We start from the raw sequence: 144,179 nt of genomic DNA on the forward strand, positions 1-144,179 counted from the left end.
GTGCATGCACACACGCCTCTGCAGCATGCTGGTTTCAGGAAGAGCCTTTGGTGGCAGAACAGAGGTACCCAGTGCTTTCGGAGACTGTGTCAGTCACTTCTAGTCATCAGTCTTATCCTTCATAAAGAAACAGGGAAAAACACCCCAGGACAAGCAGAACACAGCCAAGGGGATCTGGGCAGCCCCCCACGGGCTGTCTGTGCTGGACGCGGGAATGACCCCAGTCTCTCGCATCTTGTAGAGAGGACTGCTCGATCTGGGGAGCAGCTGAACACATGGTGGGGCATCCCAGCACAGACAGCCTGACTCCTTTTTCTCATCCTTTGTATAAACTGAGCATGACAATGGTCTTGAATGTGAAGAAAAAAAAAGATTGGCCTGGAGTACTGAGAAGTCTGAACTTAGAAGCTGGTTATTTAGGAGCCTTCTGAGCAATGCTAGCTATCCACATCTGGAGAATTTTAGGGCCTGCTAAGTGGGAAGTTGGCCCTCCCAGGTGGTGCTGGTGATAAAGCATCTCCCTGCAAATGAAGGAGATGCTGGTTTGATCTCTGGGTCAGGAGAATCCCCCAGAGTAGGAAATGGCAACCCACTCCAATATTCTTGCCTGGAAAATCCCATGGATAGAGGGTCCTGGCAGGCTACAGTCCATGGTGGTGCAAAGAGTTGGACATGACTGACCGACTGAGCACGCACTCACAAGTGAGAAGTTGAGTTTGGGCACCAGTCCCCCACCCCAGTGGAGGCAAGCAGACCACTTGACTACAGAGGAAATTTCAGGCTCTGCCCCTAAGAAGAGTGAAGCATCAGGCTTAGCTAGCTTGTTGCCAGGTAACCAAGAACAGCTTCCCAAAATTAGTTATCAGGGGAGAAGGACCAAGAAAAATAAACAGAATGACTAATTCTAGAGAAATTGAAGTTTGCCCAGGGAACCAAAAGGAATTGGAAAAAAAAAAAAAGGCTTTATTGTGCCCACCCTCCCAGAGTACCATTACCCACCTGCTTGCCTTCAGAGCAGAAGAGTTGAATTGTCAAAGCCGACACGCTTGAATCACAGATCTCATCTAGCACCAACCTTCACTAATAACTCACAGATTACTGGCAAGAAGCAGGGACAGATGTGGCACTTCTTTCAGGAGGAGCCCCCATCTGTCAGACACAGTCTTTTAAAATGTCTCTTTCTCCCTCCATAGAATGCATTTTTTTCAGATTTCTAAACAAGGTACGTGGCATAGTTGTGTTCCATTCCCCAACCAGTCATGCTGCATACCTCCATAAATCTCATGCTTTTTTACAATCTTTCCTTGATACTTTTCCTCCCTGGGATTGATTTTAAGTTTTACTGAGATAAATCATCAATACTTTCTTCAAAGGGTAAATGGTAGAACATTGTCTGAAAGTGCCTTTATTTTGCCTTCATGTTGGAGTAATGACATAGATCATTATACAGCTCTAGGTTGTCTTCCCCTTTATGGATCACAGCCTTGGCATGGAGAAGGGGCTTGTGTAATTCAGTGAAGCTGTGAACCATGCTATTCAGGGCCACACAAGATGGACAGGTCACAGTGAAGAGTTCTAACAAAACATGTCCACTGGAGGAGGGAATGGCAAATCACTCCAGTATTCTTGCTTCGAGAACCCCATGAACAACATGAAAAGGCAAGAAACATGACACCAGAAGATGAGTACCACCCCCGTCCCCAGGTCGGAAGGTGTCCAGTATGCTATTGGGGAAGAGCAGAGGGCAATTACTAATAGCTCCAGAAAGAATGAAGCAGCTGTGCTGATGTGGAAATGATGCTCAGCTGTGTATGTGTCTGGTGGTGAAAGTAAGTACTTTGGCCACTCATGCAAAGAGCCGACTCACTGGAAAAGACTCTGAGGCTGAAGTATCAAAGGCAAAAGGAAAAGGGGGCAGCAGAAGATGAGATGGTTAGAGAGCATCACTGACTCAATGGACATGAATCTGAGAAAGCTCTGGGAGATAGAGGAGGGCAGGGGAGACTAGCGTGCTGCAGTTCACGGGGCCACAAAGAGTTGGACACAGTTTAATCAATGAACAACAATAAGTTTGTCTTCACTGACCACCTTAATTGGCTCCCTCTCTCTCTCTCTGTCTGACAGTAGATCTCATTAATATGCTTACAGGAAGGTCCGGTCAAGGTCAGTGTGCATGTAGGACAAGACACGATTCTGACACTGACATACCTATGTCACGGCTCCTCCATCACAAGTCTCTTATTTTCAGGAAGAACAGACAAAGAAGAGGAAATCTTCCAGAGTATAGATTACAGGGAAAAAACATTTAAAAATAAAAATTGTGTGTGATGGCTTCAGGGGGTTTGACTGAGATATTTGGGATTCAGCAGACAGACTCTAGGGCGGCTTCCTTCATCACCCCCACTACCGAGTGTTCACACTCTGGTATAATCCGCTCCCATTGAGTGTGGGCTGGACTTTTTACTTTCTCCTAGTGAACTGACTACAATAAACGTGATGACATGTCACATGTAATAAGGACCTACATTACCTTATTCAAGACCTTTTCTTGCTGGAAGACTGGTGCTCAGGGTTCTCTCTCCCCAGCTGGCTTTATTGGGAGGTCCATGTGGCAAGCATCTGAGAGGGGCTTCCGGGATTTAAACTCCCCCAAAACTGAGAGGCTCTCAGACTAACAGCTGAAGGGAAATGAATTGTGCCAAACTTGGAAGCAGATCCTTCCCCAGGCAAGCTTCCAGATGAGACTGTAAACCAGTTGACATCACCACAGCCTTTTGAGATCTTGAGCAGAGAACACAGATAAGCTGTGCTAGACAATGGGATAGTACATGTTTTAAGCTGCTGTTTAAGCTGTGATACTTTGTCATGCAGCAATAGCTAGCTAATACATGATAGATCAAACCAAAATCTGGTCAATAAGAGTTCCAGAAATAGAAATATTGGCTTGGCCCCAAAGTTCATTTGGGTTTTTCCATTATATCTTATGAAAAACCCAAATGAACTTTTTGGTCAACCCAATATAAAGAAAAAATTCTGAAATATAAAGAAAAATCTAACTACTTAGATTGAAAACTGTTGTGTGGATTAATGTGTGTGGACGCTGTCACTCGTCGTGTCCGACTCTGCGACCCTATGAACTGTAGCCTGTCATGCTCCTCTGTCCGTGGTGTCCTCCAGGCAAGAATCCTGGAATGGATTGCCATGCCCTCCTCCAGGCGAACTTCCCAACCCAGGGATCGAACCCAGGTCTCCCACATTGCAGTCACATTCTTTACTGTCTGAGCCACCAGAAACTCATGTGGAATAATAGGTGGGGAGAGAAAAGATTCACCAGTTCAATTCAGTTCAGTCACTCGGTCGTGTCCGACTCTTTGGGACCCCATGGACTGCAGCACCCCAGGCCTCCCTGTCCATCAACAACTCCCAAAGTTTACTCAAACTCACTTCTATTGAGCTGGTGATGCCATCCAGTCATCTCATCCTCTGTCATCCCCTTCTCCTCCCACCTTCAATCTTTCCCAGCATCAGGGTTTTTTCAAATGAGTCAGTTCTTTGCATCAGGTGGCCAAAGTATTGGAGTTTCAGCTTCAGCATCAGTCGTTCCAATGAATATTCAAGACTAATTTCCTTTAGGATGGACTGGTTGGATCTCCTTGCAGTCCAAGGGACTCTCAAGAGTCTTCTCCAACACCAAAGTTCAAAAGCATCAGTTCTTCAGCGTTCAGCTTTCTTTATAGTCCTACTCTCACATCCATACATGACTGCTGGAAAAAATTCATACCAAAATGTGAAAATTCAGGATTCCAAGGATAAGTAAAACAGCTTAAAAGATTTTAAGAAGGGAGAAGAAAAATGCAAGTTTCTCTAAAAAAAAAAAAAAAAGAAAATTGGGTAGACATCCTCTTGCTGGATGCCTTTAAAGTTCTTATTTTAACCTAGTTATATATTTACCCACACCACTAATTCAACATGCAAACAAAGGTATTCTCAGACTGCAGAGTTCAAATAGTTTTCTACTATTTACCTTTTTGAAAAAAATACTGTGACTATACTTCAGGAAAACTTAAAATGAATCCAATGAAGAAGGTATGAGGTCAAGAAAGAAGAAAGTAAACTATGATGAAGAATATGCAGTGGATCTGGAAAACAACCTGTTCAAATTAAAACAAGTCAAAGAAGGTGAGTGGATTCACCTTGACAAATATTATTAAGAAGCTAGATGACTTTAGTGAGAAGGTAAAGGTATGTGCTTCTTTTAGTGAGACTACAAAGTAGGCAAAATTACAAACTAAAAAAAAAACTATAAGAAATTACAGGTTCAAATAAAAAGCAATTTAAAACATGGTATGATTTTGAGCACTTGATAAAGAATAAGACAATAAATTATTTGATTTTAACATTTGGATGTGTTCTTTTCTCCTCGTGTCACAGCTTTTAGTGACATATGAAAACATTTCTTTATGTATCCTGTCTTATTACTTCACTTAGTTCTTTAATGAATAGTGTATTCATAGTCATCATCTTATAACTTCTGTATGGTGAATACCAGTTTTAAAAGTCACCCTGTATATTACCAAGGCTGTTGCCCCAGAATCACACCCCTCACTCTCCCCTAAATAGAAAAAAATTACTCTTACTGAAGTTACAGGAGAACAAGAAGTGGTTAGTACCAGCTAGGCCCACGATGGTGGAATATTTGACTTCCGGTAGACGTTGAACCTCATTATACCCTCACTATAATAGATCGGCATGCTAAATAACACACCGACCAGCTCCATGAAAACTGCCCTGACAACGGGAGGAGCCCACAGGAGGGATGAGACGGAGGGTTGCATCAGGTCTGGACCCAGACCACACTTCTGCTCTTGGATATGCCATGAATATCCCTCCCACTCTGGCCAGCTCACTCCTTTATTACTTCAGTCATCCTGTACATTTGATGTCTCCACCCGATTGGGTTGAGAAGCTGATTTGTGAACTAGGTTCTTGCCTCTCCATTCTTTGGCCATTGAATAAAGCTTGTGCTATTCCAGTCTCAGCACTGGTTTCACTATTGCCTGCACAAATCCACTTAAGAGAAACAGCCTTCCTGGCCAAGACAAAGGGTCTCAGCAGGGGTTCGGACCCCAGCATGGGTCCAGTCGACCAATCTGGTAACACACAGACAAATTATGAATACATTAATTAGAGCTGAAGACACTGAAAACATAAACCCTATAAATACTGAGAATGTAAAAATTCATTTGGTCCTAACAGTTCAGAGGTGCTCTAGTGAGAATTGGAGGCCTGAGGAAAAAAATCCAATAGGAGAATTAAAAATAACTCTAATGAACTGGGTGGTAAGAGCAGGCCTGAGGAGCTTTGTGCATGTCAAAGAGCCAGTGGGGGTTGAAATGAATGCCTTCTGTTCTCTACTCTCTTTGAGCAAGCTTAGGGAGTTGGTGATGGACTGGGAAGCCTGGCGTGCGGCAGTCCATGCGGTCGCCAAGAGTCGGACACGACTGAGCGACTGACTGACTCTGCTCACCAACCCCCAGCGTGAGAGGGACAGCTTGGGGCAGCTCTCATCTCCAGGAAGAACCAGGTGAGGAGGGAAGGACCGGCCCCTCTGGGTGAACCTAGGATCAGTCCCTCTCGGATTCTGCCCCTAAATGCTCAAGACTGAATCCGTTAGGGTGAGGAGTGCTGCTTCTCTGGGTGTGGAATTACAAACGCCCCCTCCACTCCCCAGGTCTGGGGGGGAGCGCGTCCCTTCAGTCACTTACGTCTTTCCCACCCCGAGCGTTCGCTCCATTGGCTCTCGGCTCAGGCAGCACAATTCCCCGGGATCAGCCCAGGCCCAGGCAACACAAAAGCCAGGAGGAGGGGTGTCTTCTGGGTGCCTGGCAACCGCTCCTTCCAGCCTCACACAAAGCGGCTGCCGCGAACACTGGGGCCTGGCTGTCTTCTGGAATGGGGAAGGTAAACACAGGAGCCGCAAGACGCGAACGGCTGTTTTCACACCGTCTTATCATTCTCCTCTCTCTCCTACCTTCCTGCACAATCTGGGGGTCTCTGAAAAGAAAACAGTATTCCCGGCTTTGCCATGCCTCCCAGGGGCCCAGGCCCTAGCTTCCCAGCATGTCAGCTTCTCCGGTGAGGGCTCGGGACTCCTCGACTGGGAGCCTGGGTCTGCAGCCGGTGGGCGGGGAGGCAGCTTCCCAGCTCATCATGAATCTCAGATTTAGAATTTTCTGTGCCCGGCGAAGCCCCAACAAACCTGAAGTTCAAGGGAGCGATGTTTGGCTTAAAGGCAGCCAGAGGGGAAGAGTCCATGTTGACAAACCCAGATCGTGTCCCCTAACTGGGGACTGGGCCCTCTTCTTCCTCACTGTTCTTCCCTTAATTCTGAGGGGTCCCTGTAGTGTGGAGTAAAAGAGAACACAGAAAAAGCTGGCTGAGCCTCATTTCTTGGTGTGTGGAGCTCCTCAGTCCTTCCTTTTCTCCCTAATTTGCTGAGATCACTGCAAATGCACCCGAGTTGCCTCTGTCAAGCTGCGAAGTCATTCTTGTGCACCGTCTACCACAAGAGAAGGAAACACGAGGCCGTTGGGCTTCCCTAATCCCTCAGTGGCTTTCTCTCTATCTCCCCACACTGGGCTAAGCGGGGCCCTTGGTCTCCACTGGGGCCACTAGGGGCTTCCTCCCTGCTGTGGTCGCTTCACTTCGGTTCCAGGCCACTCCTCCAAGGACCAGGTTCTTAGACGGGGAGGGATGGACCAGGCCAGAGGGTGCGCTCTGTGTCTCGGCACCACCCCATCCCAGGGGACCCAGGCGAAGGATGTCCACAATAAGATCCCCAAAGCCTGCACAAGAGCAGTCAGGGCTTTTTATTGCTTTGCTCAATTCCCATCTGCCACAGCAGGAAAGATATGGGCTGCTGAAGTCAACTCATCCGTGTCTCACTCCAGTTTGCATGGAAATGAGCAATTGGCCCCTCATCTCTCTTCTCCCCCTTTCCTTCGCCTGGTTCAGTGGATAGGAGAGCATCTGGGGAGGGGGGATCACAGGGTCAGCGAGGGTGGACGGGCAGAGCGTGAGGCGCTCAGCTGTCCGTGTGCGTGCCCAGTTTAAACGAGCAAGTTCTGAGCCACAGGTGTCTATCTCCCAGACCAGACGCTCCTGGACCAAAACTCTAACTCCAGTTTAAATACAGATCCCAACCTTCCCAACAGCTCTCAGGAGTGGGCTTAGGGAACGGACCTGCCCCAGCCTCCAGTTTTCAGTCAACTATAAACCCTTTTCTGAAGTTCTCAGACGTTCAGGCACAATGTCTGAAGAAAGGTTTCTCCAAGTGGGATCCCAATTGTACCCCACTCCCCTAAGTCATATATTGGAAGCCTAACCCCCGGGACCTCAGCATGTGACCTTATTGGAAATAGAGACTTTACAGATGCAGTTAGTTAAGGTCACACGGGAGTAAGATGGTGTCCTTATAAAGAGACTTGTGTCATTATTAATCCAATATGGTTGGTGTCCTTATAAAAAGAGAACATATAGGCACATGCACATATAGGGAGAATGCCATCTGAAGACTGAGGTTATGCATGGCTCTGCTAACACCTTGATCTCAGACTTCTAGCCTCCAGAGATATGAGACAATTAAGTTTGTGTCTAAGCCACCCAGTCTGTGGTACTTTGTTACAGTAGCTTTGTTAGTTTGCTAACTAATACACCTGGGATATCTCATCAGTTGACATCACTTCTGGCCTTGGAAATCTGTCAATGTGGCACCATCTACTTAAGCCTCCCACTTTTCTCAGCCTGGGACCTATAGTCACTTATTCCCTAATTAATTTCCATCATGGACTCCTCTCACCCCCAAATGATTCCCGAAAGCTTAGCCTGTAACTCAGGCTCTCTGGTCAGGCTGAAACACACAGGGGTTGCTCTTGTACTCCTAGAAAAGATTACTTTTAAAAAGAAATTCAGGGCTCCTTTATATCTTTTCATGATTTGAGAGTTCCAGTTGCTTTTTTGCAGCTTTTTCAATATGAGATGGGTGTTGGGCCTGCCTGCTCCTCATGCCAACTTCAGGACTCAAGTTCTAGCCTATGCAAACCTCCCTTCTTCTCTCCATCTCTTATCAATCTATTTTAGAACAAGAATTCAAAAAGGAGATAAGTGCCATAAAAGATACACATTAATGTGGTTATTTGAACTTAAAAATGAGTTTAAATATTTCATGGTGAAAAAATAAGTTGTTATTCAACCAACTGAAGCTCCAATACTTTGGCCACCTGATACGAAGAACTGACTCATTGAAAAAGACCCTGATGCTGAGAAAGACTGAGGGCAGGAGAAGAAGGGGACAACAGAGGATGAGATGGTTGGATGACATCACCGACTCGATGGACCTAAGTTTGAGCAAGCTCTTGGAATTGCTGCTGGACAGGGAGGCTTGGTGTGCTGCAGTCCATGGGGTCGCAAAGAGTCAGACACCACTGAACGATTGAAGTGAACTGAACTGATTCAACCATTTAATTTAACACTAATGCCTATCATGATAGGAAGTCTCGATCAAAGGTCGCCGTCTCAGAGAACTATGTCTAGAGAGGAAGAGTATTAGAGTCAAAATGAAGGTCAGGGCACAGGTACAAAGAATGCAGTCAGATCAACTGGAAAGGTCTTGGGTTCTTCCAGTTGCATTCACTGTCCCACCTCATCACCATGCATTGGCCTGGGTGCGTAGTACATGACATTTGTGAGAACGGGTGAATGAGTGTTTGAAAGAACACATACGTTCCCTTTACTCCAGGCAGGCAGGCAGGCAGCAGGAGCAATCAGCTACCAGACCCACAAAACTGCACACAGCAGACAGAGGCAACTCCCCCATCAATGTGGTGCTCTCTTTTTTCCCAGCAGACACTGGCAGCTACTGTTGCAGTCTCCAGGGTCCTTTAGCCCCTTGTAGCTAAAAACCTGCTTTTCCCTCTGTCTATCAAAAGGGGGCGGCAGAGAAGAGCAAATTCAGGGACCAGGTGGTTGTGAGCAAAACCACCCCAGTTCCACCAGCATCTGAATACAGATTGCCCAAATTGTGTCCTCCTAAAAATTAATGTTCTTTTTTTCAATTTATTTACTTTTTGTGGAGAAAAGAAGGATTACAATGAAAGAAGTTAGGGGAAATCTACCTTAAAATTAGATGTCTCCTAACACAACTCTCGGAGACTGAGAATCTACCTTTAAATTATTTTGTGTCTATACTGAAAATTTTCTTAAATATAAAATATTTCTTGGTGTCCTAAGTACAGTATGGGCTTCCCTGAGTGACCTTCACTTTCTAAGTACAGTATATCATATAGGGAATTTCTCAAACGTTTTGGACAGTAAAAGAGCCCCTTCATTTTTCAGTTCCTCAGAATGTCTGTTAATATCTCAAACCTCTCTAGAAGAGGAAATAAGAAGCACCACCCTAGCCAAGAGAGTTTCCCAGGTGGCTAGGAGAGGAAAAGAATCTGCCAGCAATGCAGGAGCCGTAGGAGACGCGGGTTCAATCCTAGCCAATCCATTCTTATCTTAACACCAAAGTTGATTCTCTCCACTATAAGGGATTGGCTCTCTTTACCAACAGGGAAAGAAGGACTGGGCCGTTGATCCCTGCCCTTTCATAGAGTAAGCTCTCTAAAAATGGGGCTTGAAAGATGGGGCCTGATCCTTTCTTGGCACTGTCTCTTCTCCCCTTCTTTTCCTGGTGTTAAGCATTCATGTGTGCTCATTCACTAAGTTTTGTCCAACTCTTTTCAACCCCACAGACTGTAGCCCACTAGGCTCCCCCCAGCTCAGTTCAGTTTAGTCACTCAGTCATGTCTGACTCTTTGCGACCCCATGGACTGCAGCATGCCAGGCCTCCCTGTCCATCACCAACTCCCAGAGTTTACTCAAACTCACTTCCATTGAGCTGGTGATGCCATCCAACCATCTCATCCTCTGTCATCCCCTTCTCCTCCCACCTTCAATCTTTCCCAGCATCAGGGTTTTTTCAAATGAGTCATTTCTTTGCATCAGGTGGCCACGGTATTGGCGTTTCAGCTTCAGCATCAGTCCTTCCCATGAATATTCAGGACTGATTTCCTTTAGGATGGATTGTTGGATCTCCTTGCAGCCCAAGGGACTCTCAAGAGTCTTTTCCAACACCACAGTTCAAAAGCATCAATTTTTCGGCACTCAGCTGAAGCTCCCCTGTCTGTGGGATTATTTGGCAGGAATACTAGAGTGGGATGCCTCCTCCAGGGAATCAGTCTTCCCAACCAAGGGGTCAAAGGTGCATCTTCTGCAGCACTCACATTGGGAGGCAGGTTCTTTACCACCCAGCCACCTAGGAAATCCTCTGGTAGTGAGACCAGGCCCCAGATTGGTCTGAGAGTTAAAGATCTCACTGGGGCCTCCAGTTGGATGTGTGGCTCTGTGAAATGTTGAGACAGGTCATGTTATTGTAGAGGCTGGAGATGCGTGGACTTTTCTAGTTTATCACCACTGTATCAGTTGCCAGTCTACTGTCATATGCTGTGTCTGCCCTTATTTAGAAAGAACGCCTGATGTTGTATGGATAAACAAATAAACTGAGCATTAACTTGATTCTCTTCTATGGTTACTACTGCTATTGAATTAGCGGATAAATTATATTTATATAGCACCTGAACAATTTTCAAAGTGCTTTCAAATACTTTATCTGATTTTATCTTAACCACAATCCTTTGAGATAATTTTTGCTAAGGAATCATTGGACTCTGCTCAACAGTAGCCAAAAACAAAAATGTTGCTGGGCTTTGACTGGCTTATAGGACTGCAGGAAAAAACAGGAAGAACAAAGTCTTGGGAGAAACCAGGAAAGTTCTGGAGAAATAGGTAATAGTGGGTGGTGTTTTCTGTTCTGTTATCAGGAATGAGTGACTATTCCACTCAGGTACTGACTTTGTGTCACCTCTCAAGACTCACATTCCAGGGATAGAACATCCACTTGTTATGGCAGGCATTTACAAGCCTACCCCTTGGCTAAGGGATGGTGCACATTAGTTGGCAGGTCAAAATGGCATATCATTTCCCAGCAGAAAATTACAAGGTTTTGCCAAAAGACAGGAGCTTAGCTGCATGGCAAAAAAATTTATTAGCTTTAGGCAAAGCAAGCGAATGTTTTCCTATCTTAGAGATAAGGAAATAGCTTAGAAGAATCATTTGAATGGCTTAAAGTCAAGTGGATAATAAACGAAAAATACAATAGCATTTATATGATCTTACTCTTGAATCAATTTTTTTTTCTAGAATTACCTATACTTCCATGGAGCCTCTTGGATTCAACAGCTATTATTTACTGAGGGTCACTATGGTTGGATTGGAAGGACTGATGCTGAAGCATTGAAAGGACTGATATTGAAGCTGAAGCTCCAATACTTTGGCCACCTGATATGAAGAGCTGACTCACTAGAAAAGACTCTGATGCTGCGAAAGGTAGAAGGCAGGAGGAGAAGGGGACGACAGAGGACGAGATGGTTGGATGGCACCACAGACTCAATGGACATGAGTTTGAGGAAGCTTTGGGTGATGGTGAAGGACGGGGAAGCCTGGAAGAAATGGACATGACTGAGCAACAGAACAACAATGGTAGGATACTGTTCTAAATACTTTCTTTATATTAATACATTTAATCTGCATAAGAACTCTAAGAGATGGGTGCTATTATTATCCCATTTTAGAGATGAGGAAACAGACATAAAGAGGTTCCCGAGTTAGTAAATGATGCAGCCAGAATTAAAACCGAAGCTAGTCCTAGAACCTACTTTCAAAGTGATTTTATAATGAAGCAATACAAAATCAATTTGAAGTTTTATTGTTCATCTTTTTTTATTGTTCACCTCTATCTTTTTCTCCTGTGTTTCTTTCTGCAAATACTTAGTGAGTGACTCAAGTCAGCACGCTGGACTCTGGAGGCGTGGCAGTGAACACGTGATCACAACTTGCCAGGCAGTCACAGTGGTTACAGTCTAGTAGGGAGAAGAGTTTAGGAAATCATCACCTTATGTCAGCACTGCCCTCTGTGCCATGGAAGCAGAGAGTGGGGTCCTTGGCCCAACTGGGGGAAAGGGAGGACAGAGAATACTGAGGCTTCTGGTGAAGGGGGCTGTGGAGGAAGTGGGAAAGGAGATCATACCGCCCAATTCCTCAAATACTGAAGGGCAAGTATAGAGCCCAGCCAGACCGCATAGAAAGTCAAAAGCCAAGACCATTCTCCTGGGGCCTGACCTGAGAATTCCACCTCTCTGTTTCACTTTATGATTTTTCATTCTCTTGCTCCCTCTCCACCCAGCTTTCTCTTATTTTGCACATCTCTGCTGCCTCTACCATAACTCTGGCTTGCACAGATTTTGACCTGACATGGCTCTGACCCCAGGCTTCACTTCATATTAATCCAAACATTCACCCACCATTGGTGGATACAGTAGAGTGGCCCTTTCAACTTCCATTCCATCCTCCTTCTTCTTGAATAGATTAGAAAACTACATTTCCCAGAGTTCTTTGCAATCAGGCTCTAGACATCAGTTGGAAGCAACTGCAAAATGGTAGACATTAAAAAAAAAAGGAAGAAGAAGGTAGATATGATGGGAGGCTATTTTCTTTCCCTCCTTGGGAGTTTCCACTGGCCTATGAGATTAAGCAGATGTGAGATTTTCCTGAGGAGGTATTTGACATCTATAACTTCCTGGAGAATGCAGATGTGGGATGCATGCGTGCATGCTCAGTTGTGTCCAACTCTTTGTGACCTCATACACCGTGGTCTGCCAGATTTCTCTGTCCAGGGGATTTCACAGTCAGGAATGCTGGAGTGGATTGCTATTTCCTCCTCCAGGGAATCTTCCTGACCCAGGGATCGAAACTTCATCTCCTATATCTCCTTCATTGGCTGGTGGATTCTTTACTACTGTACCACTTGCGAAGCCCACAGTTGTGGGGTAGTTGTGTTTAAAACTGATGCCTAGATTTAAACAATGCATCTTGAACTCATTGCTCCATTAGGCAGCCTTAGATGTAGAGCTCAGCTGATGAGTCTGCCCTGTATTAATCTGGGAGTCATTTCTCAATGATTGGAATAGAATCTTTCAGGCCTTCCAATGATTTTTTAAGCCCCCAGTTCCCTGTGTTAAATTCCTTCCTGTTTACAGTTTCAAGAGGAATCTGACTGATACATAACCAATCTCTAATTTAATTTAGAGAGAGAAGACCCCCAAAGAGAGGCTCCTGGCTCATCCCTTTGGCTCCCTGAACATGGGAACTCTATTCCTAGTTTGGTCAGTTGTGCTGGGGGAGAGACTGAGGAGTGAGAGTGAGGAGTGAGAATGTCTAAAAGTATACGAGGTCAAGGAGGCACTGGCCCATCATAAAGTCCAAGATGGGACTAGATCTCAGAGTTTTCAGTGAGGAAGCAGCAGGAGATGCATCCGGAGAAATCCGCTGAAGCCAGATCATGTTGGGCCTTTTAGGACTCATTAAGAAATGTAGACCAGTCCCAAGAACAGTTGGCAGCTGGTCAAAGGTTTAAAACAACTGGAACCATTTAAGGGTCTAGACTTTAGGCAGAAGTCTTGGCTGTAGCATGGAAAATGGGCTTTGGGGGTAAAAAAAAAATGCAGCCAGGTAGACCAGTTGGAGGTCACTACCATTGTCCACACGGGAGGTGGAGAGTGCTCTGGATTTAGACAGTGACGGTAGGAATAGGGGTCGGGTCCCCTGGTGGCTCAGATGGTAAAGAATCTGCCTGTGATGCAGGAGACCCAGGTTCAATCCTTGGGTTGGAAAGATCTGCTGGAGGAGGAAATGGCAACCCACCCCACTATTCTCACCTGGAGAATTCCATGGACAGAGGAGCCTGGTGGGTTAGAGTCTGTAGGATTGCAAAGAGTTGGACAAGACTGAAGTTACTTAGCACACACACACAAGACACTCAAACCAAATACTTTTCAAGTATGGGGAATAAAGAGTAACTTTTTTTCCCCTGCCATTATAGCATAAAAAGAAAGATAACCTAAAGGAAAGCCTTGGTGATTGAATAACTCTTTTTGGGTGCCTCCATCCAAAGAGCATGGTAATAGTACTGAGGAAAATTTAAAAATTGGGAATAATTTAATTGGAAAAATAGGTAATAGAATGGAGAAGGTACTCATAGAGCTAAGCAATACAAAAGCAGATATAGGTTGAACTAATAGATAAGACGTTGCAAAGCAGAGGAAGATCATAATTTGAACAGCCCCATTAATTGCTCAAATGGATCTCTGTGCAAATTACATTTTAACTTCAATTTTCTGGAAAATTTGTTTTACAAATAACAAATTTCTGTCTAAGAGAATGGGAATGGCCCACCTATAACTGTGTGATGTATGTCTTGCACAACGGTTTATGGCAATCCTAATTTGAAGTACTTTTCTTCAGATTTATACTTATTAGATAGACAGTATTATAACAACATTAAGAAAACATTTTTTCAGAAAATACTTTTTACACATGATTTACCCATGGTTAGGACTAGTCTAAATTCCTTCTGTGACCTAAGATTACTCTCTCAGTGTATTTGTTATTTTCGATTTTTCCAAATTCCCTTCTTGTCTCTGCCAATAAGCATACTTTAAAAAAACATTGTTATGGTGGTAATCAGCATGCAGTTTTCTACTCTGATTTTTTTCATTTCAAATAATAGAAATAACATTTTATTATATTCCTGTATTATCCTTCTTTTAACAATTTATTTTATAATTTTATATCAACTGGACATAGAATGAATTTAATCAGACTTCTTTTGTAATCTGAGGAAATTTAATCAATATCTTGTAACTATTACTATTCTACTCATTAAAAATATTGAATACCCTTAGAAAAACTTATTTGGATAGTATGAACATGTAAAGTAATAAATATTCTTCCAAAAAACTCCTACCAAATGAACGTTTTATTGGAGTATGGCTAAAAAGACCTGCATTGGTATCTGGATAGCTTTTGTCCAGAGATCACATTTGCCGTTTGTGTTTACATTGTAATGAACTATTTTAGGATAAAAACTCAGGAGGTACATTTTACAAAAACATAGGGCAATGGGAGGCACCACAGAGAAGCAACAGGGTGTGGTGGAAAGCATGTGAGTTTTGGAATCAAATGGATTTGGACTGCTGTGCTTTGAAATGCTATGTTCTACAAAAAGACTTGTGCAAGAATGCTCATAACAACTTTATTTATAATAGCCCAAACAAAACAAGCCAGGTTCCCATCAGTAGGAAAATGGATAAATAAACTGTGATATATTTACCCATGGAATACTAGTCAGCAATAAGCAGAATAATCTACTAATACATACAAACATATGGATGAATGTCAAAATTATGGTCAGTGAAAGAAGCCTTACGCAGGAGTATGTACTCTTTGATTCCATTCTATGAGGAGCTAGACCAGGGAGGGTTAACCCATGTGGATAAAATCAGAACATTGGTTGCTTCTAGGGGTTTTGATGGGAAGTTACTCAGAAAAGACATAAAGGGACTTATTGGATGATAGTCATGTTCTGTAACTTAGTAGAGGTTTGGAGTGGACATACGTATGTGCGTCTCTGAATTTATATAATGTTACACATGGGATTTGTGCATATTGTTGTATGTAAAATGTCTCAAAGAAAAAGAAAGAACCTAAACAATTATTGGACTCTAGTTAATGACACATACCAAAGTATTTAAACCTACTTTAAAATGTATAAAATCTAAAAGTGAATCCATGGATGGATAGAGGGATTAAAATCAAGGCACACAGGAGAAAGACCAAGTATAGTAAAATGATTATAGAATCTAGGTTTTCCTAGATTGAAAATTTTCAGGATGAAATATTGGAACGTGGTTTTGTGTGTTTGTTTGTTTTGATCTGTGACATGTTTCATAAACCTCTCAGTTTCAATTTCTGCCAAATGAAGGCAGTAGTCTTTACTTCACAAAGTTGTTGCAAGGTTTAAGAAAAATCATCATAAAAATAGACCTGGAGGATACCCAGCAGAGGTCCACAGCCTTGTGATGCTGCTTACCTTCTTCTTCATCTCTTCTTATTTGCCTTGTCAGTTTATAAGCCGTAATGTATAGTTTGGGATTTGGTAGCATTACCTATGAGCAGGTGGTCTGAAATGCTGGTTGCTGTTGTTTTATCGCTAAGTCATGTCTGACTCTTTTGCAACCCCATGGACTATAGCCTTCCAGATTCCTTTGTCCATGGGTTTTCCTAACAAGAATATTGGAGTAGGGTGCCATTTCCTTCTCCAGGGCATCTTCCCCACCCAGGGACAAAACCCCCATCTCCTGCATTGACAGGTGAATTCTTTACCACTGAGTCATCAAGGAAGCCCAGTCTGAAATGGTATGTAGCAAAATTATTGGAATTATGGGAGATGAACAGTCCCTCTGTTGATTATATCTTCCTTAAGTGGAGGAACAGTTTTTAATGATAGTAGTGGCTCAAATTCCATTAAAGAGGGACAGCCTGTGGCGATATTTGCTTTAAAGAGAGCCCCCATAAAGAAAAAAAGGACAAAGTGTTACAGAAAGTAGTCAAAGAGGTTTTTAAAAACTACATAGTTAATCAGGTCACTAACAGCCCATATGTGAGCAGTCGCTTATTTAACATGTATTTATTGAGAGTTTGCTGCATGTCTGGCACTATGCTTAGAACTAGGGACACAGAGATGAACGAATGCTCAGGATAGACATAGGGGCTTGCCCTCATGGAGCTTACATTCTAGTCATGCTAAAGTTAGTTGGATTTACAGGAATCAGTCTGTCATCCAGCAAATATTTACTGTGTATTCACTCTGTGCCAGGAACTTGGAATGTCCATAGTGAACCAAACAGACACAGTCTGCTGTCACAGAACCTGTGATCTAGCAGAAAAAAAGGAAGGCTGAATCAAACTGCTGTATGTAACTATAATGAAACTGTCACACGGTAAGTGTGCAAAATACTATGAAGGAGAAGTACAGTGTTCTTCAGGAAATTTTGTCAGAAGAATATTTCCCATTAGTCTGGGAGAAAAGACTTTTTCTCCTAAGACTTTGCTCTGTTTAAAAGAGAGAAGTGAGCAGAGAACAGAGCTGGGGAGAACTAGTGGCCCCCGCTGGGTCAACAACGAAATAAAGAACAGGGTCAGAGGCGCCAGCAGCAATGTGGCAGTCACGTTGTCTGCTACTCCTTTGCACGTCTCCTTGGTTTCTGCCCTAGGAGGTCCCATGTGGTTCAGCTACAGAAAGCAAACTGAGAATTGCTGAATTGCTCTTCACCATAGTAAAGGATTCCAGAATTAGGTTTATCTTCTACTTGGTCAAAGACTACAGAAAACACCCCCAACACACCCATGGTGCCAGGAAGCTGCTGGAGACACGGGGCCTGAGATCATTAAACAAAAGCAATTATACAGCTGATCCATCACAAGAACATGTCCCCAGCCGAGGTCATCAATTCCCAGCAGAGAGAAGATAGAAGCCAAGAAACTACCAAGAGCTGATTAGAATATGTGTGTCTTGAAGATAAAAAAAAAAAAAACAAAATAAAAACCTGTTGCTCCTACAATGATAACACATCCTGGGAACAGACACAAGCCACAGCATCACCGCACCACACATTCTCTAGTGGGGACAGGCTGATTTGTTGGAGTCTGAACCACTCACCTCTGAATCGGAAGGGGGCTGGGCTACACTCGAATAACTGTCATTTTCCAGCACTAGCAGCTGACATATAACAAGTGCATAATAAACACTAGCTGGATCCACACAGGTTTGTTTCCATTTGCTGCCTGATTCTCTGAAGAAAAAGAAATACATGGAAACATCTAACGATGAGCAAAGGAAATGTATAAATCATAAGCTAATTTAGAGGTGTGTTAGGATCCAGCCAAAATGATGAAAGTGATGGCACAGTTCAGCTTCTGCCTCTGCAAGCACAGACTTGTTTCTCTGTCCACAGAAATGACAAGGACCAAAAGCTGTAGTTCATCTTCTTCAGGTCAAGAAGTGCTGAAAGTGACAGAAACCAAGAAAATCAGAGAAGCACAAGGCTTGAAAGTTAGCATATAAGCGTTATGGCATTAGATCACCTGGCTTCCTGGTCTCAGCTATACCACAGGCTAGCTGCTATTTTTGAGGTGAGCCACTTTGCCTCCATTTTCTGCTCTGTACTATGGGTACCTGCCCTGCAGTTTCTCCCCTCCCCCAAAAGAACCATTTGAGTTAATGCCCTCAGCATAATTTCAGGCACATCAGTGCTCCACAAGTTTTAGTTTTCACTCTTAATGATTTTCAAAAGTGATCCCAATTTCTTCTCTAAGCTTTTTCAAGAAATATGATTCGCTAAGTATATAACTGAAAGTAAAATGTCATAACTCTATAAGGCCTTTTATAGAAATATAGTCACAAATTGGGGGAGGGGGGGAGTCCTTTTTCTCAGGCCCTGATTTTGCTCCAGATTGGATGATACCACAGCCACACCATGGACCATAAAGTCTAGCCTTTCAGAATTGGAAATGCCCCTCCTTCTGCCATCAGGCTATCTGGCAACCCAGTAAGAAATTTAGGGTCAGTTCCTCCCTTAAACAACTATGCATAAATAAACTGGATTATTTTGCTGTAACCCCGGGGTGCAAAAAGTCCAAAGAATCTGTGCATTCTGACTTTGCCTATGCTTGGTCTCAGGTCTCCATTTGGCTGACAAGCCTTGGAGGGAGCGAGTATGTATGGTGCTTACCTAGTGTAGCATCAGGTTGAAACAATGGCTATGCTTCAGGCTTTGTTGACTTCCCTAAGTGTCATGACTCTTGGAATAACAGTCTTGCAGAAAAATTGACACATTTTCCTTTCTGGTGTGTCTCTGCATAAATTGTTCCTCCCTCTGCAAGATTAACTAATACCATCTGTGAGTATTCCAGGCCCTCCCTCAGCTTGCGCTTGGATCTGCCTGCTTCTTTTCTCTGCCTCTTTTCAAAGGTGCAGACAGAGGAGAGCTCCCCACTACCGAAGGGCCAAACACTGTCAGAGCTCAGGTTCCCAAGCCTTGCAATCCTTTGCTTCCAACTCTGCATCTGCAGGCAAAAACAATCCTCGGGAGATTCGGCCCTCCCACCGCCTGTGATAGGCTGCTTGGAATAGCAACGGCGTGTGTCACCGAAAAGGGCAAAGCTTTCGGAAATAGAAACAAAGTTGGTCACAAATCACATTGGCTTTGCTCGAAGTTTTTTTTTTCTTTCTTCCCCACCTTTCTTTAGCATGCAACCATGGGGAAAGTGACCGCTCGTGTCAGCCGGGGAAGTCGGGGCGGTTTGGTGCCCGGGGAACGGCTGTAACTTCTACGTGACCATGGTACCTGTTGAAAACGCAGAGGGCCCCAGTCTGCTGAAACCGAAGGGGCGCGCGGCGGAGGCTGATGGCAGCGACAGAGCCAGCGGCGGCCCGCATCCTCCCTGGGCGCGAGGTAAAGCGAGGCAGCCTGGCCGGGGGACCGCGAGAGGAGCGCGCTGGACGCGTGCCTCACTCGTGTGCGTGCGTGTGCGTGTGCGTGTCCACATGAGCGTGCAAGGTGCCTGGAGACAAGGGGGCAGGATCTGGTGGGAGAAGCGGCAAGGAGCTCTAATGTGAAGGCTGAAGTCTCACTCCTCCTAAGCCGGGTCCCCTCCTCTGTGTGGGCTGTATCAGGGATAAATCTCCTTCCTTTGGAGAAATTGACTGGCAAGATAATCGCGCCGATGAAGACTCCCCCACACACCCCCACATACACACACTTTTTTTTTTTTCATTTCTTGTCACACATGAATAATCTGTAACAATTGGACATTCTAACCACCATTTTAAAAACTAGCATTTTAAGGAGGCTTCCTAAAATTATTAGTTACATAATCAATAAATTCAACTTTCCTTTTAAGTGCCCAGTGTCTTTTTGTAATGAATTTGAGCCTTATTTGCAGCCTAAAACGTCTGCTTACTTGCTCCTGCTTTCTTTAAAACTGGCATGTTAGACTGAGGTTTGTTTAATACTTTTCCTTCTGGAGATGAAATTTGGAAAAGTTTTCATTCATTTCAGTTAACTTTGCTAAACCATATTCACTTCCATATTAACAATTTTCACAAACACACTGCCCACATTTAGTTGCCTCTCCTGATCAGTTAGTCTTCAAAGGAATAGCAACTCATTGTAATGTGAAATGAAATCAAACACAAATAATGCGCCTTCCCCTGCTTCTCTCAGCTCTGCTCCCTCTAATCTTATAATACATTCCCAGGCCATATATTAGAATTTCATGAATAATCCAAACCACCAAATAAATACAAAAAGCATTTATCTTTCACCTTGGGATGGAGCTGTATACTTTTTTTTTTTAAACAATTGTTATTTTAAAATAATTTTGTTTTAATTTGATTTATTTATTGCATGCAGAGTATTAGTTCCCCAGTTCCCTGGCAAAGTCTTAACCACTGGACCTCCAGGGGAAGTCCCCTGTATGCTTAGGTTTGCCTGGTGGGATTGTCTGATCTTGGAAATCAATCCACATTGGAACTGAAGCACCAAGCGACCCCTCCTCATAAATGGAGAAGCTCTCCTTCTCCCCTGCCCTCCAGCTCAGCCCTCTCTAGCTTCCCTCCTTCTAGTCAAGAATTGGTATCTGGGGTCCCTTACACTACGACCCAGTCCTCTCTCCAGCCGAGCTGCCACTTTCTCTAAGTGTGATCTAAGTCCAAGAACAAACAAAAGAAACTTGTATTGGGGAGTAGAGAAAGAGTGGCGAAGTTCTCTCTGAATTCTTGCAAGACTGAGCTGGAGGGTGAGTTGAGGTGGTAATAGCGACAAAAGCATTAACTATATAGAGTCAGTGATAAATGTTGCAAAGAAGTTGAAAACAAACTTTATGCTGGAGGGGCCTCCATGGTAACAGTCAAAAATGGACTATTTCATTTTAATATGTCTTTGAAAGCATAGTGTCCTTTTAATAGGTCAGATTGTCCAAGTTCACAATGGAAAGTAAGTATGTGTGTTTCTAAAGATTGAACACACACAATTTTCAGTTTAAAGTACAACTTTAAACTGTTGAAAAGAAACACTAAATGAATAAACACCATCAATTGTCTTTTACATTTAACTTTAAATGAATCTTTATCATGTAGAAGAAGAAACTTAAATGCTTTTCTTAACTCCTTGATGAATATAGCTTTGATGGGTGCTATATGCAGCTTGTATTTAGACAAATACAAACCTTATTATTACTTTCATAAATTTTCCTAAATTGTCTTCGACACTCTTGGTACCCAAAGGCAATTATAATGAACACATAGTATGGACTTGTTCAGCTGTTTTGACAAGTTAGTTCACCTCTTCTATTGGGGTTGTATTTTTGTCTGATATACAAAGATGTCAAATGAAATATTTGACAAAAACTTCTTTCAACTTCTTTATATTTTAAACTTCCATAGCTTCATGCAGGAAACTTCAAGTGTTTAAAATATGCTTAATAATTATCCTTCTTTTCCTGCATTTGAAGGTAGCAAGTTGTTCTATATTCCTAGATGAAAAACAATGTGCAAAGAGGAACGAGTTATAAACCCAGGATAAGGTAATTGAAGCATTTGAGATACTGAAAAATGAAACAAGACAAAAACCCAGTGATTGCACCCCTTAATGCTATTGTGCAAAGTGAAAAGTGTTGGCAGGTTCTCCTTGGCCAAACCCTCTAAACTGGAAGGAATGCTTTGTTCCAGTGGCTAGAAGCTAATGACTTTAAATTCATTTTCAAGAAGCTATGGCTTAAATGGGTGCATTTTTAGTAAACATTTCAACTTTCATAGACATGTTATAATTGACCTTGTAGGGCAAGGTTGAGCTCAATTTGAAATCTTGGTACTTAAAGCCAGCAACAGATATAGATGAGGCGAGAAACATGGATGGCTAGAGCGCCTCACATAGGGAGAGCAGAGGTCCAGAAGATGTGTGGCTAGCCCAAGTTCAGGGGGTGGCTGAGCAAAGCGGACCCTGGCAGCCTGGGGCCCAGCGGGGCCTGCTCCTTCCTCTCAGCTGCTGCGTCTTCCAGGCTCCTCTAAGTCATGATTCAACAACTGGCTAGGAAGAGGGTTTCCTTAAGTCCCCCATTACCCCACTCTCTCCGCCTTTCCCTCTCAGATCTGCCCAAAAGGCCAGAAACAGAACAATAGTCGTGTGAGTGCACGTTTTCCACACCGCAGATCCAACTGCCCCATGTACTGGAGCCCAGATCACTGGAGCTAGGCTCATCGAGTTAGCGACCCTGACTGCACTTCATCCCCTCCCAGACCCTTCTCAACCTGAGCTGCCGCAGTCCCGCAGTCTGAGACGTAAGAAATGCATACCTCTGCTACCTGGGTGACTGCGCTGTGGCAGTTGTCGTCAAACATGTTTAAAGCTGTGGACTCGTTTCTGCAAATGGAGTGTGAGGAGGTGGTCAGTGTGTGAGATGGGTAAGTGTGGCACTTCTTTAGAGGAAAGGGGGAAGTGTGGAAAGAAGAACCTGTGGCCTGGCTGCTTCTCTGCTCCCCTCGCATCCCCTGGGGCCCTGAGCTGGCTCCTGGGTCAGGATCACATTAGCAAGCCTCAGGTCCATAGCTGCTCTGGTTATGCAGCTCATGTTTTTGAGGTTGGGGCATATTTACTGTGCTCCGACTGTGAGCCTTGGGCTCTCAGAATTAGCCTAAACTGGTCCCTCTTGAGTTGAGTCGGGCTTGGCCTTCTCAGGCTTCCTCAGACAGCCCAAAGGGAAGTTTACTTATAAGATAGGCTGAGCAGACTTTGGGGAATAGACTTGTTTTCAGGGAAGAGAAGATCAGACTGACCACCTTGACCTGATAACAGAGCTTTGACTGTGAGACCAACGTTGGGAAGTTACTTTGGGAAGACCCAGACATTGACCATTCCCATTTTCCCAGGCTTTCCACATATTAAAAAGTGACATCTGAAGCTAATACAATAGTATAAATCAACTATACCTTTTAAAAAGCAGGGGATTGTTTTTAATAAACCATATACAGTATATATGTATCAAAAGCAAAAGTGACAAAGCCTGAGACAAAGCTCGTGCTTTGAAAAGCATGTGTATCTAACAAATAAATGGCAGTCACAACAGCAGAAAACAAAAAAGTTGTGTATGGCTTGATATTCCCAAGGAAATGGCAGAGTTTATAGACATTTGAATTTATGAGGGACTATAGATGCTTTTTTCTGAAAATAAGACCAAATTTAAAGATAACCGTCTTCTCTTTCTCTTCAGTCAGCTTATCTTTGGGTCTGTACATTTAACCTCACTTGGAAATCATATCAAAAATCTAAATTTGAGGGGCTTTGTGACAGTGAGACCTGGGTAAATGGCTTCTCCGGGACTTGTGGTGGTGGTTTAAGTCGTGTCCGACTCTTTGCGACCCGATGGACTGTATGTAGCTCCTCTGTCTGTAGGATTTCCCAGGTTAGGGAGAAACCTCTAAACAAAGATGGCGGAAGCTGTCCTACTGCCAACTCTGGGTGGGTGGTGTTTGACTCACATAGCAGGGACCTTCTCCCCTTTAATGTCATGTCACCCCGAGCGGTTAGGGAAGATTGCCGCTTGTCACAAACCACCTCTAGGCTGTCACCACAGCAGCAGACATTCATTAATGACAGCCTGTGGTGGCAGGGCTTGGCAGGCCAAGGAGCCTCCAACAGTGCCCCTGACCTGGAGGGCCTGAAATTAGCCTGTGGATACCAGCGTGCCCAAGCAGGTTTAAAGGCAATATATATTTTGACATCAGTACCTTGCACCAGTACCTTGGTGCAATTGTTAGATATTTTCAACATCACCCCAACATCACCTGTCTAGTAAGATTGCTGACAGGACCCGAGTGACTGAGTTTTAGGAACAAGCCTGGTGAATAGCTGGAAGGACCCTACTGGGAGCCCTCAGGTATATTTTTTATGTATTCTCTAGGGTGTACTTTTTAGTGGTCTAGACCCTGTAGTAGCTGAGAAAGACAGAACTCAAAATACAATGAGTCCGCTCTGGAGGCGACTATGGAAAATAATTTACACATATGTATTAAAGGTGAATCAGCCCATCTTAAAATGCAGTTTTTAATTGCTAGAGATGTGTGGGATGATATTTTGTCACTGAAGAATAGTTAGTTCTGTTTTAAAAGTTGATTAATTTTTGGCTGTGCTGGGTCTTCCTCGCTGTGTGCAAGCTTTCTCTAGTTGTGTTAACTCGGGGCTGCTCTGCCAGGCGGTGCCCCAGCTTCTCACTGCGGTGGCTCCTCTTGTTGCGGAGCACAGGCATTTAAATCGAATGGAATTGGGGCTCCCAAATTCAGCTTTTTCTCAGGAACAGCCTTCCCCAGGTGGACGAGTTAGCGAATAAAATAAGGCAATGAACGAAAGTCACCCAGAAGTACGCCAGGTCATGGTGTGAGAAAGGAGAAAAGTTGAAACAGGCTGCTTTCCAAGCAGCTATTTGGCCAAACACCAAATGAGAACAATTCCCTACCCCATCTTCCCTCAGAAAGTACCCAACCTTGGGAAAGTCCAAAGCAGTCCAGTGGTTAGGCCTCTGTGTTTTCACTGCTGAGGGCCTGGGTTCAATCACTGGCCAGGGAAATAGGACCCACAGGTAATATGGCGAAAAAAAAAAGACACAGAACCTGAAATCCCTCCAAGTATTTCCAAGCTGCAACATTGAGCCAAATATACTACCTTTATAGTAAACATAAAGTCATGAGTTTTTTTTTTTCTATTTTATTTTTTCTATCTTGGCTCCTTAGTAAAGCTGTTTTTCCTGTATCACAGCATGCTCATTTATGCACTTGCTAAATGGTTATGCTCCAGTGATATACTAATTTTTCTATACGATTTAGGTGGAAGTGATGAGACTAAAATAATTTATCACATTATTCTTACTTTAGGAACTTTCATTCTTTTTGACTGTGACTCACTTTATGCTGTTGTGCTGAAGTATTGGGGAGAAAAATGCAATCTTTTGACTTTTAGGAATATTTTCTTTCCCCTTAAGAAAATCAAGTATTATTTAAACTGTAGAATTGTGCATCCCTTGGAAGTAATCTCCAACCAGTCCATCCTAAAGGAAATCAGTCCTGAATATTCATTGGAAGGACTGATGCTGAAGCTGAAACTCCAATACTTTGGCCACCTGATGCGAAGAACTGACACATTTGAAAAGACTCGGATGCTGGGAAAGATTGAAGGTGGGAGGAGAAGGGGACGACAGAGCATGAGACAGTTGGATGGCATCACCTGCTCACTGGACATGAGTTTGAGTAAACTCCGGGAGTTGGTGATGACAGGGAGGCCTGGTGTGCTGCAGTCCATGGGGTCACAAAGAGCAGGACGTGGCTGAGCAACTGAACCGAACTGAACAGGAAGTAATTGTTTCTCAAAAACAATCATGACAAAGGTCTGACTGCCATTATTAGGCTCTGTGGCTATTAGCTGCATCCATATTATTTTATTTATATTATTGTTATTTTATAATGTGTTGCCCCTGTATGCACTTGTTTCCACACACTTTGTGCAAGTTATGAGCCATGTGCAATGCTAATTTATATATGGCATCTCAGCCTCAGATGTGCAAGGCTTTTTGAGAATAAGAGAGGGACTTTCCTGGTGGTCCAGTGATTAAGACACTGCCCTTCCACTGCAGGGGCCACAAGTTCAGTCTCTGGTTGGGGAACTAAAGATCTCACATGCCTTGTGGCATGGCCAATGAAATAAAATAGAGATGATAAATAAAGAATGGGGGGAAAGTTGTAATTTTAATCAGTTAGTATTATGAAAGAACATCCCTAGCTAATGAATGTTTCATTTCTATTGGGAAACAAAATTGTATAAAACTCAAGGCAAAATCACAGGAAGAATTTCTCATGATTTAAGTCCCATTGTGTAGGTATTGCCAAAAATAAAGGAATTCAGGAATGTATGAAAAGGCAGAATTGTTATACTGGAAACAAGGTGCCATGTTACTTCCTTCACTATCAGTAAGAGACTGTTTCAAAGTTTTACTTACTTGTTAGGGAGATTTCACCCCATAGATTCATACTAAACAAATCTTTATTGAATGATTATTGTGGGTAATTCAATGAGGTAACATTACCCCTAGTTGGCAGATAAGGAAACTGAAGCTAAGAGATCAAAAGCTAACAGTTACCAAGCACTTACTAGTGTGTACCAGCTACTTTTCTATTTCATTTATTCTCATAACTTTGTGAGGTATGTGCTACTATTATCTTTACTTTAGGATACAGAGGAACAGAAAGATTAAACTAGACATGTCGGAGTCTAGCTGCTAACTAACCAAGTACTCTGATTCCAAACTGTACCTTCAGCGTTAAGCCGAGGTACCTCTGGGAGAAAAGCAAAGTGATTGCTTCATGTAGCATGGATAACAGCCTAGAGATCTAAACCTCAGTGTTATAAATCTCTCGTGGCTCAGTTGGTAAAGAATCAGCCTGCAATGCAGGAGACCTGGGTTTGATCCCTGGGTCAGAAAGATCCTTGGAGAAGGGAATGGCTTCCCACTCCAGGATTCTTGCCTGGAGAATTCCACAGACAGAGGAACCTGGCAGGCTACAGTCCATGGGGTCACATAGAGTCAGACATGGCTGAGCAACTAACACCTTTCACTTTTCACATTCTAAATCCACGCCAGGGTTTTTCACTTGAACAATAATACCATCCAACACTGATGTCTCTACTTTCTGCTCTGTTCCGTGATCTGATCTGTGAATTTGGGTACCCATCACGCTTGTTTCAGAACTTCATTGTGTTTCATTTTAGCTAGTTCCCTAATTTTCCATATGATGTCTTTTTCTATAAGATTATAAATTTCTGGATTAAAATATTTATTCTTGAACCTATTAGATCTCTGAGCTAACTGTTTAGAAAATACCGTATAGCTCCTATGAGATAGGAACTGTGCCTTTTCCTCTGTGTTGCTGTCAGGGATCGTGTGCATATGGCACAAGTACCGCTATCTTGTAGCCTTGGAAATGTGTCAACACGGTGCTCCATACGCCCACCTTGCTGACTGCACTGACCATCCAGATGAACCTGTCTGCCCTCTGTGTCCAAGATGGTACTGCCACGGAGTACATGCTTAATTGTTAAATTAGTCAATGAGTGAAGTGTTTGTTGAGCTAAACTAAAGCCCGTTCTAATTCTGCAATAGTTATTGACTATCTACTCTGTAAGAGGTAAAGTACAAGATACTTCAGTGTAAAAAATAAAAATATCTAAAATATTATCTGGGTCCATAAGTTTTACCAACTCATCAGAGAGATAAGAATCTAAATAATGACAATCATTTAGCAAATATTAAGCATGTCCTAGAATCAGACATGATGCTAGAACCTGGGTCCAATGGTCAACCAGAGACATCTGTGCAATGCAGATGCATATTACCAATGGGTGATGAGAGAGACGAGATCAAGAAACATAGACAGGAGGAGGTGATCAGACACATATGCCTTGGTAGTACACAGGGGATCCTAGAAGACAGTATGGCTAAGCTGAGTCAAGAGAGTATCACTGAGGCCAATAAGTTTACAGAGAACATTCTAAGCAGAGAAAATAGCTTGTATATGAATTTGGAGAAGAAAGAATGGCACATTCAGGGAACTACACATATTTTTGTCTGATGGAAGCATAGAGTTCAAAGAAGGAGAAAGAAGGTTATGAAAGAATCTGAAGATATTAAGTAGGGCCATGTCATGAAACCTTTGTGTGATAAGTAACATGACAGAAAGAATTATTAGGAAAAGATCTTATTGGTTTACAGAAATCAAGAAAAGTTTCTGAAAGTGATGATAGTGGTGACAGAATTAGGGGGTCTTGGAAAACTCTTCCTCTGTGCCTCTAAACCCTTACCATCCTTTTATTTTTAATTTTTTGGTTGCACCGCAGTTTGTGGTGCAACCAGGATTAAACATGGGGCCTTTGGCAGTGAAAAAAAAAATAGTCCTAACGACTAGACCACCAGGAAAGTCCCACTATTCTTTTAACAGTTAAACAAAAATAGCTCCAGCTCCCATAAAGTTAAAGTCACATGCCTCTTTATTCCCCAGCTCTCTGCCCATGCTCAAACACACACAGTATACTGGTGTACGTTAGGAGTCTTAGGATCAGAAAGTGGTTTCTGATCACATTTTACACCAACTTCCTATTTACCCTGGTTTCTTGCCCTTCGCTTCCCACAGCTGGTCTTTTCTCTTATCCCTCTTCTAGTCCATGCGTGGATCACAATCCTTTCCTTCACGTACTCAAATCCTATTCTCTCCAGTTCTTCGTAGATTCTTCCTGACAATTTGAAGAGGGATATAGTGCAATTAAATATTTGGTGGACCCATTCATATAATTCTCCTGTCAAATCCACCTTAGGAACTTTCTTGTCAACCAATTTTTGCTAGAAGCTACAAACCTCTTGTACTATTTTTCTCTTATCTTCATTCCTCATCCTTACCCATCCTCCACAAGTTGACAAAATCTCCTCACTTTTTTTTTTCATCTTTCTTACTTCTGGGTTCTGTTGGCCATTCTTTCTTGAGCTCTCTCTCTGTGTCTCTCTCTCACACACACACAAATTCATGCTTCTTACATTTTCTCCCTTTCTCCCTCTCCCTCCCATGAGTTACCTCTGTTATCAACATGACCCACGGCCTTTTCCCTTAACCCTGAGGTGGCCATCCAGGTATTCATTTTTAGTAAATAAAGTGCTCTTCCTAAGAACTTTACATCCACAAGCTTTACAATATTATTTTCTCCCCATTCATCTCCTTAATTAAAGAATTTTTAAAGCACTGAGGATGACTTTCAACCGTTTTTGAGTCCCTGGAATCCTTTTTAAATAGAAAAACAATTTCAAATTATCACATAATAATTTTAACAGTTTTACGTTTAATGATTAGAAAATATAGAATGGCAGGCAGCTATTCTGCATTCACTCTCACTTTGAATTAAAACCTTTTATTTCATCACATCTATGTATATGTATGGAATCTTGAAGGACAAATGTGTATGTTACTATTTTTCCTAATGTTTAGTGAGCATTGATGGGATGGAGATCCTTTTTGAAGACTTTATCTGTTTTCAGATGTCCTTCACTCACCACAATTCACACAGATTGAGAATCTCCTTTCTGGAGATGTCAGAGGTCTCTGGGTAAATGGCTGCTGGTTTGTTCTCCAGATTCACCCCCTCGTAACTGTATATTGAAAATCCTCTTGAAAAGATGGAAAGAGATGCAAAATTGCAATAACTTTAAAGTCGGATATTCTTATCAGTGGGTTAGAACTTGTGCTGCGCTCAGCGTCTCAATCGTGTCCGACTCTGCCACCCCATGGACTGTAGCCCGCCAGCCTCGTCTGTCCATGGGATTTTCCAGGCAAGGATACTGGAGTGGGTTGCCTAGTCTTCCTCCAGGGGGTCTTCCCCGCCCCAGGATTGAACCCACATCTGCTGTGGCTCCTGCACTGCAGGCAAATTCTTTACTGCTGCACCACTGGAGAAGCCCAATGTATAAAACAGGGAGTAATATTTTAGCTTTCCACAGACTGTCACTGAGCATCCGTACTGAGAGAATTTTCATCGATCAAAGGATGACATCTCCACAGACCTCTTGGAGCTGCTTTTTTGAGAGTTTCAGAAGGTTTTGCTCCATAGTATAATTCTTCCCACCCTATCCTATCACCATCACTTCCCATTCTATAACTCTTAGCGGCTACAATTTCCAAGATTTCAGCAACTCTGGCTAGACCAGTGAAGGACAGTGGTATTATAGAATGTGAAAATCAGTGTTAAGAAGAGACAAAGCTCAGATGAGCCACTGGAGTGGTACATTCTAGAAGCTGTAGTTTTGTATGTGCTGTTTTTGACAAGCAAAAAAAGAAAGTTTGCTTTATACAATGCAGAGATATTATCCCCCATTCACAGTCAGGGGACCAAAATGTGGAAGGAAAAAAAATTCCTCTCTCAGTTCAGTGGGGTCACACAGAAAAATAACTTACAAACATCAGAAATGTGGCTAGCGTCTGTGCACATTAACTGCTCCTTCAGTCCAACTAAGAACGTTTCCAACTGCAACTGGGTGGTTAGAGTAAGGTGTGTCAGACACCGAAAACTTAATTGCTATCCCAACTTCCTTTTTATTTCTTTGTCTTTTCCAACTGGGGAGCTAGAAGATTCAGATACTTATTCTCTCTTGCAGCCAAGTTTGACTATGGAACCCACTGGTTCTGGTCAGTGAGACATGAGGATAAGTCTTTGTGAGGAGGTAAAAAGTTATCTTCAACCTTTTTAGGGCCTATGACTGAGTCCAAAAATTAAGCCAACAAGGACAGATGAACACAAAAGCATCCATATTTAATTAATGTAAGTTTTATGTGACATGGAAACCTTCATAAGGAAATAAAAGCTCAAAGAAATGATGAAGCCTGAGTATTTTTATGCTTGATTTGTCATGAAAATATGACAGGAGTATGAGGTAAGTGTAGTAAACCAGGGGAAACTTAGCAAGTCTCTTCATTCCAATCCTTCTTGGTGCCCCTTCGCTTTGCTTTCTGAGATAAGGATGTTCTTTCCCTCCGGGTATAACAGAAAGTGCCTCTCACATGAAATATTCAACATGCCAAGATGTTGTATTTTGGGTTAGCATGTTGTGAACACCATCACCTTTCAAGGTTCTTCTGGAAAGTTCCCTCCATGATAAAGGGAAAGAGGCACATGGGGATAACCCCTTGCCCTAAGCCTTCTCCATTGTGCATCTCGTTGTGAGAGCATCTCATGCCTGGAGCTGTGACAGCCACCTTGTACATATGGTGACAGACTGGGGACAAAAGCCAGCCCTCTGTGCTGGCAGGAACAGATGGATGGGTAGGGTGTGAATCCTTGGAGACACCAAATTCAACTTGGTCTTCTCACAAACTAAACAATAAATGCCCCTGTTTTTTGGGGTTTTGGTTTCCTACAGTCAAAAATATCATAACTGATTTGGGGGCTGGGTAAAGAGAATGTGGCAAGCCGGTTACTGTCAAGTACAGTTTTAAATACAGAGGCAAAACATGCATTCTGAGATTTCTCTTTACAGGACATACATATATTTTGGACAGTATCTGATTTCTGTTTTCTATAATTTTTTTTTTTTAAATGGACTCTGGGGGGGAAAAAATGAGATGCAGGACAACAGCTGGTGGTAAGAGTAAATTGAGGTGAAGATGGAGCTAGTTGAGATCAGAGATGCAGATAGACCTAATAGGAAAGCTGTAAAGTGTCAGAGTCTAAAACTGCAAAAGCAGAATTATTATCTGAAATCTGTGATGTGAAAGATAAATAAGAGAAGCTATTAGAAATGCACATTCTTAAAAAGGACAAGAAGATAGAGATGAAAGAGAAAAGAATATGAAACAGGAGATAGATCCACTCTACCCCCACCCACGGTAAACAATTCAAGTTGGGTCCTTGTGGACACAAACTCCAAAATATCAATAGGAGGACAACTGAGAGAGGAACTTGGGCCCTGTACAGATAAGAAATAAGAGACCACATATTTCTCTATTTCTAAAATGGAAGAACTGAACCTGTTGGTCCCAGGCCTCCTTGGACTGTTCAATCGCTAAGTCATGTCCAACTCTTTGTGACCCGTGGACTGCAGCACACCAGGCTTCCATGTCCTTCACTATCTCCCAGAATTTGCTCAAACTCATGTCTGTTGAGTCGGTGAGTAATCTAATCATCTCATCCTCTGTCGCCCCCATCCCCTCCTGCTCTCAATCTTTCCAAGCATCAGGGTCTTTTCCAATGAATCAGCTCTTCCCATCAGTGGCCGAAGTCCTTCCTGGACTAAATAAAAAGGTCTTAGTTGCAGAGGCGTGAAAAAGCTAAGGCAATTATTAGCTTCATAGTTGCATGACTTAGTAACTAAACAACAACAAGGTGCACCAGTCAGGATCATAATTAAATCATCCAGCGTGGGCAGAGAAGTTGAATAAATTCCAAGAGTGAAGGTGAGAAAAAAGAAGACAATAATTATCTAAATCTACCAGAGCATCTCTATTAATCTGTAAGTAGATTGGAGTACCAGAAGGCAAAAGGAAGACAGTGGCTACAGGTACTTAGCCAGAGGCTAAGAAGTCTTTTTGTCCCTTCTGAATAAGAGCTTCAAGTCTTGGAGGGGCTCACTCATCCACCTGGAATTTTCAGGAATTTTCACCTAGGTCCCCCTGATCCTGTGGAGATTTGGAGAAAGGGGCGGATTCACAGGGATGGCTGGAATGTGGGTCTTCAGGTTCCTGTAACGTATCAGTGGAGACAGGTTTAATCCTAGACAGATGAACCCGCTGATGACATCCTGGAGTTTAACTGCCATAGAGGTGCTCAGAAAGACTGGTAAGAACCTTCCATTTTGAGAGAAGCTGGTCGCTGGGGACTCATTTCTCGAGGTTTTTCAGGGTTTACAACAGGGGGCCTGGGACTGTCATCTGGAGTGGGCTACACTCTGTTGCTGTGTTCTTGTATTGCCTTCTGGACCTGGCCTAGGTTTATAATGTATTTAAGCTGAGCCTGGGTTTCTGGGTCAGTTAACATGTCCAGAGTAAGGAATGGCCTTCCGAATACCATTTCAAAATGGCTTAACTTGGTGGTTGCTTTAGGAGCTGCCCTGACCCTCAAGAGGGCTATTGGCCGCAGGTGATGCCATGACTCTTGACATTTCCTGGTGGAGTTTGCCCAGGATTTTCTTTAGCCTGTTCCACTTCTCCTGAGGACTGAGGTCTCCAGGATGAATGGAGGTGGTATTTATTTCCTAAAGCCTGTGAAAGCTGTTAAGTGACCTTTGCAGCTGAAGGCCCATTGTCACTCTGGAGGTGATGGGGCAATCCAAATCTAGGAATAATTTCCTCTAGGAGAGCCTTAGCCACTTCAGTTGCTTTCTCTGGTCTAGTGGGGGAAAGCCTCTGTCCATCCAGTAAAAGTATCTATAAAGACTAAGTATTTTAAGTCCTGGAAAGAGGGCATCTGAGTGAAATCTATTAACTTAGCGAGTCCTGTCTCCTGGCTAAGTCCCACCACACTGGACTGGGCTTAAGAGGGGGAGGCTTGAGGTTATCTCCTGGATTATGGGTGGCGCAGAGGGCACAGGCTCAATCACTCTTTTAATCATCTCTGGGAGCCTTTTCCCTGTTAAAAAAAAAAAAAAGTCAGAAGGCAGTCATAGACGTTGCATCTCTCCCCAGATGGAGAGAATCATGTAACGCTTTAATAATGTTTTCATTGGTCAGAGAGACATATGAGCAACTTCTGACCTATATGCCACCAGCATCGGGAATTTGTTGCATTTAGAAGTTTTCTCTCTTTCCAGGTAGCTGCATGGGCATGTAAGACAAGGAAGGCGTTTTTGAATCTGTATATAGATTTACAGTCTTTCCTTCCCCTAGGGTTAAGGCTCAGGTTAGTGCTGTCAGTGTTTTGCTGCTGTGATGTGGGTGCTCACGATGGCATACCCTGCCCTCTTGACTCCATCTTTAATGAAATTGCTGCCATCAGTAAAACCAGTCTTCCTTTTATTCCTACGGCTTCATCTGCTAGGTCAGACCTGCAAGCACAGATTCAGTCAAGGGTTTTGAGACAAGAACGTGTTAGCTCTGGGCTTTCGGCAGGCATTAAGGAGAGAGGTTAAGAGGATGGCAAGTTTTGAAGGTTAGCTCTGGGAAGTCAAAGAGCAAAGCCTGGTACTTAATAAGGCAGCCTTCAGTTAGCCAATGGTGGCCTTTTATCTCTAGGATCCCTTGCACTTGAGGGGTCTGGCCTTCCGTTGCTGTCCAAAGGTAAGCTTTTAACATCTTCCACTAATAAAGCTGTGGCAGCTACTGCCCAGAGGCCCCCAGGCCAGCCTCAACCACAGAGTCTAGTTGTTTAGAAAAGTCTCCTGTAGGCTGAAGAACTTCCCCTAGCTTCTGTATAAGGACCCCCAGAGTAGTTTCCTGCTTTTCAGCCATGTAGAAGATGAATGGCTTCTTCAAATTGGGAAGCCTAAGAGTGGGGCCTCTGGTGAGGCCCTACTTGATATCATTAAAAGTCTTTTCCTGTTCTCTGTTCCAAAGTAACAGATCTGTATCTGGTCCTTAAATGGCTTCATACAGGAGCTTAGCCATAAGCCTGAATCCTAGAATCCAAATTCTACAAAATCCTAACATGCCCCAAAAGACAGAGATTTTCCTTTGCCTTTGAAACACTTAGGCCTAATATAGCTTGTTTTCTATCTGGATGTAACTGTCTACTTCCAGGGTTTATTATATATCCCAGATAGTTAACTTGTTGTTTTGAGATTGATGCCTTTGTCTGAGAGACTCTCTAACTCTGGATCCCAAGGAAATGAAGGACTTCAATGATATTTTGATCTGAGCCTCCATGGAGGGACTACATACTAATAGGTCATCCATGTACTGTAGCAGAGCACCCTTTTTTAGGTGTATTTCCCTTATTTCCTTTCCAAAAGTCTGGGCAAAAAAGTGTTCAGTTCGGTTCAGTTCAGTTGCTCAATTATGTCCAACTCTGTGACTCCATGAACTGCAGCATGCCAGGCCTCCCTGTCCATCACCAACTCCCGGAGTCCACCCAAACTCACGTCCATTGAGTCAATGATGCCATCCAACCATCTCATCCTCTGTCGTCCCCTTCTCCTCCTGCCCTCAATCTTTCCCAGCATCAGGGTCTTTTCCAGTGAGTCAGCTCTTCACATCAGGTGGCCAAAGTATTGGAGTTTCAGCTTCAACATCAGTCCTTCCAGTGAACACCCAGGACTGATCTCCTTTAGGATGGACTGGTTGGGTCTCCTTGCAGCCCAAGGAACTCTCAAGAGTCTTCTCCAACACCACAGTTCAAAAGCATCAATTCTTCAGTGTCAGCTTTCTTTATAGTCCAACTCTCACGTCCATACATGACTACTGGAAAAACCATAGCTTTGACCAGATGGACCTTTGCTGTCCTGAAACTCCTGAGGCAATATTGTCCAGGTGTATTGTTGCTTTTGGCCTGAGTCGAGGTTAGTCCACTCAAAGGCAAACAGATATTGTGATGATGGATGAATTGGGATGCAAAAAAAGACATTCTCGAGATCCAGCACAGTAAACCATTTAGCATCCTCAGGGATCTGGGCTAATATGTTGTAAGGCTGGCCATGAAGGGATGTATGGGGATCATTACACAGTGGTGACGCATTTGCTGCTCTGAGGTCTTGTATCATCATATATTCCCCCATTTGGCTTAACAACTGGCAGAGGAGGAATATTGCGTGGAGACTATAGGGCAGCAAGGTATCTTAAGACTTTATCCGCGAGGGGTTGTAAACCCTCTTCACCTCCAACTTTATGAAGTGTTGTTAGGATAGGCAGCTTCTGGTCCAAGACTAATTCATACAGATGGAGCGTTTATGGAGCTTCCAGGGTTTCCTTTGTCCCATATTGAAGGAGCCACTGCTTGTAGAATATGACTGGGATGGAGACCTTGCTCCTTTGACTGGTCTGTGTCACAGGCAAGATGAGAAGCTGCTCAGGGCCTCCTAACTGGAGTATTGCCTGAGGGAGCTCAGGTCTCTCCCCCGCAGAGGGTGGGACCCTTAGATATAACTAAAAGGACACGTGAAATCAACCGCTGCTCACACTTGCAAGTGAGAGGCCCTGTAAAGGCATGGCCGTGAGGCTTTCTGTCCACCCCAGTCACAGTATGGCTTGTGGAGGAAAGAGGTCCAGTGTGAGTTTATTTATTCACTTAACAGATATTTATTGAAGACTGCTCCTGTGCCAAAGACTAGAGGTGAGAATACAGATGCTAGGGAAAGGAGAGTTCTTGCCTCAGAGTCTTCCTGTGTGAGAGGGGAAGACAAAGAGGTCAATAACTAAGTGACTTACTGATATTCCTTCATATGTCTGGAACCCCATATTCTGTGCACAGTGGGAGCCTAGAAGGGTCGAGGGTGAGGTAGCAGAAGGTGACAGAACAGGCCAGGCACCCTGGGGGTGGTGGCACTTGAAATGACTCTTGAGTGATGGGTTGGGATTACAGGTGTTCGGGAAGGAGGAGCTGGGGATAGGGAGAACGCAGATGCAAGGCCACTTGGGGGCCAGTGCAAGTTTTTCTCAAGCAAAACATGAACTAGGAGGTCTTTTCAATGTGTGAAGCCTTCACAGTTGGTCAAGCTGTATAATGACCTGGCCGCCTGCCAAAAACAGAACCTGTGTGTGCACGCTTTCCAGCCTGTTGTTGAAGTCAGTCTTCCGGCAAGCATCTGTTGTGTGTTCCATTATGTACTTATGATATAATAGGCACATGGGGAAGAAAAGGAGAGAAGAAAATAGGCACAAAGTCAGATATTGTGAAAGATGGAGTGTTGCGGGTGCAAGCCAGTTAAAGTTGTGGTTTCGTCTGAGTCACCGTGAGTGGCAGACAATGCGGCTATTGTTGTGGAAGTGGCTGCAGCCGCCTCGCCTGTGGGAGTTGGCTGTCCTTTGTGCCAGGGATGTGGGTCTCAGTGCTCATTTGCATAAAGCCTCTGGGTTGTGATCACATCTTCAATAGGAACAGTTTTACTTTATTATCTTATTAAGGAATTATCCTTGCTCCAAAGGAACACGACTGGTCTATTGACAAAGCAGCCAGACTCAGAGGGTAGGCATGACCCAGCAGCCTGTGGGTACCAGTTAGAAGTTTCTAAATAATTTCTACTTCTGTGATGTCCATGAAAGGCTGAGACTCCCCTATGGCACCCTTAGGGGGACACAGGGATATAGAGAAGGGCTCTCGTGAAGCAAATCCATGGGCAGAATGGCCAGGAATGCTAAACTTCACCGTGAACTGGAAGTGCGGACTGACTTCAGGGCTGGATGTTTGTTGAAAAGGCTCTAATTATGATTCCTCACCCTCCTCTCTCCTTCAGCGCTGGCTGCTTCTCCTCTGTCCACCCCAGACTCTGTCCTGTCCCAGACTCTGCTATTCATGATTAAGCAGCCATTCTTTCTCTTTCCTCCTGGTCTCTGTCAGATTTTGGGGGAAAGTCATCTCTGCTTTCTGGCATCCATAGGGTAGCATCCTGCTTCTATCACCAGCAACCAAAAGGTAGATACAGAAAAAAACAAAACAAAAACAAAAAACCCACTCTATGTCTTTCTTCATGTTATGTATATGGTAAAGTAGCACCAGGAAAATTTCCCGTGGGGGAAGTCCTAAGGTGTCACAGGGTTGAGATCCTGGAAGACGTGGGGACTAGCCTTCCACCCTAAATTAAAACTCCAAATGTTGAATGGGCAGCTTCAGGACCATAATGGACCTCAGCAGTAATAAGCAGTAGTGAGATGAATGGGGAAACTAGTTCCGGGCGGTAACCCTTAAAGCATATAACAAGGAAGATATACTCTTCAAATAACATTCAGACAATGAAGACCTTACATTAATTCTGTAGCATATAACCTGTGTTGGTATCCCCTCACCCATGTGAGAATAGGGTCATGGAGTGCAAAAAAATTTTTTAATAATTTATTTAATTTATCTATGGCTGTGCTGGGTCTTCATGGCTCAGGGGCTTTTCTCTAGTTGTGGTGAGCAGGGGCTACCTCTCATTGCAGTGCTGAGGCTTCTCATTGCAGCGGCTTCTGGTTGCAGAGCTTGGGCTCCAGGGTGTGCAGGCTTCAACAGTTGCAGCTCCCAGGCTCTAGAACACAGGATCAATAGGTGTAGCGTGCAAGCTTAGTTGCTCCACGGCATGTGGGATCTTCCCAGATCAAGGATTGAACCTGTGTCTCCTTCATGGGCAGGCAGATTCTTTACCATTGAGCCAACAGGGAAGCCTCGGATGCAGCTTTTGAAGGCAAATTGCCAAATAAATAGGTGATTGTTCAGTCACTAAGCTGTCTCCCAACTTTTTTTTGACCCCATGGACTGCGGCATGCCAAGCTTCTCTGTCCATCACCGGCTCCTAGAGCTTGCTCAAACTCATGTCCATAGAGTTGGTGATGCCATCCAACCATCTCATCCTCTATCGTCCCCTTCTCTTCCTGCCCTCAATCTTTCCCAGCATCAGGGTCTTTTCCAATGAGTAAGTTCTTCACTTCAGGTGGCCAGAGTATGGGAGTTTCAGCTTCAGCATCAGTCCTTCCAATGAATATTCAGGATTGATTTCTTTTAGGATTGATTGGTTTGATCTCCTTGCAGTCCATGGGACTCTCAAGTATCTTCTCCAACACCAGAGTTCAAAAAGCATCACTTCTTTGGTGGGACAGCCAGGGCCTGGGGCATGTCATCCAGCCGTGCTGAGTGGTTGAAGGGCATGTCCCTGCCAGCGAGGGCCTGACGAAACGTGGTCCACTGAGACGGAAATGGCAGAGCACCTCAGTATTCTTGCCCCAAGAACCCCATGCACAGTATGAAAAGATAGATCGATGGATAGATAATACTGTGATATATAATTTTTAAAAACTTGCGATTTTGTACAGATAATTTTTTATCAATTCATATGGAGACAATTTTATTATATCTCTGAAGAATCGTACTCAGCACTAGCTGCTGGATATCAAGAGGGCCGTTGAAAAACTGGGATGGTTTCTAGATCCTTTGCACACACCCTGATCTGTCAGTGAATAAAAGAACTAGGCATATGAAGTTATGTCCAGAAAGCTGAAGAAATGGCTATGCCTCTGATCTGTCAGGAGCTTTTCCCCCCAGACCACGAGAAGCTGGGCTTGGGACTTGTACCTTCCTCCAGCCACTTTCCCCCTTTCTCCACCACCCCAACTCTCTCTAAAGTAGAATAGCAGAGCATCAAGGAGTATCTTGATGTATCTCAAAGGGTCTTTCTTTCTATAGGGAAGCACTGTTTCCCATCCAACAAGAGGGAGAAACGAAGGAAGGGGAAGGAGAAGGACCACGTGGCAGAGACATTTTCTGCTGCTCACCCAGCTCTGGCACCTCTTCCCTCAAGTCCTTGATTCAGTACTTTCACGCAGCTCTCTGTCCTTCTAAATCCCCTCCGAGGGGCTTCATGCAACCTGCTCCCCAGGTGCATCACCCTCCAGAATCACTTATTTCTCCAATCTGAATATTGGAGATGAATCGCCAAAGCACACACCCTAATCCACACGTCAGACTTAGATAAAATGAACAATGACAAGAAGAGATACAAAGCAATACAATATTCTTATCCAAATAGGAAAATCTGACCCAAATCTCCTTTTGGTAGAAGAATTTGTAGCTGAGAATTTTAAGATTATGTGGGAAAATAATTTATGTGGAAATTGAGGGCATGAGAGTGCTGTAAAGTGATTTTGCACATGAAAATTAAGAGACATGATAAATAATAGAGATATCACTAGAATGTTAAGTTTCTTTGGGGGGGAAGAACAACATTTGTTTTGTTTCATTGTGTTACATATATAGAGATAACACCTGCTGTGTAGTGATTTTACATATTTGTTTTCTGATTAGCCGGACAAGTTGCTGATGTAGTTTCATTTTAAAGGTTTGTGTTCACAATGCTCATACATCAACTTTATTTTATTGTGGATTATTGCATTTTTATTTGCTCCTCCATCTAAATAATTGGTGCTTTTTACATTTTATTTTTGGAGTCTCTCATTTTCCTTATGCCATCAGGATCCCAGAGATGTGAAATACCTTGGATACTTGTTGGGGGAAGTGGTTTCAGATCACCTTTATTTGACCTGCTCCTTTCACCAAAGCTAAACAGCATTTTTAAACCACAACTCCTACTCCAGAATGCCACAATCTCAGCCCTAGCTCAGCCTGTGATATCTGTGTGTCCAAGCACACGTTTCTAGTCCCATTTCACGCATGTCTCAGTTCTGCTGCTTCTCCATTGCCTTTGCTGTCATCTTCTCTCTGAATGCTGGTGTTCCCTACATCCTTGTCTTTTGTCCTGTCTCTCCTGTTCCTCTGTTCTGTCTCCCTAAGTGATCTCATCCATTCCCATGGCTTTAAATATCACATACACATTGCTGAATCCCCAATACATCTCTCCAGGCTTGACTTGTCTTTTAAGTTCCAAATCTGTATACTCAATCTGCTACCTGATATTTTAATCTGAACATCTTACAGGGAAAACAAACATTTTAGCAAGTCTAACATGGAACTTCTGATTTCCGCTTCTCCTTTCACCCCCACCCACAGCCAGCTTCCCTGGCCTTCTGCCCTAGGTCAGTCTATTGCCTGTATAGTATAATACATAAGTCCGTGTATAGGGCACTATTGTAAAATCACCCAACCGACTGCTCAAACCAGGGAGCCATCTTGGGTTCTGATCCACTTCCTTACCCTCCAACACCAATTCATGAGCAAATGTCATCATTTTTACCTTCAAACTAACTCCTGAATTTGTCTGCTTGTCATCAATTCCATTCCCCACCTCAAATGCAAGCTAGCACTGTTTCCTGTCAATACTAAGGTTACAAACCACCCTCCCCTGCTATAAGCCTTGCCCCTTGAAGAACTAGTCTCCACACAAAAGCAAGAAGCTCAGAATGCCTTCCCTTTTACTGGTCAGTAGGCATGCCCTCTCTGTACTGGGAATACAATACGAATGGTACTGTGGTCTGCCAGGCCCAGCGTGGAGAATACCTGCCCTCTGCACCTGCGCATGTTCACCGACACACATCCCTTCGGCCTCCCTCTCCAAGCCCAGGCTGTGCTCCGCACATCCCGGCATCTGATGGTGCCTAAAACATGACCTAAGCTTCCCTGTGCTCAGACCTTGGAAGCTGCTGCTTCCTCTGCCTGCAGTACTCTTTCCTGGCTTTTTGTCTTTTTTTTGTTTGTTTCCTTACTGTTGTGACAAGTTGTGTTCAGTCACTAAGCCATGTTCAACTCTTTGCAACGCCATGGACTGCAGCACGCCAGGATTCCCTGTCCTCTGCTATATCTCAAAGTTTGCTCAAATTCATGTGCATTGAGTCAATGATGCTATTCTAACTATCTCATCTTCTGCCGCCCCCTTCTCCTTTTGCCTTTAATCGTTCCCAGCATCAGGGTCTTTTCCAATGAATTGGCTCTTTGCATCAGGTGCCCAAAGTAAATTACAGACATGTAACAAACCCCTGTGTACCTGCCGCTGAAAATTAATGACTTAACATTTTGCCTGTTAACATGAATTTGATCAAACTCTGGGAGATAGTGGAGGATAGACAAGCCTGGCGTGCTACAGTCCATGGGGTCACAAAGAGTCAGACATGACTTAGTGACACAACAACATTTTGCCATTTTCCCTCAGTTGTTAACCTCAAAAGAATGGAACAATTTAAAGCCCCTCTTGTTCTTCCTCCCCACCCCTTCTTTCTGACCCAGCCCCGATTTTGTGAAGGCACTCACATCCTGGTCTTTCCCATCACCCTCGGTGTTTCAGCAAAAGCCAGAGGTGGCTGGACTTTGGCCAGGGGACAGGAGGGCAGGTTTTCCTGGATGCTGTGCCTCACTTTTCCCCAGATTCCACACTCGGCAGACTGAGGCCCTTCCAGAGACTGCTTCCCTCAGTATCCTGCCCTCAGGGTTTGCCTTAGACAGCAGGACCTGAAATTTCCAGGCTCTCTGAATTTCCAATCTAACACCAAGGCAGGAACAAAACTGTGTTCTTGCTTGTTCAGTCCCCATCATCTGTCATCTGCTTATCTCACATGTGGGTCTGCTCAAAATGAAAACCAACATCACATCACATCACACACACACACACAAACAAAAACCGTATCAATGTCTCCACGCGCTCCTCCCTGAAAATGAAAGAAAAAAGATTTTTCCTTCTTTATCTAATCATGTTTTGGTTAGTGTATTGTTTGACTATAATTATGTGTGTTTATGGTTCTCCCTAGTTGCCCAACTGGTAAAGAATCAGCCTGCGATGCAGGAGACCTGGGTTTGATCCCTGGGTTGGGAAGATCCCCTGGAGAAGGGAACAGCTACCCACTCCAGTGTTCTGGCCTGGAGAATTCCATGGACTGGATAGTACATGGGGTTACAAAGAGTCAGACACGACTGAGTGACTTTCACATATAGGTGTTTATAATCAGTGCTATGGAAAATGTACTTAGACAAGGTTGAGTCTCCATCAGACGGGATTCAGAGCTGACCTGTTTCTTCTCTCTGCTTGCAGGTTGTGGCATGTATACGCTCCTGTCGTCTGTCACAGCTGCTGTCAGTGGCTTCCTGGTGGGGTATGAACTTGGCATCATCTCTGGGGCTCTTCTGCAAATAAGAACCTTGTTAGCCCTGACCTGCCATGAGCAGGAAATGGTGGTGAGCTCGCTGCTCATCGGGGCCCTCCTGGCCTCTCTAATCGGAGGGGTCCTGATTGACAGGTACGGGAGAAGGGCCGCCATCATTTTGTCCTCCTGCCTTCTCGGACTTGGGAGCCTGGTCTTGATTACCAGTTTATCTTACACCACTCTTATAGGGGGGCGCATTGCTATCGGAGTTTTCATTTCACTCTCCTCCACCGCCACTTGCGTCTACATCGCAGAAATTGCTCCCCAACACAGAAGAGGACTTCTCGTGTCATTGAACGAGCTGATGATTGTCATCGGCATTCTTTTTGCCTACATTTCAAATTATGCATTTGCCAATACTTCCCATGGCTGGAAATACATGTTCGGCCTTGTTATTCCCTTGGGAGTTTTGCAAGCCATTGCAATGTACTTTCTTCCTCCAAGTCCTCGATTTCTGGTGATGAAGGGACATGAGGAAGCTGCTAATAAGGTTCTTGGAAAGCTGAGAGCTATCTCGGATACAACGGATGAACTCACTGTGATAAAGTCTTCCCTGAAAGATGAATATCAGTACAGTTTTTGGGATCTCTTTCGTTCAAAAGACAACATGAGGACCCGAATCATGATAGGCTTAACGCTAGTATTTTTTGTACAGATCACTGGCCAGCCAAACATATTATTCTATGCATCTACTGTTTTGAAGTCTGTTGGCTTCCAAAGCAATGAGGCAGCTAGCCTCGCCTCCACGGGGGTTGGGGTCGTCAAGGTCATCAGCACCATCCCAGCCACCCTTCTCGTAGACCAGGTTGGGAGCAAAACCTTCCTGTGTATCGGTTCCTCTGTGATGGCAGCTTCGTTGGTGACCATGGGCATCGTGAATCTCAACATCCACATGAACTTCACCAGTATCTGCAGAAACCACAGTCCTATCAACCAGTCCTTGGATGAGTCTGTGTTTTATGGACCAGGTAACTTGTCAGCCAGCAATGACACTCTTAGAGAATCCTTTAAAGGGATGACTTTCCACAGCAGAAGCTCACCGAGGCCCAGGAGAAATGACATAGTCGGGAGAGGAGAAACGACCCTGGCATCGTTACCAAATGCTGGACTAAGCCAAACTGAATACCAGATCGTCACAGACTCTGCAGATGTCCCCACTTTTTTGAAATGGCTTTCTTTAGCCAGCTTGCTTGTTTACGTTGCTGCCTTTTCAATTGGTCTAGGACCAAGTAAGTATTTTAGTTTTTATTCCTTCCCTGTCTCACCTTATGAATGTTACCAATTACTTTTGACCAGTCAGAACATCCTACTGCTCTAATACTTCATACATGGAAATACTAGAAGCAAGCCAGGAATAGTATTGGCCACCTCATGTTTCTGGTAATGAGGAAAATACACCTGTCTTATATCTGCTTTGTGAAATGTGCAGGGCTAGTATTCAACCAATGAGGAGCTTCCCATTATCTGTCACATGAAGATGCTTTACTATCAATTAATTGGGAAGGAATCAGACCTCAAAAGATATGTTGCTCAAGAGAATATATTGTTTTATGAAGTCTAAGTTTACTGGGACATTTTCTTCTGTATAATTCTCTAGTTTCTTTGAAGGTGGAAGAAAAAAATTGTGTTTACATTTTTTCAAAGACACAGTAATGGATGCATTCCAGTAATAATGAAGAAGGGTATTAAGGAGGAATTATTTGGGGAAGGATGATATTTGATCACTTGAATAACCTTCCAGGACACTTTACTCTGTTAAATGGGGGAATGGGAGTCCATGTATTCCCATTGAAAACAGTGCAAACAGTCTGCAGGGAGGTAGATACAAAACTGTTTTATTTGATATAGTCGGTCTATTGCAATGACAAAGTTTAACTACTTCTCTTGAGCAAACTTTATCCAGAGTTTGCTAGAACAGGTTGGTTATTGCAGTTCTTTAATCCTTTAGCTTCTCATCCAAACTCTAAACCTCTGTGTAGAGAAGTTGTGAAAACTCTTTTTTTTTTTTTTTGCACCTCACTGGAAAATGATGGGCTTAAAAATCAAGGGCAGTCTTTCACTACCACCCTCAGCTTCCATCTGCATCTCTCTCTCTCCCTTCTCATTCTTCTCCATCCCTCTTTCTTCCTCCTTTCTTTCCTCATGTACAGAGTTGATATTGAAATGTTTATTTATAATGATCAAGGAGCAAATAGATTTGCTCCAAAAAAGGGAAGTGCTAGAAGCTCAGGAATAATAAGAAGATGTAGGCTGTGTTGAAGGAGGAATTTCATGAACATGTGCAGCTGCCAGACACTGGATAGTGTTTCTGGAAAAGGGTTTGACTTTGACCTAGTGATCCACTGTAAGGTCTTCATTGAAATAGTGTAGATTGAGTGACTAATTGTTTTAATAGCCGGGAATTTGCTGAAGCTGAAACTCCGATACTTTGGCCACCTCCTGCAAAGAGTTGACTCATTGGAAAAGACCCTGATGCTGGGAGGGGTTGGGGGCGGGAGGAGAAGGGGACGACAGAGGATGAGATGGCTGGATGGCATCACCGACTTGATGGGCATGAGCCTGAGTAAACTCTGGGAGTTTATGATGGACAGGGAGGCCTGGTGTGCTGCGATTCATGGGGTTGCGAAGAGTTGGACACGACTGAGCGACTGAACTAACTAGCTAACTATGCTCAATGATAGTCATGAGCAAGACAGATATTGTGCTATCTTCAAGGAGGTTTTGGTTGAATGGATTGAGCTATGCTCCCTGTGTCTGCTTCATTCTGTTCAGCAATCGGCAGGTTTGGCCTGCTTAATCTGAGTTCATTAACGACTGGACTTGCACATGGCCAATGTGGCCTTTCCTCCAACTCTCTGCTTCCTCATCTTTTAGCTTCTACTCCTACTTCTTGGTGAGATCAGCCTCTAGATATTGATTCATTCAGATTCCAGAGAAGGAATCTGGTCTACACTGCTCTTTGCTGTGCCGAGTCATAAGTGGTTGTTCTTGTGTAAGCAGCAATGGCTAGATCGGATCGCACGATCTAAAGCATTGATGTCCTGAAGCTGGCCCTTTCTTTTGCAATGTGGGGAGGCAGATTTCCCCATAAAGGACTGTGCTCGGGAAGCTAGGGGAAACACTGCAGTACCATCAGCCCCTGATCTCTCTGGCAGATTCCTGGACCCTGATACTGCTCCTTAAGCCTGAAAATGACGAATGCCATTAACGAACAGTTTCCTGGAAACAAGTTTCTACCATTATTTCAGGATTCAATTACTTGGGTGTGTACCTGTGAGACGCTTGTTTTAATCAGCTTGGGTCGCCATGGCTTAGAGAACAAACATTAATTTCTCACAGTCTGGTGGCTGGGAAGTTCAAGATCAGGAGTTAGGAGATTCAGTTCCTGACGGCTCCCTCTTTCTGTGTTGTAGAGGCAGACTTCTTTCTGTGTTGTAGAGAGACTGAGATAGGAGAAAAGTAGCTATATCTTTTGTGTCTCTTATTATAAGGGTACTAATTCCATCATGGAAACTTCACCCTTATGACCTAATTACTTCCCAAAGGCCCCATTCCAAATATCATCACAATGGGGTTTAGGGTTTCAATATATGAATTTTGGGGAGCCATAAAATGCAGCAATAACAATGCTTACGTATCAACTCTGATATATACAGCTAATGAAATAAATGAGTAAGCACCTTTTAAAAATTATTTTCAGAAACTCTTTAAAGTCTCCTGGAAGAGCAAGATATGAGCGCTAGCTTTTACCAAGGAATGACTTAGCCTTGTCTGTGGACCTTTCTGTATCAATCAGTACAATAATCTTTGCTCACATGATAAACTTGAGGTGGTATTTATTGCTCCATTGATTTGCTTTGCCGACGTCTTTTTTCCCCTCTGTTCGTAGTCTCTCAGTCGCGTCTGACTCTTTACGACCCCACAGACTGTAACCCGCCAGCTTCCTCCGTCCATGGGGATTCTCCAGGCAAGAATACTGGAGTGAGTTGCCATGCCCTCCTCCAGGGGACCTTCCCAACCCAGAGATCTAACTCAGGTCTCCTGCATTGCAGGCAGATTCTTTACTTTCTGAGCCACCGGGAAAGCCCTTTTTCACCTATATATTTATCATAAAACTAAAAATATTTCCTTTTTGCATCAGTTTTCTTGATCCAGTCTTTTGAAATATCACAGGTCAACTAAGAATCTAAGAAAAGAATGCCTTTTTTGTTTGTTTGTTTTCATTCAGAGAACCTCTCACATTGGCAGAGATTAATACATGCTACACTTTACAATATGAGAAACATTGATTTTAAACTTCCAGAGCCAACCTGTTCATGATAAGAATCCTCCTGAGCTCATGCTCCTCTTCTTCTCTTTAGTTTTTGGATAACTTTGTAAAGTGCAGTAATTCTTCAGTTACACATATATCTTTGATACATTACTGTATTAGAGCAAGAGTTCCCCTTTTAGGAAGTTCAGTCTGATTTGGGGGGAAATTATTGGAGGCTGTTTATTATTTACCTTCTAGAATTTCTCAAATATTAGTCTAAACTAATTTTAAATATATATATGTAAAAAATTTTAAATATATATATATGTATAATTTAGACTTTAGAGTCAACTAATATTATGTCAAACACTGCTCTAGGAATTTTTTACATGTTTTGGCAGTTTCACAACAAGCCTGGGAGGAAAAAAATTCATCAGATTTTATAAATGAAGACACTGAATCTCAGAGAAGTTAAGTGACTTGCTCACATGAAAACATGTCTTGTTTATGAAATGGACAAGACAGACAGACAAAACTGTATTGGTCCTGATGGTAACCATTAATTGCTAGTTCAGTCTTCTCCTTAAAGATGTATTAAAAATAGGAATAAGTGAAAATGGTGTATTATTGTCCATTGCATGAAGTCATTAAATGAGCCATTGCATTTTATGCAAGATAGAGGTAGTCTCTTTTTCTGAAGCTCTGCTAGGTAAGTGAGCATGTACATTTTTTATAAGATTGAATTATGGGATAAAAGAGAAGGAAAATAATGATGAAATGCAGAAAGTTTTGACATGCATTTACTTGAATAACTAAACAATTAAGATATGTTTAGCATGTATATTGGTTGAAATTCAAGCTCAGCTCCAACAAACACCAAAATAAAAGTAGCTTAAACAAGATAGATGTTTCTTTCTCTCTCAGTTAACAGCTGGACCTGGGTAGTTATGGGCACTATGGAGGTTTCCAGCTCAGTCACCAGTAGCCAATAGATAGTGTCCCTAAACCTCATGGTAGCCGGAACTTTGATATTGGTTCCCAGTCTATCATGATGCCTATTTAGAAATATTAAGATGCATTTAAAAATTTCATCACCCTTTTCTGATAGCTGATGATCCCTTGAGAATAAGCGAAATGACAAGTACAGTCAATTAAAGGGAGGCTTGCTAGACAAAGGCCTGATGAGAAGACAGTGTGAGAAATTCTGTAAGAAAAGTAGAACCACTGTGAGTGATATGAGATAAGGAATTTTCTGCAGGGATTAGACATCACATAATTGTGGGAGCTGCTGAGAAAGCACAAATCTGGAAGGGACGGTTAGAGGAAAGAGAGAAGGTCACTCGTCAGGGCCTCAGAGGAAAGCTGGTGGAGTCTGGGAAGCCTGTGCCCTCTGTATCTGGATGCAGCCTGACGTTTCTGCAGGTCAGCAGGGCAGGTGAGAGGAAAAGCTGGACTTGGAGCAGGGGCAGCGAAGACCCGGGACCCTGCTAGGAAAAGCAGGAATCCCCAAGGAGAAATGAGAACCCACATCTGTCGCTCACCACGCCAATTCTGATAATGCATGCCACCTGCAGGAAACCGGTGTTCTTTCCCCAGAGCCCTCCCATGTGCTTGGCCTGGTACTTGGAGATGCTGAAGAAGGAGATCTGGGTGTACTGGCTGCTCCTCCATGCCAGCAAGGACAACCAGCACATCACAGCAACTCATACATCCTGCACGGATGTCCAGGGCGCCAACTACCCAAGCACAGGGCTGTGTCACTTTGGCCTTCCAAGTCTCAGGCAAATTTCTCTTTTGGCCAACCCTCACCCGGAACTACATGGGGAGGGGAATTCTGGGAAATGTAGTTCCAGCTTAGCTAAATTGATACAGGACAAAATGGTCAGGTGATAAACTCGACTAAGAGAATAAATAAGAATCTGGAAAGCAATGTTTCAGAGGGTCAAAGGCTCTGTATTCTGTCTTCTGTGTAGACATTTATTTCTTTTAATTAAACATTACTTGTTAAAATATATGACTAGCTTCCGTTCCATCTAGTTCTAAAAAAGAGGTTAGGTTATTTCATTACTGTCTCTTGGCTTTTGTTTCTTTAGCTATAAAACCAAAGACATTCTTTTGCTAATGCATGATAAAAGCTTTCATATTTATTTTCTCAGGAATGTTAATTGTCTCCCTTGAGCTGACGATCGTCACGTATCTCCAGTTCCATCACCTCATGTGACTTCTTGTTCCTTTTTTCCCAGTGAGTGCTAGACTTTTCCATTTTGATGCTTCACTGTCAGCTGAACACAAAGAAGCTGTTGCTGAATTCTTATTCCCCCGATGCCAAGAAGACTTGTCTTTGTTTTCCATGGGGTAGTCACTCTGCCAGTCACTCAGTTCTAATGCTCTGGGACCATTTCCCAATGGAGTCAATGATCACAAGTTCTTGGATTTTCCCTCAAAATGGACTCCTCTGTTCATATTGTCCTTCCCTTTTCTGCCATCCTCACCTATTCCTTATGGTCTCATCCTGAGATTACTGGGAAGCCCTTCGTGTGGTTCTTTCCCCTTCCAGCCTTTTCCACGTACATCCATCCACCATACCAGTATTCCCTAAACAACCATGTTCCTCAGTGTAACCACAGTTCACAAATCTCCCATGACTTCCCACTTTCTTCCATATCAGAAAAGTCAAATCATTTTCAAGATGAAAAGAAGACTACAAATGCTCTACTCTACATTTTCCTTTTATAAAAAAGAAACAAGAAATTCTGAGAGATTGAGATGACGTAGATTTAGGACTAGATCTCTGGGTATCTATCTGAAGCCTAATTCCATTGTCTTTCTACTATGATATCACACATCCTGGAAGGAAAGGAAGTGTGATTTTTAAGGCCCTCCATCATCCACCCAACTCCATCAGGGTGTCTGCATGACTCCAAGGGAACCATTTACATCATAGTCTATAGACTTTTCTTCCAGGGTACCATTCATATAGAAATACATTTAGATACCTGGGGATACAAAGAGTTGTGACATGAGGCAATACTTTGCTCTCTGTGCATTTTTATTTTCCACTGCTGCATACCCAGGTCAGGAGACAGAAAGCACTTGCTGTGACCTCTTTTCCTTCCGTATCTAGTCTACCCAAATCCCTCCTATCTTGAAAGCTCAGTGAAAGTCTTATCTCCTCTATGAATTCACTCCATTTCTTCAAGGTCTTTATTCATATGAACCACCAGTTATTTCTAGTGTAGAGTAGTTCAGTTCTGAGCTACAAAGAGCCTGAGTTTGAAATCAGAAAACTTGAGGTCTAATCTCAGTTCTTCTGCCTACTGGCTATGTAATTTTGAGTCATTTATTTTCTCTGAAGCTGTTTCTAAATCCATGAACTAGGCATAATAATACCTGTCCTACATCACAGAGTATAGGTGGTCACCATGGGAGCCAATGCCTAGGCATGTGTCTTGGATCCTGTAGTGTATGACGTAAATGAAAGTTACCACGTGATAATAGCTTAGTCCTTAATGATACAGTGTATCATTTTGAGTGTTTACTGGTTTATTGACCAGAATGTGGTTACTGGATTGTAAGCTCTTAGAGGGAAGACATGACATCTCATATTTTTTCCTTCTCTCCCTTGAAGTTGTGCTGAGTACTAAGTTGCTCAGTCTTGTCGGACTCTTTGTGTCAAGAGTAGTCCACCAGCCTCCCTGTCCACGGGATTCTTCAGACAGAATACTCAACTGGGTTGCCATGCCCTCCTCGAGGGGATTTTCCCAAGCCAGACTCAAACCTGCCCTCCTCCAGGGGATTTTCCCAAGCTAGACTCAAACCTGAATCTCTTTTTTCTCCTGATTGGCAGGCAGATTCTTTACCATTAGCACCACTTGTTTGAAAATGATGCAGGGGTACATTCATGTTTCTAAGGAGGAGAGCAAAAGAACTTTAAAACAAAGATGAATATACAGGAAAAGTCTTGGACTGTGGTTCTTTATCTGTGTCAAGCTATACCTAGTTGGTAGGCCAAGTACTAACAAAGCTAGGGCTACTAGGTTGCCACAAAAAGCCTGTATGTCCTGAAACCATCAAGTGTTTGCTGAACAATCCATCACTTTGCAATCGCACACCTCAATTTGGGACTCAAACCCACAGTCTTCTAACAGTGCTTTGGGTGGGACTCCAATCCCGCTGCACTTCAGTTGGTACTTGAACCCACAATTTCTGGCTTAAGAGGGGCCTTGAACCCACAGTCTCCCAGCTGAAACCACACACCTGGTCACAGGACTTAATGGACCTCAGGTTATTTATATCTTGCTGCAGAAAAAAATTCAGCAAGAGGCAAAGTGACAGGCAAGAAGTAGGTTTATTAATATAGGACACTTGTGAAGGATACAAGAGGGTGGGCAAGAGGAATCTGCTCTGAAAAGTAAATAGGAAAGCAGGTTTATTTAGGGAGAAACATACTCCACAGACAGAGTTCAGGCCATCTCAGAAGGTGAGAGGCCCCAAAATATGGCGTGGTTAGTTTGTATGAGCTGCATAATTTCATAGGCTAATAAGTGGGAGAATTATTCCAACTATTTTGGAGAAGGGGACTGAGACTTCCAGGAACTGAGCCATTGCCCACTCTGACCTTTTATGGTCAGCCCCAGAACTGTCCTGGTGTCTGTGGATGTGTCATTTTGCACATGCTAATATATTATAACGAGCATTTAATGAGGTGAAGTTTCACTGAAAGTCAATCTTCTGCCATTTCGGGCCCGAACTGTTCTAACCAGCCTTTATCATACCCTCAATGGCCTTGTCATTGTTTTAAAGGTTGTACCCTGCCCCCTTCCCTCCTTTCTCAATTTGGGCATGAGTTCTAAAAATCTTTTTCTGTTATGGCCTCTAAGAAAAGATGCAGGAGAGTTAGCAGTGCTCAGAAACAAGTAGTTGGAAGCACTTAGGGCATTTGTCAAGTCATAAAGAGTTATTTGGGAATTTCAGACACAGTATCTAAAGTAGTACCGGGTTTTTTTTTTTTTTTTTTTTGACACCTCTGCTTTTTGCTTTCACATGGAGAAGAGTCTTTCAGAGCATTTCTTAGAACAAAAGCAAAGCTAATGAGATGAGAATCTCAGGTTTGAAGGAGATTTGCATTTGGGAAAGGGAAATAACCCATCATCTCCCGATTTCTTCCACTTGTAATTGCTGTTTCAAGCACTGATTCAGATATTTACACCTGAAGCTAGAAGGCAAGCAGTAGGTAACAGAATGTGGTGGTGGTTTATTCAGTCTTGTCGAACTCTTGTGACCCCATCGACTGTAGCCCACCAGGCTCCTCTGTCCTTGGGATTCCCCAGGCAAGAATACTGGAGTGGGTTGCCATTTCTTTCTCCAGGGGATCTTCCCAACCCAGGGATCGAACCCATGTCTCCTGAATTGCAAGAGGATACTTTACTGCTGAGCCACTAGAGAAGCTCGAATACATTCCCTTTAAGCAGTTAATTCTCACTGATGGCCTGAGATGATCAATTCGGCTAGAGGTTTTAGAAGAGATCCGAATAATTCTCCTTTTTTTCTTGCTAAGAGTTAGTCATTTATGTCCATGTTCACATCGTAGTTAATTTTTTCTTTTCCAAAGAAACCATGCCATAAGAATTCCAATTCAATAAACAAAATTGTATTCTAGAGTATTGGCACAAATGACTTGGAATTTAAACAATATTTTTATTAAGAGCAAATTTTCGTGTCAGATCATGAATGCATTGTAAAACTTATTAACCTGATGCGATTATTGCTCAGGTATTTCATTTAGAGAGTTTATTACTTGTAATAGAAGCAAATCCTTTGTGTCAACAGGGGCATAAAGGGTAAAGTACTTGTTGTTCCAAAGAAAACGCAAAAGCAAGATTAAATCATCTTTATTAAATCTTTTAAAATATGGGTTGGCTTAGAACAACATTCCTTCATTGTATTAGATCACAACATAGTTTCTCTTGTCAAAAAGTATTTCTATTTTTAGGCTAAAGTGTATGCCCTACATTATTTCACTTTCTGGTCCTCCGTTTGCCTGAGTCTAGAATAATTGGGTTACTCTGGAATCTAGAATTCAGAAGGGGGTTTAAATTTGCCACCAAGTAATCTTACATATTTTATTTTATACGTTTAAAATATTATTCTATGGAGGAATCCAAGCTTTCACGAGCCTGCTGCAGGGGTTCATAGAGGTTAAGAACTTCTGCCCTCCTGTAACTCATACTAAAACTCTTCCATCAAATAAAATCACAATATATACCCCACTGCTTTTATTAGAGATTTTTATGAAACATTCTGTTTTTCACGACTCATCTCTCCCTTTAAAATATGTTCAAAATCTTAACTTGACTCTCCACTCTTTCTGGGGTGATTCTGATGATTTTAGCTCCTTCTAATAATGAACACTTTTCTATTGTAGTTCAAGCTTCAGGGTAGAACCAAAGATCCCTGACTTTGTGAGGATATAGAGCCACACAGAGATTTGTTTTCTTCTTAGGCTTCAAAAGTAAAGCAGAAATGAGTCCAAACCCAAAGCATAAAGTCATTATCTCATGAGTTCATTTGAGGTAATACTTGTGTAGCCGCCCTCCTTAAAATAGCCTCTGTAACTCAGAAAAATGTGTGTGACTGTTCTTTTCAAAACAATTATTAGGGCCTTTTTTTAAAATCCAAAAACTCCTATGTCCATAAATTAATTAATTAACCTCTTCTTCTATGTCATGACTAATATCCTTTCATTAGAGCAGATTGAAGGAATTTGTCCAAGGTCACATATTAGGCTCCATAATGAGATTATGACTGTTATCCTTTAACTGCCTTTGTATTCTCAAGTTCAAGCAGAACTTTACCCTGAAGACTAAATGACAGGTGACCAAATCACCTCCCCCTATCTCTTCTTCCAAATAGGCAGGAGCTCCAGCAAGAAAGCATCTTGGAGTGACCCGGAAGAGAAGAGAGGGGCAGAAGGTGGTGGGGATTCATCTGGTCACTCACTTGTCCAGCACATGTCAATGGCTCAGTCATGACCCACCGGGCATGGGACCCATTGATGGTGACTCAGGGATGGGTGAGCGAAAGCCACACCTCCCCTGCATGGAGCTAGCGGTGGGGACAGGCAATAAGACAGAAAATAAATAGATGTATAATACAACTTTGAGAAGAGAGACATGTCAACATTTAAATGGAAGTAAGAGTGATGGAGAAAAAGAAAGAAGGATCAGGGATAAGATCAAATGGCCTGAAGGAGGACACGCAAGGTTTAGGAGGAGGTTTGGGAGAAGAGTAAGAAAGCCTGAAGAGGTTGTAAACAAAGTTCATGAATTCAGACCAGACTTTGGCATCAGGTTTCCTGACACTGAATTGCAGTTCCTTGAGGTAGGACTCCAGACAAGTCAATCCATCTCCCCAGGCTCCAGCTCCCCGACCCTCCTCACAGGTTAATTGTGGGCTTGAACACAGCTGTTTGCATGTCGGATGCCTCGTGCCTTGCCTTGTGGGTGGCATGGACTCAGTACACTTAGTCATTAGTGCTATTAAACATCTGGGTACAGTCTAGACTTGAGATGGATGGTTCCAGTAATGCCAAGCGCTGACCTCAGCTGGCATTGTGCTTAAGCCATTTCAGGAGGCAAAGCAAATGTTCCATGGCCCCATATTGAATTATGATGCCATCGTCCTCCTCACCTCCCTTCCAAGCATCATTCCAGTTAGGTCAAGACTAAAGAAAATGCATGTATTGCTTGACGTATGATTCAGTTCTGCATTACCTACAGTCAAGGGAGCCTTCTAGTATATCAGACAGATGTTACAGGAAATTCTGAGGCTTTGGCGAAAGGTGTGATTTAGGCTGAGAAATAACCAATTCCCTATTATTCTGGGTTGGCACAACTAATTTAGACTCTGCGTCTTGGGTGTGCACACTCTGTCTTGTTCATTGTTGTTTCCTTGAGCCTAACCTAGTGCCTGGCCCACAGTAAAGGCTCAAATAATATTTGTTAGGTGAGTCCAGAAAAGTTTCTGCAAATCTTTCAGCTTCTGTGATGTAGGGATGCTGTCTCTCTAGTCAGCCATTGACATATCCTGACCTCCTCTAGCATGAATCTGTAGAGGGCATCAGTATAGAGGGCATCAGAAATAAAAGTGGTTTGTGTGGAGCCTCATACACATTTGACCAAAAGTTATGTCTGAGTAAAGCTACTCAGTTGAGGATGTGGAGCCCTCTCTAATTCATTTGGTGACTTAAGAAGTTTCATGTCTTAAATTTACAAAAATTAAGGCCATAAAAATGTATGGTATTAGAAAATATTTATTTCTATTATGTTCTCCAAATATAAGATTCAACCCTTCTCCTGAAGTGGAAAAAAAGACTAAGATTAGCCATATCATGGGATAATAATTCCTACCTTGGTTTAGAAATTGAATGTTTCAAAACTTGACTCTTTCCAAAAAAGTGTTGAGATAATTTCTTCCTGGTTTTCCTAGCAGAAATATACAAAAGTCTAAGTCTGGTATTTTGGGGTTGTTTTTACCTACTTAATTAGTGTTAGAGCTTATAGAAATATTTCAGTGGATTATCTGAGGCTTAAGAATCATGTAAAATTTCTTAGATGTAAGCGGGAAGTCTGAAGTTAATAATGGTAATAAAAGATCTTTGTAAAAAAAATTCATACCATAGCTACAAATAATCAGCTCTCTAGAACTATAAACTGGCTGATATTTGAACCCACTAGCAAGTTTACAAATTAGCCTGTCTTAGTTTCACAGATTTTGGCAAAAGACACGAGACTCTGGTCAGAGACAAAAGACAGTTTATTACTCTTAGCAATAGCAATAGCCAGAGTTAACAGCATTTGCATGGATCCCCAAGCCCTAATGCATCATGAACCAGGCCAGATGACACCTACACATAGAATGGGTTATTTTAGAGGAGAGGAACCCCAACCTTGGGGAACCCAAGTCTTTTATAATAGACAGTAAACCAATCTGATTTTTCCCTTGGAGGGAGACATTAATTTAAGCAATAGTAAGCAAACTTTTGCCCAGAGGAGTCACTCCATCTTCCAAGGCTGCTTGTTATATGAACATCCTTAGAAAGACAGTCTGGAACAAAGTCAATGCCTTTTCTCAGGAAACATACTGAAAAGCAAGACCCATGATAAATTGTTTTTCAACTCAAATATTCTAAAAAGACCACTTTCTGTTTAAAACAAAACACTGAAACTTTTTAAGGCACAAAGATTATAGATCCTAGCTTTGTTTGTTGGTTTGGTTTTATCGCGTTTAAGCAGCCTTTTGGAGGATAGGTATCAGTAGTAAGCAGATGACTCATCTGCCATAACATTTAATCTAAATTTTATAACTAAATAACGAACTCTTCTAAAAGAAATTGTTCATGTGATGTTTGCATAGTTAAAGATGATGACAATTCCAGGGATGTGGAACAGCAGGTTCTAATTTGGAAGTTTACTTAGCTGCTCGACTCCAAGACATACCGGGTTTAGAACAAAGGCTTGCAGACCAGAATTACATTAAATGTTTCCAAAGAGATTTTGATATTCTTCATATTTCCTTCTAGGCTTCAGGCCTCTAATACTCAAAACCATCACAGTCAAAGACTTTTTTAGTGCTCAATGTTTTCTTTTTCCTACCATTCTTATGGAATAATACATACTTTTAGAGAAAAGGCATATTGATTAAATTATTATTCTTTAAACAGAAGAATTTTATTATCAAATGTAGCCATTATACAATCATATTCAGGCAATGGGTTTGTGTCTACCTTTAAGATCTTCCAAATATTTTTTTTCTTTTAAGTTTTATGTTTCAGTTATCACCAAAATTCATACCAATACTGTTCCTCCCCCCCCCCCCCAGTTAATTAAGTTAAGAGATATTTAGCTTGATTAAAGTGGTGATTTATTTGGTCCTCTGGTGTTAGTCATTACAGTAATGCAAAGTAAACCAACAATAGTATCTGAATGGTTTTATACTAAATTTACATCCAAGCAAAAGAGGAAAAACTTAAAGAAAAGAAATATGAGCCCTTTGCTAATTAAATTTCACTTTCCTCTTTGGAGTTAGATGATGCACAGTGGTTCCCAAAAGAACCAAAGAGTCTGAAACTGTATTTTTGTAGCACGAACACAGCTAAACATGGAGAAATGGCACCATTTATGACATTGCCATCAACAACTGTTCACATAATATAATACATTGGTGTTTAACTTTCCTCTCTGACCTGCACTATGATCATTGTCTCATGCCCTTAAAAATTATGAATATCAGTGAAGACATTAAAGAAATAGAGTAAAGGTTTTAACACTATCTTAATAAGCACAGTATTCACTTGTTAGTTTATTGTTCTTCAGAACATGTTAAGCATTTTTCCAAAGAACACTTGTAACATTAAAAACTATAATACTTTTCTCATTGAAATCTGAAGCATCATTCATGAGAAAAGTACAACATAAAATGTTACGTGTGAAGCACACTATTCACATCACACTAAACCAGAGTGGGCTACTTTTTTGTAACTCCTTCCTTTTTTTTTTTCATTTTGAATTCTAGTTCAGTGATCTGCAAATTGAGATAAGCATACTCCTGGGGGCTACTTTCTGGAATCTTCCTTCAATAATACATTAAAGGAAATAAATTTCTTGATTTTTAGGAAAAATCTGTTTCCTAAAATTTCTTCTTCTCTATCTTCCCACTAATAACTATTCTTCCACTTAAAAGAAAGCACATCTATTACCTGCCAGAAATCTTATTATGACAATATGTCCCCAATTATAAAAACCTGAGAAACACTAATCAAAAAGGCAGTTGGAGATATTGGTGTAGGTGTGGTATGGAAAAATGACTCTAATGACTACATAATAATACCTCTTAAGCCTGGATATTTCCAATAATTTGCTTTCAGCAAATATATAGGTTGAGCTAATCAAGTTATCAACTGATACATCATTACAACAAATTTTTTTGTTAACTTAAAGAATGTAGTGACACTGCTATTATAAAAATTTTTCAACTCCCCATCAATTTTTATTATTCTTGAGAACATTTCATCTATTTAAAAATGTAAACTTTATGTTAAATGCCATATTGCTATATTTTTTAATGGATGAAGATGAATATCAAATAGAGATGGTATTTAAATTCCACTGGAACTATTTGAGTGATACAAATATTCTCTATTATAAACATAGAGTTTAAATGCCATCAAAAATAAATAAATAAAATATCACTGAAATTGCATAATTGGCTGTCATTTAAATTTATGGTTAAAAAAAGTGAGATGTGATTTATAAATGAAAGAAAGTACTTAGCTTTTCTAATTATTTTAAAGGCTACACAAGCATGAAAGCTTGGAGACCACTGCCACAGTTCTTATTTCCAATTGGTACCTGCTCACAATAGGGTTCCATTTTTAACTCTGGAATGTTTTAAGGATTTAAAATTTAATCCAATTAATCCATGTAATCCAATTTCTCATAAAATATTTTAGAAAATCATTTCTGATTGATTCTAACTAGAAATCATTAAAATAGAAAGATTGGGGAACATTGAGGCTTTATTTCATTGCTTTTCTTGGTTTGCTAATATTCTTGAATAAAGTATCTTTTATTTTATTTATTTATTTTTTTAAATTGAATAAAGTATCTATTTTAAAAGCAGTGAGGAGTGAGCAAACTTCAGAGAGACTGAGAGAAGGGAGAATAGAAAAAATAAAGTAAAGCTACAATACCACTGCTGATGTTGTGGATGGAGGTTTGCTGTGCTGGGCTTGGTTGCTCAGTCGTGTCCGACCCTTTGCAGCCCTGGGCTCCTCTGTCCATGGGGATTCTCCAGGCAAGAGTACTGGAGTGAGTTGTCATGCCCTTCTCCAGGGGGTCTTCCCAACCCAGGGATCGAACCCAGGTCTGCTGCATTACAAATGGGTTATTTACTATCTAAACCACCAGGGAAGCCCAAGAATACTAGAGTGGGTAGCCTATCCCTTCTCCAGGGGAACTTCCCGACCCAGGAATTGAATCAGGGTCTCCTGCATTGCAGGCGAATTCTTTACCAGCTGAGCTACCTGGGAAGCCCAATGGCAGCTAATGGAGGAGTATATTTTTAAAGGACAAGATTTTCCCACTCAAGGAACTTATAAGATCATAATTTTTTTTAAACATCTAGTTGGAAGGAAATGGCCATACTCCCTTTCAAATTCACATTTTAAGTACCTCTTTGCAGTAAGAGGAGAGCTGGGTCTGCTGCACATTGCCTGCAAAGTCAGTAAAAGCCATAGGATTTGGCTTCACTCCTATAAAGTGTAGGACACTGGCTCCATCAGGTTGTTGGGAACTCGACAGCCTAAGAGTAGAACTTCCTCCAAGTTGCTAGGGGTTCCCTAGGAGTTTCAAGGTAAAGTAAGAGTTTCAAGCCTTCCATGAGTCTTTCAGACCTAAGGCTGCCATGGCATGTGGTTCAGGAAACGCTCAAGCCAAATGGAAATCATGGCTGAAATGCTGCAGGGTTTACATCTGAAAGCGCAGGGAGAGAAGGACAGCCTCAGTGGGGAAAAAAAAACGCCCAGCAGTGGCAGAAATATAGTAGGAGCGGGAGATAAGCGTGGCTGCTGACATGGCGGAGCTCAGCCGTTTCCACTGATCGGCCCTATTTACCCTCTGCTGCAGACAGAGCCACTTCAGTGAGTTTGTCCCTCATGGTCGTTTTATGGCGCTCTGTGCAGCCATAAACACCACAGATTTCATCTGAATCAGGCCTGTTCTGACAGGGAGCCTTGGTGATTGAATACCATGTGAAATAGGAATCTCAGTGTTTGTGGACAATCATCTCCCCGCAAGTCCAAAATTTCTTCAATCCTTGTAACCTGGAGAAGAGTTTAAAGACTCACGCAGACATTTATAGAGGCGCGTATTGCAGAGATGGTCCTGGAAGAGGAGGGTAAAAGGTGAAATAGTAGATGTCAAGGAGAATTGTTGCAGGGCCTGCTCACCTACAGCGAATGACTGCACTCACTGTGGAAGAATTATTATATCTCTGACTATTCCAGAGAGAGCCACCACTTTATTGTGGCATGTGGCAATAACTTGATTTTTGGTAGTGAGAAATTAGGCTCTCTTATTGGGAAAACATTTGAGTTTTAAAAAAAACAAACATCCACCTATTATTAAATATCAATATATTAACTTCCTGTGATAGTTTATACCTCTTTGCTCTTTACTTATGAGAAACAGCTTCCCCATTCCCTCTGCCCTGGGTACTCACAGCCCTTTTCCAGAGAACGTGGAGACATAAAATTCTGGCACCATCTTGCACCTAAGACTTCAATGGAGGGACTCTACCCCTTCAGTAAGTTCTATCTTGCTGCAAATAGCACTTTCAGATTTTATTTCACTCTCTTTGGATCCGAAAACCTGTACTGTTTATGATTCTGAGATGTGTTAAAGCTATTTTAACATTGTTGTTGTTCAGTTGCTAAGTTGTGTCTGAGCCTTTGAGACCCCATGGACTGCAGCACACCAGGCTTCCCTGTCCATCACCAATTCCCAGAGCTTGCTCAAACTTAGGTCCATCAAGTTGGTGATGTCATCCAGCCATCTCATCCTCTGTCATCCCCTTTTCTTCCTGCCTTCAATGTTTCCCAGCATCAGGGTCTTTTCCAATAAGTGGGCTCTTTGCAACAGGTGGCGAAAATTTTAGAGCTTCAGCTTCAGCATCAGTCCTCTCAATGAATATTCAGTATTGATTTCCTTTAGGATTAACTGGTTTGATCTCCTTGCAGTCCAAGGGATTCTCAAGAGTCTTCTCCAACACCACGGTTCGAAAGCAGGACCCCTACCTGCATCAAATACCCATGGCAGGAAGAAGCCCGGGGGACTGGCCTGTGGCATAGATGATTTGTCTTCAACAAAGTGAACTTACCTACTTTTATCTTGTATTTGCTCAAGGAAAGCCTTGTTACAAAGGCTTCACCAGAATCACACACCTCTCATTCTTCTCAGAGCCAGATCCCCAGTCTTGCAATGCTCAGGGCAAAGTTACCTGATCTCCAAGGATATAATCTGCAGAAACCTGGTGAAGGACTTTGGGGCACAGAGTGGAGAGCAGGGCTCTGGAGTGTTATCTTGGAATTCCTTATTAATTAGAACAACAATAATCATCTTCCTTTGCTTGCGATTCTCTTCCATACCCTCAAGGTCACCATACGTAGATTCACTTGGAGCAAATAATCAAGGGGAAAAAAAATATGTGTTTGCAGCCCTCTTCTGTAATTTAAATATTTTTCTTTGAAACAGCAAATTTACTTTGAGCAGATGTTCTCTCTACAGAGCATGATCCTGCCACGAGAGGTAAATCTTCAGTCAGAGACCCAGGTGACAGCTCCATGATTCTGGCACAGGCAGTCCGAGTGGTTGCGGGTCAAGGGGGGCCCTCCTCAGCCTCTTGCTTCTTCCTCCTCTGGGGGCGGATGATGCAGCTGGTCTGCGTGTAAACACTGGGTTTGCAACACAAGGTGATTGAGCCAGCACTGAGCCAGGGCTGGGGCAACTCCTAAGCCCTTCTTTCTTCAGAATCAGAAGTGCTTATACTCCTTATCTACACGTTCATTAACAAATATTTATTGAGCCACTCCCAAAAGAGCACCGAGATGAAAAAGCATGAGATCCAGAGACGGTCTGGGCTCCATGCCACCTCTGCGATCTGTTAGGGTCTAGTCGCTCAATCATGCCCAACTCTTTGTGACCCCGTGGACTGTAGCCCGCCAAGCTCGCTCTGTGCATGCAATTTTCCAGGCAATAACACTGGAGTGGGTTGCATGCCCTCCTCCAGGGGATCTTCCCTATCCAGGGATCGAACCTGCATCTCTTATGTCTCCTGCATTGAATCAGGTGATTTCTTTACCACTAGCGCCACCTGGGAAGCCAGTGTTGGGACTTTGGCAAATTATGAACTCCTTTCTACTTCAGTTTCCTCTTCTTTAAAAGAGGGGAAAAGTAATGTTAGTCTCAATGGGGAGGGATTCAGCGAGGATCCAGTGATACAAGGTTTGTAAAGGGCTGCATCCATTGAAAGAATTTGTAGCTCTTAGGCAAACTGGATTTGATGGGCTGTGAGCAGAAGTCACGTAATCCCATCAGGCAGGTCCTATAGGGGTCTGTGTCACTCTGAGATCACAAAAAGCTCTCGGATCAGTTCTTGTGTCAAGAAGAGTCTCCTTTCAAAAAGTCAAATATTTGATATCAGATCAAATCCTGGAGCTCTGTTTAACTGAGAGCTTCTCTCCACCCAGCTTGCCGCTTGCCCGGGAGCCTGAGGGAGGGAGGGAGTGGAGCCCGTCTCCTCCTGCCCTCTCCTGGCTCTGTCTCCCACCCACGCGGTAGCGGTGATGGTGAACCTCTCCAAGGTTAGGGGCAGAGGAGATTACAGGATGGGAACCAGCGGAGAGTGGGTAGAGCCAGCATCTGGCTGTGTGCTTGGCAGAGGCTCCGAGCTGCCTCCTGTGGTGGGCAGGTGGCCCCAGCCACTGCCCTTCCCGCTTGCAGTTCCCAGGGCAGTGTCACCTGCCCCAGCCCTTTATGTGGCTCCCCTCCTTCCAGGGACCCTCGTCAAGCTCCCTCAGTTTCTCACTTGACTGGAGAGAGAAGAAAGCACATCCCTCCTCCTTCCTCCTGTGGAAGGACACGGCCCTGCAAGCACAAATCTCGCAGAGGTCAGTGGGGCGGAGGTCAGGGAGCTGGCTGTCGCTTCAGTGGATTTTCCTCCAGTTTGCTGTTCCCCATCCACTTTTCCCTTTCTTCCAGTGCCCTGGTTGGTGCTGAGCGAGATTTTTCCTGGTGGAATTCGAGGACGCGCCATGGCTCTGACTTCCAGCATGAACTGGGGCATCAACCTCCTCATCTCTCTGACATTTTTGACGGTGACGGGTAAGAACTTGCTTTTCCCTAAGGCCTTTTATGCTCTCAGGACAGGTGTTAGGGAAGTACATCGCCGGAAAAACACTTTCTTGTCCACATTTTCAAACACTCAAAAGTAAAGAGGATGGCAGTGAACCTGATTTAACAACCACCCAATTTAAACAGTTATGAATCCTTCATTCATTCATGACCCCACTTGTTCTGCCCCCAAATTAGCTTAAGTCATGTTCCAAAAACGTCTCTAAAGTTTCAGCAGGGACCTCTAAAAGATAAGACATTTAAACACTGTGACTACAATAGCATTTTCACCCCTAAAAAAAAATACTAATAATAATCCCTTGGTTTCAAGTATCCAATCTGGGTTCACATCCTTCCTTTATACTTTATTTGAATCAGAGTTCAAATAACTGATTTACAGTTGATTGGTATGTCTCATACTTTACAGATTTCATTTCCATGTTTCCTCCCTCCCCACTCTTTATATTTTTAATAAAGAAGCTGGGTCATTTGTTTCATAGACGTTTTCCCAGGCTGGATTTGCTGATTGTAGTCATATCACATGACCCTCTGTCCTTTGTGTTTTTCCTATAAACTGCTATTTTTCTGTGTGTGCTCACTCAGTCATGTCCGACTCTTCATGACCCCGTGGACTGGAGCCTGCCAGGCACCTCTATTCCTGGGATTTTACAGGCAAGAATACTGGAGTGGGTTGCCATTTCCTCTTCCAGGGGATCTTCCCAACCCAGGAATTGAATCCGAGTCTTTTGCGTCTCCTGCGTTGGCAGGTGGTTCTTTACCCCTAGAGCCACCTGAGAAGCCTGTTTATCTGTAAAGGCTGGAAAAGATTTAAATTTTCTTGTTTATTTGCAAACCCCTTCCCAGGTGGTGGTGTGTGTCCTTCTATTAGAGGCATCTCCTGTCTGTCTGTCTTCCACCTTGTCGTGCCTGCATCCTTTGAGGATCATTGCCCAGATCCATTATCTTCATTCCGTTATCCCTAAAAGACGCCGATGCTGGGAAAGATTGAGGACAGGAGGAGAAAGGGGCGACAGAGGATGAGATCATTGGATAGTATCATCGACTCAATGGATATGAGTTTGAGCACGCTCTGGGAGATGATGAAGGACAGGGAAGCCTGGTGTGCTACTGTCCATGGGGTCGGAAAGAGCCAGGTACAACTGAGGGACTTAACGACAACTGAATTTTTATCAGCAGTATTTCTCTAAGGAGAAAATTCTTCTCACTAGTTATTTGCCTGCCCTGAAGATCATATACTAGATTCATATACTAGCAAGATTAATGTTTGAAACTTCCTCTTTATTTTCTAGTTTTCAAAATAATAAGATGGTTCCCCAGCATCCTCAAAAACTGACTAATGAGTTTCTTTCCTTTATTTTATATGTATATGTATATATATATTGCATAAATATTAAATAGTTCATATATATAATATAGAGATAATATATACATTTTCAGAAGTGGTTCATGCATACTTACTTAGTCTCCCAGTCATGTCTGACTCTTTGCGACCCCATGGACTGTAACCCACCAAGCTGCTTTGTCCATGGGATTTTCTGAGCGAGAATATTGAAATGGGTTGCCATTTCCTTCTCCAGGGGATGTATACTCTAAAAAATATATATCTAGAGGGAAAAACAAGAGTCTCTGAACTCATGTACTTCTGAATCTTGTCGACCACTTTTCTTTCTTTCTTACATCTACTTTTGGAAGTGAACTTTTGGAATTATTCATTAAACCTAGCTTGTGTTTTTAATAAAATTTTTAAATATTTATGTCCCACATTTTTGGAAATAGCCCAAGATGAAAAGAAACAAAGGAACTGGTCATTTGCACCAACCATACGTCTCCTGCTGAGATCACACACATAGATCCATGCCCTTCACCTCTCTCTCTCTCTCTCTCTCACACACACACACCCTTACCTTATGTTTATATAGAGAAAGAGAAATATAAAAGAAAAAATGGAAATGATGGAGGACAAATAAAGATGACACAAATCTCTGAGAAGGATAGCTAATATACAAGATGAGCTGATGAAGACTCAAGTTCTGAGTAGACTTTTAGAACAAATGTTTGGAAAGCATATACATTTATTAAAAAAAAAAATCCTGGTATGATCTCAGACCTGTAGATGACATTTCATTTGACTAAGTCTGAAATCCTATACTTCTTTTCAAAAATCAATTTTCCAAGTAAAAGATACAAGGGTTCTGCTTGACAGCAACCCCTTGGACACTGACTTTTAGTGCAATCTCAGCTGTACCAATAAAAGAAGAATGTTCCGGAGACACAGACATACCCTCCTGCGGTCGTAGTACAGCTGGGTATGGCTTTCAGCTCTGAGTGAAATATTTTTAGAGAGTTCCAGTGTGTCCCCCTAGGAGGGCACCCCGGATGACATGGGCATATGACCTATGGTCTGTGAAGAACAGTTGCGGGAGCTCAGGGTGTTTGACTTGGACCAGAGGCTGCTCAGGAAGGGATGCATTCAAATACTTGAGGCATGTCATGAAGAAGGGATGAGGAAGCCTGATGCAGAGAACAGAACGGAGCCTCTGAACCCAAATTCCCAGAAGGGAGACCCGGCTTTAAAAAAGAGTGAGGAGTATGTTTGAAACAGACAAGGCTGATTCACAATGAAGTCCACATCTTTAGAAGTGGTGAGCTCCCTGCCACCGTAAGTACTCAGACAGAAAAGGGGACAAGTTTGATGAGTTTTTTTTTTCCTCCCCCATCTTCTACTTTTCTGATTTTATGCCCCAGAGAGGGAAGGAGGATCAAATCTTTAAGCTCTTTAGTAGTACTCGCTTGGGGGAAAACATGCCCCAGCAGCAAGCAAGGCAGGAGAGAGCAGACTTTAATTAAAATCGCCAGGACTGCAGTACCGGGCTTTTTTTCCTTCTGAACCCAGCTCAGCACAGCTGGCCTACAAGTGTTTAATATGTGTGGATCCTTCCACTCTGCTCTCACCAAACTGCCTTCTCACAAAGCTGCTCGGTCAGTGTTCCCGACTGACTGGCTGTGATTTGTGGCCACTAGGGCTGTCTGCCCTGGTTCAGCCTGTGGCTGGTCTGAGCCAGGCTCCTCCTCTCTGCTCCTGGTGACACTGGACTTTCTGCCGTGCATAGGACACCACAACGCAAGGGCAGGCTCAAGTGCATCGGAGGCCACCTCTCACTAGCCACCTTGCCTGGACCTCGGTCAGTACTGCAGACGGACAGTACCTCTGGCAAGAAGCTGCCAGAGGAAAAACTCGGTTAGCACATGAGATCCATCAAAACCTGGAGGACCCTGCTTCTTGCTGATGCTTCTTAGCAAGTTAATATCCTTCATTCAAACCATTATCACTTTTTTTCCCCTCTGAATCCAGGAAGCAGCATTGCAAATACAGTGCCAGCTACTAAAATGATGAAATACTGCCAACATGAAGTGATTTATTCAAGTCAGAGTAAAGAAGGGGGAGCTCATTCCAAGACGAGTCTATTTGTATAAATGTCTTTACAAATGTAGACCAAATAGAAACCAAACTGCTACAGCAGTGATTCCCCAGAGAGGAACTGTAGAGGGTTAGGAGAGAGGAGAGAGCTTACTTTCTGCTTTGCGTATTTGTGTGTTGTTTGAGGATAGCTTACTTTCAGCCTTATGTGTTTTTGTGTTATTCGAGATTCTGTTGTTTGTTTGTTTTGCAATGAACATGCCTATTACCATTTTGAAAACAAAAAGTATGTTCACCAAGAAAATGGCATTGGGTTTAAACTGTGATCCTTACAAGACTGTTATTCACTTCACCAGAGAAAGCTGGGGTTGTTTGTGAAAATGAACCTTTCATGCTGGCTATATTTTTAATTTGTGATTGCTATTTCCCTGGCTTTCCTGGCGTGTTTGAAAATACATATGTTTTTATATGTGCTCTAAGAAGCGTCTATCCACAAATGGGATGGAAGCAGCACAAAATGCATCTCTAACCGGTTTCTTTTGTCTCCCCCAGATCTCATTGGCCTGCCGTGGGTGTGCTTTATATATACAATTATGAGTCTAGCATCCCTAGTTTTTGTTATTGTGTTTATACCTGAAACAAAAGGATGCTCTTTGGAACAAATATCAAAGGAGCTGGCAAAAGAGTGAGTATTGTGTGCGTTGCTCTCTGAACAGCACTCTTAGCTCAAAAATTCAGCTTTTATATACAATGAAATGATAATATCTGAAATTATTTTAGGACATATGCTTTGGTGGGGAACCATATCTCAAAAAATAATTCTAGTTTCTCTGCTATATGTTTAATTTGTATTATTCACCTAAGAATTTGGAATAAGCACAATTTTCTAGTCTTCCAAAGCTCTTTTCAGTAATGATTCAAGAACCTCTCCTATTTCTGTGCCTCCCCCTCACAGGAGTGGTTTTTTGTTTGGGGTTTCAGATTGGTCCCAGAATGACATGCTCACCCTGTGCTAAAACAGTGCGCTTCAGCCTTCTGCCTGTATCACACTGGTAGGTCTCTTGAAGCCCTAAACACCCATTAAGGCTACGATTACCAGGAAAACTCTTGGGCTTAAATGTCTAGAGTTATTCCAAATATGGCACAAAGTATGTTATGCAAGATGAAGAGTTTCCTACATGAATAGGCAATTAGAACACTAGTTAAATAAGACTCACATGGAGAGATTGCTTAAACAATTTAACACAGTAGTGGGCTGTAGAAACCCATGTTTTCTTTAGAAGTAGAACTCACAACTCTGAGTGATGGAACTGGCCTGGGGGAGGAGGCGATCAATGTGCAGGGGCCAGGCATGAGAGGGAACTTGCTACTCTTCCTAGCATTTAATCATTCTACTTGAAGTGCAGGAATACGTGTTCTTAGTCTTTAATATAACAGGAGGAAAATACATATTTACAGTTTGATTTTCTTCTAAAAATACTTACAATACACTAGAGAGAAATGTTATGATGGCTAAAGAAATTTGTAAGCACAGTGATTCTTCAGCTTTTGCCTGAAGGAAGAGTAAACTTGATAGGTGAACTGATATATACTGACTGGTATATGTGTACAAGTATATAGACTGAGTATTTAATCCTGGTTTAATAGTATTATATAATAATTATTTATTATTATTATTATTAGGGTATAAAGTGAGTAGGAGCATGGACGATTTTTACTTTGTACGTTATATACTTTAAAATGTTTTACAGGTAATTCTCTGGTCATTCAGTAATTAGGACTCGGTGCTCTCACTGCTAGGGCCCGGGTTCAATCCCTGGTTGGGGAACTAAAATCCCACAAGCTGAGTAGGGGCAGCTAAAAACAAAGAAACAAAAAAAGGCTTACATTTTAAAGACATTTCATTTTAGTAAGCGGAAGAACTTTTCTCTTAATTTAACATAAATATCAACTGTAAGGCTAATTTTTGATGCAGATAAGGCCTTATTTTTTTAAGTATTCAATGAAAATGAAAATTATTCACTTACAAAAAATATAATTGTCATGAAAGCCAGATATCCACTTGGCCTGGTCAGAGCATTGTCTGGCTTCATACAAGTTAAAGTCAAACAACTGGATTTCTTGGTGAGTGCAGAATCTGAACAAGACAATTAATTACACATACATGATTTACATAAGGAATATCTTCAGACCTTAGTAATGCAGTGCATTCATCTGTAGACTGGAAACACGTCTGCCAGATGCAGGCCTTTTCCAGAACTGAGCTGCCAGGACCCTGTTGACATCCACCTCTGTTGGTCACCCTTTACTTCTCATCCTTCCCTAAGAGCTTGTTTCACATCAGTGGTCTGTTTAGATATAAAACCTTCTCACCAGATGTAGTGGCTTGAAATACACTAGTTGCTTTTTCCCATGATTCTTTGGTTTGGCTGGGTGGGGCCCCTGCTCATTTCACCTGGGCTCAGTCATGTGACTCCAGCATCAGCAGGAAGGGCAGTTGGTGGAAGATGCGGACACAGAGGGCGTTTCAGTTCTCTTTGGGTGGCCTCATCCTCCAGGAGGCCACTGTGGCTTCCTCACCTGTCAGACTCTGGGCAGCATTCCCAGGTAGTGGAGGCAGAAGCTGCAAGGTGCCGTGAGGTTTCCATTCTGGAAGTCACGCTACGTCACTTCCATCACTTTCTGTTGTCAGTACAAGTCCTAAGGCCAGCTCAGATTCACATAGAGATTGACTTATGTCTTGATTGAATGACAGGCAAAGGTCTTTTGTTTGTTTGCTTGCCACATTTAACCTATCACATCTATTCTTTCTTTCTTTTTTTTTTTAAGTCATTTATTTATTTGACTGCACCAGGTCTTAATTGCAGCATGTGGGATCTAGTTCCTTGCTGCTGCTAAGTCGTTTCAGTTGTGTCTGACTCTGTGCGACCCCATAGACGGCAGCCCACCAGGCTCCCACGTCCCTGGGATTCTCCAGGCAAGAACACTGGAGTGGGTTGCCATTTCCTTCTCCAATGCATGAAAGTAAAAAGTAAAAGTGAAGTCGCTCAGTCGTGTCCGACTCTGTGCAACCCCATGGACTGCAGCCTACCAGACTCCTCTGTCCATGGGATTTTCCAGGCAAGAGTACTGGAGTGGGTTGCCATTTCCTTCTCCAATAGCTCCCTGAGCAGGAATTGAACCCAGGCCCCCTGCATTGGGAGCGCAGAGTCTTTGCCACTGGACCATGAGGGAAGTCCCACATCTACCGTTTCTTGAAAGTCTTACCTCCTGCATGCATGCTAAGTCACCTCAGTGGTGTCCAACACTTCGCAACACTATGGACTGTAGCCCGCAAGGCTCCTCTGTCCAAGGGATTCTCTAAGCAAGAATACTGGAGTGGGCTGCCTTTTCCTTCTCCAAGGGATCTTCCCAACCCAGAGACTGAACCCGCATCTCTTACTTCTCCTGCATTCCAAGTGGATTCTTTACCACACTAGTGCCACCTGGGAAAACCTTTTACCTCCTAAGATACAATTTTTCCCCCTGGGTCTTCTCCTACCTCATCAACTCTTAATTCCTTCTTTCTCCTTCTACTCCTACATGATAGTTTTCTTTGATATCTTAGCCCTACATCCTTTTGCCCTAAGGCCAAATCTTCATCTTCAAAGCCTTGAGTAACCCTAGTCCTGGATAGTATTCGTTTCTCCTGGATCTTTAAGATTTTCTAGTCCTATTTTCTTTTTATGATGCCCTAGCTAAAATTCTCGTGGCTTCACTTCCTAAAGTAGGTTATAAAATTTTGATTTCCAGGGATGGTCTCGACCCATTATCTTCCTTATGTAACTTCTACAGTGCCTCAATTAAAATTGATTCCTAGTGGATGACTGAAAAATATTCACCATGTAGCCTGTCGATCCAATGCTGACTTCATTGTATGTGGGTATTAAATTGCAGACAGCAGTATAAATCATAACAGGTTTTGATGTGTGGATCATAGGATGAGATTTAATCTATGACCTAACAGTCTGTGCAACGAGAGGAGGAAGAGGTATGTGCTCAGAAAAGGGAGATGAATGGGCTTCACCATACTGCTCCCTTCCCACAACTGCAGAGATTATTCATTCAGCTCTTTGTTGATGATCTACTATGGACTAGACACTGTATTAGGAAAGAACTGAAGATATCCAGAGTCCATAACTTCCTTATTTGAAGAGGCAGACCAGAAAACAGACCACTGCAATACACTGTGTTGCCAAGTGCAAAGGAAGGTCACATGTACTGGGGAAGAGAATTCCTTTAAAGGTAAGGGTTCGTTACAATTCTGGTGAGCAGTACTAATTTAAAAAATTGAAGCAGGGAGAAAGCAGTAATGAATGAACTGAACAAGGCTATGCATCACTCCTTATCGAACTTTTAAAAAAAGTCTTTAAGCAGAATGTTCTCAATGAATTAAAGTGAAGAAACTTTTAGATCTTTCTTTTTCATATGGGACTGTCAGAATGTATCAAGTTTCAAACCAAATGAAAGTCTGAAGACAAAACTTAAGAAAAGCCAGTCTTTCTATCCAGTAGACCTCCACAATAAGGCATTCATAAGAACATAGTGATTTGGGTGGCTAAAATACAACAAACATATGCATTAGAATTCAGGGTAGGGAAGAAATCCATCTAAATTAGCAAAACTCTGCATTATGAGATGTCTTTGAAAGGATCACATTTCTGTTCCTTTTGAGTCACACAATTACTCAATCTTAAATACAGACCCTCTCCAAGAAAGTTTTAAATCGCAAATTAGGAGAGATCCAAAAGCCAAAGGCAGACTCTCCTTGTGCCAGGAGGTTGATGGAGAACAGATATAAATAATGGCACAGGTGTGTATGAAAGATGAGTTGGCAAAACAGTTCTGCATTTTGAATTCATTTCTAGCAGCAGCAAGCAGCAGTATCTACCCAGGTTGCATTCTTGCAGGGAAGCCCAGTACCTGAGGGCAGAAAGGAAACAGTTGCTTTCAGAAATCTTGGTTAACTGATTTCTACAACACCAAAGAGCCTGGGACAAGTCTTAGCTTGAAGCAGCAGATTGGCCAGTGCTTTAAAAATTAAGAAGTAAGCAGCCTGAATGGTGTAAATTGGCCAAAGTTATGTATGAAGTATGTGTGTTAAACAAGGTTCCCTGGAGGGAAATGGTGGAGACAAAAATAGAAATAAAATACATAATTTTATTGAAAATTTATTGAACTAGCTAAGTGAACATGGAGCAGCAGAAAGCCCCAGGGAACTTGAGAGGACGTGAAAGTTGAAGAGAACGTGAAGATGAAGGAAGGTTACAGCTGAGCTAAGAAAGTCTTTCTGAACTTAGGAGTTAGTGAAACAAAGAATCAACTTTTGTCACCAGGGAAACACAGGGTTCAGATGTTATGTCCAATGATTTTCTAAGCAATAATACTACTTATTATATCGAATTAACTTCAAATTTGATACTCCGTTCCACTTAATATTTTCGTTCCTCATATTTAGAGCTGGTTTCTTTTCCTTCTGTTTCTACAAGGCTGAGAAAACACATCTTCTTCCAAAGTTGTTAAATTTTTTGTAAGATAAACAATGACTCAGCGCAGAGGTCAGAAAAGATCTCACTAATAATGTAATTTGAAAGGATTTTATTTTGAACCCGTGCCCTGCCAGCTACAAACACAAAATGGGACATTTGCCATATGTGCTATTTCAGCTGTGACTTTCATTCTTTTCCTCAGTTTAAGTGGAGGCAATTAGAGAAACACAAGTTAATGTTTTGTAAATATTTTAGCTCTGAGGCTTAGATTATTTTTCACTTTTAGCAGCTAATTTTATATGGCCATTCCTTCATTCATTCACACAAATTCATTTATTCGCTGAATATTTACCAAGCATCTGTTTCATGCCACACACTGCTCTAGGTGCTATAATATTAATCAGTGAGCAAAGTGCCCTAAGAATTAAGATAGTAAATGTGTGTATGTGTGTGTTGGGTGGGTACTTTGGATTGGTGATCTGAGAAGGTATCCTGAAAGATAACGTTTCAGATATAAACTGAGTGCTAATAGTCAGTCCTGCAAAGAGAGAGGGAAAGAGAATTCATGCAGAGGGAACAGCTAGGGCAAAGGCTGCAGTAACATACTTGACCTCTTCTAAGAACTGAAGGATTCCCAGGAGGCTGCAATCTTTGAGATTCAGTGAGAAAGTCAGTGGAAGTGGATGTGTAGAGCTTCACAGACTGAGTGTGGATTTCATTCTGAGTGCAATGGGAAGCTACAAAGTACTTTAAGCAAGGAAGTGACACCTGATTTACTTTAAGCTGTGCCACACCAGTGTCTGCAGGCACACAGCCGCACATGGCAGAGAAGCACATGAGCACAGGGCGGGCCCCAGGTTCAATGCCCCCAGTTGCCCACGTCCATGGTCTGTGAACTGCCTCTCCTAGACAACTGTTCAACACCAACTCCTCTCTCTGGGAACTTCCCACCTCCTTGGTGGTGGTGGTTTAGTCCCTAAGTCATGTCCAACCCTTGTGACCCCATGGACTGTAGCCTGCCAGGCTCCTCCATCTATGGGATTCTGGACAAGAATACTGGAGTGGGTTGCCATTTCCTTCTCCAGGGGATCTTCCCGACCCAGGAATTGAACCTAGGTCTCCTGCATTGCAGGAAGATTCTTTACCAACTGGGTTATGAGGGAAGCCCACCTCCTTCCTGCTGACAGCCTTGCTTCTGACTTCATGGACGCATGCATGCCCATTCACTCAGTTGTGTTGGACTCTTTTGTGACCCCATGGGCTGTAGCCCACAAGGCTCCTCTCTCCATGGAATTCTCCAGGCAAGAAAACTGGAGTGGGTTGTCATTTCCTCCTCCAGGGGATCTTCCTGACCCAGGGATTGAACCCAAGTCTCTTGTGTCTCCCGCATTGGCAGGCGGATTCTCTACCACTGAGCCACATGCGAAGCCTCTGCTTCTGACTTCACGGAAGCAGAAGAAATGAACACAATCAGAAAGGAAACTTCCCTAACCTTTCACGTCACCCATATCCCATCGTCTGTATCCAAATATAGTACCATCCCTCCAGGTTCTGAAAAGTGAAAGTGAAGTCGCTCAGTCGTGTCTGACTCTTTGCAACCCCATGGATTGCAGCCTCCCAGGCTCCTCCATCCATGGGATTTTCCAGGCAAGAATACTGGAGTGGGTTGCCATTTCCTTTCCCAGGTTCTACCTTTAACTCATTGCTATATGAAGGTGACCACTTCAAACCCTCTTCCCTTCCTTCCCCTTTCCAGAACATTCCCCAGCAGGACTCTCAGTCCACCCCATCCATATCTTCCCTCTCTCCTGGATCTTTTCTTCTCATCAGCAGAAAAATCTTATGTGATTCCCCCCTGCTCTCCCTTAAAAAAGAAGTCTTTTGGTCCCATTTTCCTCCTTAGGTTTTGCTCTGCTTTCATTTATTTTCATATTTTCTTTGCCATCATTTATAGCAAAGTTCTTCCAGAGTTGTCTCTATTCCCTGTGAGCAATTCCTCTCTTCCTAATTCTCTCATGAACCTGCTCTGGTGAGCAGACTTTTATGGCCACTACTCCACTGACATTGTTCCTTTTAACATCCAGGTTACTCCACATTGCTCAACCCAGTGGTCAGTTCTCAATCAGCATCTTAATGGCTGGCATAATGACCACTGCCAGCATGGACTGGGGTGAGCATGCCCTCCTTGCTTCACTGCCTTCAGGGACCAACCTCCCGGTTGTCTTCTACCACTCGCTTCTTCTCAGCATCCTTTGCTGGATCTGCCTCATGTTTCACTATCTTAAAGTTGGCATGCCCTGGGGCTTCATCCTCTGATCACCTGTCTATCCTTCCCTGGCTCATTGATCTTAAAGCCATGGCCTTTATACTATTCATATGCCACTGATGTCAACACTTATACCTCTAGCTTCAATATCTCTCCTGAATTCAAGTCTTGTCTATTCAACTCTTTGCCCTACACCTTTTTTCAAATGTCTAACAAATCTTTCAAACTGAGCATGATCTAAATTCAACCCTGATGTCCTCCAAACCTACTCCACTCACAGACATCCACCTCACTTGATGTCCACCTTATCCTTCTACTTGCTCTGGCCACAGATCTTTGAGTCTTTCCTCTCCTTCCCTCCACTCCATGTTCGATCTTTCAGAATATAGTGTTGGTTCTTATTTCAAAATACATCTAGAACCTGGCCATCTTCACTGTTCTTTCCCTGATCTGAGTCACCATGCCCTCTCCTGTGTTATTGCAGTAACCACCTGTGCATGCTCATTCACTTCAGTCATGTCCAACTCTCTGAGATGCTACGGGCTATAGCCCACCAGGCTCCTTGTCCATTGGGATTCTACAGGCAAGAATACTGGAATGGATTGCCATGCCCTCCTCCAGGGGATCTTCCCAACTCGGGGATCGAATCCACATCTACCTTCATCTCTTGAATTGCAGGCGGATTCTTTACCCACTGAGCCACCTGAGACCCACCTGACTCGTCCTGTTTTCAGACTCCATCCCCTCCAGTGTTTTCAGCACAGCAACCAGTGACCCCTTTAAATGTGATCAAGCCATTCCTTTGCTCAACTCTTCCAGCAGCTTTGATGGCCCATGTTGTTCAGTTGCTAAGTCACGTCTGACTCTTTGCGACCCCACGGACTGGAGCACACCCAGCCTCCCTGTGCCTTACCATCTCCCGGAGTCTGCTCAAGTTCACGTCCAGTGAATCAGTGATGCCATCCAACCATCTCGTTCTCTGTCATCCCCTTCTCCTCCTCCCTTCAATCTTTCCCAGCATCAGGGTCTTTTCAAATGAGTCAGCTCTTCGCATCAGGTGGCCAAAGTATTGGAGCTTCAGCTTCAACATCAGTCCTTCCAATGTGTATTCAGGCCCATACGGTTCTACATAGCCTACCACTCTTCCCCGCTTTCACTCTCACCAGCTGTAGGTCATTCTGCTGTATCCCAAACACACCAGGAATGCTCAAGACTCAGGGTCTCTGCCCTAGTTTTTGTATACTTAGTTCACTGTAGTTTCCCAGCACCTGGAATAATTTCTTTGCATATAATTGAAGCACATTATTGAAAATGAATGGATGAATGAATGAATTGGATATAGGAGTAAGGTAATGAAGTAGTGGGGCTTCTTCAGTGGCTCAGCGTTAAAAGAATCCACCTGCAATGCAGGAGATGTGGGTTCAATCCCTGGGTTGACCAGATCCCCTGGAGAGGGAAATGGCAACCCACTCCAGTATCCTTACCTGGGAAAACCCATGGACAGAGGACCCTGGCAGCTACAGTCCATGAAGTTGCAAAAGAGTTGGACATGACTGAGCAACTAAACCACAGCAATGAAACAGTCAGGATGATAACTAAATTTTTAGCTTGAGAAGATGCATGGATGGTAAAATGGGGGAGCCTGAAAGAGAACTTGGTTTCAGAGCTGGGAAGATTATAGAGATGTCCATTTGACATCAGATGGATGTGCATTCATCGGCAGCTGGATATGTAAGTATGAGATTCTGGAGACATGCAGAGTCTGGGTCAGATTTGGGAGTAAATGGTATGTAGGTTGTGGAACCAGATGAGGTCATCTAGTCGGAGAGCAGAGAAAAGAGAATGAGGTCCAGGACCAAGCCCTAGTTAATGCCAACATTTAGAGAACGAGCAGAGGAGAGTGAGTGTGGAAAGCGCCGAAAAGGAGCCAACAGGGGGCTGGAGAGGAGCCCGGAAAATATGGAATTACTGAAGCCAGGAGGAGTGCTGTGGGAAGGCGGCAGCAAATGATGCTGAATGCTGCTGAGTGGCCAAGTGCAGGGGGGCTGCTGACTGCGTGTTGTTGGGTACAGTTTCCATGGGGTTGGGAGGACAGAGGTGACTGAGAAGGCTTGAGCGTGGAAGTTTGTGAAGACGTCAGCTACAGTCCAGTTTTGCTGGGAATGGGAACAAACAGGACGATCATGGTCTCGACTGTCTTAACCCATCACTGCTCCTTTCACAAGCCTCCCACTCACCCTTGGACCACTCTGCATTTCAGCTCACTCTCTCAAACACCCACCAGGACTGGGAATCCACTTCATCACCCACTCCTTTCTCATGTTAGATTCCATGCACCAGCCCTCCGTTTACCTTATCCCCTCTCCCTTCATCGTTCAGGCAAATCTCAGCTCTGATTAAGTCTATTCTTAGCCTGTTTTTTTCCTGCATCGGAGGAACTACACATGGCTGGAGAAAATAGCCAACTGTGCTAGGTAAGTTCAGTTTTAAATTGCTGAACGTAAATCTCAAAGAGGTTTTCAGGAATGTCCTACCACAGTTGGTTTTCCTACTGTCCTAGATGGCGACCTCACACTCTGTCACCTGTCAAACCTCCAGCATTCCGTCCCACTTCCTCACCCCCTGCTGATGGTCTTGGCTTTTTAGTTCACACACACACACATACAAAAAAAAAAAAAAGAGAGAGAGAGAAAGAGAAATAAAGAGCCTACCTCATGCTCTATGCCATCTACTAAACTACCTATAGCTGTACCGTTTTCTGCACCTTGGTATAAAAACCAATTCTTTCATTTGTCTTGAGTATGTCATCAATCTCCCCCGTCTATGGGATTATCACTACACACACACACACACACACACACACACACTCACACACACACCCCTACAGTACTTCCCATCCTTAACAAAAGACCTCCCTAGACCTCAAATCCACACACACACACCTACAGTACTTCCCATCCTTAACGAAATACCTCCCTAGACCTCAAATCTCCAATTCCCCTCAAGTACCACCCACTCCTTGCCCCCACTGTTCAGTTACAGGGCATTTTATGTTTGTTGTCTCCACATCCTTCCCTCTCATTCTTTATTGAACTTACTCCGCTCAGGCTTGCTTTCCTGCTTTCTCACTCCCCATGACGTCTGTTACCAAACCCGTTATGTTGCCGTGTTATGTGACTCTAGCAGTATGTGTCCAGTTCTTCACGCTCCCTATCTTTAAATGCTTTTCCTTTTCCTTTTCTTCTAGAATATTGCATTTTCTTGGCTTTCCTCCCTCATCAGTAACTCCTTGGTCTCCTCTGTTTCCCCTTCTGTCCTTCCTTCCTTCCTCCCTCCAAATACCATAATGCCTAGGGCTCAATCCTTGATCTCCTTCTACACTCACTTCTTGGGTGTATTCCCCTGGCTTTATAAGCCATCCATAAATTGATGATTCACAAATGATTTTCTCTGGTCTCTGACCTTTTACCTAATTTTCCATTCCCAAATCTGTCTACTTGACATCTTCGGTTACAATGTCCATAGGCATCTCTAATTTAACACGACCTACACAGAACTCTGGATTCCCAGTACCACTGACCACCCTTCTCATCTTTCCTCCAAAGTCTTTTGCTTGGGGGAACCTCTGAGGCCAAGAGTGCTTCTGAGGCCAGAGGCTTAGGATTCATCCATGCTATTCCTTACACTGTCAGTCAGTCTTGTTAGCTGTGAACATACGAATATACACTTTCTACCAGTACTAGTCTAAATCCAAGCCACCGTCTTTTATCTGGACTGACCTCCAAACCAGTCCTCTTTCATCTTCCACCTTCTGCAGTCCATCCTCCATACAGCAGCTAGATGGATCTTTTTAAAATGTCATTCTTCAGCTCAAAATCCTACTACATTTCAAATGAAATTCATGCTTCTTACCTATGGCTGCTGCCTACCCCTCCAGCCTCACCTCTGTCATTCACGTACCCGCTATATTCTGGCCACACTGGACTTTCCGTAAATGATCCTTAGTTGCAGTCCTTCCCATGGTTTCCTCCTTAACTTCACTGCAGTTTCTGATCAAATGTCACCTCATCTTTGGAGACGCCAGCAGTATGATAAAGTCCTCCACGTCCCCACTACATCATTCTTTTCCACTTTCCTGGTTGACTGTTCTCATTAGCACTCCTACTAGTTGAAGTCACATGCTTATGTGGCTTGTCTCCTTTGTTAAGATGTAAGATCCTTGAAAGCAAGGTCTTTATCTACTCCAACCACACAACACCTGGAATGTTGTAGCCATTCAACAAACTGGATAAACCATAGACAGTATATTTAAGGAGAGAGAAAGGTTCAAAGGTGGTCTTTTTAAAAGTAGACATAAAATACTAGAGCATGTTTCTATGCTGATGGAAATAATCTTGTAGAAATGAATTTGTTAAAGCAGGAGCAAAAGAATAATGCAGAAAGCAGAATGTGTAGACACAAATATAGGCATATTGCTAACCAGTTTGAGAAAAGGGGGAAAAAAAATCAGAGGATCTGGGTTGTAATCTCCACTCATTCTATGTAAGACTACCCTTGGGATCCTTCCTTGCAGACAGGAATGCCATGGTTGTTCTGAGAAGACACCCCACCTTACCCTCTGCATGATTGATCAAAGGTTTGTGGTGCCTAGAATTTCGTGACACATGGAAACTTTGCAATAAACACTGGTCTTTTTTGCACAGCTAAAATATTAAAGCCCCAGGGTGATTTTAAAAAATGATAGCCTGCACATTTTTCCCCCCAAATACTGTAAATTAAGAATGACATTTTCATTAGTACCTCTTTCTCTTTCAGGAACTATGTGAAAAACAACATTTGCTTTATGAGTCATCACCGGGAGGAATTAGTGCCAAAACAGCTTCAAAAAAGCAACCCCCAAGAGCAGTTCTTGGAGTCTAAAAAGCTACGGGGTAAGGGACAGCCAAGGCAGCTTTCTTCAGAGATCTGATGGCCTCAAAACCCTTCAAGGGTTGATACAGAAAGAGAACAGTTAGGGTGTCTTCCTACCAATATGTATTAGCCACTCCCACGTTTTCTGTCCTGTCATGGAACTAGTTTAAAATGGATATCCTGAAATTATACCATCTTCACTCATTACCCCGCCCCCCAAAGGAACCATGAAAGGTGTTTGAGGAACAAGGTCCCAGGTGGTCTCTTTCTTACTCTGAGCAGGATACCAGGATAAAAATAATACCACCAGGTTCAGTATTTTCCACCTTCTTCACAGAGCATCCTTTGAAAGATGATGAACTAGTGATGAGAGCAACTTTTATCTTAAAGTTCGTTATGCACAGAGGCCTGTTATGGCTTTATTATTCAGACACATAAGCTGTCTGAACATAAGCTTATGGTTCTTTGCCTAACACACTCCCCACACTAGGTCTGGTGTAAAAAAGAACCAAGACACAATATGGACAATTGCACACATATTCTAGGTTAGGATAGGGTCCTAACTGGTTAGAACTTCAGTGATCATTTCTAATTATAGTTCAACAAGTATAAAGATTATCCATCTTATTTTATGAATCATGGACTACAATGTAATTCAAAATATTCTTTTATGAATTTGATGTTAGTATTACAAAGTATTAAAAAGAAGCAACTCTGCAATAGTTGAGAAAGATAAGCATTTTTTTATCCATTAAAAAAATATATGAGTAGAAAGGATACTTTCAAAATCGTGGGATCATATTTATTTAGTAGTAGTTGTTAGTAAAACATGAGAAAAGGAGTCAGTCATTAGGTTATTTATCCAAATCTGTTAAGTAGTTAGGTTTTGAGTTACTAAGTTAAGCTTACACATGTCTCTCTTTGTAAGGCTTTCATGATAACTTAGATCCATAGTTTCCTGCAGTTCTTCACATGCCTCAGGAATATCACTACCTCAGGTTACAGCCTATGGGCTATAAGTGATGCTGACTTTCAGATACTTGCAGACATAATAAATGACATCTAGACATGGGGACAATTCCCTCACTATGTTCTTTTCTATATGATGAAACAGAGATCACTGACTGTACCAGAAGCATGGGTTTTCACCCACACAGTAATGGACTGCTCTTTTCTGTACTGCACCAGTTGAATTTGAAGATGTGGGGAGGCATTTTACCAATACATTTTGGTACACTGGTAGAAAATCTACAATAAAAAATCTCAAACCATTTATGCAGTAATCCACTAAATGACTTAAACTATGGGAAACACACAAAATGTATTGAACAACCTAAGTTGAAAAAGAATACAAAAATATGATTACTCTGAAGAAAAGGGAATCCTCAGAGTCAAAAGCCCTTTTCATTTAGCCTGAAATTTTTGTATCGGCCCATAACAAATTGTCCCAGTTTGATATAAGGAAGTAAGATCTACTGCAGTCCTTTATAATGAAGTGCTCAGACTTCCATCTCTGTAAGCAACAGTCAAACTGTATTATCAGAAACTCAGGAGAATGACTAAAAGTCCTGGTGCTGAAAAACACTATCTACATTAAAATTGGCAGGGGAACATATGAAGAAAGATCTGCAATCTCCATTCTGCACAGTACATTTCTCATGCAAGTTAGAGCATGCATTGTTCATTTGTTCTGGAAGAAGGGAAAGTATGTTCTGTAGAGATAACTGATTGAAGAAATTTATTAAGAACCTTCAATGGAATTATATGCTGACATTAAAAAAGGTCAAGACAGGTAATTAATCAGTATGATTTTTTTTTTTCTTTGCCAAGCATCTCAGATTGTAAGATACTAACAAAATTGTTAAACTGTGCAAGTCCAAACACTGTGTATCCTTTAGCAATTTCATGGCTTAGCCATGCATTGTAAATGGGCAGGGAACTGTTTATAAACTTAGTAGGTTTATCATTAAGTGATTTCAACTTCAGTATCTTAAAAATTCCATTTTTCTTTTATTATTCAGAATCTATAATGAAACAATTCTATTTTCAAACTAATTTTTATCCAATACAACCCCAACTATAGCATTTTCACTTTCAAAAATAAAAAGGGGGAATACTTATAATTTTTATGTATATATTTACAGTTTTTATTTATAAAAAAATGTACAGCACTTGTGAAAAGCCAGAAGACATCAGACGCACTCATTTCTTACCAGCTTTAAGTATAGTGGGTCACACCCATGACACTTTGCCAGGCGACACATGAGCAGCAGCCCTGAAACCAGACCCAGTCAGATTGTCCTCCTTCCTCTTTTCTGAGAAAGCATTTTGATGAGCTACTGAGCTACCGAGTTTTCAAGTCACTCCAATACTGAAAAATCATACAACATTTGGATCTGCATCTTGGCTACATCATCATGTTCCCCCTGTCCCTCCCTCTCTATTTCTTTTTCTGTGAACACTGCAGAACAGGAGGTCACTTAATTACTGTTAATTAAGTTTAAGTGAAAACTCAAATTTTTCAAACAGTCTGCCCAGAACCTATAATTTTCATTGAATTTTATTCTGTATATATTTTATGAGGCTACCTACCCCACTGGATCTTAAAACGAAGCAAGTAAACACAAATGTAAAAAGTGAGAAAGAAGTCTGAAAATCACAATTAAGTCTCTCCCAAGAGAGAAAATATAAAAGTTAGCCCTTGCCTCCAACTTAGGAAGAGTGAGAGGAAGGGCAGGGGAAGGTATCAAGAAGACAAAGATAAACATAAAATAATATGCATTGTTCAGTACAGTTTTCAAGATTTTAGAACATGGTAGGGAAAATGTACTAGAATATAGAGGTTAAGGTGTTCCAATTTTTCACAAAGGTTCCAAAACATTTTGGAAAATCAAAGTTTTAGTGGAAGACTGTGTTGTATTATTATCTCTATTAATGTTAATTGAGAAAAGCTAATACAACTCTCCGCTCAGTTTTATTTCTAGGTAAAATCATTGTCAGTTAATACTCAATTGGTCGAGCACCACTGCAGCTTTGATACTGTATTACCATTCCTGGGCTCATGGGTGAGCCAGTCACTGGTTCACAAATGCGTATTTACTGTCAACTTTAAAGGTGCAATCCCATGTACTGAATAGTCACTCTTTAGCTTCATTCAATAAGACACAGAAAGGGGAAAGACTTATCTTGCAAAATGGCTTTCAAGTTCAAGTTGAATGGTAGTATTAATATAGTCACACTGGGGCACTTCTTGTTAAAACAGCACAATGTTTCAACTTCTGACAAGACTCTTAATATACAGCCTTGAGTATCAATCTCAGATTATTCTTTTCCTATAACCAAAGTTGAGTCCAGAATAACAAAGGTACATATGAGGTACAACCCATCACAGCTTTTCTCATATTTATCTTGTAGGTAATAAGAGGTTTCTTTTTTTAAAACTACAACTCTGCAACTTTTAAAAGATGGTTAACATTTTCTATCATGTTAAATTAGCAACATAAAACATTATGCTTAATCTATAAAGTTCTACTCTGCTTCCCTACAATTTATATACATGTTTTCATTTCTAATCTTCAAGAAAAAAAAAAAATTCCTACTTGATATTTGGTAACAGAGCATTAAAAGATACTATTCACATGTGGCATATGTATATTTACAAAATACACTTCAAAACGAAGCTGACACACTTTAGCAAAAGTCTAAGCTTGCATAGATCAAAAAAAAGAATTATGAATACAATTTTTGTTAAAATAGAAAAATGGGGAATAAAAGTTATAGAATGGATATGAAGAGAGATCTTTTCCAAACTTTTATTTGTGCACATTCAATTGAAAAAGATAACTTTTACAGGTTCTTTGGTGCCCATATTCAGCATACAAAAATGTAAAAGACTATTCACAAATAAAACACATTAGCTCAAACTGGAAAAAAAATAATGACAAAAACAAAACAATCTGCGCTAGTGCACACGGAGACAGCTCTGCTCGTGGGGACATGAAAATTACTGCGAAAATAAATAGAAATGTCCTTTTGTAAAAGCAGCAACGTCATGTCTTGTAAACTTCCTTTTTATATTACAGCAAGGTTTGAAATAAAACCCAAAGGGCCTGGAGCTTACACTGTAGCCGTGAAAGAATAAAAGAGTCTATTTCCTCAGTTACTGTTGGTCCGGTTTTCCTTGTGAGTCCAATGTGCAGCAGGTTTTAAAAGGTGCTCAGTTAAGGATTCTAACCAATTAAGTGGTGGATTATAAAATCTCTTTCCTGCTTTCAAACACAAATGGGTAAATCTGTTCCACAGCAGTAGCAACAGCCTTTACATTGGGTCCTGCAACAACACAATGGAGGAAGAGGTGAGGAGAGGCAGAAGAAAATGAGGAAAGCTCATTCCCCAGAATTATAAAGAACTGAGTACTTTACTAGAGTATCAGGTTGTTCTTTTAAAAATCTACACTTATACACACAGTCATAGTAAGAACCAAGAAATACAATTTTTTATGAACAATGAAAGGCAATCAAACACAAAATGATGTTATTCATCTTGGTTTGGGCACCATTGTGAAAAGGAAGTATATTAAAACACACACACACAATCATGAGGAAAATACAAAGTGCTAAAACATGCTCATTAAAGGAAGGACTAACAATCGCAACTAGACAGCTATTAATCTATGATCCTTTTGGTCACTGCAGCCTGGCTTCTGGTTAGCTACGACTGAAGCTCATCACAGGAGTATAGAGGAACCCAGCAGAAGTAAACAAGCCCGCCACCAGAGTTGGGAAACCCGGGGCTGTTATAAACGGCACGGTCCCAACATCCCCACGGATTTACCACTATCTGGGATCCACAGCTTTATTACTCATCTGGTCATTCACCCTTACAGCTTACTTCCCTGGTGGCTCAGTGGAAAAGAATCTGCCTGCCAAAGCAGGAGACGCCAGTTTGATTCCTGAACTGGGAAGATCCCCTGGAGAAGGAAATGGCAACCCACTTCAGTATTCTTGTCTGGGAAATCCCATGGACAGAAGAGCCTGGCAGTTCATGGGGTTGCAAAGAGTCAAACATGACTTAGTGACCGAATAATAACTGCCAATTAAAAACAAAAAAGCACCAGGGGACGAGGTGATGCAATATATTTATTAATCCCATACAATGCTAAGAATAAAATATGTAAGCTTTCATCTAAATAGCTAAAAAATATATAGAAAAGAACAATGAAAAATATTTTCATAAAACCTATTTTGAATAAATACATAAATATGTGTTTTTTTCCCCAACATTTACACTTACTTTTTGAAAGATCCTAAAAACGTACATATGTATCCACTGGGAACCCTTTTCTGACTCACCTCAGTCCCTCCAGAGAATAGAGCTCTGCCCATCGGGACCACTCTGAATGTGTCCACTGAACTAACAGTTCAGAGGGTATTCCAGATGTTAACATATAACGCATACTAGGTAACCAGGTCAATGGTCTTCAGTTTGCCGTTGTGTTAATTTTCTATTAACTTAATGTATGTATTTTACATAAGCATTATTTTATTCCATACTTCTTGTTTAGTCATTAAGTCGTGTCCGACTTTTTTGCAACCCCATGGACTATAGCCCACCAGGCTCTTCAGTCCATGGGATTTCCCAGGTAACAATACTGGAGTGGGTTGCCATGTCCTTCTCCAGGGGATCGTCCCAACCCAGGGATCAAACCGAGTCTCCTGCTTGGCAGGCAGATTCTTTACCACTAAGCCAAATTCCATAATTAGCACGGACTTAATATATTTTAGAGCCTCTGTGAGGTCTGAGCTCCAAAGTGTAGAAACCTAAAGAAGGAAAGAAACAGACTTGCTCCCCAGCACTCCATTTTTTAAGATTCAGGCATGATCCTGGCAAGAGCCTTTAAAAGTCTCCAAGGAAGATGTGAAAACCCATGGATGAATCAAAACTAAAGCTTTTCTATTGAAGGTTTATAGGTGTATTTTCCTTTAAGGATTAATGGAATAATAAGAAAATTCAAAGACCCAAAGAAGTTTTCCTTAATTTTGCCAAAGGTTGAGCCTGACTTCCAAGTAATGTCTATGAACAATTTATAACCACAATACCATTTAAAAAAATCACTCTGAATGCTAAATGCTACCCTTTGACATCTATGCCTAGTCTTCTGAAATCACCTCTTCCAAATAATTAAAAAGACTCAAAAGATGTAACAAAATATACATTACAAATAGATACCAATTATATTTGAATGTTTTGCTCATGTAAAAAACCTCTATGAAGTTCACAAAATAGGCTCCTCTTGAGTATTTTAGGTGCAAGACATCATAAACTTAAAAACAACGAATGAAAACATATACTAGAGTATTCTTAATTCCAAACTGAAAACCCAAATGCTCTTGGGACAATATATTCACACACTGGGTACTAAACAGCAATAAGAACGATTGATGCACAACTATGTGGAATACAGATGAATCTACCACGGTAATGATGAAGATAAAGAAGACAGACACAAAACTGTATACACAGATTTCAAAATAGTATATAAAAGCAGGTTAAACTCATCTACTATGTTTGCCAACAAAAGTCCACAGAGTCAAAGCTATGGTTTTTCCAGTAGTCCTGTACAGATGTGAGAGTTGGATCATATGGAAGGCTGAGTGCTGAAGAACTGATGCTTTTGAACTGTGGGGCTGGAGAAGACTCCTGAGAGTCCCCTGGACAGCAAGGAGATCAAACCAGGCAATCCTAAATGAAATCAATCCTGAATACTAATTGGAAGGACTGACGCTGAAACTGAAGCTCCAATACTTTGGTCATCTGATGTGAAGAACAGGCTCATTGGAAAAGACTCTGATGCTGGGAAAGACTGAAGACAGGAAAAGAAGGGGGCAACAGAGGATGGGATGGTTGGACAGCATCACTGGCTCAATGGACATGAGTTTGAGCAAACTCTGGGAAATAGTGAAGAACAGGGAAGCCTGGTATGCTACAGTCCATGGGGTTGCAAAGAGACGGACATAACTTAGTAGCTGAACAACAACTGTGTTAAAAAATGAGGAGACTGGCTCTCTGAGGAGGGCAGAAGAGAAAAAGCAGACTTTATCTCCATTTTGGTATTAACACCTCCTTATCTCATTCAATTCATAATTGACAAGCTTGGTTTCAATATCATAAAATACCTGTTACTGTGATACTTCCTGTTGAAAAAATCTGTAATGTAGCTCTTAGCGATTTTATCCGATAGCACACAGCAGGATGAAGTTCAGGTTCATAACTATACCAAAAAAGCCACAATTAATATAAATATTATAGACTCACAAGTAATTTCAAATTTGGTAAGTTATGTTGATTCTTCGAAGACCTACCTGGCATGAGGTCTATTGTTCTTTGTGAATTCTGGCAAACGGATTTCAAATGGCATGTTACACACTGCCAAAACGTTAACAACCTTAAAATCTGTGAATATTACCTTTGGGAGAGAAGTGAAACCAATGAATTATTTTGAAACAAACAAAAAAACCTTACTCATCGTGGCAATCTTAATTTTAAATCTTAAATTTTAATCCTTAAAAATAAGAGCAAACAAGATAAACAGAAACATTTAAAGCATGATTTAGTATTTTAAGTTACCAGAGACTCCTTAATGCTGTAATTAAGCGGGAGGGGGGGGAGCCAAAAACTTTATTAAAAAATAAACAAAGCCTGAGATCATTGCATGAATAAAATAGTACATCTGAGTCTTCTGAATTTTAAGATTGTACTTTAAACAGGATATTTAATCTAGCAGTATAAGACGGAGAACAGTGAGGAAACATTAAAGCAGATTCCTCCAAAAAGAGTCAAAATGGAAAAGCTGTTATTTCAAACTCAAAAAGCAGTGGACACTGAGCTCCAAAGGCCAGACTTTTTCTTTCATGCAGTAAGGTAAAATGATGTTTCTGCGAATTCAGTTAGATGTTTGCTCATTTGGGGGGACAGAATGAGGAACAGAGAGACAAAATTGTGTCTTTAACTCACTGGGATTTCTCTCAACATCTCTAATGTAATGCTAAGAAAAGAAGCTCCAAGGCTGAAAATAATGTCCTCTCAAAATTAATAACTTTAGCCACTTCTACCAATATTTTAATGGTTTTACCTTGTTATCTTTTCAACTGTTCTTAGTAAAACCGCGAATCTGGATGAACTAACTCTCCTCCACCTCGGCAGAGGCACGAGGCAGTGAGAGGACGTCAGGAGGCGTGCCCAGCGGCCTGCCATCAGTCACGGCTGTCTACCGCGCGGCTGGCCGGCCCCAGCACCCCACACCCCCGCGCCTCGGTGCCTGCCCAGCACCTTCCAGCTCAGGGGAGACCGCTGTCCTCAGAGAGACTTGGCCCCCATCCTCCCACCCAAATCCCAAACTGCCTAGGCCCATCTCTTCAGGAACAACAGCCCTCCTTTTTCTTTTGTTTACTCATCATTTCTAAGTGAGCCAGAGTCCAGGATACATATTCATTTTATTCAGAGTTAGGCCTCTAGAAACTGTAAGGCTGACCTGCTAGAGACGGTCACCTTACGAGGCTGAGAGCCTGCAACCAGCGTGTGTGTGTCAGCAGGGCCCGACGGCTCTCGCTCATCATCCTCACACGGCATTCCTGCGATGATCAAACACAGATTGTGTGTGTGTGCATGTGTGTGTGAGAGTGTGAGAGAGAGAGAAGTGACAAATGTAAGGAGTTGAAAGTGGTTACTCCATAAGGAAACAAGTCTCCATGGGAAAGAAATCTGTGAAAAAGCCAGGATCCCATAGAAACATCCATGTGGGCAAAGTCTGCCACTACATTTTTGAGCTGAAGGACAGAATTATACAACTTAGAAAAAGGTCAATCATAAGAGGAGTTTGAGGGGACTTCTTCAAACCATTAAAATTTATATATATATATTAAATTTACAGAAATAAATTTTTGGGTATCTGTAGCTTGGATAGCTTTTGAAAACGTTACCTGAAATCCTAGTTTCTGGAGACTACGGGCTAAACGTCTGGCACCAAATTTAGCTTCTTCTTCACTATGGTTTCAAAGAAAGAAAAAGATTATCAGTTACACAGGAAATAAATTTTACTGAGGAACACAACAAACTGTACATGCGATTTTGTTTTCAAGTCCGGAAAAATGTCTTTCCCATGAGGGGAAAATTAAAAATAAAAACCCAAGTAACATTTACCTCGTTGCTCCAGTGCAAATAATTTTTCCTGAGGACCAAATTGTAGCTGTAATCCTAGGCTTTCTAAGCTTCATTAATACTTTCTGCAAAAGAAAAGAAAACCAAAAACCCAACAGCTTGGTTAATTTCCACACATGGTTCTACTCTATGTGGACATTTTATGTTTAAATACTACTTCAAGCTTACCCAAGACTGAAATAACTGTTCTCCAAACCACCCATTCTGAAATGAAGAACAGCACTGAACATAAAGAACTTATTAATTCAAAAGGACATTTAATTAATAAAAAATTCAAGGCCTGTATATATCTCTCACTTTATACTTGAAATAATGTACTACAAGTACACATTCCGACTTCTCCCTCTGCTCACATAACTGGAATTTGCAATATGCATGGATCCTCAAACATGCCAAACCGTGCATGCCTTAGGAACTTGGCATAGCTGTTCCTTTCATCCAGTATTCTCCTCCTTCAGGCCTCTCACCAGATGTCACCTCTACAGAGAGACCTTCCCTGACCATATTCACCAAAACCCCTATCCCTGCACCCCTCTGTGACTTCCAGCCCGGCTCTTCTCTGCTTCATGGTGCTCATTACTTTCTTCTGTGTCTTACAGCTGATATGCCTATTACATACTCATGACTGATGTGCAAATCTTGAACACAGGAGGAAGTTTGGAGCTGGAGATGTAATTTTAGATTCCTTAGAAATGAAGGCACTTAAAGCTATGGATTTGGATTAAATTATCTACAGTGTGAGTGTAAAGAGGTCAAGGACTAAGGTCCAAGATAACATGTGAATTTAAATTTTCATTGCAACTCTTCATTTGTGGCAATATTTAATAAATGGCCATAATATATAAAAGAGCTAAATGTTTTACTGAATATGTAACAGAAAAAGGAACTGGACATTTCTTCTTAAAGCTCTTGTTACATTCTGAGCTCCTCTCTTTCTCTGTCATATGTTGTAATATTAAATTAGAAAGCTAGTAAACCTGGAGAGACCCAAATTATCACAGGCTCAAAATAAAATTTGAGCTAAAATATATTATAAAATTTCTTACCTAAGTGGCTGAGAAACAGAACTTTTTCTTCATTTAGTTGTCTTTCTCTACCAGCTTGTCCATCAACTCAAGATGTTAACCTTCCCAGGAATAATAACTTGTCTGCCATATGGCATGCTCAAGTTTCAATGCAGCATTAAGCCTGCCCCTCTCTTTTTAGCAGATTATTTACTTCTTTTTAAAAGTGAAGATGGCATTACTGATGAACATGAAAATCTTTAATTGTGACTCACTGAAATTTTTAATTGGATTTAATTCATCTGTACTTCATTTCTAGCCTGAAGAACTAATGCAAATTTACCAAGATACACTGGCATCTAATTTTTAGAGCTTCAGCAGAGCCTTCATACCCATTCTCAATTTTTATAGTAAATGTATAAGGTACTGTGCTCATTCTTTACTTAGTATGTCATTCACAGCACTATGAAATTAGGCTATGTAGCACACGTAACAAAAATCAGGTACTTACTCCAACATCACGCTTATAAATTACGTTTGCTCCCTCTAAAGCAATCTTCCTTAAGTTCAAATGGCATCTTGTTCTAAAAACACAGACTACATTTGTAATTAGAATGTCCAATGCAACATCACTGTCTGCATCCATTGGGGTAGTTTAAAAACTTGGCTTCCCACCACGAAGATTACATCCTGAGAAATAAAAACAAATAATTAAATAATTAACCTCAAATGTTCTGTTACTATTTTGGTCACAAGGAATCTTGAAAACTAAAATGCAAGAAGTAGATCTCTATTTTTTATTTTTCAAATGTTATTCAAATCATGTCCTTTCTTTTCTCCATGAAAACCATCACTTTTTAAAACATAATGTGTCATAGAAAGTCTTTGAAAATCTGAATCTAACTTTCACTCCTTAAAACCAATCAGGACCTTTTACATGCCAGCAACTCGCCAGACTTAACTCCTGCAACTCGCCTTTGCAGCCACCACTTCCCAGGGGTGCCATGGCCATGGTGATTCTCCACACACACCATGTTCAAGGGCTGGACTCTCTGTGGTCCCAATGTCCAACCATTAATGGTACTAAAACCCACCTCATACAACGTGAAAGGGCTATGTAAAGAATGACCTGCTTTTTCTCTATTCCGGTAGGGCCACTGACTTTCTTAAGTTTTAAGACACAGCAATATTAATAGTAACATTTATCAACAGACTTTCCTCATTTACTAGTCATTCATTCATTAGTCACTTACTGAAGACCTCTACACACGGAGGAGACTGGAGAAAACAGAAATAAGGCAAGATCTTCTGTCCTGAGGGAACTCACCAGCCTGTGTATGTGCAGGGAAGCTCTAACAAACAGCTGCTTAGCACAATGCCATTTTTACCAAGATCCCAATCTACAGAATGCATATCTTTTCAAAAGAATGACAGAAAATATTTCTAAAATAAACAAAAATGAGCCCTAGTTTTTACCAAGTACACGATCTACGTCCAGCTAAAATATTTTCTTTCTGAGTATTCACATCTTAAAAAATAAGTAATGGTAATTCAGTTGACCTACCCCACGAAGAGAAAAATCAGAAAATGGTAACAATGCTACTATAATTATCTTTATAATTCCTTGAAGCACAATATGAAAAAGAACTAGTATTCTTTATAAGGATTCAAATTATTATAAGACTAAAAAATGAAGCCAAGAGTCCAAAAAAAAACAAAATTCTACCTTGTTTTCCTGCCTGTTAAGTTTCTGGTAGGACACAATGAGAAGTCAGGTGGAGACTTTTAGCACCTCTGTAGGATCATACAGCATTGAACTCTGTGTATCATCTGAACCTCAACTTCATTCTAACTTCATTCTATTTTCTTCCTTATATTTAGTTCAATCTACCTTTTTTTTTTTTTTCCTGTTCTTTGTGCTTGAGCAACCTCAAATGATTCCTGGGTACAAGAAGCGGGGACAGGGGTGACAGTGATGTCTGAGGGATAGATATATAGGTAGACAGATTAATAAACAGAGGACAGAAGCAGTTATCAGCGGTGATCTTTAAGTGCACACTCAACATTCGACTCACCACCGACTATTCTGAGGACTCAGGCCAATTATACAATCTATCTGTCTTGATTTTCTCACCTATGACATGAAATGGACAGTGCCTAACAAATAGTGCCATGGGAATGACATAAAAAGTATGAAAAGTACTTAACACATATACTTGGAAAATAGTAACACAAAAATTAACAGTGATTAGGGGTAAAAGTTTAAGTCCAAGTCCACAGGTAGAGCAGAGATTTCTTAGCATCACTTTCCATGATTATATCATAACCCAGACATTGTTCCACTTGCTACGAGACCTTGGAAATAACTGTGAGGCAGAGGCTCCTGACTGCTCACTCCAACACCCATTCACCCCTCCTTCACAATGAACAGAACCCAGATGTCTAGTTGGATACACTGTGGCAGGAAAAAAAAATCTATACATTTTAGCCTCCCTGGCAACAGACATTCCCCAAGAGGACAGAGGCTCTGTACTGTCACAGAAATGTAAAACAATATGGCTTCATGACTTTTGAGAAGTCTGCTCAGAGGGACCGAATGAGCCAGAAGACTCTTTCGCCTTTCTGCTCTTCATTCTTGCTGGATGGAGTCTAGATATGAGAGCTGGAGCTCAAGAAGCCGTTGAGGATCGTGAGATGGGTGTGGAAGAAGAGTGAGACAGAAGAAGCCTGTGACCCTGATACTGCGAAACTCCTGATCACCCCCATCACCTTCTAATTCTAGACTTTATGAACGTGAGGGAAAAATCAATTTCTATTTTAAGCCCTCCTGTGGACTTTAGCTATATGCAGCCAGATCTAATCCTGACTGATACACATCCCATGATAAGAGGCCACAAAAAGCATGACTGAAAAGAGAAATTACATATGAAGGAACTATGTTGAATTTACTGCCTCACACAGACTTTTTACATCAAACAGGCTAAAACAAATGATTCAGATCTCCTACGCTGAGTATTAACTGCTGAACTGTCTTGAAAGACTACAAGGATAACATACAAGGAAAAAATAAGAAAGAAGGGGGAAAGCAAACTTTGAGAATGCAAAGAAGCCTTGAAATTAATTAAAATTTGATGATTGTTTCCATACATCAGCAACTTAAAATCTAAAAATGAAGTCATGGGCATAGATAAGTTAGGAAGTATTCATATTTCAGATGAGCAACCTAGCAAACAGTCTCAGAAGATATATCATTGATTTAAGAGGTTTTAAATCAAGAGTAAAATATGACAAAGTCATTACTAAGGAAAACAAAGAGGCAGGCATGCTATATGAAAACCCCAGATTTTTAAAGCAGTACTAAAAAAGAGACCCATTTGCAAACAGTTTATCTACCTTGTAAAACAAGAGTAGTACTGAGTATTAAAAAGATTCACTTCTTACAGCTAAGCACTTCATATCACTTAAGTAGGATAATTCAAATGGCAATTCAGTGAAAGAGATGAATCTCAGTTTCTACAGAGTACCTGACAGCCTATCATAGTCCTTGCAATTCTGAGTGAAGCTAAGTCATTTATCAGTGCGTGAAAAATTATGAGTAAACTTAACTCTCAGCATTAAAGAGGAATGAATTGATTACCTCTAAAATTAGTTCAAAAGGCTCACATTATTCCTAAAACATACACATAACTTTTTTTTATTAATTAATATAAATCACTGCAGATGGTGACTGCAGCCATGAAATTAAGATGCTTGCTCCTTGGAAGAAAAGCTATGACCAACCTAGACAGCACAGACATCAACAGCAGAGACATCACTTTGCCTACAAAGATCTATATAGTCAAAGCTATGGTTTTTCCAGTAGTCATGTATGGATGTGAGAGTTGGACTGTAAAGAAAGCTGAGCACTGAAGAATTGATGCTTTTGAACTGTGGTGTTGGAGAAGACTCTTGAGAGTCCCTTGGACTGCAAGGAGATCCAACCAGTCCATCCTAAAAGAAATCAGTCCTGAATGTTCATTGGAAGGACTGATGTTGAAGCTGAAACTCCAATACTTTGGCCACCTGAAGTGAAGAACTGACTCACTGGAAAAGACCCTGATGCTGGGAAAGACTGAAGGCAGGAGGAGAAGGGGATGACAGAAGATGAGATGGTTGGATGGCATCACTGACTCAGACATGAGTGTGAGCAAGCTTGAAGAATTGGTGATGGACAGGGAAGCCTGGTGTGCTGTAGTCCATGGGGTTGCAAAGAGTTGGACATGACTGAGCAACTGAACTGAACTGAATTTACTTTTTAATTGAAGGATAATTGCTTTACAGAATTTTGTTGTTTTCTGTCAAACCTCAGCAGCCATAGACATGCATATGTCCTCTTGCTCTTGAACCTCCCTCCCATTTCTCTCCCCACCCCACCCCTCTAGATATACAGCCCCTGTCTTGAGTTCTGGGAGACATATGGCAAATCCCCATTGGCTATCTACTTTACATATTACAATGTAAGTTTCTATGTTACTCTCCCCATACATCTCACCCTCTCCTCCGCTCTCCCCAGGAACACTGAGGTCACGTGTCTCTCAATTCTGGTTCCCTTAGGTGTGGGATTGCTGGGTCACGCGGTGGCAGGGTGGGGGGCGCTGAGCGCAGCACAGCATGCACTTCTGAAGGAGGGTGGCATCATCTCCACTACCTCCACCATGGTTTGCCCTCGGGCCAAACAACAGGGAGGGAACACTGCCTCCCTCATCAACAGAAAACTGGATTAAAGATTTACTGAGCATGGCCCTGCCCATCAGAACAAGACCCAGTTTCCCCCTGTCAGTCTCCCATCAGGAAGCTTCCATAAGCCTCTTTATCCATCAGAAGGCAGACAGAATGAAAATCACAATCACAGAAAACTAATCAAACTGATCACATGGACCACAGGCTTGTCTAATTCAATGAAACCATGAGCCATGCCACGTAGGGCCACCCAAAATGGATGGGTCACACTGGAGAGTTTTGACAAAATGTGATCCACTGGAGAAGGGAATGACAAACCACTTCAGTATTCTTGCTTTGAGAACCCCATGAACACTATGAAAAGGCAAAAAGACAGGACACTGAGAGATGAACTCCCCAAGGTTGGTAGGTGCCCAGTATGCTACTAGAGAACAGTGGAGAAATAACTGCAGAAAGAATGAAGAGATGGAGCTAAAGCAAAAACACCACCCCGTTGTGGATGTCACTGGTGATGGAAGTAAAGTCCAATGCTGCAAAGACTATTGCATAGGGACCTGGAATGTTAGGTCCGTGAATCAAGACAAATTGGAAGTGGTCAAACAGGAGATGGCAAGAGTGAACATTGACATTTTAGGAATCAGTGAACTAAAATGGACTGGAAAGGGTGAATTTAACTCAGATGCCCATTATATCTACTACTGTGGGCAAGAATCCTTTAGAAAAAATGGAGTAGCCAGCATAGTTAACAAAAAAGAGTCCAAAATGCAGTACTTGGGTGCAATCTCAAAAATGACAGAATGATCTCTGTTCGTTTCCAAGTCAAACCATTCAATATCACAGTAATCCAAGTCTAGGCCCCAACCAGTAAAGCTGAAGCTGAAACTGAATGGTTCTATGAAGACCTACAAGACCTTCTAGAACTAACACCAAGAATGCATGTCCTCTTCATCACAGGGGACTGGAATGCAAAAGTAAGAAGTCAAGAAACACCTGGAGTAACAAGCAAATTTGGCCTTGGAGTACAGAATGAAGCAGGGCAAAGGCTAATAGAGTTTTCCCAAGAGAACCCACTGGTCATAGCAAACACCTGCTTCCAACAACACAAGAAAAGCCTCTACACATGGACATCACCAGATGATCAATACCAAAATCAGACCGACTATATTCTTTGCAGCCAAAGATGGAGAAGCTCTACACAGTTGGCAAAAATAAGACCGAGAGCTGACTCGGGAGTAGCTCAGATCACGAACTCCTTATTGCCAAATTCAGATTTAAATTAAAGAAAGTAGGGAAACCGCTGGACCATTCAGGTATGACTTAAATCCCTTACAATTATACAGTGGAAGTGACAAATAGATTCAAGGGATTAGATCTGCTAGACAGAATGCCTGAAGAACTATGGATGGAGGTCGGTGATACTATTCAGGAGGCAGTGATCAAGACCATCCCCAAGAAAAAGAAATGCAAGAAGGCAAAATGGCTGTCTGAGGAGGCCTTACAAATAGCTGAGAAGTGAAGAGAAGCTACAGGCAAAGGAGAAAATGAAAGATATATCCATTTGAATGCAGAGTTCCAAAGAATAGCAAGGAGAGATAAGAAAGCCTTCCTCAGTGATCAGTGTAAATAAATAGAGGAAAACAAAAGAATGGGAAAGACTAGAGATCTCTTCAAGAAAATTAGAGATACCAAGGGAAGATTTCATGCAAAGATGGGCCCAATAAAGAAAAGAAATGGCATGGACCTAACAGAAGCAGAAGACATTAAGAAGAGGTGACAAGAATACACAGAAGAACTGTACAAAAAAGATTTTCACGACCCAGATAACCATGATGGTGTGACCACTCATCTAGAGCCAGACATCCTGGAATGTGAAGTCAAGTGGGCCTTAGGAAGCATCACTACGAACAAAGCCAGTGGAGGTGATGGAATTCTAGTTGAACTATTTCAAATCCTAAAAGATGATGCTGTGAAAGTGCTATACTCAATATGTCAGCAAATTTGGAAAACTCAGCAGTGGCCACAGGACTGGAAAAGGTCAGTTTTTATTCCAATCCCAAAGAAAGGCAATGCCAAAGAATGCTCAAACTACTGCACAATTGCACTCATCTTACACGCTAGCAAAGTAATGCTCAAAATCCTCCAGCCCAGGCTTCAACAGTATGTAAACCGTGAACTTCCAGATGATCAGGCCAGATTTAGAAGAGGCAGAGGAACCACAGATCTAATTGCCAACTTTCAGCGGACCACATATAAAGTAAGAGAGTTCCAGAAAAATATCTACTTCTGCTTTATTGACTACACCAAAGCCTGTGACTGTGTGGATCACAACAAACTGTGGAAAATTCTTAAAGAGACTGGAATACCAGATCACCTTATCTGCCTCCTGAAAAATCTGCATGCAGGTCAAGAAGCAACAGTTAGAACTGGACATGGAACAACAGACTGGTTCCAAATTGGGAAAGGAGTACATCAAGGCTGTATATTGTCACCCTGCTTATTTAACTTATATGCAGAATACATCATGCGAAATGCCAGGCTGGATGAAGCACAAGCTGGAATCAAGATTGCTGGGAAAAATACCAATAACTTCAGATATGCAGATGACACCACCCATGGCAGAAAGCCAAGAACTAAAGAGCCTTTTGATGAAAGTGAAAGAGGAGAGTGAAAAAGTTGGCTTAAAACTCAACATTCAGAAAACTAAGATCATGGCATCTCGTCCCATTACTTCATGGCAATTAACAACGGAAACAGTGAGTGGCTATTTTTTTGGGCTCCAATATCACTGCAGATGGTGACTATAGCCATGAAATTCAAAGACACTTGCTCCTTGGAAGAAAAGCTCCAACAAACCTAGACAGCATGTTAAAAAGCAGAGACATTACTTTGCCAACAAAGGTCTGTCTAGTCAAAGCTCTGGTTTTTCCAGTAGTCACATATGGATGTGAGAGTTGGACTATAAAGAAATGAACTGTGGTGTTGCAGAAGACTCTGGAGAGTCCCTTGGACCACAAGGAGATCAAACCAGTCAATCCTAAAGAAAATCAGTCCTGAATATTCATTGGAAGGACTGATGCTGAAGCTCCACTACTTTGGCCACCTGATGTGAAGAGCTGACTCACTGGAAAAAGACCCTGATGCTGGGAAAGACTGAAGGTAGGAGGAGAAGGGGATGACAGAGGAGGAGACGGTTGGATGGCATCACTGACTTGATGGACATGAGTTTGAATAAGCTCCGGGAGTTGGTGATGGACAGGGAATCCTGGGTGCTGCAGTCCATGGGGTCACAGAGTCAGACACAACTGAGTGACTGAACTGAACTGAACTGATGGTGGTTTCTGCCTTATGGCAGAAAGTGAAGAAGAACTAAAGAGCCTCTTGATGAAAGTGAAAGAGGAGAGTGAAAAAGCTGGCTTAAAACTCAACATTCAGAAAACAAAGACCATGGCATCCAGTCCCATCACTTCATGGCAAATAGATGGGGAAACAATAGAAACAGTGACAGACTTTATTTCCATGGGCTCCAAAATCACTGCAGATGATGATTGCAGACATGAAATTCAGACGCTTGATCCTTGGAAGAAAAGCTATGACAAACCTAGACAGCATATTAAAAAGCAGAGACATTACTTTCCCAACAAAGGTCCACCGAGTCAAAGCCATGGTTTTTTCAGTAATCATGTATGGATGTGAGATTTGGACTATAAAGAAAGCTGAGCATCGAAGAACTGATGCTTTTAAACTGTGGTGTTGGAGAAGACTCTTGAGAGTCCCTTGGACTGCAAGGAGATCCAACCAGTTAATCCTAAAGGAAATCAGTCCTAAATAGTCATTGGAAGGACTGATGCTGAAGCTGAAACTCCAATTCTTTGGCCACCTGATGCAAAGAACTAACTCATTCAAAAAGACCCTGATGCTGGGAAAAATTGAAGGCAGGATGAAAAGGGGACGAGAGGATGAGGTGATTGGATGGCATCACTGACTTGATGGACAGGAGTCTGAGTAAGCTCTCGGAGTTGGTGATGGACAGGGAAGCCTGGCATGCTGCAGTCCCTGAGGTCGCAAAGAGTGGGACACATCTGAGCAACTGAACTGAACTGATGGTGGTTTTATTCCTAGGTTTTCCAAGGAATCTCTATACTGCCTTCCATAGTGGCTGTATCAATTTACATTCCTACCAACAAGTACAAGAGGGTTCCCTTTTCTCCACACCCTCTTCAGCATTTATTGTTTATAGGCTTTTTGATGATGGCCATTCTGATCGGTGTGAGGTAATATCCCACATTGTAGTTTTGATTTGCATTTCTCTAATAATGAGCAATGTTGAGCATCTTTTCATGTGTCTGTTAGCCATCTGTATGTCTTCTTTGGAGAAATGTCTGTTAGGTCTTTTTCCCACTTTTTGATTGGGTTGTTTTTCTGGTCTTGAGTTGTATGAGCTGCTTGTATATTTTGGAAATTAATCCTTTGTCAGTTGTTTCATTTGCTATTATTTTCTCCCATTCTTAAGGTTGTCTTTTCACCTTGCTTATCGTATCCTTTGCTGTGCAAAAGCTTTTAAATTTAATCAGGTCCCACTTGTTTACTTTAAAACATACCCATAACTTAAAACACAGTTTAAACACACACACATACACAGCTACAGCTATAAAAAAAGATGGGAAGAATTAATTCCCAGTGGGGGAGAAATATTCCAAATTGCTTTTAACTATGGTACCTATAGTTCCCTATGGTACCTTGAAGTTCCTTGATAGCTCAGACAGTAAAGCATCGCCTACAATGTGGGAGACCTGGGTTTGGGTCAGGAAGATCCTCTGGAGAAGGAGATGACAACCCACTCCAGCACTCTTGCCTGGAATCCCATGGACGGAGGAGCATGGTAGGCTACAGTCCATGGGGCTTCAAAGAGTTGGACATGACTGAGCAACTTCACTTTTCATGGTACCTACAGTTAAACATCTGCATCATTTATTTCACTTATTATATTATGAAGGTTAAAGACTACGTCTTAAAGTCACATCCATGACTTGGCACCATATCTCATACATAGTAAATGTTCTATTACTATTTGGTGAATAAATGCTAGAAAATCCAACAGTTCAATCTTCAGTTTAAATTAAAATTCTCATTAGCTAGAATCCCAAACTATTATCTTTTTTTAATACTGGGTATGGGGGAAAAAAAAAAAACAAAAAGCAAAACTAAAAACTCCTGAAGAAAGTGGTTCAGGTCAAGTCCAGCCTGCTTTATTTATTTATTTATTTATTTATCATTTATTTTTATTAGTTGGAGGCTAATTACTTTACAATATTGTAGTGGTTTTTGCCATACATTGACATGAATCAGCCATGGATTTACAAGGAACCATTAAGTTAGAAGCAAAATGAATCTAAAGCAGAGTGAGTGCCACTAGTCTACTAAATCTCAAAATTGACGTAAACCAAACATAAGTGTTTAGTTGATGATGATACATTATTATTAAAGAAAAACAACATGTAACAGAAAGGAAAAAAAGAAGAACTAAAAGCAAGACTGAAACTTCAGTTCCAAAGCCACTCATTTTTATTTAAATGAAGAAGAGCTAAGAGTCTTTTTCTTCCCTACATGCCCCTTAATATCCATGAAAATGCATATGTAGTGTTCTTTACTATATTTCATGATGGCTTACACATTTAAAACTTTTAAACTTGTTTGCATGCATCCAAGGGAAATATGTTTCAGCAAATCCACAAAAAAGAATAGCATTTTAAAGTGGCACTTAAATTTACAAGGCTATTAAGCCTGCTAACACTATAGCGCAAAATACTTAAGACAACATAAATGACAAAAACAAACATCGATGTTCCTACCATCCAGCTTAAAAAAATATAATTTACAATACAATGGATGTCTCCCCTCCTACTCTTCTCCTAGATAAGGTCCTCATTCCTTTCCTCTGGAGAAAACTCTATTCTGCGGAACTGTTGTTTCATCATTCTCATATTTTCCTCTGAAAGTTATGACATACACATTATATTGTTGAACCCAATAAGTCATTTAAAAAATACATTAATGGATTTGGGTTGCTAATACTTCATTTTGGATTAATACATCTATTTTTGTAAGCAGAATTTGTCTACAATCCTTTCTTGGACTTTCTTTATCTGGTTTGAGTATCATGATGATACCAGACTTACTAGACAAGTTAGGTTACTTTCTTTTTTAAAAAGAAAAAAAAAAAAATCTCTGGAAGACAGTTTCAGAAGACCTCATTTGAAAACTGTCTTGACTTGTTTCTTGTTTCCTTTGTGGATTTTAAAAGACTGATTCAATTTAAGAGTTTTAAGACATTTGATGTCTTCTATTTCTTCCTTGATCAGTTTTCCCAAATTAAATTTTCTTGGGAAATTTTCCAGTTCTTCTAAAATTTAACATTTTATGGCATATAATTTTTCGTGGTTTTCCTACAAATTTTAAAAACTCAATTTCAGTATACTTATCTCTTCATCATAGTATCATTTATCCCTGCTTTTTTTTTCTATCATCAATCTTGCTGCAAAGTTCTTTTGCTTTCTGTTTGTTCAAAGGACAAACTATTGGTAGTTAGTTCAATCCTCTTTATTAAATTTTTTTTTTTTGCCTTATGTTCTTCCTTCTACAGATCTACTCTTTTCTTGATTTCTTATATTGGAAAGCAAATTGGATGCGTAATATGTCAGTTTTGAACTTTTTCTCTCCTTGTATGGGCATTTAGAGCAATGATAATCAAGTGCATTCAGTATATCTGAAGTTGGATATATAATGCTTTCACTATCCCTTGATTCTAACAATAGTTGCATTTCCATTATTGTTTTTCTTAAAGCTACTTATTTATAAATTCTTTATCTTTAGATATATATAGCTTTTAAAATCACTAGCAACGAGGAAGTGCTAACTTAAAAGAATGAGATACCACTACTCATATTGGTAAACATCAAACATTGTTGATGAATGCATCTTGAGAAATTGTTCAACTGAGCAAAGCATAAATAAAGATGATATACTGCAGTTCTGTTAATAGCAGAAACCTACGTGCCAGTGCAGAAGGGGTTGGTTAAATAAAGCATAGCACAGTCAAATACAACAGACTACTAAAGTGACTTTATAAATTATAACTACATGGATATAGACAGAGGTTCACAATGTGAAAACAAACCTACATTTGACAGAGTTCATTTTGGTTTCTACACCTTCGTATGCACTACAAATGCCAAAGCGTTAACAATTACCCTGCTCAGAGAACTGGCAGCAGAGTGACTGGTCATCTCCCCACTGCCCGAGGCCTGATGTTGAGACCTGATCTAACAAGGCGTTTTGTCCTGTTTCTCCAGTAAATGCCAAATATGAGTTTTCCTTCTAATAAAAAGCAATGTTGAAAGTTGAAGCTGTCCTACTTCAGGAAAAAACATATTTCTAGCATTGTATTAAGATGCACTATTGAGTTGAAGCATGTTTTCATGGACAAGTTAGGTCCTCCTGGTGGTATTCCAACCGCAACCTTAAAAGCATCAACTGGAAAACATCGCCACCTCCTGGTTTTTAAGACAAATTACATCCAACACTACCACATTTAGAATTTTCCACACCAGGAAAGAAGGAAACGGCAACCCACGCTGGCCAGTGTTCTTGTCTGGGAAATGCCATAGACACAAGGGGGCCTGGTGGGCTGCTACAGTCCATGGGGGTCACAAGAGAGTCGGACATGGCTTAGCAGCTGAGCACACCTGAAAAGACAGTTTAAACTAAAAGGGCACAACAAACGTTACCAAAACAAAGCAAAAATAACCCTAAAAGCTAACTAAAAGCCGAAGGAATAAAATAAAACTGAGAATACAGCAAAGTAGATTCCGGCTACTTTTAAGTGTACTTAAGCTGGATCTGAGGATACGGTGGGTGGGTCCTCAAAGGTTTAACCACAGAACTACTCTCCATGATTTGAGAAATGGCAGGCAGAGACAAAGACTGGATACAGTCCAGTTGCAAACACACTGTGAGCCCAGGTGGTGTCCTAGGGATCGCTCTCTCCAACGAATAAGACATGCCACCCAAACTAACTGCATATTCCTTATAAAGCTCCAAAATAGCAGTTTAGGAAAGAGACACTTTGTGTTCCTGATTCCAACAGATTACTCAACCATCTCTCAATACACACCTGTGACTGATGGAGAAAGGCTAAAATTCTGCCTTTTACAAAGAGGGTCTCCTTTCACACAGGTTTAATATTAACAGTACAGCATAACCCCTAGAAAGAGGGTGCCGACCTAGCATTCACATTTAGGTATGTGTCACTGGGTAAGTTACCTAACCTCTCTCTTAAGTCCCAATTTTCTCTTCTGAAAAATTGGTGATAATATCATTGTATCTCCCAGGGTATTTTTAAGACGTAAGGACTAATTATCTGTGTCAAGTACACAGCATACAGCGTGTATTCACTAAATGGTAACTATTACCATTTAATGGATTTCACCGGTATAATATCGTAACCAGATGGTATTAATGAACCAACACAAAACTTGAGAACAATCATATTAACAGATAGGAAAAAAAAAAAAAAAACAGACCATAATAGGTTAGGCAGGGGTCAGCAAAATAACAACCAATGGGCCAGGCCCTGATTTTTTTTGAAAAGTCTTACTGAAACATAGTCATGCTCATGTGTTTACTTAATGACTATGTGGTAGAGCTGAGGAGTTGTGAAAGTGAAAGGCGCTCAATGGTGTCTGAATCTTTGTGACCCCATGGACTATACAGTTCATGGAATTCTCCAGGCCAGAATACTGAAGTGGGTGGCCTTTCCCTTCTCCAAGGGATCTTCCCAACCGAGGGATCGAACCCAGGTCTCCCGCATTGCAGGTAGATTCTTTACCAGCTGAGCCACACAGGAAGCCCAAGCAGTTGTGACAAAGACCAAGAGACCCACAAGCCTAAAGTAGTTACTATCTGGTCCTCTAAGAAAAAGTTTGCAGATTCCCAGGCTAGTGCAATTGGGCAGTATCAATAAAATAACATCTAACGTAAAAAGTTTACATTTTTATTAAGATGAATAAAACATCTGTATACCATGGTCCTTGATTGGCTCCTGGTTTGAACAAAACAGGTGTTAAGATCTGAATACAGCAGATAATTTGAATACGTTAGATAGTATTAGGGAACTGCTATTAATTTTGCTAGGTCAAATAATAAGAGTGGTCATACAGATGATTATGCTTATTTTTTAACATGCATACTGAAATAGTCAAAGTAAAAATGCCATGTCTGGAATCATTATCTGAACTCAGTAATAAACAGATTTGGTAAAGTTTCAGATGATCCCCTCAATATCTGGAATCTTGCCACAGGAACCAAACAAATTAGGACAATTTCAGTACAGAATAGATCTGGATCATAGGTATAATTTTAAAACAATGAAATGCCATATTACTGCCTCAACTCTTAACAATGATTAAATCTAGGCAAAAGGATATAAGGGTATTCGTCACACTGCTCTCCCTACATTTCGATCTAAACAATGTCCATAATAATTTTTAAAAGCTGTTTAAAGAGAAAAACAAATTTCCTCACCATAGGCCACACTAAGACAATGTGAGTGTTAATTACATATATATTTTTAAAAGAAAAACCAGATCAGATATTCAGAGCAAAGAAATTACTAGCCTCTCTGCTACTAAAACATCTAGAATATCATGATCTTATCATTTAAAGAGGGCACTGATATCCAGATATCCAGAGGAAAGTAGGATGGTGTAAGATATAAAAATAGTTGTGTGAGGAAAGTCTCAGAACATTTAGCACAAGACAGCAAAGATAGCAGTTGCTTTCAAATGTCTGAATAAAAAAGAAACTGAAAAATCCAAATGAAGGCCCAGAGAAGGAGACCTTATGAAACCACACCAAAAACCTGCAAAGCAGGAGGCTCCATGGAAGATAAGTGGCCAAAAAAACGGAGGCAGGACAAGATAAACTGGAGTGTTATACAATGAGTCTTTTATTAGGTAAAAGATGTGAATAGATGGTTTCTAAGATGCCAATCTAACTTTCAAATCCCAAGATTCCAACATCTTAGATGAAGACATACTCTAGACACATTTAGGAATTACATACTAGATTTCCATTTTCAGTCTAGAACTATTATGTAGTTTAGTTAAACTGACGACCCATTCTGAACTTCACACTTTTCCTTCAACAAGCACTTGTATTCAAATGGGCAATAAAGGGAGAAAGTTAGATGCAGTGAGGGGCAGCAGCTCAGGCAGATGACCAAACCACAGAAGCTCTGTCTGACCTGCTGACATCACACCACGAAGACATTTCTGGTGTGGCCCAAAAGCTTACACTTTATACCAACAGTTCTCGGTGTTGGCATTTTTGTGTTCGAGCCACATGCAGAAAATTTTATTAACAATGTGCCTGGCTACAAAAATCCTTGTATATTCTAAATGAAAGGATTCTGAAAAGGATTATATGGTATACTACTCATATTACAAAAAAACAGTTAACAAATGCTTAAGTAAAAGAAAAAGTATGTACAAAACCACAATTTGTTGTTGTTCAACTGCTAAGTCTTGACCGACCCTTTGTGACCCCATGGACTGCAGCACGCCAGGCTTGCCTGTCCTTCACTATCTCCCAGAGTTTGCCCAAACTCACATCCATTGAGTTGATGATGCCATCCTCTATCTTCACTACCTCTGACTTTTTCTAAATACTAATTCTGAAGACTGGTATCAGAATAGTTACTACAATTTTTAAAAATCTACGTCAAGAGAATTACAAATGCTGTTTTTCTCTAGTTTCTATTTTACACTAGAGCACAGCTGATTTACAATGCTGTGTTACTTTTAAGTGCACAGCAAATGATTTAGTTACACATGTACACACGTCTATTCTTTTCTAGGGTCTTTTCCATTACAGGTTATTACAGAGAAAGGTACTGTTTTTTAAACAACTCTGACAGTTGCCAGCAACCTCTATTTAAAAAATCAGTAAGGAGAAGTATATTTTATGCCTCAGTCAATAAAAATATCTGTAATGATACCTAAAAGGCGGTGGAGGAAGATTTAAACAATGCTGATTTTCTAATTGAGTGCTTAAGTCACTGGTTTACACTATCATAAAAAAGTTCCAGTACAAAAACAAATCCGCCTGCAATGCTGGAGACCTGAGTTTGATCCCTGGGCTGGGAAGATCCCCTGGAGGAGGGCATGGCAACCCACTCCAGTATTCTTGCCTGGAGAATCCACATGGACAGAGGAGCCTGGTGGGCTACAGTCCATGGCGTTGCAAAGAGTTGGACACGACTGAGCAACTAAGCATTTTGCAATTTGAGAATACATAATCTGATACTTATCCTATATTAACAATGTTTAAACAGTAGCCTGTTTAAGGGTTTCACTATTTTAATATGTACTAAAATATATCTGTGAAGTAAGAAAACTTGGGTGTTAAGGTGTGGACTCTAAAATGGATGCTATGTGACAAGGACTGACTCTAAACTGTGCAAAATACAAACAACACTATTTACTCACCAGATGAGTTGAGAGATTAATGAGCACCTCTCAAATTATAATAGTGTGGGGTTCAGTTGCTAAGTTGTGTCCAAACCCTTGACACCTCATGGACTGCAGCCCACCAGGCTCCTCTGTCCATGAGATTTTTCAGGCAAGAATACTGGAGCGGGTTGCCATTTCCTTCTCCAGCACAAATTATAATGTGCTCTATTAAAGTGACATTACACTAGTCAATGCTAACATTAATTTAACTAATGTACTATTATAAGAGGAAAAAGTATATTTTGCTGAATACAACTTGAAATCTGGGGACTCAAAGATAAGAAATCTGGCATAGAGATTCCTTACTATGTAAAAGAAAAAATTATTTTGGCTAGATTTCTTAGTATTTCAAATAAGCGGTCTTAACATGTGATTTTTAAAGATTATATGTCATTTCCTGATTACATAAGAAATATTTAAAGAAAAAAAGTCATCTATAGTCTCACCACTGTGATAATTACTACTGTTTTTCTATGTTCATATGGGCACATGTTTTGAGGCTGCTAAGTCCACATATTTATTTGTATATACTAAACAAGGTTGAGCTCAAGTGCATATGCTGTTGCATCTAGTCAACAAAAGATTTTGTAAAAACATCTGCAACTTTTGCTAAGAAAAATATCAATATTGAATTCACTGATTTTCCTTGAACACTAATGAAGGAGAACTTTTCAAATATTAATAGTTATATTTACTCTAGGCTAACCGCCTCATATCCTTTGCTCATTTTCCTTCTGAGATATCCTACTGATTTTATAAAAGCTCTTATACGTAAAGAAGTAGCAGTCTTTTGCCTGCTTGTGCTATTTCTTCTGCTAAAAATGATTAATACCTATTTCTACACCTGGCTCATTCCTACTTGTTCTACAGCTTGGCGTCACCTGCATTCATGATCAGTTCTACAACAATAAACGGGAATCTGGGCATCAGGCCCCAGCCGAGCAGATGGGGATCCAGTAGTGAGGAGACGGCAGAGGGGACGGCAGGCGTTCTCAGCGCTGAGGCCAGCAGCGTGAACTGTACAGACGTGAGGAAGGGCCAGTCCGGCTGCAGTGGGAAGAGGAAGGGGCACGGGACCCGCTGGAGACGCAGGGAGGGGTTAAGTCCTGCCTTCCAGACCATGTTAAGGATTTTCACATTTATCCCAAGATAATGGTGGGCTAAAGAGAAGCAAGAAATGACATAATGTATGTATTTGCTTTTCATGAGACTCTATTTATTGCCATTTCTTTAACAAGAGAAGGTAATGCAAGGCAAGAAAGGGCGGAAAACTCAGGTCCGCTGCTGCAGTCCCGGTGAGAAAGGCCAGCAGTGGGAGCAGGGTGGATGAGGACGCCAAGCAGCAGATCAGAGACTTCTTAGGAGACAGAGGGAACAGAGCTTTGTGATGGATATGGCGAAGAGGAAAATGGAGTATGACTCCAGGTTTGTGGCCTAAGATATCATCTACTGGGACAGGGACGCTGGAGGCAGAGCAGGCTTGCAAGGGGAGATGGGGAAAGGAGCAGGGGGTAAGGATTCTGTTTTTGACCTGCTGATTTGAAGGAACTTGTGAGACATCCACGGGGAGAAACAGACATTCAGATAAGAGTCCACTGCTCAGGACAGGCCTAGGTCTAGACTGGAGGTGAAAACTTAGAAACCCACATGTAGAAGGTACTTAAAAGCATGCTGGATAAAATAAGAAATCAAAGGTACTGAGACCTCTGGTCTCCAAGACTGAGCCAGGGCATCCATTACCATGATGAACACCCTGAGGCCCATGACCATGCTGCTGGGGACCCAGTACACAGCACCTGCTCACACTACAGTGAAGTCTCACATTTCGGTGTCTCCATGGTAGACAAGAAGCTCCTCAGAAGAATGATCAATTCTTACTTATTTCTGAACCCAAGTCTTGGCATAGGCCCCAAGGCATGAAACACATTCAATGAAGTGTCTGTGAGAGGGTAACTGTTAGCTTGAGATTATTAAAAAGCAGTATCTCCACACACACACAGAGAAACAAGTTTTAGGAGCCCAGGCTCTGCAGCAGATTACTTGGGTTAAATCCAGACTCTACCACTCATCAGTCACATGACGGGCAAGTTATTTAACGCCTTTGTGCCTCAACTTCCCCATCTGTAAAATAAGGCAGATAACAGCACCTAGTGCCAAGTGTTAGGAAAACTAAAATTTCATGCAGAGCATTTAGCATAGTACTTGTACATGGTAAGCATTCAAATTTAGCTATTCTTATTGTTACTATTATTATCTTCTTTCTTCATCTTCCATGGATAGAGAAATGTGCAAAAATGGAAAGGATTTCCAGTTATTCATTGTGGTCCTCCAGCTTTGGAATGCAAAAACAGATCATGTTGCTTCAGGTCTAAAAGCAAGGGTAAAAATAAAACAATTTTGATGTATCTGGTAAATGATATCAGTATTTAGAAAACAACTAAATTTAACAGTGAATTAAAAAAAAAAAGACCTAACAATAACAAAATCATTTCAAATCAAAACAGAAAGTAGTTGTTGACTATGTTGGGGGTTTTTTTGGGGGAGGAGAGGGGCAGTGGGAATATGGAGGAGATGGAGATAGGAATCGACAAGAAGAAAGAGTCTGACCGAGTCTACAAGTTACAAAACAGACATCTGCTAACATGTACTTAGCTCGGTACCTGCAAAAATAGGAAAACTATTATTTAAAAAATCAGGAAGTTTATCTTTTTACAGAGAATCTTGATATCTGCCTTAAGTTACCCATGATAAGTAACTACAATTTGTGACTAATCTAGTCATTACGCTGATGCTATTAACACAGCAGAGTCTTTTTTCAAGATTGCCATTTTCTTTGCAAGTAAAAATGTTAATTCATGAGGTTGCTAACAAACTGAATAAACCCTCTTTCAGCTTGTGGCTGGTGTCAAGGTTGGCATGCATAAAGATAATTTTTCTCCGTATTCTAATTTTTATTTCAAGGGTGTGAATGCAGGATTCAAGCTTGAACTTCTGACAGCTCATGAAGAATTTAATCCAGAGAAAGCACTGTAAGGTGAAAACACAACAGGTGGAATTTCCTATTTTGACAGTTTCCTTTCAACCACTTTTATAGGCTTACCTTTCATATGAAATGTCTGTTCTAATGGAGACAACCTGTTTAAGGTCTGAGTCATGTATGACTGCCATTTTAAAAACAGGAAGGTAAGATTATGAAATTAGCTATTTGGAAAATACTATACAGAGTTCAAACTTTTCTAGTTAAAAAACAGTTTTTGCTATTTAGTGGGGAAAAAAAACAACCCGTAACATTTAAATAAAAGGAACCAGGACTACAGAGTGACTGCTTTCCACATGTTAGCACCAGTAAGAATGTCTTGTTTTGCTGAGAAATAGGCAGATCTTGCACTGATTGAGGGCTGGATCTCTCAAAAAAGACAAATGTGTGCAACTCGGCCAAAGAGCAGAAGAAAGCCACAAAAATGTTCTGAGTTAGAAACTTCTTCAAATTCAATGTGAAGAGGACACAGGGCACTGGTTTAAAGCTAGCACGACGTTAAGTGAGTGAGTAACTGATGACAACGCGCAAGGAGTGTTCCAACACAGAGCACGGAGGAGCGATGAGGGCTTTCCTGATGGGCACACTGGTTCTTAACTTCTAAGAAAAAGCCAAAACAAAACAAAATAAAAGCTGTAAAGAGGCACAAGCCCCAAAGACATTGATTAACTAACCTTTGCACGGCCCTGATTTTAAAAACATTTCCAAGTTGTTTCTAATGGGGCAGTCAATTGAGAATCACTGGGCTGAAACGCCACAACAGGTCAACAAAACGATGGAATTTCCCTCTCAGGAGGTCCTTAAAATGGGTTATAGTTTCATATCAGGGCTGTTTATCATAGAGAACATCAAGATTTCTGCACTCTGTTTCCCATGCGTTGTTTCCTTAACTCGGATTCATGCATTAAATTGTCACAATCTGCCTTCTGCCGCTGCCTGGGATGAAATGCTACCAAAGAACTGCTCCTTGCTGAATCCAGTGTCACAGCTGACACTTCCTTTTATTGGACTGCTCCAGAGCATAGCACTGGGAATCCCTGATTCCCCAAATTCTTCCTCTTCCTCACTATCCCCTGTCCTTGGCTTCTGAGGCACCTTTCCTAGGTTCTCCTCCTATCTCAAATATTGCTCTGTCTGCCTCTTAAGTCATAAATTCTTCAGGGAAGTCCGTGACAGTCCCTTAAAAGCTCAACAATGGGTTCTACAGGGCAAACTCCCTTGTAATCATATCCACACTAACCTCAATATGTATCTGAGGAAGCCACTGTTTTCTTCATATTTTCAAAAGGATTTAAGATCCTTGAAGATTATAAATCATTGCCTTAAATACTTTTAAATTTAAGCTTTCCAGGCTTCAATCACTATCCATAAATTTCAGGGTCTTACTTCAATCCTAACCTATCTGTAAGAGATTGAATCCAGATTCCTATCTGTTAGGCATATTCATTGAGCTAAACCAATGTATCCAAAACGAATAATTAATCCCCTCAGAAATACTTGCTCAGAATAAAATGGTCAGGTAAGGAGCCCTCCTGACAGTTGTCCTCCAGTGGAAGAAACAGACAACAGACAAACGAGCAATGAGAATAATTATAGAGAATGTGATCTGTGTTACGAAGGGAATGACGAGAGAAACTGCAGAGTGATCCAGGAAGGCCTCTTAACTGCCTCGGAAATGACAATTATTTTTAAAAGGAGCTCTTGAAGGCTGAGGAGGAGCCAGTTATATGAAACACTGAGAGAAGAGACTCCAAGTAGAGGGCACTGCAAACGCAAAGCTACTGACTGTACTTAACTGTCTACAGACCGCAGGCGCTGTGAGCCTGAAAGAGAACGACCTCACATAAACGTGTATCTCTGCAATGTGGCTTAGTAGCTGGCACTTGGGTCATACACTCAATAAGCAGTTACTGAATTAAATGCAGAAGGACACCTGAAAGAAAGAACTGTGGAGCTGGGAGGCTGCTAAGTGGGAAGGGGTGGGGGAGGAATGTACTGAGAGGTTGGGGCTAGTAGATGCAAACTATTCTATATAGAATGGATAAACAACAAGGTCCTATTGTATAGCAGGGAGCTATATTCAATGTCCTGGGATAAACTATAAGGAAAAAGAATATAAGAACGGATGTATTTATTTGTGTAACTGAATCACTTTGCTGTATAGCGTAAGCTACTAATAACACAATATTGTAAATCAACTATATTTCAATTAAAAAAAAAAAGAATTGTGGGGTTGGGGAATAAATGGGGAGAAGAAACATTCTCCAGTGAAACAATAAGAATCTTACTCACCTCAGCTATTCAAGTTCTTCAGCAGAATTCTATTACCTTCTTATCTCACATTCTGGTCAGTTCCACTTAGTGCTTCTAGCGTCTAACAAGTCATTACCACTTTCAGTTAAAACCCCCACGCCCTAAAGGGTAACTGTTCCAGGAGTCTTCACAAATACATACATATAATACATATATGATGTAAGGAAGGAACTATTTTGATTAAAACACACAGACCAACCCTTAAGCACTTTTGCTATGTATTTCCTTTCCCTTTTCCTAAGCTACACTGTCGATTTCAGCCCAAAGGGTCCTAATTCATCCATATCCTAAGTTCATTTCAGGGTAGCTGGTTACAGACTAGCGACCCTGTCAGCTACCTGCAGCATAGCAATTATTGGTTTGATAATAAAGCCATTATTCCTCTCTTTACAAAGTGAGAGTGAGGATATAATACAAATAAATTATAGTTTCAGACATTTGAAACTCTTTCCATTTAACAGGCCTCAAACAAAAAGCCTACTAAGAGTAACTTTAAAGGCACACATTCTTAATATTAACAATTAACAAATTAACAATCATCCAAGTAGGTTTACACTATGCATTGAAGTGGAATTTTCAAGATTACTGGCCAAAGATTTTCTCTAAAGATTTACACTGGCAATATGCTGCTGTGATGATGAAAAAAAGCATTATTCACAGATTAATATGATTTTTTTAAAATCAGTTGTGACTGTTGAACCATGTGACATCCCTTATCTCAGCTTCTCCCCCACAAACAAAAAAGAGGAGAGACCTGAATTAAGAAATCTGGCAGACTTCTGAGATGAGAACACCAGGTTTCTTTCAGGAAGGTCCAATGAACTGGTGACTGTGTCTTCTACACAGCTGTGGCTCCTACCACCACCCCAACCTGCCACATCCTGGGATGTGGTCAACCCACAAGCAGTTAAGGCAGGCTCACTACAACCTCCCTAGGCTGCACATGCATACAAGAAACTGGAGATACACAAGATGTTCACCAAAGCCATAATAAGCAGGTGAAAGAAAAAAGGTTTGGGGGCTCAACAAAAGTATTTGGCAAATTACAAAGAAAAGGTTTTTGTTTCATAAAAGCTGCAGGTTCCTCATGAACCTAAACAGAGGTTCAAACAATGACAGAATCTATTAAGTGTTGGCCACATTCACAAACCCAATGCCCACCTTCAGATCTGCACTTTGGGGTTACACACTGGTTTTATTATCTTCACGTCTGAAAGATGGCAACATCTGACCCTGAAAAAGGGTGATGTTGAGAACACCAGGGAAATAATAACCATGTGATAGAATAAAACACCTAGCTTTTATTCTGGGCAATAGTACTGACACCTTGAAGACCTGTTGTCATAAAAGTTCCCAATACAGTCCTCAGAATATCTAAAATTAAAGGATATATACATGTGCATGTGTATATATATATGAAACAACCAGGATCACTTCCATGCTTATTTCAGTTTTTAGATCTAGAATCATCCATGATGGCTATAGGAATTATGTTAACAATATTACATCAATACTTCCTCTGTTGTGGCCAATGTAGTTATTAGTACTCAATGAAATCAACAGTCTCAACTAGATGTCACTCTCTTCAAAAAGGAAAACAAAAGTCACACCTCTAAACACAAACATATTTGTCAATCTGGGGGAGGGAGCGTTATAAAAACCAACTAAAACAAAAATTGCACAATATGGAAGAATTACAAAATTTTACCCCTGAATATTGAAAGCAAAACATACTTCATACTCTTAATAATGTGTTTTATATAAACTTCCATATCTTATAAAAAATATTATTTCAACTAAAACCTAAGACCTATACATTAGCCAAAAATAGGAGAGAACAGTTTGCGATTTATTATACTTAAGCAGAAATATTCATTTTCTAGTCAATAATTTCAATGGTCCATACAGCTAAAACATTTGGACTTAGCATTAAAAAAATTAGCCACTTCAACAGCAGTCTAATAAACAAAGAGGTATTTATCAGGTTATTCCCTGATTAGGCAGCCTCCGTATTTGGTGTCGACCTTATCATAAACAAATAATCTTGCAATCATTTGCAGGCACTCCTGAGCCACTTGTATTATCAGAGCACAGCAGCAGTTTCAGCTGCCTCTAAAATGACAAGAAAGCTACTATGAAGAGCACATTTATACTGACACAAAAACCTCAAGTCAAATGGTCTGACAATGACATCAGCAAGTTTCAAGTTTACCATCACCTATGGTTATACAAGTCAAAAACAGTGTATTCTAAAGAAAGACTAACTCTGCTAAATGAAACCATTGGGGTCTATTCCTTTTATTCAGAAGTACCATACAACTAAACAAGCAGTGGAGTCCACAGGGAAATAGCATTTCAATAGCTGCAACATGGTGCCAGACCAGCCTTTGTTGGCCTTCCTTTTCCAAGAAACAGAGATGTCTCTTTTAACTGAGTCCATCTGCCATAAGTGATAACCAGATGTCTGTGTGACGATTCAAAATTAAAACAAAAGTCCTTCCCCCTGCCAAGACCTAAGAGCAGAGATGAGTCCAACAGGCAGCATTACAAAGCGTTTCAATGTTTTAACAGCCTCCGAATGAAAGAGACAAAGCGGCTTCCCTTTAAGGTACCACCCCAGCAAGCACCAGCCAGCATCTCTTCAGCTAACTTCGCACGTGATAAGTGCTTTACACTTCCTTATCACAGCAACCCTGTGAGGTGGTACTAGCATTAACCCCATTTTACAGATAAGAAACTGGGGAATGGAGGCAGTGGAAACACTTGCTCAAGGCCATCCCGCTATTAAGCAGCATCGCCACCACACTGAACACAGGCAGCCTGTATCCAGAGTCCCTGTAAGCGCCATACAAACCGTAGTCTCAAGAAAGTATAACAGATTTTGATCAAAACTGATTTTACAATGAAAACTGTAATTTATCAGAAGGAAGAAAGTGAATGCCTGATTCTCTGAAACCATGTCATTAATAAAAACAAATTCTGACTTCTTTTAAAATGTTCTGAGTTCTCACCTACTGAATTACAAAAAAGTGTACCATGTACCAGCGTCTATGGACAGCAGTCTATGATCGTAACGATGACAATTAAAGTACCAAGAGTCATCCACAGAGGTACTGAGAAAACCGTCCATAAAGATGCAATCTGATTTTCAGTATTCTTTCTTGACAGATGAATACTGCATGGTCAAAGTCGCCAATCAAAGTTTTATGGTGCATTTTTTGGGGGTGAAATTTTAAACAGCTTCATTATGGACTCACACATGAAGGCTGACTTGAACTGTCTCAGAATTCACCTTAGTATATAGGGGTTTTTGTTTTTTAGTATTTAGTGGGATTCCCCAGCAGCACACTTCGCATTACAAAACAAGCCATTTAAACCAAATTGTGAATTTTATCACCTGTTAATAACTACATGAAAAGACCAGATGGGTACAATTTTTGATAAGACCTGATTTCTTTCTACTAATGACACAGTTCTGGAATCTTGTTTTTTCACAACTATACAAACAGACTCACTCCATTTTTCTTCTAAATCAAAGGTTGTGTCACAATACAAGAATCAAATTTGTCTACATGGCCTGGGAAGACCGCAGATAAATATACTCTTTTACCCTTTTGAAATTACTCAAAGTGACAGTCATGGGACAAGAGCAAATACTGTATCAACTCAAAGCAGTGAACCATTATTTTTATTATTTGAATTGGTCAGAAAAAAAAAGCCCTAATCAAGTTTGAGAAATTTTGTCCCTTAGAATATACAGCCAACATAAAAGTTTAATTTTAGGCATCAGGATTAGATTCCTAATTAGATTAGATGTCTAAAGGTTCCCTTCATCTACTAGATACGTCACTGAAAGGAAAGAAATAAAATATGTATATCCTTTAATTAATGTTAATCTTCAAAACACACACACACAAACATACAACAGGATGGCCATTTATAGTCCTGATCCCCAAGGAACTTCTGATTTACCAGGCATGATGAAATCCATACACCAGTAAGTAGACCACCAGGAAGCATGTAATAAAGGATTTAAAATTCAGATTTGTGTTTGTCACATTCTGGTGTCATTTCCCTGCTATCTACAAGTGCACAAAACGCACCTGATGAGAGACACCTTTAATCCAGCTTTATACACCTGACCATGGCATCAGATGTATTAAAGATACAAAAAACTCGGGTATAAATTGCAGGAAATCTTTATTTATTAATTCAAATACCACAATACAGCTAAATTGCTGAAGCACTACCGGTTTTGAGAACATTGTGGAAACATTCTACTATTATCAATTCTAAAATCCACTTAAACTTTTTAATAACAATAATTATTCATCACATGGGCTATGATGCAACAGAAAGAAATCAATCACTAGGTAATTATAGGCCTCCTTCACCAAAAAACAGCACTGATACCCACCTTAACTAAATTATACAGTATTTGCTGATTTTTAAATAATGTGCCACATCCATGCTAAGAAAGAACTCTCTCCAGAAGTTTTCAGCTGTAAATTTTCTATTTATTCATTCTACTTTATAGCAAATTCTATACATTCTAAATATATATATCTACAAAAATTTTGATATGACAACTTCCCACTTATGAAAAAAAACTGTGGGATTCACTTAGTTTTGCCCTCTAATTTGGCAAAGCATAATTTCAGTCAAGTACTCAGATGCAAAACAATCTGAAAAGCTGGATGTTAAGACAAGGTTTTTAGAGTACAAATTATGAAAATCTAAGGTTCAATTAAAAACACAGAGCAGGCTGTACTATATCTTTTATCTTTTTTTTTTTTTAAGTGACTACATCTTCAATTACAGTGTTACCACCTGGACTTCTGTAACACCTTTTATTCCTAAAAGTTCAAATATTTTTACATGCCTTATTTCAGTACAGTTTTCATTCTCAGCATAAGGCTCTTACCTGTCATACTGTACAACCAACAGTTGTTGGTTCAGAATGAATACAGAACATCTGACATGAACACTCCATTCTCAATATAAGCAGAGGGATACAGAAGGAAAATGTAACAGACAAAGTAACATTAATGAAAAGGATACACAGGCCAAGGATATATGTTGGAAACTCCCTAAGAAACAGAAATAATACAAATAGTATAAGGAATCATTTTTGATTGGGACATGATTAGGTCAAGAGAGGAACCAAGACAACAGGAAATGTTGCGAGTACTGGAGCAGACGGCAGGGAGAGCAGGGACTGTTAAGAAAGGTAGAGGCTTGGGCTTAAATCCTTTTCCTCAAACACAGAAGGGGTAAAGGAAAGAGGCAGCAGCAATTAAGATCTACATGAAGTGAGTGTGACGGCAGCCCTGAGGCAGAGGGAACTCACTGAATCTCACATGAAAAGAGAACATCCTCCAGCACCTCAAGTGCCATCATCCCCCAGCACAACCTCACACAAGAGAGTAAGCCGAAGTCCTTGACTCACTAATCTACAGACGACAATATTAGGTTTTTCTTCTCAAGGTTTAAAATGCAATTTTAAGTTTCCCAATGTTTATATTTCCTGGGCTTCCCAGGTGGTGCCAGTTGTGAAGAATCTGCCTACCAATGCAAGATGCAGGTTCGATCCCTGGGTTGGGAGGATCCTCTGGATGAGAGCATGCAACCCACTCCAGTATTCTTGCCTAGAGAATCCCATGGACAGAGGAGCCTGGCAGGGTGCAGTCCAAAGGGTTGCGAAGAGTCAGACGCGACTGAAGCAACTTAACACACACACAATATTTGTATTTCGCGTCTTGTTAAAGGTATCTGCCCACCTCTTTGCACATATATGAAATTGGTTTAACAAGAGAAGCTGCACCTCAATTCCTTGAAAATACCCGAGTCAAAAACTCAATTCTGACATCAACCAATCAAGAGCACAGAGCAGCAGATCGTAACAGTCTCCGAGACTGATTTTGAGGGCAGAGCACAAAAGCAGGGGCTTGGGGGAGCAGGATGAAACGTTTTTGTTTAAGACAAGTCAGACTTAGGGGAAAAGTAAGAGGGGAAAAAAATTAAGGGACAAACGGAAACCGTGGTTGACATCATTGCTTCTGTGATTTATCAATTTTCTTTTCATCTTTAATCTTCAACTAAAGAGCTTTGTTCCCGCTGGACACAAAAATAGTATTACTGTAGCATGCATATATGGTCATTTTGGTATGCCACAAGAAAACCTCATTTACTGACCTAGAAAGGTTTGGGAAGCATAAAACCATTAAACAGAGGCCTAAGGCCTAAAGAGATGGCACAAACTGGTAAGCAACATATCAGCTGCGAATAATTCAACTACAGAGTGATGATAAAAGTCCTTTTCGACTTAACTGTCATTTTTTCAAACTTTCCAAGACTGCAGATTATGCTAGAATAGCTAAACCTTCTCATATTTCTCTTTTCCAATTTTCCCAGGGAAAATGTCATTCTTTCTGCAAACAAAAAATCACACCAAGCTTGTTTCCTTTTCTTTCCTTGAGCCAATTTTAAGTCACTCTCCTTAACCCTAAATACACAAGCCCACGCTGGTCAACTGCCAGTGTCTCTCCAGAACTGCGGGTGACAGATGCAGTCAGAGAGCTCACAGCCGTGGATTGGCTGTGGTCTGAATCCTATTGCAATGAACACACTGACAGAGCCCGCAGAAGCACATCTCGGCAGGAGAGAGTTTAAAAACCGTCATTTCCAATCGAATTTACTTTTAGATTTCTTACTGGCTATTATGCTCCTACCCCGGTTCTCAACCTAGCTTAGACCTACGTCCTACCCATTTTATCCTCCTCAGTTCCAGATCCTTCATCAAGCCTAATTCTGGTTAATACTACTACTACCAAAAAAAAAAAAAAAAAAAAGGCGGGGGGGGGGGGGGAGGGTGCTGCAAGCATTGCCAAAAGTAGGAACCGACCAAGGTGCTATTTGGGAGCGTTCCCGTCGCGGCCGAAGCCGCAGGAAGTTTTCTGGGAAGCAACGGACCCCTTTAGCATCTCTGCACGATCTCTCTTCCCCTGGGTGAGGGCTCCACAGAGAACGATGTGGAATCTCCCTTCTCCAGTCTTTCCCAGTGGCGGCTAACCCAGAAAATAAATATATCTCCTTTCTTAGCCTACACTCCTCCGGATAACGTTCCCAGGCAGTGACGCCCCACCCCCACCCCGTTATCCCAGACGAGATCCCCAAATATTACCCCGTCCTCCTAAAAGCTGGACCCTCCCTCGGCCGCTGGACCAATTTCCCGCATCGGAGGTCCTCTCCCCCCCGCCCCGGCGTCCGCCCCCGCACACTCCACCAGCAGCACGGCCGCGGCTCCGCACAAGCCCGCCCCGCGCCAAGACGCCCCGCAGCCGGCACTCGGGCAGCCCCGAAGCCCGCGCTACCCCCCGCCCAGGGTCGCCGACCGGGTTACCGTGGGAAGAGCGGGCGGCGGCAGAGGACGCGGCGGCAGCGCTGCTGCTGGTTGCGGCGGACGCGAAGGATAAGCTGGAGGATAAGGATGATGATGAGGCGAGCGCGCTCCCCAGTCTCCATGGAACTCCCGCCCCGGCCGGTTGCTAGGAGCCCCCAAGGCTCGGGCTCCGTCTTTCGTGCTTTGTTGTTCCGGGTACAGGGCGGCCGCTGCTTCCCCGCGACAATAAATAGACCAGAGGCGGGGGAGCATAGAGACAACGCGCGGCGGCTAGAGCGCCGCCGGGCAGGGCCCTCCTGAGTTCCTCGCTAGCCAGTCATATCCGGCTCTCACTGCTCCCGTCACTTTCCCCCGCCCCTTCCTCCACTTTCCCTTCCTCCTTCCTGGTGTCCGGGTCGGGTCGGCCAGGCCTGCCTAAGGGCTTGACGGGGTGGGGCTCGTGGGGAAAGGTGTGGGCTGGGCTAGACTTCTTTTCCTTGAGAACCGTTTGGAAACATTTCGAAAAAACTGTGTATCCCTTGTACATTTTTAGCCAGTAGTTACACATGAGTACGTAATTTCTGGCATACAGTGTAATATAAACGGACTTTTCGGTTTTTTATTTTGAGGGGTGGGGGTGGAGGGGGGCAAAACCCTGCCACTTCTGTTAGCCCATTCAATTCATAGAAAAGGTCCACCATTCAATATAATTAGCGAAGCTGGTCCTCAACAACTAGAAATTGTTTTCTAATTCTGACGAATACATTTTCTGTCGAAAAAGTCCGACTTCGCTTTTTCGGTTAAAACAAACGCGTTAATTTACGTGATCAAGCTCTCGTGAAGGAATGCTAATCCTAGTCCTAAAATACAGTGATAGGATATGATAGGTAAAAGAATGGATAGATAGATAGATGGATGGATGGATGGATGGATGGATGGATGACAGATAATGCAGGAGGGTTAGGTCACATTTCTGTCGCCTGTCCGTTTGGTATTCCATACTCAACTTGGGTTTGCGGTCAGGACTCTGCCTTGGAAGCCGGGAGGCACTTGAGAGGCTTTTAAGCCGCGTAGCCGGATCCAAGGATGGGAGGAGGGAAGAGGGCGGCTGCACGCTGGGACCGGGGTGCTGGGCTGGGGCGGCGGCGGCTCTGCTCACACGGAAGCCGAAGCCGGGCGCCTGAGGACTGAGACCCTTCTGCAGCTTCGCGCCCAAGTGGTCCTGGGATGACCCGGGGGACTCCGAGAGGCGTACACTTCGCCAGTTTGAACGGCCGCGCTTGGGCCCTCGGGGCCCCTCGGGGGCCGCTTGAAGCGTGCTGCCTGCGAGAGCGAGACAGGACTAACGGTCCGGGAGCTCCAAGCAGCGGCGCGGATACCCGCCGCGACCCCGAGTCCCACTCCCAGGCCGGCCGGCGCAGGCCTCTGCTCAGAGTTGGGCTGCGGTTGGAAGCGTCTCCCTGGATGAGGCCAGTGGGCAGCTCTGATTTACTCAAAGGCCCTAAGGGGGTCATGAATACCTGGCCTCTGGTTGGTGTGCATCCGGCATGAATCATGCTAATTCCACAGTCCTTTTTGAAAGATGACGGGCTGACTTCTGAGGGGTTGGGGAGTAGGCAACCATTTGAGTATTTCACTACTTAATGGGGTCTTCAAGGATGCCTATAGATCTTTTCCTTCCCACTCTGAATATTCAGTAAAATATGTGAGCATTTTAAGGCACTGTAGAATTATGGAACTTTGATCTGTTTCAGTTTCTATACTCATTTATTCTCTAAACAGTATTAAACAATTATAGCTTGTATTAGGTGAAATGAAGACAGCAAGCAAGAGGCTGGGTTAGAGAGTCATGTCTGTGGAGTAGTGTGGAGATGACTTTCAGGAGGTAACCTTTCAGCTGTTATCTGAATGGGAATGGAAGGGCTGCACCGTGTACCAGGCAGAGGGAACAAGACAGGCTAGAGCGATCTGTGTGGGAATAGTCTGGATGGGGCATCATGATCAGTGGGAGGGGCAGTGGACTTGAGGCGAAGTTGACAAGAAACTAAGGCTTGACCCTTCAGTGCCTTGCAGGCCATGTGAAAGAGAGTTTGGATTTTCTTTCAAATGCTGAGGGAAGTGAAGGGTTTTAAGTGGTAGGGTGACATGGTCTGATTTACCAAGGAAATGGCAGGAGAAAGGTTCGATTCCAATGATCACTGCCACTGTGGGTAAGTCAGCTTTACGGTAACGGTGACTAAGGTCTTTATGTGTCACCTTCCTTACAGGAGACCAGCAATATAGCTGGTATCAAGCATGTCAACTGCTTTGGACTCCCCTTTTGTCACAGACAGGTCAACAGTTTGCCTCATTATAGTATTTCCTCATTCTGGAATTGGGTTTGATTTTACTGCAGGTACCATTCTCTATAGAGAAGGAAATGGCAGCCCATTACAGTATTCTTGCCTGGAAAGTCTCATGGACAGAGGAGCCTGGTGGGCTACAGTCCATGGGATTGCAAACAGCTGGACCTGGACAGTTGTTTAGTTAGGACTAAACAACAATGACCATTCTCCATAGACTTGTTGAATGCTTTAGTGAAACACCGTTCTACTGACCAAGGAATTCATTTCAAGATGAAAGAAGATAATGAGATAAAGCCCATGGGCTTCACTAGTCTTATCATGTACTCCATTTCCATTAGTCAAGACCTAGGTAAGGCTATAATATTATTTATTATCCAGGTGGCAGGAAAAGTTAGAATATACAATATATGTTCCAAACCAAGACTCTTTTTTTAGTATATATTATTTATTTATTTATTTTAATTGATGGCTAATTACTTTACAGTATTGTGGTGGTTTTTGCCATACACTGACACGAATCAGTCATGGATGTATATGTGTCCCCCATCCTGAACCCCCCTCCCACCTCCCTCCCCATCCCATCCCTCTGGGTCATCCCAATGCACCAGCCCTGAGCACCCTGTCTCATGCATCCAACCTGGACTGGTGATCTATTTCACATATAATATACTTGTTTCAATGCTATTCTCACAAATCATCCCACCCTCACCTTCTCCCACAGAAGTCTGTTCTTTACATCTGTGTCTCTTTTGTTGTCTTGCATATAGGGTCATTGTTACCATCTTTCTAAATTCCACATATATGTGTCAATATACTGTATTGATGTTTTTCTTTCTGACTCACTTTGCTCTGTATAATAGGCTCCAGTTTCATCCACCTCATTAGAACTGACTCAAATGCATTCTTTTTAATAGCTGAGTAATATTCCATTATGCATACATACCACAGCTTTCTTATCTATTTGTCTGTCGATGGACATCTAGGTTGCTTCCAGGTCCTGGCTAATATAAACAGTGCTGCGATGAACATTGGGGTACACATGTCTCTTTCAGTCCTGGTTTCCTCGGTGTGTATGCCCAGCAGTGGCATTGCTGGGTCATATGGCAGTTCTATTTCCAATTTTTTAAAGAATCTCCACACTGTTCTCCATAGTGGCTGTACTAGTTTGCATTCCCACCAACAGTGTAAGAGGGTTCCTTTTTATCCACACCCTCTCCAGCATTTATTGTTTGTAGACTTTTTGATAGCAGCCATTCTGACCGGTGTAAGATGGTACCTCATTGTGCCAAACCAAGACTGTTGATTAATACAGAAATTGACATTTAAGTTGGTAAAACAGTAAGCTTTATAAGTTGTATAAATGCTGCTTAAAATGTGATATAAAGGCAAAAGCCCATTGGTAAAATGTACTGATCAGCAATGAAATAGGTATAGAAATCAAGAGGAACATTTTGAAACTTTCAGTAATCTGACATTACTGTTACATCTAAACATGCAACTTTGTATTTATAGAAACATTCCTGTTGGGTTGGTAACAAATCTGATCATTTACCATAGTTATGCCCATTAAGGCTCCAGTTTTATGAACTTGGCTAAAAAAAAAAAAATCAGGCTATTGGAATATGTTGACTTATCTCCTTTAGGGCTTTGATATAGAAAAACTGTTCAGCATAGCCTTTCTGAAGAGACAAGCAGTAGTGGAATGGTACTTAAACAGCATTGTTAAGAGGAGTCCTTTCTGCCAGAGGTTTAGTTATCCTACACTAGTAGAGATCAGATGATATCTACTCTGCCAATTGAAACAATGAAAATTTCTGCCCCATGTGAAGTTAACACACTAACTATGAATACAGTGATCAAGCAGAGCAGTGGTGTCAAGGATCCTCATTTCTCAGGATTCTTCTTGAATATCTCCTGTTATACACTCTGTACCCCAGTTGAAAGAGTAATTCCTCCCAGTTTGCCAGTTAAGTAATATGCAACGTAAGGGACAGAGTCTGATACTGTAACCTGATTTTATGATGCCAGCTGTTCCCTCCCTCTGTGCTCAGATAGTGTCTGTGGCAAAGACAGTGAATGGAGATCTAGGGAGACTGATGGAGTTGCCAGGTCAGTTTCCAAGAGCTAGAAACAGGAAGGGCAGAGTCCATATTCAAAGCTTATGTCTCAATGAGATTTCTGATAACAAACTAATGGATTTCCCCCAAATGACATTGACTGGCAGCCAAGTAAGTTTGAAGGTGTTGCCAGAAAGTCCTCACCCTGGCAAAAGGCATCTACCAACCAGTGTACTGTCTCAAAGACAATGTCCCATTCTCTGTCTCTAGAGGAAGATGAATTCAATTGCTGAGGCAGCCCCAGAAGATTCCTTCTTACCACTCCTTGAAGGCAGGGTCTTTGAGGGTAATAGATAGAAGAAACCTGGGCACTTTGATAGGCTCACCAAGATCTCAGTTCTCTGCTTGTTACTCTTGTCCAACAGGATGTGATGTGATCTCACCACCATGACACACTGTGTCTCCTTTTTTCCTTTCTCATTAGTTTTTGTTATCCCACACCCACCTCCTTTATTGTGTACTTGTGTGTTGGGGAAAATTTACTATTCATCAGTTAGCTACATCTGGACCTGTTAAGACTAACTATATCCAAAAACTCTGAATTTGTGCTGGATATGACTTTGAGTTTTCTTCTCCCACGGGGTAGGAATTGAGTACATTTTCAATTTCTTATGAGATTATCACTTTATGTCAGGAGAAACTATAAATATGGAGAAAACTCTGTGTGTGTGTGTGTGTGTGTGTGTGTGTGTGTTGTGCAGCAAAGGGTGATGTGAAGAGAACGTTTATTGTTCTGTCAACCCAGGACTGCTCTTTTCTTGTGGGAAGAGTACTCTTTCTTTCCATTTGGGGCAACAACTTCTAGTCTTTACCTACCTCCAGTCTAATAAAAGTCCAAATGGAAGGTACAGTGGTCACAGTGGTTGACAGAGTGGTGGGTTTCTGAGCTGAGGTAGGACGGTTATATAATAACTGTACTGTGATTGCGTTACGACTCAGTTCCAAATTCACCCTGTGTGCCTGTTCTGTGAAGGTGGGTCTTGACACAGTAAATATTCTTCTTTTGTTAACTATCACAGTGTTAAGCTTTGTCAGTAGAAAAAGTGCTGAAGTGACACTGAAGGAGGAAAAAATTTTGCTTCCCTGCCAGGTGCCTGAAGCATGGGAGACTTTTCTAGAATTCACCTCTGGCAGCACAGTGGCCTCCCCAGCTCCTCTCAGGGGTCTGAAGGACAGTCAAGGGTGAAGGAAAATCTTCTAAGTGGGGATAATTTGAATAGTACGTTTGTTTATCTGCCATGTCTGGTGTGAGAAATGACCAGAATGGGAAGTTACTAATGGTTTTTCTAGATGGAATGGGACTGGAAGATTGGAGATGAAGAAGAAGTATGGGAAAGAAGTATTGAATATGGATGGATTTCTCTGAACGGGCACAGACTGTGAAGATATTTGTGTCTTATTTGAATGTATACTAAGGATACCTGCTGTAGAGGAGACTGTCAATAATCAGGTGGACAAAATGGCATACTCTGGATTTGCCCAGGCACCTCAGAGCTTGCTCTGTGGGCTTGTGGAAAGAGTGGCCTTGGCGGTAGGGATGCAGGCTGTGCATGTGCTCGGCAACCTGGATTTTCCTATGGTAAGGCTCATCTTGCTGACACTGTTGCCAAATGCCTAATTTGTCAAGAGCAGAAAAACAACATTGAGTCTCTGATATGACCCTGGTCCCCAGGGTGATGAACCAGCCATCTGGCAGGTTGATTACATTGGACCTCTTCCATCATTGAGAGACCAAAGATTCGTCCTCATTAGAATAATGACATGTTCTAGAAGTGGTTTGGCCTCACTACTCTTAATGTTTCTGCCAACACCACTGTGAAGTCACAAAGTGGTTTATCTACCTCTGGTGCGTTACACACAACACTGCATCTAATCAGGGTACTTGGTTCAGAGCAAAGGAAGTGTAGCCGTGGGTCCATGTCTATGGAATTAACTGACCTTACCACATATGCCATCACTTGGAAGCAACTGGCTTAACTGAACAGTAAAATGGCTTACCAATGACACTGTTATGGTCAGTTGGGAAGCAGTGCTCTGGAAAAATGGGATTTTGTTTGACTGGATTATGTTTTGAATCAGAGACCATTATATGGCTTTCTCCCTCTCATGGGCAGAATCCATTTGAATCAAGGTGTGGCAGTGAGTCTCTTTTCACAACTTCACCTAACAGTCTGCTTTCAGGATTTTTCTTCCCTTACCTAAAAACTTTGCTGCTGCTGGTATAGAGATCTTAGTCCCCATGGGGAGAATGCGCCTTCAGCATATGCTATGGTTCCACTACACTGAATGACGAGGCTACCAATTGGCCATTTGGGGCTCCTTATACCTCCAAAACAAAAATCGGTCAATCTGCAGGCTGGAGTGACTGGTCCTGCTTACCACGGGGAAGTTGGCTTGCTTGTTCTACACTGTGTGGGCAAGGAGCAGTCTGGAACCCAGAAGATTTTCCGGGTAACCTCTTAGTACTTTCATGTCTCATATTAAGACTAATGAAAAATTAAATCAACAAAAAATAAAAAGTAATTTTCTTGAGGACTCAGAATCTTTGAAAATGAAGATTTGGGTCATTTCACCAAGCAAAGAATCCCAACCGGTTGAGGTTCTGACTGAAGGCAGGGGAAATACAGAATGGGTAGAGGAGAATGAAAGCCATAGATATGAATTATGGTCTCTTGAACAATTACAGAAACAGGGACTGCAGTATCTTTATATGTTATGTATTAGCTTGTTATATCCATGTGGTTGTTTGTATTTACTAATCATTTTCCTTTCTCTCCTCCCCACTTTTATTTTATATTGAAGCTGTCAAGGTTGCATTCATTTTCTAGGCCTGCCGTAACAAAGTACCACAAACTTGGTGGCTTAAAACAACAGAAACTTATTCTCTCACAACTCTGGAATATAGAATTTTGAAACCAAAGTATTGGCCTGGGTTTCAAGGATTCTCAGCTCTGTTAGGTTTTATCATTAACTCTCTATCCATATAGCTTGTTTTAAACTGACTATGTAATCTTTCATTCTACCAGGTAATACATGAATACACTTCTCAGTAGACATTCAGACAACCCACAGGAAGTGAAGTCTCCTTTAGTCGGCCACCTCCTGCCATCCTGTTCCTACTCAGACTTAACACTGTAGTTTTACATCTTTGTGTGGTTCAGAAATTTCCCACCGCTCTAGTCTTCTGGCATCATGGACTTCTTTTCAGTGTTCTGAATTAATTTTTATTTTTTTCCTATTAATTTAATTGGATTTTGAAAGACTAAGGAGGTAAATATGTCTTTCGCTCATCTCCTTGAAGTAAACTTTATCTGGTCATTTGATAAATAATTCAATTCACAACTTAGATAAATAATATTATTTTTAAATATATAAAATAATCTTGAAAATGTATGCTGCCCTCTAGTGATGGAAAAATTGTGTACTTTATTGCTGCTCTAGAAATTTTATGCCATTTAGCCATTAGTTACTTTGGGGGCTTCCCGAGTCACTCATCGGTGAAGAATCCACCTGCAATACAGGAGCTGCAGGAGTCGAAGTTTAAGTCCCTGACCGGGAATATCCCCTGCAGTTGGGCATGACAATCCACTCCAGTATTCTTGCGGGCTACAATCCATAGGATTGCAAAGAGTCAGACACGACTGAAGCGAGTTAGCATGCATTCATAAGTTGGGGGAGCACAGTGGAGGTTGATGCAAAAAGAGCATCCTTAGACTTGTATTGTTTAAAAGAGGAGTTAAGGTATGTGTAACATTAGGTATTGTTGAGTTGTTAAGTAAGATTACTAGAAGACTACTGCTATTATAAACAGTAGAAAATAGACTATAAATTCCCATCTAGTAGAAGGCCAAAATTAAACAAAACAAATAATTAAATGGATATAAAGAAAGTCAAGAGAGAAAAAACATAGAGTAAAACAGAACATAAAGAGTGGAAATACATTCTACATTTCCAGTAAACATAATACACGAAAATGGCTTAACCTCACATGCAAAAAATCAGAAAATATAGTAATAGATTAAAAATAGTTCAACTATATTCTGTGTATAAATATATTAAGCTCACCAGTTTCAAAAAAAAAGAGACTGTTCTGGTGGATTAAAAACTTTAAAAAAAAAGAAAAATTATATTGTTTCCAAAATATTTTTTATAGTTAAAGAACAGAAAGGATGCAAACTAAAAAATGCAAATGTTTCCAGAAAAACACTAACCATTAAAAACTAGTAGCCAAACCACTGCAATGATGTAAAGTAATTAGCCTCCAACTAATAAAAATAAATGGAAAACAAAAAAACTAGTAGCCATGTTAATATTGGGAAGATAAGCACAAACTTAGTAGATATATGATGAGAAATTGACAAATTTATATCAGAGCTGATATGCTAATAAATCTCTCTAAATTATTGATAGATAAAGCAATGAAAATTCATAGAGCTACAGAAATTTTAGCTAACACAATTAACAAGCTTTTTACTTGCTGTAAGGAAGAAAGCCTGGAAAGTCATTAGGGAAGTATCAAGTCAGAAAAGAAAGACGGAAGAAACCCCAAGAAAGCTGAAAAAAAGACATTAACCTCAAATGGATCAAAATGTATATGTGATGCGGTCAAGACCTTCTCCCCTAAACAATGCTGCAGAAGACATTATAACTTCTCTGTTTCCTCTATTTTAGACACCATTCAGACTGCTATCTTTCTACTAACTTATTTTTTCTTCAGAAGAGTTACAATGTTATTGATTAGGTATTGGTTTTCCCCCTGAAACCATGCCATGATTGAATTGGAATGTTTTTCTATTTGTCCTAGGAGCAGCTTTTAGGGTTACTTTCATTGGGAATTAATTCTTTCTGGTTTTCCTCTGAGGTGGCAGTTTTATATATAATGATTGGTTTTAAGTACATTTTCTAGGGTTTGGGAATTAAACACAACCAGTGTTTTCCAGCTCATGCATAGCCTCCATCACAGTCTTCCTAATTTGTTTTGCCCAGGAGACCCTCAAACATTCAAAGAGGTTTGCTGAACTTCTTACGTTCCATCTGGAGGATGCTGGGAGCACCTCGCTTCATGCCCTTGCTCATCCTGCTCTTTGCCTGTGCTTGTCAGCTGGATCCTGAAGGCTTTGTCTCATCATCCTCCTCTCTCAGTCCTGGTGGATTCAAGTTCAGTGTCAAGTCAGCTTCGGAATCATAAATCAGAGCTTTGAAGAGACTTTGGAGATTAATTCAGTTTCATAAATAAGGCAACAAAGGCCCACACTCCCCCCCCCCCCCCAACTGGTCTCCTTCAGAAACTTGGTCCTAAATCAGTTGATTTTTTTTCCCAACCCCATTACTCATTCAGTAATACTGAGGATTTCAGCCTTGAAAATACAGAAGAGGAAACAAACAAGGCTGCCACCGTGTGTTATGACACTTGAACAGAAAGGAGGAGTTTATTCAGAGAAGTCTGGGAATTGGGGAAATTATGCAAGGTGAAATTTCCATTAATTGGAACAGTAATTACCAACTCTTAGTAGTTATAAAGTAGTTACAACTTTTAGACCTAGCAACCTGGGGAAGGGCATGGCAGCCACTCCAGTATTCTTGCTTGGAGAATCCCTTGGACAGAGGAGCCTGGAGGGCTATAGTCCATGGGATTGCAAAGGGTTGGAACGATTGATGCGACCTAGCAGACGCAGACGTAGTCATGGAGCTGCCTAGAGTCCCAGGAAGATATTATAATTGGCCCATGGCCACAGATCGAAAGGTCTGTAGAAGGCCCTTTGTTGCTGTCTGTTGTTCAGGCCCTCAGTCCTGTCCGACTCTTTGCGATCCCATGGACTGCAGCCTGCCAGGCTTCCCTGTCCTTCATTCTTCTGGAGCTTGCTCAGACTCAAGTCCATTGAGTCGGTGATGCCACCCAACCATCTCATCCTTCTCCTCCTGCCCTCAAGCTTTCCCAGCATCAGGGTTTTTTCCAGTGTGCTGGGTCTTCACATCAGGTGGCCAAAGTATTGGAGATTCAGCTTCAGCATCAATCCCTCTAGGCTCCTCTGTCTGTGGGATTTCCCAGGCAAAAGAACTGGAGTGAGTGGGCTGCCATTTGCACCTCCAGGGGATCTTCCTGACCCAGGGATCGAACCCATGTCTCCGGCATTGGGAGGTGGATTCTTTACCACTGAGCCACCAGGGAAGCCCAAACCTATGGGTCTGTCCTCCCTCACTTGAAATTAGTGAAGATGTGTAGGGGTGCTACATGAGAAACTCTTTTCCTGCTTCTCTCGTGGTTAGAAATGGGCTGCCCTTGTATGAGCATTTAACATTCTTAAAGAAGCCTAATAATGTCAAAGGCCCAATTTCTTTTATTGATATACTAAGCCCATTTTATGTTTTTCAAACTTAAAAATCTAGAAGATTTGAAATAAATTGTACAACACAGGGTTGACTAGATGAACCCTGGCCTCATGATTACGAACTTGAGCTCTGGAGGCAGAACTATTTTGGATTCAAATTCCAGTGCCACCACTTATATGATGACTTGGTCAAATTACTCAGCTTCTCCAGTCTCAGTTTTCATCTGAAAATGGGGCTGGTGATCCCTACTCACTGGGCTGTGGCAAAGATTACACAGGAAGAGGCATGCACAGAATTTAGCAGAATGCCTAACTTAGTTAATGCATAAGATTTACTTAGTGCTCCATAGATGTTAAGCTGATAAAATCTCATGGAGGCAGAGATGTGAGTACAACTACACTTTTAATGTAATCAGAATGAAGCTATCAAATTTCTTAAAGAAAACCATAACTTCTATTGCATTTTTTTTTGACTCAAGAGAAACATTTATTATTCTTATGTTTTGACTTGTTCTGTAGATTTTTTCGGATTTTTTTTTTTTAATTTTTATTAGTTGGAGGCTAATTACTTTACATCATTACAGTAGTTTTTGTTATACATTGAAATGAATTAGCCATGGATTTACATGTATTTACATGGATTTACATTTTTAAATGCTTTCTCAGATAAGATGTCATCCTAAAAAATCTTGCCAGCAGGATTTCACAAAGGCAGTATCATAGTTGAGGCACCACATTTTTTGCCTAGTACATGGAATTTCTTAGCACATTACACAAAAATTAGTCTCTTGTCGATAAAGTCAGGCTAAGTTAGTGAAGAGCAGCAATTTTCTAGTTAGTTGGTCCTATGTTCAGGTTTTTAGATGCATCACTTAATAGCTTTGTGTTCTGGAACTTCATCATATGCTTGTTAAAATAAAAAGAATAGTAGCATATAGTTAGGGCTTCCCTGATGGTTCAATGGTAAAGAAACTACCTGCCAATGCAGATTTGGTTTGATCCCTAGGTCAGGAAGATCCCCTGGAAAAGGAAATGGCAACCCATTCCAATATTCTTTCCAGGAAAATCCCATGGATAGAGGAGCCTGGGGGGGCTACAGTTCATGGGATCACAAAAGTACTGGACACGACTTAGCAACTAACAACAAAGCAAGTGCTTACATAATGCTTGTGTAACAATGCAGATTGTGTCGTCCTGCATCAGGGAGATAATGTGTGCCAGCATCTGTCCTAGAGCAAGTCTCAGGAAATGTTTTTCATTGCCTTGAAATTCGCTGAACATGGTGGTGATGGTGGTGTCTAAAGAAACCTTAGGGTTTAGATACCTGGGAAGTTGATTTACAAATCCATTTTGTCTGATGAACATATAAATACAAACACATAAAGAGAATGGTTTTGACAGTGTTACAAGTATCAGGATATTGCTGTCGGCTCCAAGCTGAGATATTGCTTGCTCAGCTCTAAATCCACTGTTCTGGAGCTGGGTTTCATAAGCATATCTCCTTTGTACTCTTGCCTGGAAAATCCCGTGGACGGAGGAGCCTGGTGGGCTGCAGTCCATGGGGTCGCTAAGAGTCGGACACGACTGAGCGACTTCACTTTCACTTTTCACTTGCATGCATTGGAGAAGGAAACGGCAACCCACTCTAGTATTCTTGCTGGAGAATCCCAGGGACGGGGGAGCCTGGTGGGCTGCCGTCTATGGGGTCGCACAGAGTCGGACATGACTGAAGCGACTTCGCAGCAGCAGCAGCAGCAGCTCCTTTGCAGCGGATGGGTTATTGAGCTTTGTCAGTAGAGGGCGCTGGAGGGACATGCAGGAGGAAGCGTGTCCTTTGTGTTCACCCGTTTGTGTTCCTTCTCACCCCTCTTTCCCTGGGCCAGCTTCGGCAGGCCAGGCTCCTGCAGCAGCGTGTGTGTAGCCTAGAGGCCGGTGGCCAACAGACACCTTCCTGCAGGCGTCTCTACCCAGCGTCTCCTTCGGTGGCCTTACACCAACTTCCGAGGTGCGGCGCCTCTTGTGGGCGGCTTCCCCCTCTTGTGGCTGGCTTCCCTTGCAGAATCCCCAGAAGCTGAGTTCCCGGGTCTTAGCCAAGGTTTCCAGTTTCCCAGCCTCTGCGTGCACCCCAGAAGAGCGTTCCTGGCTTGCTGGTTCCAACTGAACTTCCTTGCTTGCCAGTCTCTGCTCCAATCACCTGTGGATCAGAAGAGCACCAAAATCTTCTCTGTCCAGTGGATTTCTTTAGTAGTAGAAGCTGAATCCTGGTCTTGCGAAGGGGGGGACCTGTCTTCCAAGTTTGTTTCCTTTGTGGGTATGCTCCATCAGCCCCAGGGTTCTCCCTTTCTAGTTAATCCTCTGCTATAGTTAATATTCACTCTTCTTTTTTCTATTCTTAAAAATGTGACCTAAAGTTAATTGTCATTAATATATCTTAAATGATATAGGAATAAGAGGGAAGAAAACAAAAATAAGTGCTTAAAATGCATGCAAACATATTTACAATAAAACCAGGAAGAAATAACTGTAACTCTGTATCTTAGTCTAAGGAAAATGTTGACAGTTTTCTTATATTTGATATATTAGTTTCTAATAGCTGCTGTAACAAATTGCCAAACAAACTTAGTGGCTTAAGACAACAGAAATTTATTATCTTGACGGTTTGGGAGGTCAGAAGCTGGAAGTTGGATTCACTGGGCTAAACTCAAGATATCAGCAGGACTTCATTCCTTCTTGCAACTTAGGGGGAAAGCGGTTTCCTCATCGATGCCACCTCCTAAAGGCTGCCACCATATTGGCTCATGGCTCCTTTCTACATTCACAGCCAGCGTTGGCAGTCCAGTCTCTCTCACGCTGCATCACTCATATTGACCCTTCTGCCTCCTCTTCGACATTTAACGACACTTATGGCTGCATTTTGTCACCCTAAAGCCTCCTATCTTAAAGTCAACTGCAGCCGATTGGCAATCTTAATTCTATCTGCAGCCTTAATTCTCTTTTGGCATGTGTATCAGAGAAGCAGAACCAGTAGGAGACATATATTAAGAGATTTATTGCAAGGAGTTGGCTTATGCGATTGTGGGGGCTGTCTAGGCAAGTCTAAAATCCACAGGGCAGGCTGTCAGGAAGGGCAGCTGGAACTCAGGCATATGCCGAAGCTGCTGTTCACAGGTGGAATTTCTCTTTCTTCAAGGAAGCCTCAGCTCTACTTAAGATCCTTCAATTGATTGAATGGTGTCATCCAAATTATCCAGAATAATTGCTCTTACTTAAAATCAACTTTAATTGATTATGGATTTTTTGGTTTAGTACCTGGAAACTGTAGCGTTGCCAAGTTGACAGGTCAAAAAACCATTAAAGTCCACTGTTTGTCAACTTGGCATACACACATACCTCCATAAACCATACTTAACCTCTGAATAAAGACAACCACAAAGTCATGCTTCCACCTGACATCACACATCCTGCATACAACCAAAACACACGAGCCCTTCTCCAAAAGAGGATGCAGAGTCCTAGGGTAATGGTCAGTCTTCTTTTTAATATACTTAAAACTAAGATATAAAGTTAACTGTCCTTTTATCTTAGATGATAAAGGAATAAGACAAACATAATAAGACAGACAAAAATAATGGCTTAAAATAAATACAAAATGTAACAAATCTAGGAAGAAATACTTGTATCTATTATGACCCTAATTTCTGCAGCTGGTTATATGGTTGTAGCTGGTATTTATAGCTATCTTCCTCCACTACCCATTTCATATTCCCTTTGTGCTCAGCAAGGCACCTCAGCTAGCTGTGGTTCTTTACCTAGTGAAGTGACTCAGATTGTCATTCCAAAAGGGTCTGGCTATTAGTGATGTCTTGGCTGAATTCAATTTTTTTTAATTCAATTTTTTAAGCTTTCTATTATTTAATCACAGGATATGATGGTTAATTTTATGTGTCAACTTGATGGGTCACAGGATGCCCAGATATATGGTTAAACATTATTTCTGGGAGTGTCTGTGAGGTATTTCCAGATGAGATTAGCATTTAAATCGATAGTGAGTAAAGTAGTTTACCTTCCCCAATGTGGATGGATATCATCCATCCATCCAATCTGTTGAGGGCCTGAATAGAACAAAATAGGAGAGAAAGAGAGAATTCACTTTCTCTGCCTGACTGTTGAACTGAGACATAGGTCTTCTCCTGCCCTTGATTTGGGACTAGCACCATTTAGCTCCGCTATGGGCACAGGATCATAAGGTAACCTATTCTACAGTGACATCCTCCAAGGAAGCTCAAACATTTGTGGGCTGACATCTCTATTAGGGCTAAAAACAACCAGGAAATTAGTTGTGTTGCCTCCAGTCATTACCCTAGGATCCCCCCTCCCCTTCCTCCAGCCTCAACCATCATCTCAAGTGTTCCTTTAGAGTCCTATAAATAGAAGGCCAGCAGAGTGGCAGGGTTGGGGAAAGTCTTTGAAGTTAGACACTGCTGGTTTATGTGGGATCTGTGTTTATTCCTCACTGACTTCCATGGAAAGACGAAGGGTGATGCTTACCACCCCCACCCAAAATCCACACAAGTCAAGTAAGGAAGAGAAAGTCAGGACAACTGCTTACAGAGGTAGTTGTTTTGTCTCTAAGTCATGTTTGGCTCTTTCACGACCCTGTGGACTGCAGCCCACCAGGTTTCCTTGTCTATGGGATTGCCCAGGCAAGAATACTGGAGTAGGTTGCCATATCTTTCCCGAGGGAATCTTGCCAACCCAGGGATCGAACTCACAACTCCTGCTTGGTAGGCAGATTCTTTACGACTGAGCCACCTGAGGGTGCCTAATGAGTGAGACTAGATCTTGTTCCCTGAAGAAAATCTTGGGATTTCAGCAAAAGCAGTCAATTCATCAATCAGCCCCTGTATGCACATGAACAAGGGCAAACAGAGGCGCAGACAGATGGCAGATGGGTGAGCGCTGACGACAGGGGGAAAGGGAAGAAGGTGCTGAGGAAGGGGTTGGGAAAGCTAGACCCGATGCCGTAGAGACAGACTCTGTTGCGTGGAGCTGTGCAGATGTATGGCCTCAGCATTCTCTTCCCTCCCAATACTGCCCTTCCAGAAGAAAGCCTGCTGAAGACCTTACTCTTGAGCCCAAGTGAGAAGACATATTTGGGCTCTTGTTACATAGAAAGCAGCCAGAGCAAGTGAGAGGCAATAACCAACAGAGGACCACAAGTGTAGGCAATCAATAAAGAAACATTCTCTTTTATCTTCCCTCACAACCCCCACCACCGGAAAAATAAATTCAGAAATAGATAGAGGAAGTGATAAGTGAGACCCGCTTCCCTTGACTGCAACCCAAGTAATGACCAAACTCACTGCAGGTCTCTGGAGCCATGGACCATGGCTAATGGAAATATGTATGAAATGAGATTCGACTTTAAACCAGAAAATGTGTCTTTTAATTATGAAGTATTGGAAATCCTGCGGTGTCTGCCCAGGAGATCATTAGGGATCTGCTCCTCACTCAGAAGAGGAGATTCCACATAGCACAGTAACAGGAGGAAGATGAAACCGGTTTCCTTTTTATCACTGTGAAATTACAACTATTAATAACATGTTGCATGCTTATGTATGTACACATGGATGTAAATGTGTGCATATATTAGTCTATGTGTACATATTTTTTCTAAGCAAAAGAACTATTTGGAGGAATCTGTGCTCCATTTTTTTAATTTAAAAATTTATCTTATTTTTATTCAAGTGTAGTTGATTTACAACATTGTGTTGATTTCTGCTGTGGAGCAAAGTGATTCAATTATACATATATATATATATATGCATTTTTTTTCATGTGGTAAATCACAGGATATTTTTCAACATAATTAAGATTTATATAATCTTTACACAATAACAAGTTACAATTTCTATTCAAATTTCCATAGACTATAAACCAGGAGACACTGAAACATATCCAGGGACATAAAACCAGGTGTAAAGATTTCCTGGTCTAAAAGTATTGAAATCGTAGAGAGTCTGTAGTCTTATCACTGTGAAATTATATTAAAAATCAATACCAAAAGATATTTGAAAACAAGCCACATATTTTCAAGTGCAATGTGACATTTACCAAGAGAGATCTTTGATTTAGCCATTGAAAGCCTCAATAAAGTTAAAAGACGGAAAAAACACAGAGGGTGATTGCAGAGAAAAAACATCTAAATGAGAAATTAATATCAAAGATACTTTAAAACACCATGTACTTGGAAATTAAATGTCCACTTTTAAATGATGGGTATATCTAAGAAGCCATAACAAGGAAATTAGAAAATGTTTGTAACAATAAAATGAAAAGAAAATTTGTCAGAATTTGTTGCATGCAGCTGAAGATAATCAATGCAATTAACTACAATGTGGAATCTTGAATAAGATATGAAAATAAACTAATGGACACGCATAAAATTTTGTGAAATTTGAACAGAATCTATAGTCAATATACTATATCACATGTTAATTTCCTGTTTTTTTCAACAGAGTATTTCTTTTTATCTTCAGGAATAGATTAGAAGTTTCAAGCCTCATTCAAAAAAATTTTTTTTAAATCACTAAAATAATAAGCTTTCTAGACTTTCAGCAATAATACTTGATGCCAGAATAAGTGGAACTATATCAAAGTTTTGAGTGAATATAAATTAGAAATCTAGCATTCTATTCATACTTAGTCAAATAAGTAGAACCAAAATGTCATAAACTTTTTAGCTAAGCAAAAATTCATATTTTCTAAAATACATGTATTATACATACAATATAAGTGTATATAAAAGCCTTTCTACTATACTTGATAAAGGCATGAGAAAGAACAACAAATAAAGAGATGGAGAAATTCAAAACATAAACTAAATGATATGGGAGCACTGAATATGAAATAGAAAAAGTGAAGCAAATGAGATAAAAGATCATCATATAGCCCAGTTGTTTTTAAACATGGCTGCTCATTGAATTACATCTGGCTGGTGTGGGCCATTATTAATAATGACCACAAACTGGCAAATATAAAGATGGAATTTATAACAACAAACAGTTGTGTTTTTTTTTCTCTTCACTGTGCCTCAGAGCTTACAGGATCTTAGTTCCCTGACCGGGAACTGATCGCAGGCCACAGCAGTGAAATCCTGGAATCCTTATCTCTAGGCCACCAGGGAACTCGCCATAACCAAAAGTATTTTTTTTTTTTTTGGCCGTCCACAGCATGTGGGATCTTAGTTCAAACTCCTGCCCCCTGCATTGGAAGCATGGAATCTTAACCACTGGACCACCAGGGAAGTTCCCCTAATAGGTTTTTAATTAGAGAAGTAAAAAGATTTTCTTAATCAATAGTGGATGCACACACTGTATGTTCCAGCCAGATAAGATGTCCATAAATTTCACAAAGTTGAAAAGGCTTCATCAGTTGATGAGAATACATCTTTCAGATTTGTACCCCACATATCTTAATGAGCAAAGTCCCCACTCTCTTGACTAGCAAGCTGTAATCTTTTTCATAATGAATTTCTAAGAGTTTGACCCTGTAGAGGGTCATTTTCGATGCTGGAATCTCTGGAGGACTGGTGGGGTGGGATCAGGAGGTAGGTTGAAGCATCAGGGCTGTCCTTGCTGAGTAATCAGAAACACTGGTTTCTGGCTCCTTTGAAGCCGTGCTCTTGCCTCTAACTTCCTGCTCCGTTGAGGCTGACAGCTGTCACTCTTCTTCTTGAACCACCTTCTTTAGGACAACAGATTCCCTCCCTTCCCATGGGTTTCTGCCCCCTCTTCTGCTGATCTCAGGACTGCTTCCTGGTATTACTTGTACACTTTAGAAGTCTCCTATTTCTGATGACTCCCTCTTGAAAAAGGGGGTTCACATATCACAATAATTTGCTTACCTGGATTACTGTTCTTTCAGCCCTCAGTGGCTAGCTCAGAGGTCGGCCAAGTCTAGGTGTTTATTCTTCCAGGAGAAAATGCTCTCTTTGATATCCATCTGCAGTTTGGCCCACTCCACTCCACTCCTTCTCACTCAGCTTTCTCTGCCTTTCCTCCACTCCAAATTACTTCGGGGACCCACAGGTTATTAGGTCTGTACATTTCTTAACTCCAACTGTAAAGAGTTTCATTTTATTTCTCACAAGACTTCTGAGCTCCATGTAAATCAAGAGGTATGATTGGGGTATCTGTTCTACACGTTCCTCAATATTTTATAACAATAAAGCCAATCATGAAGCAAATATGACCAGACACTTAGGGAAACTCTAGGAGATGATGATAACTAGCTCTAATTGACCACAAAACTCAGCAGCTACCCAACCCAAATGCTGCCAAGGGAAATAACTTGCCTTTCATAGAAATCTGAGCAATTTTAGAGGCAGATACTTAACAGTCTCTTCCCCATAAAAGCTGGATAAATAAATAAGTGATGTTACTTTGATATGGTTTGAAAGCAACTTGGAAAAAGTGATGAGATATCTTTGACAAAGACTTAAAAGAATAATACCAAGCATTCATGAAGGTTCATTGTAATAGGTATTCTTTTATACAGTGCTAGTGATAGTTTGAATAGGTACAAACTTTCTGTAAAGCAATTTCACAATAAAGACTCATTCTTGGAACCTATCCAAAGTAATAATCTAAGATGTAATCAAAGATATAAGGATGTTCAGTGCAGAATTATTTATCATAAAGAAAGTTAGAAAAAACTTATATGTTCAAAAATGAATTACACTTTCTCCATTAAATGGAAAATTGCTCAGTCTTTAAAAATCATGTTCTTAAAAAAAAAGGAAAATTGTATGATGTGGCAAAAGCCTGCTTCATAATATTACATGACAAATAGTAGAGTTCTTCAGTCGCTAAGTCGTGTCTGACTCTTTGCAGCCCCCATGGACTGGAGCACACCAGGCTTCCCTGTCCTTCACTATCTCTCAGAGTTTGCTCAAACTCATGTCCACTGAGTCGGTGATGCCATCCAACCATCTCATCCTCTGTCGCCCCCTTCCTCTCTTACCCTCAATCTTTCCCAGCATCAGGGTCTTTCCAATGAGTCAGTTCTTCATATCAAGTGGCCAAAGTGTTGGAGTTTCAGCCTCAGCATCAGTCTCTTCCAATGAATATTCAGGGTTGATTTCCTTTAGTATTGACTGGCTTGAACTCCTTGCTGTCCAAGGGACTCTTAAGAGTATGAACTGTATATTCAATATTAACCTAATTTTGTTATGTTTATCAATCTATCTCTCTGGAAGTAACCTTTTCTTTCCAAATGATTTAAAATGATCATAGAGTCCAAAAAGTCTGTTCTATACATCTGTGTCTCTTTTTCTGTCTTGCATATAGGGTTATCGTTACCATCTTTTTAAATTCCATATATATGTGTTAGTGTACTGTATTGGTGTTTATCTCTCTGGCTTGCTTCACTCTGTATAATGGGCTCCAGTTTCATCCATCTCATTAGAACTGATTCAAATGTATTCTCTTTAATGGCTGAGTAATATTCCATGGTGTATATGTACCATAGCTTTCTTATCCATTCGTCTGCTGATGGGCATCTAGGTTGCTTCCATGTCCTGGCAATTATAAACAGTGCTGTGATGAACATTGGGGTACACGTGTCTGTTTCAGATCTGGTTTCCTCGGTGTGTATGACTTTTGGACTCTGTGGGAGAAGGCGAGGGTGGGATGTTCTGAGAGAATAGCATTTAAACAAATATACTATCAAGTGTGAAACAGATCGCCAGTCCAGGTTGGATGCATGAGACAAGTGCTCAGGGCTGGTGCACTGGGAAGACCCAGAGGGATGGGATGGGGCGGGAGGTGGGGGCGGGGTGGAATCGGGATGGGGAACACATGTAAATCCATGGCTGATTCATGTCAATGTATGGCAAAAACCACTACAATATTGTAAAGTAATTAGCCTCCAACTAATAAAAATAAAATAAAATAAAATAAAATAAAATGATCATAGGTTATTTTTATTATCAGAAAACAGTTACTGAAGATAATTTGTTTTAATTTGGCAACACCTCTTATGAGGCTTTCTTATTTGGGGGTAAAAGTCTTCTGTATGAGGCACATGAGGTAAAGTTTTGTTTTTAAAGGTTCTCAGGGATAGAATGGAAAGGCAAAAACTTGGAAACAAGGTTGCTCCCTCCTCCAAGTAGCTGCACAGTTATAATAATTTTATTTTTTTATGTTCTCTTTCAGCCTTTACCCAAAAATAAATATTATTTTTTTAAGTTGTAAGTTGATCCAAAAGGGGGTGGTGGTATAAATTAGCAGAGATGAGAGAAACTTGTTCATCTTAAGCCCTCATTCTCTTTCCTTGCTCAGTGGTTAGACTTCCTTATATGCGCAAGAGAAAAAACAGTTAAAGTTCAAATTCAATCCAAGGAGTGATCTAGGTAATTGCTGTTGGGGTGTAAAGTGAGAAGCATCTTGACAAAATGTATGAAGAGCCCAAAACTGGTCACACTCTTTGGCCAAGAATTCTACTTCTGGAAGATGTAAGCAAAGATCCAAAATAAATATTGTGAACAACTTATGGTTACCAAAGGGGATAGTGGGGGCAGAATGGGGAGATAAATTAGGAGTTTGGGGTTAACATATACACACTACTATATATAAAATAGGTAAACAACAGGACCTACTGTGTAGCACAGGGAACTATACTCAATATCTTATAATAACCTATAACAGAAAAGGAACTAGAAAAGAATATATATGTTAACAAATGGGTATCATGGCCTAAAGTAAAATACAATCTAAATATCTGAAACTAATAGAATTGTTAGGTAAACTGTGGATAGGATAAATAAAATTTGATCAGACATTCAATCTTCTGAAGATTCAGTAAGTTTCAGAGTGCTATGCCTTTGGGCCATCATCTTTTCAGCCCTGTTTTGCTTATTCAGCCATTGGAGATAAGCTCAGACTAGGGTCAGAATGGTAACTAAATAGATTTGCACATATCATTTATTTTTGAATTTTCTCTAAATATTATGTTCATGTAGAAAAGAAAATCATTCTAATGAGAAAGCCTTAGAAGACATTTCATGTTCATCTTGGTTCTGTAGTCAGGGCCGGGAGAGGGTCTAGAAGTAGTTATCATACCAACAGTTTCTGGGTCTTTCTACAGTTCGTTGAGAGTGGTTGGGCATTTTCCTGGCCAAATACTAGAAGTCTGGCTCAAAAACCACATGAAGTGGTTTCTAGAGTTATGACTTTTTAATTTAATGCTGGAAGTGAAAGTGTTAGCTGCTCAGTTATGTCTGACTCTTTGCAGACCCGTGGACTGTAGCCTGCCAGGCTCCTCTGTCTATAGAATTCTCCAGGCAAAAATCCTAGAGTAGGTAACCATTCCCTTCTCTAGGGGATTTCCCTGACCCAGGGATCAAACCTGGATCTCTCGTATTGCAGACAGATTCTTTACCTTCTGAGCCATGAGGGAAGCCCATTTAAAAATTTTAATGCTGAAGGAAACTTTAAAAAATCTTGCTGGTGAAGAAATCAAGGCACAGCAAAATTAAATGATTAGCTTGGCGTCAGAGTAACTTAGTGGCAGAGCCTCTAAAGCTCAGCCCTATTTATGAGTTTTTGAAAGTATCTCTTTTAAAAAATCTTCTAATATATTACAGTATATCTGATCATGTAATTGAGAAAGATAGTGGAATTCAGTATCATATAGTCTATGAGTTGATTTATAAGATTCAGAAGAGAAATAAAGCAAAGGCAGGTTCTGGAAACAAAAAGCTTTGGGAAGTTCATAATTGTTTGTAGGGAAGGCCCCTGAGATGATGTAGAAGGCTGGGCAGGTTAAGTCATGAAATGTTAAATTCAGCTATCACAAGGCATGACTGATTTTGATGATCTAGCATTCATAGTTTTGGTGTTGACTTTCCAGTAGTGAAGATAAATTTCAGCTAGTGTACCTGTCATATCCTGAAAATATTTTGCTTTGGACCAAGAGTACATATTTGCAAAATGACTTCGTATATCAGTGTGGCAGAAAGATGGCTTGCTATATATAGTCCATCTCCAAATGGTCTGAGATCCAGATTTAGTTTTGGGAAAATAAAAGCCTCCAGGACAACCACCTTGGATGCAGAAAGGAACGTTTTGAAATCACTTCCCCAGATATTTGTCCACTTCTGGCAGATTTGTTAGTCTGGATTAGAGGGAGTGTGCCATGTTGGACTAGCTTCCTGACTGCCAGGCTGAGCTGTCTGCAGCACTTAGAGTGTGGCAGAAGCAACCTGTATGTCCCAGTAGCCCGTCTTTCTGGAAACTGGCACAGTAGGTGCTTTTTAAAACACCAGACTGCCCTGCTCTTTCAGGTTCTTGCAGAGAAGAGATTCTGCAACAAATGGAGAGGAAGACCTAAACCGGAGATAAGAAGGACGTCATCTGTTTTTCAGCATGTAACAGAGTCCTACATACAGTGGTCACTGAGTGAAGATACATGGAATGAAATGAGCTACTATATATAATAATTTTAAGATGCATTATTTTTCACATTTCTAAAATTGAAGTGCATCTTAATATTTGTCTATTTTCTGAATTTTCTATATTGCTTGTATTATAGATGCTGGGTTGAACCTGCCATTGAAAATGCCTTTAAAAAGATTTTACTGCATCAGAAAAATGTTGTTTTAATATATAAATAATAAATATAATTTTGTTATACATATCAAGTGGAGAAGGAAATGGCAACCCACTCCAGTAGTCTTGCCTGGAGAATCCTACTGACAGAGGAGCCTGGTGGGCTACAGTCCATGGGGTCACAAAGAGTCAGACACAACTGAGCAACTAACTTAACATACATATGAAGACCCTATGGTCTGTGACCCACCAGGTTCCTCTGTCATGGGATTCTCCAGGCAAGAATACTGGAGTGGGTTGCCATTTCCTTCTCCAGGAGATCTTCCCAACCCAGGGATTGAACCTGCATTTCTTATATTTCCTGCATTGGGAAGAGGGTTCTTTACCAGTAGGGCCACCTGGGAAGCCCCTATAAAAGCATGGAAATAGAGAAATAATATGTAGGAACAAAAGCATTTTTCATTGGATGAATGTCTATAATTCTGTACCTTTTTTGCAAAGCTATATCCAAATGCTTTATAAAACTTAGGAAAGGAAGTAAATCACAAGTAGATGACCTGTTACATTTTGTTACTGAGATCCAGGCAACCAGTTGTCTATCACATGCTGTATTAGTTTCCTGTGGCTGCTGCAACAGATTACCAAAAACTTGGTGTCTTAGCACAACGGAAATTACCCTGTCTTGGTTGACAGCCAGAAGTTCAACATCAGATTTACCAGGTCAAAATCAAGGTATAGATATGGTCCCTGTCCTCTGAAGGTTCTAAGGGCAAATCTCTTACTAACCTCTCCCAACCTCTGGTGGTTTCATCACTCTCTCCCTACCTCTGTCTTTGCATCACCTTCTCCTCCTCTGGGTGTTGCACCTCTCTCTCCTTTTCTTTTATGAGGATACTTATAATGGCATTGAGAGCCCACACAAACAATCAAGGATAACCTCTCCAACAATCTTAATTTAATTGCATCTGCAAAGACTTTTCCAAATATCATAACATTTACAGTTTTCAGATGTCTGTAAGTCCACCATTCTTTCCCTTACACATGTGAACGAAACTTCTAGGAACAGGTAAAAGAAAGGTTGATTAACTTTTGTTGGTATTTGTTGGTATGATTAGCTTTTGTTGGTATTTTCTTTATTCTCCCTTCTGACAAAATCAAGAAAGGGTAAGCACTGAAATTTTCAGAATGGGTATCAGTGGCTTGGAAGAAAATCACAGTAATGATAGAGGAAAGTTTTTCTAAGAAATATTCTCCCTAGACTCAGAGGACACAATTGGGTGGTATATCATTAGAGACTGGCAATTCACAGTGGGAAATAATTCAGGAGGCTAGATTGAATATAGTTTTTCAGAAGGAATAGACTTCTGAATAACGTTTTTAGGAAAACTTTAATATGGCAGATTAACTATAAAAATGGTTCAAAATCTCACCCTTCTTTGTACCCATGCTCTATGCAATGTGTCTGTAACTTTTCCCATCAAGAGGTAGCCTTTATTCCCCCATCCCTTGAACCTAAGGTGCTTTGTGCTTTCCATTAGCCAATAGAACATGGAAAGCAAGGAGATCCAACTAGTCCATCCTAATGGAAATCAATCCTGAATATTCTTTGGAAGGACTGATGCTGAACTGGAAACTCCAATACATTGGCCACCTGATGAAAAGAACCAACTTATTTGAACAGACCCTGATGCTAGGGAAGATTGAAGGCGGGAGGAGAAGGGGATGACAGACGGTGAGATGGTTGGATGGCATCACTGACTCAATGGACATGAGTTTGAGTAAGCTCTGGGAGTCGGTGATGGACAGGGAGGCCTGGCGTGCAGCACAGTCCATGGGGTTGCAAAGAGTCGGACACGACTGAGCGACTGAACTGAACTGAATGTGACACTAGCAAGTTATGAACCCAAGTCCAAGAAGCTTGTGAGCTTCTGTTCCCTCCCCAGTCACCATGAAAGCAAGTACAGCCTGGCTACCGGATGATGGTGAGAGACACATGGCTCTGTCACCTTCACCTCCTTGGCCAGTAGCCAGCCTGCCATCAGGCATGTTAGTGGGGCCATCCTTGACCAGTCAGCCCTCAGACAAACTGCCACCCAACCATAGCCTCATGAGCAAGTTGAGGGAGAACAGCAGAGCTCTGTCCAGATGCTCAGAACTGCCCAACTGACTCGCGGACTCATGAGCAATAATAAATACTTACAGGATTAAGCCATTGGGTTTTTGGGTGATTTATTATATGACAGAAACTGATACATAATGGGTGGAAATTCATTAAATTTTGATGACACAGTGAATAAATAATTCAGAATGAATTGGATTATGAATATAAAACAGATTTTTAGACTGTTTTAACTAACTTGTTTTGCTTATAGTTTCCTTTTCTGAATCCTTAATGGTGATAGAGGATAAAAATATACTAATTGGAAGGAAAGTTATGACCAACCTAGATAGCATATTAAAAAGCAGAGACATTACTTTGCCAACAAAGCTGGTCAAGGCTATGGTTTTTCCAGTGGTCATGTATGGATGTGAGAGTTGGACTGTGAAGAAAGCTGAGCGCCAAAAAATTGATGCTTTTGAGCTGTGGTGTTGGAGAAGACTCTTCAGAGTCCCTTGGACTGCAGGGAGAGCCAACCAGTCCATCCTAAAGGAGATCAGTCTTGAATATTCATTGGAAGGACTGATGCTGAAGCTGAAACTCCAGTACTTTGGCCACCTGATGCAAAGAGTTGACTCATTGGAAAAGACCCTGATGCATGGAAAGATTGAAGGCAGGAGGAGAAGGGGACGATAGAGGATGAGATGGCTGGATGGCATCACCAACTCAATGGGCATGAGTTTGAGTAAACTCCGGGAGTTG

General features: G+C 41.4%; 2 protein-coding genes and 1 long non-coding RNA gene across 7 annotated transcripts; 1 reads left to right on the forward strand and 2 right to left on the reverse strand.

The window, feature by feature from the left end:
* The first annotated feature begins 5,425 nt into the window (after window positions 1-5,425).
* SLC2A12 (solute carrier family 2 member 12) lies at window positions 5,426-87,661 on the forward strand. 2 transcript variants are annotated; one of them, XM_070461582.1, is made up of 7 exons: window positions 5,426-5,584; window positions 11,302-11,640; window positions 19,306-19,511; window positions 42,226-43,566; window positions 62,405-62,527; window positions 66,528-66,660; window positions 78,585-79,953. In XM_070461582.1, exons 3-7 carry the CDS (start codon window positions 19,397-19,399, stop codon window positions 78,736-78,738), a joined length of 1,866 nt encoding a protein of 621 aa, XP_070317683.1. In that variant the 5' UTR covers window positions 5,426-5,584; window positions 11,302-11,640; window positions 19,306-19,396; the 3' UTR covers window positions 78,739-79,953. The 2 variants fall into 2 exon arrangements, with proteins under 2 accessions (XP_070317683.1, XP_070317684.1); XM_070461583.1 differs by lacking the exons at window positions 5,426-5,584; window positions 11,302-11,640 and adding an exon at window positions 86,838-87,661 and having other exon boundaries at window positions 19,243-19,511; window positions 78,585-78,700.
* On the reverse strand, window positions 17,305-19,081 carry LOC139033030 (uncharacterized). Its single transcript, XR_011485652.1, has 2 exons — window positions 18,789-19,081; window positions 17,305-18,061 (listed from the first exon to the last, which is right to left on the reverse strand). It is a non-coding gene; the product is annotated as an uncharacterized lncRNA (long non-coding RNA).
* Window positions 82,479-119,189, reverse strand: TBPL1 (TATA-box binding protein like 1). Of its 4 annotated transcripts, none has more exons than XM_070461586.1 (7): window positions 119,077-119,189; window positions 89,412-89,590; window positions 87,879-87,961; window positions 87,659-87,722; window positions 86,042-86,145; window positions 85,856-85,950; window positions 82,479-83,009 (listed from the first exon to the last, which is right to left on the reverse strand). In XM_070461586.1, exons 2-7 carry the CDS (start codon window positions 89,544-89,546, stop codon window positions 82,930-82,932), a joined length of 561 nt encoding a protein of 186 aa, XP_070317687.1. In that variant the 5' UTR covers window positions 89,547-89,590; window positions 119,077-119,189; the 3' UTR covers window positions 82,479-82,929. The 4 variants fall into 4 exon arrangements, with proteins under 4 accessions (XP_070317687.1, XP_070317688.1, XP_070317685.1 ...); XM_070461587.1 differs by lacking the exon at window positions 119,077-119,189 and adding an exon at window positions 118,925-119,043; XM_070461584.1 differs by lacking the exon at window positions 119,077-119,189 and adding an exon at window positions 117,939-118,843 and having other exon boundaries at window positions 89,412-89,484.
* Between the last annotated feature and the right edge of the window lie 24,990 nt (window positions 119,190-144,179).

The sequence above is a fragment of the Odocoileus virginianus genome, chromosome 34 (assembly GCF_023699985.2).
Source record: "Odocoileus virginianus isolate 20LAN1187 ecotype Illinois chromosome 34, Ovbor_1.2, whole genome shotgun sequence".
NCBI lineage: Eukaryota > Metazoa > Chordata > Mammalia > Artiodactyla > Cervidae > Odocoileus > Odocoileus virginianus.

What these genes read in the sequence shown, in the direction of transcription:
- SLC2A12 (XM_070461582.1), top strand. Translation starts at nt 19,397, where the DNA reads ATGGTACCTGTTGAAAACGCAGAGGGCCCCAGTCTGCTGAAACCGAAG. An exon ending in GCATCCTCCCTGGGCGCGAG is followed by an intron (nt 19,512 to 42,225) that starts GTAAAGCGAGGC and finishes CTCTGCTTGCAG; the next exon opens with GTTGTGGCATGTATACGCTC. An exon ending in TTCAATTGGTCTAGGACCAA is followed by an intron (nt 43,567 to 62,404) that starts GTAAGTATTTTA and finishes CCTTTCTTCCAG; the next exon opens with TGCCCTGGTTGGTGCTGAGC.
- TBPL1 (XM_070461584.1), bottom strand. Translation starts at nt 118,060, where the DNA reads ATGGAGACTGGGGAGCGCGCTCGCCTCATCATCATCCTTATCCTCCAG. An exon ending in TCCAGAAACTAGGATTTCAG is followed by an intron (nt 86,146 to 87,658) that starts GTAACGTTTTCA and finishes TCTCTCCCAAAG; the next exon opens with GTAATATTCACAGATTTTAA. An exon ending in AGGAAGTATCACAGTAACAG is followed by an intron (nt 83,010 to 85,855) that starts GTATTTTATGAT and finishes GTGTTGTTGCAG; the next exon opens with GACCCAATGTAAAGGCTGTT.